General features: G+C 44.5%; 2 protein-coding genes across 2 annotated transcripts in view; both read right to left on the reverse strand.

The window, feature by feature from the left end:
• Positions 1 to 8,363: 8,363 nt before the first annotated feature.
• On the reverse strand, positions 8,364 to 58,976 carry ano1b (anoctamin 1, calcium activated chloride channel b; the record flags this gene model as incomplete). Its single annotated transcript, XM_083654689.1, has 25 exons — positions 8,364 to 8,615; positions 8,864 to 8,969; positions 9,675 to 9,859; positions 11,531 to 11,583; positions 12,758 to 12,910; positions 13,385 to 13,527; positions 14,361 to 14,461; positions 14,845 to 14,902; positions 16,029 to 16,140; positions 16,347 to 16,548; positions 16,726 to 16,800; positions 23,009 to 23,083; positions 28,157 to 28,239; positions 32,496 to 32,659; positions 36,541 to 36,675; positions 37,518 to 37,582; positions 40,990 to 41,031; positions 41,559 to 41,614; positions 43,165 to 43,216; positions 43,812 to 43,866; positions 44,941 to 45,092; positions 48,997 to 49,095; positions 53,179 to 53,511; positions 54,518 to 54,577; positions 58,872 to 58,976. The coding sequence occupies 25 exons, from the start codon at positions 58,974 to 58,976 to the stop codon at positions 8,364 to 8,366; spliced, it is 2,916 nt and encodes a 971-aa protein (XP_083510815.1).
• A 26,853-nt stretch (positions 58,977 to 85,829) lies between these two features.
• The window catches only part of LOC310792925 (SH3 and multiple ankyrin repeat domains protein 2-like), a gene marked incomplete at both ends in the record, with an annotated part of 74,280 nt that continues 24,376 nt past the window's right edge, over positions 85,830 to 135,733 (reverse strand). Inside the window, 24 exons of the mRNA XM_083654690.1 lie at positions 85,830 to 86,400; positions 87,155 to 87,828; positions 88,440 to 88,872; positions 89,047 to 89,296; positions 90,205 to 90,339; positions 90,589 to 90,870; positions 92,369 to 92,535; positions 93,828 to 94,026; positions 94,903 to 95,205; positions 95,440 to 95,554; positions 96,987 to 97,105; positions 99,236 to 99,322; positions 99,983 to 100,118; positions 100,425 to 100,549; positions 101,279 to 101,361; positions 103,367 to 103,448; positions 109,008 to 109,121; positions 110,686 to 110,957; positions 111,710 to 111,740; positions 112,297 to 112,426; positions 113,764 to 113,917; positions 123,496 to 123,895; positions 130,516 to 130,582; positions 132,659 to 132,736. Coding sequence (XP_083510816.1) covers positions 85,830 to 86,400; positions 87,155 to 87,828; positions 88,440 to 88,872; positions 89,047 to 89,296; positions 90,205 to 90,339; positions 90,589 to 90,870; positions 92,369 to 92,535; positions 93,828 to 94,026; positions 94,903 to 95,205; positions 95,440 to 95,554; positions 96,987 to 97,105; positions 99,236 to 99,322; positions 99,983 to 100,118; positions 100,425 to 100,549; positions 101,279 to 101,361; positions 103,367 to 103,448; positions 109,008 to 109,121; positions 110,686 to 110,957; positions 111,710 to 111,740; positions 112,297 to 112,426; positions 113,764 to 113,917; positions 123,496 to 123,895; positions 130,516 to 130,582; positions 132,659 to 132,736 — 5,007 coding nt within the window. The remainder of the gene's footprint in view (positions 86,401 to 87,154; positions 87,829 to 88,439; positions 88,873 to 89,046; positions 89,297 to 90,204; positions 90,340 to 90,588; positions 90,871 to 92,368; positions 92,536 to 93,827; positions 94,027 to 94,902; positions 95,206 to 95,439; positions 95,555 to 96,986; positions 97,106 to 99,235; positions 99,323 to 99,982; positions 100,119 to 100,424; positions 100,550 to 101,278; positions 101,362 to 103,366; positions 103,449 to 109,007; positions 109,122 to 110,685; positions 110,958 to 111,709; positions 111,741 to 112,296; positions 112,427 to 113,763; positions 113,918 to 123,495; positions 123,896 to 130,515; positions 130,583 to 132,658; positions 132,737 to 135,733) is intronic.

Below are 135,733 nucleotides of genomic sequence, written 5' to 3' on the forward strand. Positions count from 1 at the left end.
TTTGCTAGTTCATGAGTAGTTAATGGGTAGTTCCTTAATGACCCTTAATGGTAGTTCCTTAAAGATCCTTAATGGTAGTTACTTAAGAACTGACCATTAGTTACCATGTTAACGAACCAGTAAGTAATGATTACTTCCTTAATTTTTTTCTGCTAGTTCATGAGTAGTTAATGGGTAGTTACTTAAGAACAGACTATTAGTTACCATAGTTGTTACTAGGGAATTAATCATTAGTTCATGATTACTTTACCATTAGTTACCATGTCTGTGCCCCCTCAAGTAAAGCAGGGCTTCATGCTTATTGTTACTAGGGAATGCATCATTACTTCATGATTATCTTACCATTAGTTACCATCACCCTACCCTACTGTATAACAAATAGATAGCTAATTTGGTAGAGACTAATAATCTTGCATTCTTGGGGCCAAGGGTTCAAACCTCACCTGGAACAACTCTTGTATTTATTTGTTATAGGTAGGGTGATGGGAACTAATGGTAAGATAATCATGAAGTAATGATGCATTCCCTAGTAACAACTAAGTATGAAGCCCTGCTTTACTTAAGGGGGCACAAACATGGTAACTAATCATGAACTAATGATTAATTCCCTAGTAACAACTAAGTATGATCGCCTGCTTTACTTGAGGGGGCACAAACATGGTAACTAATGGTAAAGTAATCATGAAGTAATGATGAACTCCCTAGTAACAAATAAGTATGATGGCCTGCTTTACTTGAGGGGGCACAAATATGGTAACTATTGGTGAAGTAATCATTAACTAATGAGTAATTCCCTAGCAACAACTATGGTAACTAATAGTCTGTTCTTAAGTAACTACCCATTAACTACTCATGAACTAGCGGGAAACAATTAAGGAAGTAATCATTACTTACTGGTTCATTATCATGGTAACTAATGGTCAGTTCTTAAGTAACTACCATTAAGGATCTTTAAGGAACTGCCATTAAGGGTCATTAAGGAACTACCCATTAACTACTCATGAACTAGCGAAAGAAAAAAACGAAAAACATTTTTTTTTAAGGAAGTAATCATTACTTACTGGTTCGTTAACATGGTAACTAATGGTCAGTTCTTAAGTAACTACCATTAAGGAACTACCTATTAACTATTCATGAACTAATGGTTCGTTCCTGACTCGTTCCATCCTCAGTAACTACCCAATTTTTGTGTTACAGTATTGTAAAGTGTTACCAGTTGTCTTTGTTCAGACCTGTTCAAAGATGAGCCATGAGACATAGATCTGTACCGTAAATACTCTGCGGTGGGGGACGGGGGAACGGAGACGGGGTTGCCTGGCTCTGAAGGAGAGGAAAGAATGTGACCTTAACACAATATCTGTATTTATATGAAAAAGAGCTTCCGTCTGCTTAGAGTGAATCTATCCAGAACCCTTCTTGGCGTCTGTTGAATCTCAAACCCTTCAGGTCCAGCACACTGGCGTGCACACCGGTCGTCTCCTCTGGGTTCCTGCTGTCTCCGTAAGGTCCTCACCTCTCACACCACCAATCTTTATTTAGCAATTTAGCTTTTGCAATCTTTTTTTTTTCTGGAGCAATGTTGCAAATAATCAAAAAAATAGTATACTTTTACAATTACTAGTTTCCTTTCAACAGTCAAAATCACTGTGTTGCACATGTGCAATAGATACATGTAATGATTCCTATTATGTATGTTAATATTAACTCTACATGTATACAGCTACAGTAATGCCTATGGTGAAAAGTGGCACAGAGATGGGACGATTAGACATAAGTAAAAGTACAGTTAGTCTAGAAATATCAGGGCTACAATCTCCCAGACCACTTCCAAACAAAAAAACTCCAATGTTCATTCTTATTCAACAAGACAGGCAAATTATCAGCATGCCCCCTGTTGTCACAGCACCAGAGGGCAGTATTCCATTAAATACAGAGGTGTTTCATTATGGAATGCTCATTTACATCTCATAGCCAGCTGACACACCCTGTCCAATAAACAGAGATTGGAAAAGTACACTCTTCTTTTACTTAAGTAGAAGTACAGTTAATAGTGTAAAAAAGACTGGTAAAAGTAGAAGTACCGATTCAACTAAATTACTCAAGTAAAAGTAAAAAGGTACAGGCTCTGAAATGTACTCAAGTATAAAAGTAAAACGTTTTTTCTGTGTCAGGCGATGAGAAACTCATGTCATATTAATACTAGAAAAGTGCACTCAGTGGAATGCAGATCTCCGCCAGGACCATGTTTTCCCCCAAGCTGACCCATAGACCATGTGAGTGACAAGACATCGCCTGAATGCAATGTGTTAGTGAGTGTTGTCATACTGAGATGCTATTGGAAATCATATATTGATTATATGATTATATATGTATTATATATTATATGTTATATATATGATTATATATAACACCGCACTCCATCTGGTTCTGAGCAGCACACTCCCAAAGTTTGAAGTCAAGTTTAAACCACTTTTTGTGTTGCCAGTAGGTGGCGCTGTGCCGAATTGCACGAAATTTGGCACTGCACTGTCAGCTTCCTGCACTCCGTTGCGTCGCCCTAAGCGCACTCCCCAAGTTTGAGGTTGATGGGATGAAAGGTTCTCAAGATAAACCACTTTCTGTGTTGCCAGTAGGTGGCGCTGTGCTGAATTGCACAAAATTTGGCACTGCACTGTGTCACCAGCGCACTCCCCAAATTTGAAGTCGATCGGACAAACGGTTGTTGAAATAAAATAAAAAGTTGTTACCAGTAGGTGGCGCTATGCCGAATTGGACCAACAGTTCTCGAGATACGCGAAGGCAAAGCTAGAGGAGAAGAGGAACACACTCACAGACAGACGCACAGACGCGGCTGAAAACATGATCTCCTGGCAGAGATAATAATGAGATCCTGCTGTAAAATGTTCAACCTGTGTGTGAGACAGGCAGAGGCAGGTTGAACTTTTTTTAACCAAATTCAGTTTTTTCTCTCTCTCTCTATCACTCTGCCTATGTCTCTCGCCCACAGGAAACCCAGGGTAAAAAAGTTAAATCTCTGCTGTAAAACATCATAAATCTGATGTGTGTGTGGGCATCTCTGAACTGTGCAGTTTATTAGAACCAGTTCAGAAAGTCCCTGAAAACCTGTAATGGTAGAAAAAATATTGAATTTTTAACATGCATAAGGCTATTCCAGCTCCAAGGACAGTGCAGATAATCATATATATATATTTTATAATAACACTAAATAATAAATTAAGTTAAATTATATTTACACTAAAGTCAGGCGCTTTCATCACATTCTTTATGTTATTTTCCTTTAACTTGTGCTTTTTTGTCTTCCATCCATAATTTATTTGTATTTGAATAAAGGTGGAAATAGGCATAACAATCTTCTTTTAGTTTTTATTACACTTCTAATTAATTTGAGCATATTAAAGTGGGCCGCTATCGGCGTAAAAATAGGGGTGATGCTGTAATATGTCTCCGCCATCAGGAATCAAACCAATAATCCACCTGTCAGGTAGCGACACAGACACAGGGACTCAACCTGCTGAGCTATAAGCTGTTTGCAGTTCACTTTCTGAATTCTACACACTGTGTTCAGACTGACAACAACACAGCATAAAGAGTGAAGTAGGTTGGAATTCAACGAGTGAGAAGCTGTTGATCTGACTGAGTTAGTCAGAGACTGACCAGACTCCTACATCGGCTTGTTTCTATCAGTGTTCAAACTACTGATGATGATACAAATAGCATCACGGGTGGTGCCTGAGGCAGGGATTAAACAAACAACCTTCAAACATCACACAACATCCACATGTTTATCTGAGTGAGCTATAGCCCACTTCCTCTTGTAATGTTTTCATATTGTAGCTTTAAACCTTGATCTGTGACTGTTGAAGTGGGTCTGACGAGAAGCTCCAGTTTGGATCTCGCTATCAGTTTCTCATCTTGCTGCCGATTCCTCTGATCCAGACTGTTGCTAGCCTTGCCTCTAGTTTATGTAGCCCTTTATCAAAAGGGGGTCCACCCGCTATGCCGACCTTAGGTTTAGGCGTGGGGGTGGGAGAGGTTAGGTTTTGGGTTAGGGTCTGGGGAAGGTTAGGTTTAGGCATGGCATGGGGGCTGGGAGAGGTTAGGTTTTGGGTTAGGGTCTGGGGGAGGTTAGGTTTAGGCATGGGGGGAGGTTAGGTTTGGCGTGGGGGCTGGGAGAGGTTAGCTCCACCGACACACTGCACGCCGCCTCGCTCAGCTGGTTCTGCTTGTGGGCTATCGGCATTGCGACCTGTCGGCACTGCGGCCTGTCGGCACATACACGCGGCACCTATCAAAAGCAGGTCTACACGCTGTATGTCATACAGATGACATCATTCCTTTACATTCAGTTTATTTCATTATTTACCCAACAACACATCAAAAATAGAGAATAGGCATTTATCTCCTATACATGTACTACAGTCTGTATAAATACATAAGAATATGATGCTGATTTGAAATGGTGATATCCACATGGTATGAATACATGAGCTGGACATAGAAAAGGTAGAGAGACTACTAGTGATGGTTGGAGAGAAGGGCAGGCACAGTAACATTACATTACACTTTGTATATCCTGTAATTACAGAGGGATGAGTTGTAAACAATCAGGGCTCTCTTGAATCGATAGTGCATGGCACACATGGTGCATTCAGTGGCACACAGTGCAGGCGTGGCGTCTAATGTTGGGTATTTTTGTGGCGCACACTTTAAAATGCAGTGCACTCTGTGCATGGCACACTGACAATTTATTTCTTCCCTTTTCAGATTTGTCTCCCATTTTCTCCTCAATTGTACTTGGCCAATTGCCCCTGCTGTCCTGGTCGTTGCCCCACCCCCTCTGCCGATCTGGGGAAAATAGGAGACTAGCACATTCTTCCTCCTATACATGTGCAGTTTTACTCCTCTCCTGCATCTGTAAAAAAAGAAAAAAGCCCTAATACTCTTCCACAGATAAGAGACCTGATTTTTAATCTGATTCTCTTCAATGACAAGAACAGTAACCTAACGCATGTATGTATATGCCGAAAATCCAGAAAAAGTAATTATTTGTACCTCAATTTGATGTGGAAATGGCCATATAGCTCAACACCAGGTTTACATCACCTGCTGGTTATACTGAGCTCCTGCAGGCTTGAACTCACATGGTGGACTAAAAATATTGATGGTGGTTTATTAATTCATTAATTTTCCATACCTGCTTATTCCTCTTCAGGGAACTTGACGTCACAGAGGACGGGAGCGGAGTTTACATTCCCATCCCTTTTGCAGTGCTCAGCTTCACAGAAACACAATTAAGACTTGAGAACAGGCAAAGAGATGTTTAACGCTTTGGCACAGACTGGAATTTAGCATGGCTGTAAACACGGAGAAACAACAATTAATGTGATTCTTCCTTATTAACACAGCACTGAAAAGACTAGACTTACAATATAGTACCACAAAGCCATATAAATGCATTTTGTCTCTGTGTAAAAACAGGCAGAGCCTTTGTTTCTTGTTGTCCTCCATTGGACCTAAAGTCAAGCTGAAACGGCATTTTGAGAGTGATGTATTTCCGAGTGAAACGTTGACTGTAAGCTGGACCAGAGCGGGATGAATTGGATTGGACAACAGGCCGCTAGAGTTTGACTGTACCGTTGAAAAGTGGGTGCGTCAGAACCAGTGGGCAAGGCAGGAGGTTTTCCCACGAGGACCAGGAAGTAACCCTGAAAGCTGTAAATCCTCGAATGGCCACTTGAGGCAGGGCTCGGAAGTCCTGTCGTTCCCGTTCACCCCCATGTTAAAATGCCGCACTTTGTAACAGTGATTAAGCATCTTTACAGCCTGGTCCTTAACATGGTTTTGGTCTATATAGCTAATTTAACCTTTTCCTAACAACTGTATGGCGGTCATTTCTTTATATAACTCGCCCGTTGGAGTAAAATAGACGATAGAAAAGGGGGTGATTGACAGGTCGCCTGTCCAGTGATCGTGCAGCTTGCCGATCACGGACCAATAGCAGGCGGAGCTGCGGCTTTGGGAAACCCCCATAACAATGGAGTCTGACACAATGAGTTGGATGCTAGCCTCGCTAACGTTAGCCTCCATTCAGTTGTGGAGGACAGTTACTCTGCCCCTTCATCTCCCCCGTTATTGGAGCAGGCAGGCGTACCCCTCGAGCTGTCAGGGGTGGAGGACGGCTATTTGGTCCTGGGAGTGAGACCGTACATGTTCGAGCCATTGCCCCATGCAGAAAATCGCTAGCTAGCTAACGTTAGCTCTGTGTCAGCACCGCACCGCAGTTACCGGAGGATAACAGTTGCAGATTGACAGACAGCTGCCGGATGTCACGATATTATTGGTTTAATTTGGCATGGTTGAATTTTGATATAAAGATCCAAAGAAATAACAATTTTGTGAATGTTTTGGCATACATTGTTAAGTAGACTCACTCTATGAACAGGGATGTGATCTAAAATAGTTAAAAAGTCCTTTTTGATTTCAGCTCGACTTTAAATAAAAGGTTGCACAATTGTGAGGATCAGCTTGACAAGGACAAGTCAGTTGAAGTCACCCATTAAAAACCATCTGTTTTTAAAAATGATTAAATATTGTCTGGTCTCTTATAGGCATATTTTAAACTGACATTATTTTTTTAATTCCAAAAATTAAATAAAGAAAATGTCATCATTACACAGTTTCTGTAAGAAAAATACCTGGTATTTATTGTCTACATTGGCTATTTTCAGGTGGAGGTTTGAGTCCTAGATAAAGAAGAAAAACTAGCCCAGTCCTGTTTTAGAAAATACAATGAAGCTATGACAAATACCTTGGATGCCTCACATACTGTAACTGCATGATAGAAAAGTCTTTCAAAATGACATAAAGTACTAACAAGCCATTTTGATCTATTTCTCCTAAACATGGTCCCCCATGTTACAGTGGCACCTCAATAAGACAGATCAGCTTTATAGGAGCGAGGGGGTAAGAGAGAATGGGAGTCATGCAATGGAGGCACAACCGAGCTCATTTGAAGGGGCTGAAATGGCATTGTCTGTTTGAAGCACAAAAATGTGTTCACCCTTTTAACTGTTATTTTCCACAATCACTAACACAGCGTCTGAAACATCTTGCAGCATTTTCAGTGTTACAGTTTCCAAGGAGCCGTCTATTTATTTTTATGTATATATATATATATATATATATATATTGTTTTATAGTGTAATGATTTGGCGGCCCACTTGCAATACCTCAGCGGACCACGCTGCTCTAGCCTACTAGGCAGGGGTTTTCCCATGTAAAAATCCATCTGTCTTAGCCTAAATCACAATGTGGGGCTGCAACTGAGAATAGTGTACAGTACCATCCCCATAACTTGAAATTGTGGACCCCTTAGGTCCATTGTCCAGATTGGTGAAAATTCCTAGTGGATGTGTGCTATCATGTCTGACTCCAGAGCAATAGAACGAGTTTGGCCAGGTTGTGCTCCTGACAACGTTATTGTCCATTGCTATAGACAAAGAAGTATTGGCTAAGGATATGTAACCATGTCCTCCATAACATCACAGTGTTTTAAACATTCTAGAAGACATCACTGCTCTTCCTCTGTAACTGCAGTACTGTGGCACAAACACGGCCGCCACTTAACTATAATATATTGTGTCGACTGTTTATCTATCATTCTGGTTAGCACATAGCTGGCTACTCAGTGAAATAGCCTATGTATGCTGACAGAAAATATGTGAACTGAGAGACAGTCAGTCACTCATTGGTTAAATACCCTTAGAAGCCCCTCTCCCCCCCGCCCCCTTTTTGTGTGTGTGGAATGTTCGGGACACAGGATTTGGCTTGGCCTGAACAAGCAGGCTGCCTTGTTAGCTAGCTAAGCTTGGCTAAGGTAGCTTACCAGTGTAGAGGCAAAGTCATGCCCACCTATGGGTTAAGAATATGGACCAAGGGATTTCATCCAGCATTTTATTTTTCATAGACATTTTGTAAAATGCTCTTAAAAATCGTTTTACTTGGTCAAACCAAGCGATTCAGAATCGGGAGAGACCACAGAACATTTCACTCGGACTAAATAAAACAAAAAACAAAAAAACTACAACGTTGTTTGTTTTAATCCGCTATTTTCTTTACGTTTTGGTTCGAGTGAAATGTTCTACGGTCTCTCCCGATTCTCAATATACCTGAATCGTTTGGTTTGACCAAGTAAAACTATTTTTATAATCATTTTATGAAATATCTATGGAAAAATAAATAGTAAATGAAATCCCTTGGTTTTAACCCAGAAGTGGGCATGACTTTGGCTCTCTATATTAGCTTGGTAACTAGGAGCCCATTCTAATGTAGCGTTCCTAGCCTCAGAAGCTGTTGGCGTTGTTGGTATGCATTGCGGATCGTGGGCGGGGCCTGGGGCTGTGGTTGTTGCTGTGGCTGCGGTGCTCCTTGCCTCCCAGAGCAGACATGGTCTCCAGGACGTGGAGCTTGCCCTGCTCCTCCTTCATGAACAGCTCCACCAGGAGGATCTTCTCCTTGTGGATCTGCAGGCTGATGTCTTTGGGGATGTCAGGGATAAGCCAGTCCACAATGTCACTCATCAGCATCACCACGTTCTGGAGAGGAGAGTGAGAGAACACGATGTAACTCATCTTCAAATTTGGCTCAAACATCCACTTGGACTCATTGATGAACTGATTTTGGTAGTCAAAGGTCAATGTTCAAGGTCACCGTGACCTCACATCCATCCGTTGCATACTTGTTAACGCAATATTTCAGGAACATCTTGAGGAAATTTCCTCACATTTGGCACAAACGTCCTCTTGAGGATGAATTGATTAGATGTATGCCATATTCTCCTTACCTGGAAGACAATGACAAAGGCCAATCGCACAGCCAGCACAGCCCAGAATTCCTTAGAGATCTCATAAGGAGTGGCTGACCAAGGAGGGTCCCTGTAGTCTTTATACCTGCAGAGAGAAAAATATGTTTTCTGTCTTGAATTTCCGATCCACACACTAGAAATAATTCAGTCATTGTTTGCTCGATTCAGTGCTTGTTTAAAGTGATAATCTTGAAGATTTCCATTTTATTCTCTTTTGGTGACACCTATGGTGATGAGCAGTAATTGCAGGTGGGATCCAAACAGTGTTGTACAGTATATGTGACGTTAGTCAGTTTGTTCGGCCATAACACCCACAACGCTAGCAGACGCTTGTTATCCTACTTCACACAATTATTGTCAGGAACCTACAGTTACAGAAGAGCGAGTCTATTGTGTTAGCTCCGCCCACCCTGTGTCACCACAGACACCCAGTTCATGAATGCTGCAATACTGAAAATGCAAATGCTTCCATCAATGGGCCATAGGCTGGCAGGAATAGCATGATCCTCCCATGTGCTACGTCCTGCCGGTGAAGCTGCCCGCTGTCAGGTGAAAAGAAGCGGCTGGCAACTGTGCATATGTTGGAGGAAGCATGGTGCTAGTCTACGGCTCTCCCCAGATCAGCAGAGGGTGGAGCAGCGACCGGGGCAGCAGGGGAAAAATTGGCCAAGTACAATTTGGGAGAAGATGGGGGGGGAAATCAGAGGGAAAAAAAGTTACACGTAGCATATTCATTTTGTTTTTTGCATTTTACCTATGGACTCAGTTATCAACAGACTGAGTTCCATACCTGCACATCTCAACGGGATAGCCAAGGTGCAGTGGGTCCATGGGCTCCTTGCCGTCCTGGAAGTGGCTGACATTAAAATAGGACAGAGTGTGGTTGACGAAGCCGTGCATGGAGCCGTCAGTGCTGTACATGTACTGGTAGACCAGCCGAGGGATGAAGTCTGAGGTGAAGGAGATGACAAAAGCCTGAGGAAGAGAGAGGCGGGGGTACAGACAAAGAACAGGGACATGGGGAGACAGAGTCAGAGAGACAGATGTGAAGAGAGATTTTGTGTGATATTTAATTCTCTATGGCAGTGGTTATCAAACTGTTTTGGCTTCAGTACCCCCTTTCCTGATTTCTGAATCCACGTAGCCCCTTACCCAACATTTTACTTAGAAACCTAATAGAGAAAACGATAGCAGATGATGCAATGAATGAGTGATATAACCCACCTTTTGAAGAATATAACATTACAAAATAAGAAATGGAGTGAAAGAGTTGCAATTAGTGCCTCTTGAGCAGACTTATTTCAATGTTTCATTTATTGTCATGATTTAGTCTTACATTTTTCCATAACCCCCTTTCTCTCAAGTACCCCCTGTAGATCCTCCACATACCCGTAGGAGTACGTGTACCCCAGTTTGGGAACAACTGCTCTATGGTCATTTGAGTTCCTCTGCTTTCTAGGAACAGAATGAAAAGTCTGTAGCTACAGTATGTTATAAACCTCCCATTTCTACTTTCTATCAAATGATGTATTCATGCCATACAGAATACATACAAATGAAATAATTTCAATAAACAACTACCCCAGGAGGGCAATAAAGGTAAATCAGATTAAAGTCATGTCACAATAAAAGTAAAATATCCCTGCTGGTGTGTAAACCATCAAAGATGAAGATCTTTGCCATCTCATGGTCTCCGCCGAACAGATTCCTGAGAGAAGCAGGGAGCATGCTGGGAGATTTATAGCCTAAAGCCAAACTGGAGGTTTGACCAAGTATGGTCAGACTGGACCTCTCATTGGCAAAAACCTCATAAAGAATACGGTTTTACAAGTAAGCCCTGCAAAGTGGTGGCATAAATTCACCGCAAAAGTGCAATGTCTTTTACATTACATCAGCTTTGAAAGGGAATTGCTGGCTTGTTTGTTTTCTTTTTAAGCACAACTTCTCCCCAGCAGGGTTAAGTGAGGTTCACCAGGGAAAGAGACAGACCAACAACACAGCAAGGAGATGCAACAACACATATCAATCGAACAGAAAGCGGACCAGGAGAATCTGAAATCTCAGATCGCTGTAAAGGAGAACAGAACTTCAAGGACTTGGAAAGGGCCGAGGTCATTCGATTGGAAAACAACAGATACCACCGTTGGATCAGGGCGGCAGTAGAGATCCGGAAACATGCCCACGGGACTGTAAAGCGGGATGAGGGGGCCTACATGTTGTCTCACCTGGGATACAGATTCCCTGCCTACCAACACAAGGGTCGCAAGTTCGAGCCCCTGTGTTGCCTCTGGTTTGGTCCGGTGTCCATACAGGCACATTTGGCTGTGTCTGTGGGTGGGAATCCAGCATAGGGGTAGGCTATGTGCCTTATGGGAAAACCTGCTTTCGACATCGGGGGCTGAGGTGATTTTGGGGCAACTACATTTTTGCTGGGTGGGTTACCTCGAAGAGCAGTTGGGAAACAAGGACCATGCCAGCTAGCCCTCTAAAGACTAGAGAGCTACACCAGGCATTTTGGTCCTGGAAGCAGAAAACAGGAATGGAAGAACTCACAACCAAAGTTGGGTTTTGTTGAGCAACACTCGGCACCTTCTGCTTTGTGTACAATAGAGTGTGTATGTGCATGCAGGTCATGCGTTTACTTACATTAATAATGACAGCCACTTTTGCCACCCCCCTGAGTAAGTTGTACCATATACCTGGAGACACAAAGACATGGACATAGCAATCAAATAGCCATCCAATGTTGACCTTAGATATGAGACTGACTTCAAAGTCTTAGTTCAAAGGCTGCCACAGTCTGGCTCAAATGACCTTATTCAAACAGCAGCTGTCAAAAGCTATTGTAGCAATTTTGGGAACAACAACCACGACTGCTAGCTTCCTTCGTTTCAGTGTGGGATGTTCTTCAGTGGGGAATCTGTGTTTATATGTGAATCTGTGTTTTATAACGAATATCAATCTAACAGAAAGCGGACCAGGAGAATCTGAAATCAGCCATCTCAGATCACTGTAAAAGAGAACCACTTCAAGGACTGGGAAAGGGCCAAGGTCACCCCCCCCCCCCCCCCCATGTACTGTAAGTACATTGAGAGCAATCAATGTGTAAACCAGAGTCAAATTCCTTGTATGTCTACATACTTGGCCAACAAAGCTGATTGTGATTCTGAGCTGGGCTGTATTTGTGCTTCCAGGTAGAATTTCTCACCACAGCGTTCAGAATGGCCGCCATGTGAATAAGGTGAATTAATTTGACTGTAGGCAGGCCCATACAGACACATGTAAAGCACTACACTCACATACTGTACATCCATTACTGTGCCCATATTTCCAAGTTTTCCCATTTACATTTTTTTTTTTTTTGGAATTAATTGATGATAGTAAATCCTTGAGACTTTGTTTAGTTAGCGTAACAATAAAAAAAAAATCCTTACAAATAACACTTTCCCAAGATGGCATGGCCACCTAAACTGACTAAATTTGAAAAATAATACAGTGGTAAGCATCACAATAAATATTATCCGCTTAATATAAGTTAGATCTAAGTAAACCTCTTTTAGATTTGTTTTAAACAAAGGGTTAATGTTAGCAGCAGCAGCAGCAGCACATTGAGTTCCAGACAGAGAAAGATAAGATTTTATAAGAAATCGATCATCTCCAGAGAAGTGAGTGGATTTGGCAGATAGAGAGTGAAAAAGAGAGGCACAGGATAAAATAGTCGCACTATCCGAAAACAATGAACTTAAAGCTTCAAACATTTCTAGAATCGCCTCATAGCCTAATGCCCAGATGATGACAAATGGGACAATCTACCAAAAACTCACTGTATTCCTACAGGTCATTTCATGTTTTATGAGCTTTACGTTATCCTACCAATGTCTTTGGCTCTGGCTGCCACAGGCCTTCGCAGCTCAGCCACAAATTTCTTGGCATCGAGTCGGATTTCAATGATGTTGTTGAGCAGGGCGAAGAGCGGAGCCAGGGGGAAGGACGCCACGAACAGAGTCACAAATCCAAACTGGATGACTGGACACAGACACAGACAGGAGGAGATATTAGGATGGCATCACTACTACCTTGACAGCCACTAGGGACTAAATACAGCCAAGGGTCTTTCTAACAGTACAGTAGCCCATATGGCCTCTATAGACGTGATAAAGTGAATAACGTACATTATGCTCTGACAGAGGCTGATACAGTTGTCCATAGGAAGTTAAAGTTCTATGTGATTACTTTTTTGTGGTTCAAATTCCCTTTCAATTGCTTAGTGTTGAAGTTGGCCACTGGGATCTTAGGGTATGAGATTTTAGGCTGTGGGATCTTAGGCTGTGGGATTTTGATACCAGTGCCAAAAAACCTTTTCCGGGACTTTTCATGAGGTAATCAACTTACAATAATTGTAGGGAGTAGTTGTCATAGCAAAGTGTGAATAAGCGCAGCACTGTGTGTGTGTGTGCGTGCGTGCGTGCGCGCATGCATGTGTGTGTGGGTCGTACTGACTCATCTCCATATATTCTGGTGTTAACCCAGCGAAGGGTTCGAGGAAGTGGTCCGTCTCGTATCTCTGCAGCTTCTTCTCCCTCTCCTCCTCCTGAAATGCCTCTCGCTTGGATCGGATGTAGCGAATCAGCTTCTTCAGCTTGCTGAGGAACACACACACACACACACACACACACACACACACACACACACGCACAACCCCCCCCCACACACACACACGGGCACGCACGCATGACGCACGCACGCACGCACACACACACACACACCCACACACACACACACACACACACACACACACACACACACACACACACACACACACACACACACACACACACACACACCTGTTCTTAGTGTATTCATAAAACAAAATGCATGATTGGATTGACCACCATAGTTGGAAACCAGCTCAAAATACTGATTACTTTCAGATCAGACTTATTCCACTTCGGTTTAACATGGGGGTTATTCGTCACTTGACCAGCATGACACCCAGGATAACAACAACTTTTCATAATGTACTGTATGTGTGGATACGTTAGTTTTTAGTGACAGTGTGTAAACCATCACAGAACAGCCATTTCAGTCCGTCCAGCATCCAACCTCTAGTTTTTTTGTGATTGCTGCGCATCAAAATTGCTAGGTTTTATCAGATTTTTTTGCGGTAACTGGCAAAAATTGCAACTTGAGGAAACTGTTTTGCTGTTTTTGCAGAGAAATCGCGGGAATATTGAAAAATTGCAAGGCCCCGTAAATATTGCGGAGATTGATTGAATTTGCATTAATTATTGCAATCACAAAATCCGTATTCCCTGGAGGGACTTTTTTTTTAAACCCTTAATAGAGTGCCTGAAAGTGTTCCAGAGACACTGAATCCCAACCTGCTCACTCACGATGAATCTATATATTCTATATGTGTTGGCTAAATACCTAAAAAAAAGAAAAAAATTAAATAAAGATCAAAGTATATACTTACGGTACTCCAATCTCAAAGAGGTTATTCTGAATAAGCTGCTTTCCCAACATGGTGATACTCAGCTGGATACACAGCTCCATTAGACAGCCCCCATGGGCACACTGTAAAACAATCCAATACAGAGTTACATGTACTACAAGTCTCAGTTAATGCTAAGATGGGAGCCACAAATGTACATACAGTACACTGTATGGCAATCACTTAACACATTATTTGTAAACAATTCTATAGACATGACATAGTCATTGTTATATAGAGTGTAGAGGCATACATTCAACACTCCAAATGATGGCTCAGACGGAAAAAGACTATAATGTATAAATGTAAACAAGGCAAATTAATATTAGAGTTATAAGATACAAGTACGTATATTGCAGTTCTAGGCACCTCTAGTCTAATCTCCAGGTATGGTTGTAAACTGATGTTGTGTGATGTTTGTGTTAAATCGTGAAATGTAAGTTCTTCGTAAGGATGTAGGCCTTACCTCCTCCATTCTGTACGACTCAAATACATACAGGTAGCTGCCTGGTCTGCCCACCAGCCTTTGGGGGAAAGTAACAGGTTATAGGAGGGGTATAAAGTGTGGATCTGAAAATAGATACAGTATATTGAAACCATATAGGTTTGGTAATGCCATTTGAAAAGATTGTTAATGCATGGACCATATTTCAGCACATTCATGAAAGTGTTAAGGGTTAACAACACAACTTTCAACACATCTCTAGAGTGATGTCTGGATGGATATGAAAATTATTTAGTTGATGAATTTCATTTGATTGATCGTTTATCAATTCTATACCCACATTTCAGATTCAGAAGACTTAATTATCTTTGTGGGAATAATTAATACAACTTGATACAAGGAGATTAACCTCTAAACCACAATAGAATTCAAGAACATGCCTGGAGGTTTGCTGCAATTTCACATTGAATTGCTCATGAATTATTGCAATGTCAATATCAAGAAGATTACTAGTTAAGCATTAATTTGTTTATTATTTTGAAATATTAGATAGATAGATAGATAGATAGATAGATAGATAGATAGATAGATAGATAGATAGATAGATAGATAGATGTATTTAAATTGTATATCAAATTCCCAGATGCAAATACTTGAGATATGGCAGCAGGGTGGGAGCTTGGTTGAGAGCTGGAGAAAACTAGGAGCCCTTGTGGTGCAATAATCAATTTTAATACATCAACAATTCAATATACTTTGAATCCCTAATTTACTACAGTTTTTCTTTTTTGTTGTCATCTTATTTTGTTTACCTCTAGGTATTTGACAAAAGCCTGATGTTCGTTTTCTTCCATGTTTTGAAAACAAATATATAAATAAAAATAAATACATCTGTTAAAAATATCAGTAGGGTCGAAGTCTCAAAGTTAAGTTGGTCATTTTTGGTTTTTCATGTTGCTGGGGTTTCAGTAAATACAGTATGGCTACCGGTATGTGGTTTAGATGATTAAACGAATCAAGGCAATAATTTACACGTGATTCAAAAAATACCCTTAATAGGTTTTATATGACAGAGAGAGTGCCACCTGTAAAAGAAGCAGAAGCAAAATAATTATTCCATCGTGGAGACACTGTTCTTTCTTGCCTGCCATTCGAGAAAGTCATGCTTATGATAGGGATTTTATGCATGGGTTTAGGCTACTGACCTTCCCCTGAAGAAAGCAATGTAGATGATGGGGGTGAAAGCATTGACAAACTTGAGAATGAAGGTCTTGAAAATGAGTCGCTCCTCAAAACTCTTGTCTGTCTTTGGAACCTCTGAAAAAATACAGAACAAACTATCCATTGATGGTTGCTATTATTTTTGCTGATGAATTGATGAATGGTGATGGTTAGTTCCTATTGTTGTTAATATTGTACTATTGTCGCGCTACCACAATGGTCTCTACTGACCACAACCATCACTAGGCACACACCTCACCCATACGGTACATGCCTCTTTACCAAACAGGACCCCGACTCACCTAATGTAGTGAGCCACCGTGCCACTGCCCCGTAGACCTCGTCCAGTATGAGGATGACCACCAGGTTGATGATGGCTGCTGTGGTTTTGACTGTCACTCGCACGTGGTTCCGCGTAATCGGGTTGGAGCTCATATGGAGAGCCGCTTTGGTGGAGATCCGGTAGAGGATCACACCAAACACAATGGCAAACGTAACACCGACCTGAATATATATATGAGAGAGAGAGAGAGAGAGAGAGAGAGAGAGAGAGAGAGAGAATCCCTACGTCAACTATAGATTTTTCATAAAATGTGATGGGAAACAAATTATCTGGCAGCAGTCCGCCCTTAAATTTCAAACAAATCACCAACATATCGTAAGAATCTATCCGTCCCTTACCATTAACAGCATCATGACAATGTTGGTCGTGTAGGCAGGGAGGCGGTCTTGACATGTCAGCTTCTCCTTCTCCGCCTAACAACAAACAGAATCCAATAATAAGAGCGTCAGGTTTGGATAAATGCTTCATGTCTATAACTGTCCTGTAAGTCCATGCAACTGTATACAGTCAATCCTGCAGGATTTCACTGAGTTTTTTTGTGTGATTGTTACTATCAAAAATGCTTGATTTTGCAGCAGCTTTTCTCAAAAATTGCACAATGCAATTTGCAAAGTCAACCCCCCCAAACTAAGGATATATTGTTTATTAAGAGGTTGAATTAAAGCAGCTACGAGCAAGATTTTTGATTGTTATTAAACAGTCTAAATTTCATATCGATGCCTCACATCTTACCTCTAATAGTAGACGAGACCAACGCCGAGTAGTCTCGCTTGAACCCTGAGTGAATCGGCCAGTGTTGTCTTGATGATTAGTCTGTCTGCGGCCGGGGCAGGTCAGGAAGTGAAATAAAACGTTTGCGCCAGCCACTTCGGCCATAACCACAAAATAACAAAATAACTTCCAAACAAACTGTTAGAATATAACGACAGATGTTCGCGAGAGTAGCAAGCCCCTAGATGTAGCGAGCATGGCGTTCTCCTTGTTTATGGTCTGTTGCTAGGCAGCGCGAAACGGTTGAAGGCAGGCAGCTGCCGTAAACCGTTTCGTTTCACTTCCTGGTCTATCCGGCCCGCTGGAAGACAGACACAGACTCTATAATCATCAAGAGAGCCATCTCCGATTCACACGGCTTTGGTCTCAGCTACTATTATAGGTAAGATGTGATGCATCAATATTATATTTAGACTGTTTAATAACAATCGAAAATCTTGCTCGTAGCTGCTTTAAGTTACAAGTTAAGTTAAGTTACATTTAATTAAGTCCTTTTATTTTGTTCATTAATGGTGTATTAGACCATTAATGAGCAAAATAAAAGAACAAAAACCACCACAAAAATAGTAAGAATAAATAAATAAATCAACGTTTCGCCGAAACTGTCAAGGTAAAACAACATCTAATAAACCTATATGTCTGAACACACTCTAACTCTAATTGTTACGAAGACATGATGAACGTCATTGAACTAGGTGGACTCAGGAAATCGGCAATAGCTCAGAGACCATTTGATGCTATACGTCACACACACACACACACACACACACACAGACACAAAAAAGACGATTGGTCCCAGATTAGCTAGTTGCAAAGCTCTAGCTATCTCACACCAGTTGACTGACTGATAGCTCCTCCTGATGAACACATCTATTGCTTGACCTCCATGGAAAAGCAATGAGCTGATAATAATAATAATAATTAATTAATTGATTGATTGGATTTATATAGCGTCTTTCTAGACACTCAAAGTAGGGATGCACCGATATGAACATTTTGGCCGATGCCGATAACCGATATTAAGATTGCCGTTATGGCCGATAACCGATATTTACCGATGTCGATATGATCTGTATAAAAACACATTTCTATGATAATAAAATTTTGCAAATACTGAAAAACACATGTAAACACTGAATTTGAAAAGGTTATACGTTTCTTTATTTCAAAAACATTTGTAAAAGCCCATAAATGATAGATTTACTGCATTATTTCATCTCAATGTGAAGAATTTGGCTGATACCGATAACCGATATTAACATTGCAACATCGGACCGATACCGATATGTTAAAAAATGACTAACATCGACCGATACCGATATGATTGCCGATATATCGTGCATCCCTAACTCAAAGCGCTTCACATATCATGGGAGGGAGGGGAGGGGACTCAACTCATCCACCACCATCCACATTGGACTCACAAACGGAGCTTCCAGCTAGCCCAAATGAGTAAAACCTACGAAAAGTAATGCGCTATAATTCGTATATAACTCCAATCAATCTGTTCTCGTCATTTTTCTAAACGACCGGGTGAGTTTCTGCCAGCTTCACGTCACCTGGCAGAGGTTCTGCCAGCAAAACAACAAGGAGCTCTCGGTGCAGGTAACGTGAAGGGCAAATCGGCAAAATCGTCCTTTAAGTCAAGAAACACAACATGCCAGGATACACTCACAACTCCTGTTCAACATGCCTCAGGATACACTCACAACTCCTGTTCAACATGCCATAATACACTCACAACTCCTATTCAACATGCCTCAGGATACACTCACAACTCCTATTCAACATGCCTCAGAATACACTCACAACTCCTATTCAACATGCCTCAGAATACACTCACAACTCCTATTCAACATGCCTCAGAATACACTCACAACTCCTGTTCAACATGCCTCAGGATACACTCACAACTCCTGTTCAACATGCCTCAGGATACACTCACAACTCCTGTTCAACATGCCTCAGAATACACTCACAACTCCTGTTCAACATGCCTCAGGATACACTCACAACTCCTGTTCAACATGCCTCAGAATACACTCACAACTCCTGTTCAACATGCCTCAGGATACACTCACAACTCCTGTTCAACATGCCTCAGAATACACTCACAACTCCTGTTCAACATGCCTCAGGATACACTCACAACTCCTGTTCAACATGCCTCAGAATACACTCACAACTCCTGTTCAACATGCCTCAGGATACACTCACAACTCCTGTTCAACATGCCTCAGGATACACTCACAACTCCTGTTCAACATGCCTCAGAATACACTCACAACTCCTGTTCAACATGCCTCAGGATACAGTCACAACTCCTGTTCAACATGCCTCAGGATACACTCACAACTCCTGTTCAACATGCCTCAGAATACACTCACAACTCCTGTTCAACATGCCTCAGGATACACTCACAACTCCTGTTCAACATGCCTCAGAATACACTCACAACTCCTGTTCAACATGCCTCAGAATACACTCACAACTCCTGTTCAACATGCCTCAGGATACACTCACAACTCCTGTTCAACATGCCTCAGGATACACTCACAACTCCTGTTCAACATGCCTCAGGATACACTCACAACTCCTGTTCAACATGCCTCAGGATACACTCACAACTCCTGTTCAACATGCCTCAGGATACACTCACAACTCCTGTTCAACATGCCTCAGGATACACTCACAACTCCTGTTCAACATGCCTCAGGATACACTCACAACTCCTGTTCAACATGCCTCAGGATACACTCACAACTCCTGTTCAACATGCCTCAGGATACACTCACAACTCCTGTTCAACATGTCTCAGGATACACTCACAACTCCTGTTCAACATGCCTCAGGATACAGTCACAACTCCTGTTCAACATGCCTCAGGATACACTCACAACTCCTGTTCAACATGCCTCAGAATACAGTCACAACTCCTGTTCAACATGTCTCAGGATACACTCACAACTCCTGTTCAACATGCCTCAGGATACAGTCACAACTCCTGTTCAACATGCCTCAGAATACACTCACAACTCCTGTTCAACATGCCTCAGAATACACTCACAACTCCTGTTCAACATGCCTCAGGATACACTCACAACTCCTGTTCAACATGCCTCAGGATACACTCACAACTCCTGTTCAACATGCCTCAGGATACACTCACAACTCCTGTTCAACATGCCTCAGGATACACTCACAACTCCTGTTCAACATGCCTCAGGATACACTCACAACTCCTGTTCAACATGCCTCAGGATACACTCACAACTCCTGTTCAACATGCCTCAGGATACACTCACAACTCCTGTTCAACATGCCTCAGGATACACTCACAACTCCTGTTCAACATGCCTCAGAATCAGTGTTGGGCAAGTTACTTTACATTAGTAACTTAGTTACAGTTACTAGTTACTGCTCTGAAAAGTAACTCAGTTACTTTAAGTTACTCGTTACTTTGCAGGTAACTAGTTACTAGGAAAGTAACTTTTGAGTTACTTTTTTTTTAAACTCAATTCTCTTATTAATGCACACACATTATTTTGGGGTTGCTGTAGCACAGTGTGGGACAAGACAACTGTCAAATTTGAGCATTGTACCCATTATCACTACGACGAAAAGTAGTGGAACAAGAAAACACAACATTTAGGCATTGAGGCATATTTATTATTGCCTTCAAAAAGTAGCCAGTACACTTTTGGCAGTGTATAATTAACAACTGTATCAGTAGTCTATAATATCCTGGCTGAACAACATAAACACCGTGGTTACCGTTTGTAAAAGCGGAGTGCACGCCTAAACCTAACCTCCCCCAGACCCTAACCCAAAACCATGAGTTGTCGGACTCGTGAGGTATCGGACTCGTGAGGTATCGGACTCGTGAGGTATCGGACTAGGGGGCAGTCCCCAGCAGCAGAGCCCAGCGCTGCCTGCAGATAGGGACAGAGCAGAGCCTCAAAGCAGCCGCTCGTCGCGGCTGCCTTTAATAGCAGTTCATCTCCAAAAGGCTGGAGACTTGCAGGCATTTTTCTTCCCATTTCATGACAACGCGAAACACACCGTGAACACCCTCCAACGCGAGGGGAATCTGTAAGTGAGAGACGAGTGCTGTGCTTGCCTGGGTGCAGCAGGGCACTGGTGACAGACAGCCTGAGAGAAGCGAGGAGGAGAGGGCTCCATGCTGCTGACTCGCCGAGCGGTGTGAAGTGAACACCGCTTACCGTACACAACACAGCTCACGCAAAATGACCCGTTTCACTATCAGAATTTGGTCCAGTAACATTAGAAAGTATAGAAGTGCCGCACGATTAGCCTACTTCCTCATCAGACCGCCGTCAGACTCGCATTTTCCTCTCTAGCCTCGCTGCTGTAGGTCCCGCACAGAATCGTGAAGTAACGAGTAACGAGCATGTTTAAACCGCAATAATTGTAAGTACGTTACGTTACTGATGAAGTAATTCGTTACAGTACTCGTTACCGCAAAAAGTAACTTAGTTACTGTAACGCGTTACTTAATAACGCGTTAGTCCCAACACTGCTCAGAATACACTCACAACTCCTGTTCAACATGCCTCAGGATACAGTCACAACTCCTGTTCAACATGCCTCAGGATACACTCACAACTCCTGTTCAACATGCCTCAGGATACACTCACAACTCCTGTTCAACATGCCTCGAGCAGCAACCTGACAGGAGCAGCACAACACAAACCATTCAGACCATGAAGGAATGTGAAGGTGAGGATAAAAAGGCAACCTTTAGAGGCAATTGTAAGACTGACTCCAGTCGGGATTGGAAAGTGAGACAAATTCAATGAGGATAACATGCGCTCTAATGAAGATAACATGTCTAATGAGGATAACATGCGCTCTAACAAACATCATATAACCCCATTTAAATTGCCTCTAAATGTTATCTTAAGGAAGAAGAAGATGAAGATGACTTGGACGGTTAGGGGGAAGGAAAGGAAGTAAGGAAAGGCAAAGGGAAAGGAGGGCGATGAGGTCACAGCAGACACTTAGTGAGGAGTGTACCAGTCGTAACCCGGCCATGGTACTCCCCACTGCCTGCTTCCATTTGTTAGCACCGCTAGCACCATCACCACCCTGATCTTGGGACTTCTAGCACACATAGATACCACACAGACACACACGCACGCACACACACACACACACAAACACGCACACACAAACACGCACGCACACGCACACAAACACACACGCACGCACGCACACACACACAAACACGCACGCACGCACGCACACACACACACACAAACACGCATGCACGCACGCACACACACACACACACACAAACACGCACGCACGCACGCACGCACACACACACACACAAACGCACGCACACACACACACACACACAAACACGCACGCACGCTTGCGCACACACGCACGCACACAGATATGGAGACAGACAGCCACGCCAGAGGACCAAAAACCCATATAAAAACCCATAGATAATAACAAAAGACAAACCACCACAGCAGTTAAACAATATAGTTTGCTAGTCAAACAGATATATTATTCACAGTAGCTGTTTTATTTTAAATGTATGTCATACAGACACATGGCACTGTCATTTTGGTGAGTAAAGAAACCAAAACAATTTCTAATGAATCAATAGCAGAGGAGGAATGTCCAATATGAGAAGAAGAAGAAGAAGAAGAAGAAGAAGAAGAAGAAGAACTGAAGGGACAAACCCATCCACCCGTTCTTCTTCTTCTTCTTCTTACTTTCATATTGGACATTCCTCCTCTACGAACTCTAAATCAGACCACTTGTCAGATAGGAGGTAAATATGGTGAATGGCCGACCATGTACAGTAGTTACCTTCTGCTGTGACTTGTGTTCTTTCTTCAGAGACTTCTGCATCACCCTGAACTCATACTCTGCTCTGGGATGGTCCTGTGGAAGACAGGAAGACAAACACAAACAAAGATTATTTAAGGGCTTATGCACAGACATGTATTATGTCAATATGCAGGTGCGCTGTCACCAATAATGGTTTCATATCATCATATCATCGTTGTGTAACATTTCATCATGCGATCATAGTTAACTATGCATGTAAACTTGTCACCTTGACCGTGGTTACATAAGCTTCGAGATGAGCCGCAACTTGCACAATGTGTGTGCGTCATAGCTGCGCTCTGGTACCTAAACAAATAGCACAACACCCCTCAGTGTTTCCCATACATAAAGGAATTTGTGGCGGGCCGCCACAAAAGGATTTTGACCGCCACAAAAAGATGTTTTACAGTGCACCTGAACGCAACATGCAAGATACCCGCTGAATAAGTGTCCAATAAATGTTCATGTCATTCTGGCCAATACTTCTGTTTTAGCATTTCAGTATGGAATATGCAATATCTTTCAATAATCTATGATTCAGCTGCTAAATTGTCAAATACCGCCATCTGCTCGCTACCCAGGCACTTATGTATGTACTTAACCTAACTAACTTAACCTAACTACGGTAACTATCCGGTGTGCACAACATTGTCAGCCTAAAGTCCGGCTGACACCCCAAAAACCTACAATCCGCTACAGAAAAATGTATATTGTTTGTTTATTAACTGGCCCCTCGCCTTCTATCATTTCACGAAAGTGGCAAAGCAAGTTGAGTATCCCTGACCTATAGGGAGAAATTTAGTTTGTCATTGTAAACCCACAGCACAGTAATGATGACATGTTCTTCATAGATCTAGGCTTTTAATTTTGCTCTTAAGCTTTCTCAAAGTACACCAAATTCATGCATTTTACTTTAAAATGTAAAAAAAAAAATCTCACTGGGGGGCATACCCCCGCACCCCCCTAGGTGGTCTGCGGTCCCCCACCACAAATACTCACAATCCTGTGGGAAACACTGCCCCTGCCTGCCTAGGACATCATCTCAGCTATCCCGTCTTCGCCAAGGAAAATATATTAACAAAAATAAAATACGGTCTCACTCTGTTATATAAAATACACATAAACGACACAATATGCAATGTAATAGAGATGGGGGAAACAGTGTAAAACAAACAAACAAAAAACATGTTTTGTGCCCATGGAACTACAGTTTCACTCTGTTGTCTTTTTCGTTGTCACTTTTCCTTGAAGTATACAGACCACAGTCGCCTAAATTCATCAAGAAGAATCAGAAGTGAATGCTGAAGGAAATATTGTGATAGTCTAGGAAAAGTGATAGTCGAGGAAATATTGTGATAGTCTAGGAAATATTGTGATAGTCTAGGAAGTATTGTGATAGTCTAGGAAGTATTGTGATAGTCTAGGAGGGACAACAGAATGAGTGCATGTGTGTTAGGCAATCAGTGTATACAGTGGAAGCTGTTATTAAAAAGAAATCTGGAAAAACATGAGCAGTGTGCTGTGGGCAGGTTGTTAGTAGTTGTAGTTTACGAAACCTGGGAGTTTTTCCTCCAACATGAATTTTGTGCTTGCAAAGTATTAAAGGATGGCTTTACCGATAATCAACCCACTTTGTATCATTATAATCTCTGTAATATAAGCAGTACATGGGCAGTGTTTACCTTCTCTATTATGTTTTCCTCAGAGAAAAATCCTCCCTTTGTCTGCCTGCAGAAACTCCGCCCCCACCAGCTGCAAGTCATTATATTAAGGCTCATTCTCCTGTGGATGTGCACAGTTCCATTGTGTGATGCATTGTGATGTAACACGCGTCACAATGGAGCATTTTGCCAGAGGAGGAAATGGGAGCTCTCCGTGTGGAAAACATATAGTGAAGGTAAACACTGCCCATCTGCTTATATTAACATTAAAATGATACAAAGTGGTGATAATCGGAAAAGCCATCCTTTGCTTGCATACAGGTTGGATAAGGTTGCATACAGTGTGCCAATAGATCTAAAGCAGGGGTGCCCACACTTTTTCAGCTTGGGAGCTACTTTTAAAATGACCAAGTCAAAGTGATCTACCAAACATATTTATTTATATATATATACACTGAGTATACAGTGGAAAACAGTGGAACAGTGGAAAAACAGTGGAAACAGTGGAAAAACAGTGGAAAAACAGTAAAAAAAAAAAAAAAAAGGGTTTTTTTTTCTTCCCCAATGCCACGCGATCGACCACACTACCTTCGCGATCGACCGGTCGATCGCGATCGACGTATTGGGCACCCCTGATCTAAAGCTCTCAATATCCTTGTCAATGGATTCTTACGAGCAATACCGCTTGTATCGCAACCTTGACAACGTAACCCCGAGTTATCCAGTGAAACTGGATTCATTCATTTCTATCCACTGTCCCTTATCAAAATCTTGATTAAAAAAAGTCTTTATTCTAAGTCCTGGTAGCTGCACTAGTGCCTCCTCTGGTGCCTGTTCGGGGGGAGGGGGCCTGGGGGGAATAGTGTGATCCTCCCACGAGCTATGTCCTGAAACTCCTCGCTGTCAAGTGGAAAAAAGCAGCTGGCAACTGCACATGTATCGAAGGAAGCACGTGCTAGTCTACAACTCTCTACAACACGATTGCAAGAAACGATCTCTCTGCTTCCAAAATACAGTACTGTTTCATCCTGCATTCCTGTGTGTTAACACGTTCACTGCCGTGGACGAGTCAACTCGTCAAGCAGAAACCAACGGTTGACTGCCGTGGACGAGTCAACTCGTCAAAAAAAAAAAAAAAAAATTTTGACGGTGGGACGTGGATCAAAGCCCCCTACGTCTCCTATAAAAATATGGGAGCCACCGAACGTGTACAACCCATTCCACCGACCCACTAAGTGGCGACAGTGCTCTCCAGACTAGAGAAAGCAGAGCCAAAACTGCAGGGAAAAGCGTGAGGAAACCATTCTCATACTGTAGAATGGTTTGGCGAAAACGCTTTCGCGCTGGCGCACAACGGTGGTGCACAACGGTGGGGGGTTCCAAAAATAGACTGGGTGCAACACACTTTGAAACACGCAGCATAAAGCCCAGAATCACAAAAGCTTCATCAAAGCTCTCAACCGAAACCCCAAGAAACGAGCGAGCCCCATCCAGACTCGCCCGACGAGGGGCCGCCAGGCAGCAGACAGGCAGCAGAAACTTGCTTGTGACACACCCGCTGCAGAGCCAAGGAGGGAGGAGGAGAACGCCCACGGAGGGAGGAGTTTGAAGGAGAGGGGGGTGGGGGTGCTGTTATGGAGGAAATTACTGTTCAGAACTATTGTTTAGATGTCTGATGTCTTACTGATGCCAAAAATAAATGGTTAAAGTGACTGTTCTATCGAATTTCACAAAAAGGCATTTATCTCAGCTTTAATTTTCAGACGCTGAAACCATGCTGTATTCAACTGCTAATGCCTACATAACTACTAACTCTACAAACTAACTCTTTTAGACAGAGAAAGCACACATTCTATTAGTTCTTTTGAGATATTTTGTGTTCACAAAGTCCTAGCAGAAAATAATCCTCGGCTCTTGAAAGATGAGCCAGAATCCTCAAAAAAAACCTTGGCAGAAGCTACCTACAGTAAAAAAAAAAACTGTTGGCAGTGAATGTGTTAAGAGCAGAAGTTGGTAGTGGTGGCAGCAGCAGCAGAGACTAAGGAGATTAAAGAGAGATGGAGAGTGTTTAAAAAGGAAATGGTCCAAACCTTGAGAGCTTCCTGTAAAAAAATAAACCCAGGGAGAGAGAGAGAGAGAGAGAGAGAGAGAGGATGGGGAGGAAGATAAGTGTTACTAAAAAACAGAATAACCTTGACTCAGATCATGAAGTTAATTTCCCTTAAGCTTGATGAAATGCAGTGTGAGGAAAAGCAGGGAAATGGAATAGCTGTGTTGATGTTCATTTGGTCCATACTGTTCGAGAGGATTATATCGCCTATGATGGGTGTGTGAGTTGACTTTGTCACCATGATGTCCTCTCCGTTGAAATGTAAGGGTTATTCAAAGTTCAATGTTAGAGTGTTCTAATTTAACATGATCAACCCCTAACCCTAACCATAACCAGTGTTTTACTTGCCTATAACCTTAACTGTACCAACATCCTTCAAATTAAAATGAAAAGTCAATGAAACATGTTTGAATGGTTGTATGATGATTCCTCTGTTGCCCTTCATTCTGATGGGAGCTCGACCTTCTTCGGGCCGCAAGGTATTCTGGGTATTTCCGTCATATTGGCAGACTGTGAATAGCGGTATTCCTGGAATGCGGGTTATAATGAGCCAATTACATACATAGGATTTGCATCTACATTAACCATTTTTGTAATTTTTGCATGCTTATTTGCGGAGATATTACAAATTCTGTTGGGCTGAGAATCACGTGTGCCTCCTTTGACTTCCGTGTTGTTTGATGCATGTGTGAGCTGTGATTGGTCTACTTTTGAGGGGACAGATATACAGACATACAGACAAACCCTGTTTTAGACGGCGTTTCACAGTCTGTGGCCACACCGTAAAAAAATAAAAATAAAATCTGGGCCCTCTTGCTCACAGCAATAATAAGTATGCAAAGTGTGTGTGTTCGGCCACAGCTATGCCATTTTACGTGCAATCGCGCTGAATCTTTCAGGAAGTGGAAAGAGCACCCCTGTGGGTGACATAACGGAGCCGACTAAATGGGCAAAATGGCTAATTAGTGGCCAAAATGAGAGAACACTGGTTCAGCACCGTGGAGAGCTCCATTCGTTAGCTAATGTTGAAGACACCTGAGTGGAGGAGCACAGCTGGCGTCAGTTGGAATCAGCCAGTGAAGTGGACTATGAAACCCCTCTGAGGGAGAGAGAGGAGAGCGAGGCCTGACTAAATGGCCAGTCACACAGGGACGGCTATTCCGCTAGTTAGATTAGTAAATGAACATTAATGTAAAGTGTTACCAGTTCATCTATCTAGTCAAATGTACATGTAGTCTCTGTGTCCCCATCACTGGTCAGTGATGAATAATACTTTAAGGACATCTATGTAATTCATTCATTCATTCATTCATGCATTCATTCATTCTTTTATTTCCATTTCTCTTCACCACTCACCTCCTCATCTTCAAAACCAGTCAGGTCCCACTCATAGTTCAGTCTCATCTGTCTCCTCTTCCAGTGCTCCATGAACATGGCAGCTTCACAGCAGGGAGAATACAGTTAGAGAGACAGACAGACAGACAGATGGACGGACGGACAGCAAAGACAGAAAAAGAAGAATATATATATATATACACATATACTGTATGTATGTATACATATATATAAAAGAAAAAGAAAGACATATATATATGTCTTTCTTTTTCTTTTTTCTTTGTAGAAAAACATTCAAATAACAATTCCAGCACGCCAACGAAGTCGAAATGTACGAATGAAAATGTGTTAAGAAATGTCTGATTCCAGCATTAATATGATGTAAAATAGCAGCAGTATTATCACTAGCAGCAGCACTTGGTAGATGGTAGAAAGATATGGTGAGATTTGTGGATAATAAGAAAGATGGAGAATTATGAAAGTTCGAATAATTTGTGTGGAAAGGGGGCTATAATACATTTTGGACATTTTGGTTTAGATCACAGAGACCGTTAATGAACTAGATGCCAACGAGAGCTAGAATAATGTTCAGTAGTGGTGGTCGTCTATTCAGCACACTATTATCTGCTATTTTTATCAGTTCAATTTGCCCAGAATAATTTTTTAATTGCCAGCCACCTTTGGGAAAATGAACTGCCATTAGACAGAGCAGACGTACAGTACTGTAATGAGTCATCAGGGGATCTGACCCTTCATAAGGGGGAAGGTGCTAAAACGAGCAGGATCAATTATTAACTGGTTAATTAGAGATGATCAATTGTCCAGACCAGAAGGATGAGCAGCCTGTCTGTAATGAGACCAGGATATTAGAGAAATGACAACAGCTAGGTAAGAAAGATGAGGTGGGGACACGCGTTCAGGAATGCAGCATGAACATGTCTTGTAGAGATGGAGTGTTGCTTTAAGGACACAAATAGCTCCCTTTAACTACAGTTCATTCATAGCTAAATGTGACACTCAGTTGGTTTTGAAATGCCCACATACTTACAGCCCTTCACTCAACCAATTCTCATGCTATTGCCAATTATTTCTGGACACTCAACATAACAACTCAACTCAACTGTGGGACTTACAGGTCCGCACTCAAAATAATTTCAGTTTTTCAGTCATCGATTTACATGTTATTGTCCCAGCAAATATGGTAACACCAGTGTTTCCCCTACCATTCTACAGGCCTGGCGGGCCCGCCAGGCAAAATGACGGCCCCGCCAGGCAAGAAAAAAATTGCAATTGTTTTTTTTTAGTTCCCCAAAATGTCAATAAACCTTTATGGCATATTATTACAATACAACGATACTAGTGTTGGCAGTAATATAAGGTGCCAAATCATTCAAGACAATAAGCATTTTGCTTTTAGGAGCATGGTGCCAGCGTGCGGCGCTGTTCCAAAACGTGTCAACGTGTGTCGTTGCCTGGGAAACGCACATCCCATAATACAACTGTTCGCATCGCATCCCATAATAGTATGATGATACTTGGGATGCCCTTGCGAACATAGATGCTAACAGGTTAGCTAAAAGTTTAGCGTCGCCAGCGAGGACCCCCACCGTTGCGGTCGGGGTACGTTTCGAAATCCCTCCAGGCCTGAAAAATGTTCTAGGGGAAACACTGGGTAACACATTTACAACCAAAAAATGTCATGCTTGCCTTCTCTACTTTTCCAAAATAAACCACACAGCGCACACATGGACGGCAAATCCAACTGTCTTTTAGTCATGATGATGTCCGAAGTTTAGCAGAAAAAACTCACTCATGTGTGATGTCAATAATGCACTTGTTGCTACTTTCTAATAGGGTAATCACCTGTCTTCAAATGGAAATGAGTCAATTAGGTTTTTGGAAGAGAGGCAAAAGGAAAGCAGAGTCAACTATTGGAATTGTTACATGGCACACACACAGACACACACAGACACACACACAGAAGCCACTTTCACACATGAACTCCGGATCAGGTCAGGGTTGCCCCCCACTGAGCCTGCCCCGGATGATAGGTGAAGTGTACCCTTTCACACATGAGGCATGTTGCATTCACACATGAGTAGCACCTCCGCAGAGTTTGTAAAGTAGAGAGGGGGTGGGCGGCGGGGGTGGGGGAATTTGGGCATGACCACACAGTTGTGAAAACTAAAAATACATAATGGGCGATAACTGCCTAACGTTCACGGCATATAATCGTTTGCGCATAACGTTAGTAAGTAATTAATTAAACAACCCTACAACTCACGCCCAGATGCATCGATTTCCTCGAGTCGCAAGCAGTACAAACAAAACAGGTCTTTGCTATGTTCAGTCCTAAAATGCCTCAAACCTACTAGAATTATACAGAATACAGGAAGCTAGACGTTTTTACCTTCAAAATAAAATAAATGTTGTATTACTTAGTAACAAAAAATCAGAATGTCGACTCACTACGGGTTAAAATTGACTTTTCGAAGGGAGCAGATATTCTTCCAGTTTATCTCCGTTCTGTATCTTTCGAAACACACACAAAAAAACATTACACGTGCATTTACTTTATTTAATTGCCATTATTGCGAAGGTTATACCCGGAAGTTTTCGTTTTATACTGCCTGACTTGACGCTACTTGGAATTTGCGCGAACGCTGTGTAAACGTTAAATCAAAGACATGAACGCAACCAGATCCAGATACCCTAGCGATGTCCAATACTGGGAAGCGGGACGACCCTCGCGTCCAAAAATGCTTATTAAATGTGTGTGCTGTGCGAAGCAGACATGAAATCAGATCAGAGCCATGAGCCTTTCAATCCAGCAATCCGCAACATGTTGGCTGTCGCACACGGAGCAGTTTTGAGCTTCATTTGAAAACCAAATGGCATGTGTTTTTTGCTCGCTCATTCACATCGACTATTTATATAATAATAATCTGTCACGATCGTCTCTGACCTCATGCACTCACGAGCTCACTGAGCTCTGGGGGGCGGGGGGGACAATATGCTTCTGCGACTACGGCTGGGGGTACACTTCCCTCCGGCTAGGACGAGGCTCCGCGGGAGCGCGCATGAGCCGCATGCAGACATTCACATATGACAGCCATCCGTATGGCCTCTAGATAACTCCTGAATTCCAAACATGTGTGAAAGCAGCTAGACACACACAGACACACACACAGACACACACACAGACACACACACACACACACACACACACACACGTTTCTTAATGCCCCCAGGTGCTGGGTCCACGCAAATGGCATTATTACACCCTGCCTAAATCTGTGGTGAAACCTGACACCTAATGGTGAAAAGTGGGGTACTGAACTGACCTTCTGCTATTGGCTGATTCAAGATCCAAGATATTTGTTGTCACTCCGGTTGCACAAGTACACTCGTGTTGTTGCACAAGTACACTCGTGATGTCACCCTCTATTCACCTTATTCACCACGCCCACTTTTTCTCTCTTACACGTTCAACGCAAACGTATTTGTTCTTCTGGTTCAGCGCTAGTTGCCTTCTGTGGCTAATATTAGCCGCTAGTTAGTTATGTTATATGGCAGTAAAATGCCACTGAATGACCAAATTGATATAACTTTTAACCATTTTGAGTAACACTGTTTCCATACGGATCACCAGCGTTAGTTTGTTGTTTATAACGTGGCTATATTCATAACGTTTCTATCTCGGATGCGTTATTTCGAATCGCACATAGGTTACGCCTAGCGCAACCTATGTGGGTTTCAGGACGCAACAGCCTCGACTCCAATAACGTCATCTTTAGAGCACAATATTCCTGGAATGCAAGTTTAACTAAACAGTTACATGTCCTCTGCATTCTACATCAAATTAAGATATTACGGGTTGTTTTATTTTGTATGTTACATACGTATTGGCCAAGATATGTTAGTTTATGGGGGAGTAATTTTGCCACTTTAGGAGGGGAGTGTGCGCGGCCATTTTGCCTGCGGGGTTTTTGGCAAGTCAAAACGGAAATACTATTATGAAATGACGTAATGCCCATGTGTGGGCAAAGAATAAGGTGAATAGTACAAGAGGTGGTGACATCACCTGTCACAAAGACCAGCCAATAAGAGAAGAACAGTTCACTACCCTATTTTTCACCATTGCATGTAGGTGTCAGGCTGCACCAAACACCTGGGTTTGGGTGTAGTTACTCTTGAAATACCTAAAGATACAACAGACATTTAGCAGCAAATGACCAGTACTGTATGTCTCTGTGTCTTTTGAGTGAGTGAGTGAGTGAGTGAGTGAGTGAGCGAGTGTTCATTTATGTGTGTATGTGTGTGTGTGTGTGTGTGTGTGTGTGTGTGTGTGTCCTCTCACCCCATAGAGCCATGAATATAGAGAAGAAGACAGTAGCGGGGTTGTCAAACAGATGGCTGGCCCTGGCTGTCCCACAGGCAGTGCTCAGCTTCCAGTAGCTACAGGCTCGGTCACACAGAGGACACATGGTGATGTTGTTGTTCTTTGGGTGGCAGATCTCCATGCTGCAAGATAGAGAAGACACACACACACACGCGCACACACACACACACACACACACATGCACACACACACACACACACACACACAAGCACACGCACACGCACACGGACACACACACACACACACACACACACACACACGGCGTGACAAGCATGCTTATTTGTATAGCAGCACATTTCATACCAAGAGGTCATTCAAAGTGCTTTACATGAAATGGATAACAAGAAAAGTGCAGAGTAAAAATTAACTTTTTAGCTTTTAAATAATTAACTTATTTTCACATGTGTGACATGATCTAAAACATATCCAGTCTGAAGAGGCAGGGTGGTGTTTTGTGCTTTTATGAATCACTTAAGCTGCGTTCACACCGACCTATTAAAGTTTTTCGCTAGCGTCGAGTTTACATACAAAGTCAATGCAAACGAGCGATTGAGCGTATATTCGCCCGGGAGAAAAATCGCTGGGCGTCCGAGCGACAGAGACAGAGCGATAGGGAGAAAATTCGCTCGTCGCTCGAGATAAAATATCCCAACTCGAGCAAAATTACGCTGCCATCAGTCGCTCGCTGTTCAACGCTGATTGGCTGCCGTGTGAGAGCGAGTCAAGGATCACTCTGGCTTGGAACAAACCGCTGGTTTATTGTGTGGCAACAAACCGCATTGACAGGCTGACAGCTGACATGAAGTGAAGTCTGTCCTACCGGTATGGAGCTCGCATTAGGAGCACGCTGATAGGCTTTAGCTTGTAAACAATGACGGTGGCTCGTAGTGGACAAATATCATGACATTGCGTAACGTTATAGCCCCCACATGTCCGTCAAATCGTGTTGATAAGCGATTTAAACAGAGCGACAGAGCGATTCCAAAGGGTTGAATCAAGCGACAGAGCGAAAAATAAATATCTTGGTGTGAACACAGCTTTACAGAACACGCAAAGCCACAAGGCCGAGCACAACCCCCACTAAATATGTAGGAACATTGATCAATAACACTGGGTTCACCTTTTTACCTACGCCAACTCTGTTATACCTATACTGTAACATCCCCACACACACACACACACACCAGTTGAAAAAACTGGTGCTGGACTAAAAGAGACTCAAAGTAAAGAAAGGAATGTCCGCATCAGTATTGAATAACTAAGTAGCCTATTTAGTGTTTTGTAGCGTACAGTTATTACTATATAAAGTGTTCCCGAAAAATATTGTTTCTCAGTAGTAAGGCACACGTGAGAAATACACCAATGAATGAAAAGTGTGACCACATGGCCTGCTCTCCCCTACATAAAACAATCTTATTTAACCATTCGACTTCCTGTGTAATGCCTTGTCACTACTGTATACAAGGTGACCATTAAGACACAGTCAGACACCGTTTCTGGGTTGATTTGTCTTACTGCCTGGTTGTGTGCCAGGGTGTGTGTGTGTGTGTGTGTGTGTGTGTGTGTGTGTGTGTGTGTCCATGTGCTATCTGTTCACGCAGGCAGGCAGTGTGTGTCATAATATCCTGAGGATGATGAGAAGCAGATAGAGGAAGGAGAAGAGGCCCCAAAATGTCACAACTCATTTATCAAACGATCTCCTTTCTTTGTTATTTCTTCTCATCCATCCACCCGTCCTCTTTTTAATTCAACTCTTCTGCTTGAAATTCTCCATCCGTTCATACTTGCCTGTTGCCTTTGCTACCTCCTTCCTACCTCCTTCCTACCTCCTCTCCCCTTTTCTTTTGCACCACAGCTTTCAAAATGTATTAACTCATTGAGTGCCAGCCACTTTTGGAGAACGGACGCTCCCAGTGCCAGAGTTTCAGAGCGTTTTCAGTGATTTCTCGAGGCCCACAGAATATTGTGTGATATTACTATGTAAACACCGAACACGCACAAAGAACGATGAGACTCTATTGTATCAGCAGCAAAAAAAAGTTTATTGATATCATTTTCCGTTCTTTAGTTATCAGCCGGAGAAGATAGGTCAAAAACAGAAAATATTGGCGTTTCCATCTAGAAGCTGAGATATTGAGCCTTTTGTGAAATATAGCATTTCAAGCACATGACTGACTCTGAAGGTAATATTTTCTCATGTGACACCTCAAAAATAATTTACTTCAATAAAACAGTGAAAACAAAGGAATTTTGTTTGGCAAAATAATATTTTTTAGCTGCAACCAGCAGCGCTGGCCCCTGCGTGCGCAGACCCTACACCTTCTTGCTGGTCTTGATTTACTGCTGGTGGGCATCAGATAGCTTGTTTGCCTGTCTCTGTCAATCGAGCCTGCTGTGTGGGTGTTGTGTGTTGTATGCTGCCCTGCGTGCCCCACCCCCCTCCTCCTCCTCCTTCGTGGGAGTGTCTCTGCGCGACTCTGAGTGTCGCTGCGTTTGCTCTCGCTCTGCTTTTGCTCCGTCTGCACTGAAAAGTGCGCTGCATCCCCCCGCTTTTTCACAGCCTGTCCCGGCTCCCAGCTGAGAATAATGTAACTTTTCAGAAAGAGGCTGGTGTCGGCAACTAAATCATATGGAGGGGCTATTGCAGCGGAGACGGAGGAGCTCAATTGTGGTGTCAGCAGATTGACTGCTGTTCACAGGCACAGCTAATGTTATGCTTCATGCATATCGATGCGATTTCCGTTTCCTCATGACTTCTTCTCTCTTTTCTCCTGGCCTTTCTATAATCTGGAGAGCACTGTCGCCACCTAATGGGTCCCTAAAATAGCTTTTACACATTCGACAGCCACCATACTTTCACAGGAGATGGATCTGGCTTTGATACACATCCCACCGTCAAAAAACGCAATTGACGACTTTAGTCGTCTTTGGCACTCAACGTTACTAAAGCAATTGACGACTAAAGTCGTCATTGGCACTCAATGAGTTAAACATGGGTAACTTACAGCAGGGCGATGTGTGAATTTAGGACTTTAAATAACGAGCAAAAGAATGGAAGAGAGACATGGTATGGTAGGTGGGTTTTTATCCGCATCTAGACTTGGACAGCTATTTTGAATACCATATCAGTGGTTTAAGCCACTATAGACCCACTTCACAGCAGCAACCGTTTTGAGGTGGTAAAGCAGGAAGTAAAGCAGGTGTAACATTCCATTCCATTTAGGTGTTCCAGTGCCAGGGCCTTCATTGTAATTGGTTACACTTGCTTTACATCCTGCTTAATGGTTGCTGTGAAAAGGGCCTATAGCCTCTTTCACACATGAAGCTTATGTGCAAGTTCATTCATTCATCATTCCTCTCCCCTGCTCGTATCAGCTGTTTAGTATCAGCTGATTATACCATCTGATTAGGGGCGTAACACCAATCAGAGCCAGCCAAATCTTCTTATTCGGCCAATCACGTCTCAACTATAAAAGCTGTTCTCCTCTCTCGTGCGTCTGCTGTCATTTCAGAGAGATTGTAGTGATCCTCCTCGACCCCATTCACCTCCAGTTCATCACGTACTGTACATCTTCACTAAGGCATTTGCATGAGCGGAGCAGAATAAATGATCTCTGTCCACACGGGTTTAAATGTCTTCTCCTCTGTCCATACCAGCTCCCATTCCCCTCTATCCTTCCCCCACACTATGCTTATGAGAAATATAAACTACTGAGTAAGTGTGCATAAGAATTTTATTATTTTGCGAATGAAAACGGGGTAGGCAGACGTGGACTGGAGCCTCCGTCTTTACAAACATCTTGAGGGTAAAAACAATAGAGGAAGTCTGTGACTACAGGTGCAAACGAAGTGTAAATCCATAGAAAACAGCCTAATATAGACATAGCACAGACACCCAGGTCTGTGTGTGTGTGTGTGTGTGTGTGTGTGTGTGTGTGTGTGTGCGTGTGCGTGCGCGTGCGTGTGTGTGTGTGTGTGCGTGTGTGTGCGTGTGTGTGTGTACCTCGGGATGTTGTCGTCGACAGTAGCACATCCATACAGAAAGACAATGACTCCCACTACAGAGGCAGGGATCAGCATCTGGGTGTACAGACCCAGCCAGGCAAAGTACAGGCCGATCTTCTCACCAAAATACTTCCTGCAAGCACACAAAACACAAAGCTCAGTCCAAAATAATACATGCAGGTAAAGGATTAAGTACACGCGCTTCCCTATCCCAGTGCTACAGTATTAATTTCCAGCCCTGGCTAGAGTAAAATTGTACTCTGACCAGAATTTGTATGGGGGCTAGTGAAAATGTGTTATAGAAGCGAAATAATCGATAGATTATTTTGCTCTCCATTGTGATCACACTTTTGCACTATTGCTGTCACCTCTGCCTTTAACAAATAAGAACTATTTGATAACAGAACATCACATATTAGTCGCTCCACCAGCCCCTCGCCTTTGTTTTACACCGTCACGTCACTAATTGTCACTTGGGATAGACAGACAGAGACACAGAGCCCCAGCTCCCATTTATTTTCCCCTGTGTGGGCACTGCTGCTGCACCACCACCACCACCACCAGTACTATGAAATTGTATCCTGCAGGCGCTGTCACACATCTCCAGTATATATATATATACTATATTACCTTGTAAATCTGCTACGTGTGTCATTTGATCATCAATAGGCTTACATCATTACCACATTCATTTTGAGAAATTTGTAAAATGACCGTAAACACATGGCATCCATTGCCGAGGAGATCGGCAGCCTCTACCGGCCTCTACATTGTATTTTACATTGTGTGCCACTGGGTCGGATTTTGAACTACCGGTAATAAAGCCTTTCAAAAGAAAGTCTTATACCTCTTATGCCATTCCCAATGTAAGAGTCCTCACTTAATACATTTGATAGGCTGGTATACAGGCTGATAAAGAGACATCGTTCTTCAAAATAGCAACGCTGATTGGGTGGAATTATAATGAGTCCTTACCGGACGAGGCCGATGGGCTGATATTTGTAGAAGACACTGTAGCTTGCCCACTCCTCATACAGAAGCTGGGGAAGACAAACAAGCAAGATGTTATTTCAATCATCTGTCCAGCTGTATCCTGCCTCTATCCTTCATATCTGAATACTGTGTGACTGGGACAAAATCTTATTAAAATGGGGGTCCGTGGTCTAATTTCTTTCAGTTTAGGGGTCCTTGATGTGAAAAAGTTTGAGAACTACTGCTATAGGTAAAGAGTATAGACAACGCTCTTTTTTGACAATGTGCTGCCACCTTTGGCCTGAAAACACCACCTTGCTCCAATGGGAAACAGCATGACGGAGAGACAGACAGGCCATTTTGGTAGAGGTACTTTTGTAAGGCACTTTGTAGGCGGGACCTTTTACTGACGTCATTACGGTAGTCTCCTTCAGGCCAAAATGGCGGGCGTGCTGATGTTGCAATGGATCGACCTACAGCATTAGCCTTCAGTTCTTAGCAATGTAAGTTATTTGCTATAGGCTATGGAGAGCCAGTGAGGAGATATGAGTAATGGGGTGATGTGAGAGCGTCTGTTTGATCTCTGCCTACCCTTGCTCGAGTGACTTGAGGGGCAGATCAATAAACCTCACCGCTGAATGGTTGCTGAGCACATTCCAATTAGACCACATTGCCAAATGTAACCTTAACCGTCTCAGGTTTCACCCCACCACATGGCACACACACACACACGCGCACGCACGCACACACACACACACACACACACACGCACACACACACACACACACACACACACACACACACACACACACACACACACACAGTGAAGACACTTGAAACCCAAATCATGTGATATGTTCACACTTCACAGCGGTCCATTTTAATTCTACTTTGTGGTCTTTTTGGAGTGAATCCAAACATTATATAGTTATAACAGCTCTCTTGCTGCTTGCTCAAAGTCCTCTCATTTTAAAGGAGCGATCAGCCTCTTCTTAAAAGCGACAGCCTCGACTCTAAAGCTACGCTTTCATTTTCAAATAGACCATTTGACATCCGGTGGCGGGGCTTCGGCGTCGATGAGAGAATGTAGGGAAACAGTGGATGGATAAATCCAGAAAGAGGCAGTAATGCAACATAAAGGATGGCAACTGCCATAAAACACCACAGAAGAAGAAGACATCCGGTGGCGGTGTACTCAGGTCAGTCAGTCAGTCAGTCAATCAGTCAATCAGTGTCCACATGACCTCATATACGCCCCATGTACCCAGTTACTGGTTACAGTTACAGCTGGCTGACAGCCAGTATCCTGATATACCTACGTATGCAAGTGCACAGCCACACCCACACCCACCCACCCACACACACACACACACCCACACCAGTGCCAAGCTACAAGCAGCAGACAGTTACAGTAGCAACATACCAGACCACTGTAATGTGATCTCTCTCTCCCCTCTCTGCCTGTGTGTGTGTGTGTGTGTGTGTGCATGCATGTGTGTGTGTCTTTCTCTAAACTAGACAGCGCTAACCTAGTCTCTCCCCAGACTCAAATATTACGTTGAATCGCTGCGCTCCGCATACTACATAACGTCGGTGTCGGGCCAGGACCTCGAATGTCACTTTTTTCACTTTCTTACTTTTTGTCATGAATCAATGCCATTGGTCACCCTTCACGTCTCTGTGTGGTTTTTAACAAATGCAACCAATGGAAAAGCATTAAAACGAGCTTGTGAGTAAATCTCGTAACGCCATTCGCCCTCAATCTGTCAGTCAAACCTCGAAATCCCCCCCCTACCTCCGTGTGTACCCCCCCACGCAGGACACTAAACCCGGAAAAGACACACGGCAGACGCGCTGTGTATTTCTCATATCGTTTTGACTCATCCTGGCTTCCTCTGACGTTAATATATCAATCAAATGTTTTCCAGTTATTCCTAGGCTGCAAACTTGTTTTAACATGCAAATCGGAGTGCTTTCTGACGAGAATAAAGTAACGTTAACGTTACGTTATGTCAGACTATTTCTCACCCCATGCGAAAGCCCCAAATCGGCCATGAGAGGCGAGGGGCAATCCTGCTGCTCCTGCGCGCGCGCCCGCGGCCTGGAGCTTGGGGGCTCGTGCATGAGGATGCGGCTGCCTCCCGCTTGACTGGCCATGAGAAAGCGCTTCCAAGTCGGACTGATAATATAAACAACATCATTTGAGCTTATCCAGGTCAGATATTTATAAAGTAATGACACATTCAGCGGGAAACTAACTATAATTAAGACATGTGCCAACTTTGACGACATTTGGTTCAGTAGTTTAAGAGCAAACAGGTTTTTTTTACTTCCTGAAAAGTTTCTGTTTTGGAAATTCGAGGTCCTGGAACGACAGCAGCGATAAGTGAGTCTGTGCCAGTTAACAGCCACTGCTGGTTCTGAAGGCGGGTTGAAATTGAATGAGTGACAGGTCGTAGCACCGATGAGAGAGCAAATGGGCTGCGCCTCCCGTGTTGTCTGATCGCAAAGTCGTTACTGATTGGAGAGGACTGAAGCCATCACTGGCATATGACTGGCCAAGTGAACGGTTCCCTCCCATAACCAGCCCTCTGAGGGAAAGTGTCTCAGACCCAGAGAGAGCTCTGCAGCATGCAGTAATGTAGTGTATCAGCGTAAGAACTCTCATGGGTCTGGCGTCGAGACTAGTGCTAACCTGACAACACACTTATCTCTGTCTCTTGGGATCAAGTTCAAAAGTGGATAATGAACTATCAATTTTTTTTTATCAACTTACAAACTGGAGACTAGCAACAAATCAGAGATCAGTAGCCTAACATTGTAATCCTGTTTGGCAACGCTTTTCTAACAAAGCGGAAAATATGCACACAACTTCATATCTAACACACTGGGTGATACAAAGATCAACATCTGAAAGAAAACTACAAACCTTGAAATTCCCAAAGGGATGGGAACAACTAAGCCTTGGAGGATAATATAATATAATATAATATAATATAATATAATATAATATAATACAGAAAATAGTGGCATACGAAAAGGTCACGGAAGACCATGGAGCTGTTTCTGTGCATTCACACCGTGGGAGGAAAATCGCTTATGCCGGGATCATACTACATTATATTTTTTGTCTTTCACAAATCGACGTCACCATGTCAGACTAGTCAATCATACTGCCATCAAATTGTGATGTGTCTTGGCCCGGGAGACTGGCAACACTACAAGTCTGACTCCAACCAGAACTTCCAACTCTGATGCGGAACATCGAAATGACCCGCACGCCACAAGTCCATTTTCTTACGCAGTGAAAAACAAATTGATAATTGATAACCTCACAGAGTGAAGACAGGACTGACTGTGCACAGGCAGGCAAGACAGACAGCACAGCGCCACATCACAATTGCTCAAGTGACACCATTGATCAAATCACTGATGGCACCGCTGATGACATCACAAAAGAAGATAGGATTCTTACCTTCCTGTCATTAGGTTCTGCGTTCTCCCCCACAATATCTCCCTAAAAGAGAAGAAAATCATTAAAGACAGTTGTAGACTTGTATTTTTTTTGTAGACTTGTAGCTTGTAGCTCTATGTGACCTCTTTATGACCTCTATATGACCTGACCAGGACTTGATTTGACACATCTCCAATAATTAATTAATGTTGTTAGTTTGTACACACACCGTTACAATCATATGTGAAACCTTATTCTCATCTGTTAAGGTTATTCTCCGCTCTTCATCCACTGTTGCCCTCACCGGTCCACCATCCAAACCACCATCTCCAGAGCATTTTTATAAGTTACATGAATTATTTATTGTTAGGTCGTGTTTCTTTTTTGGTTTGATTTGGCTTATGTATGTGTTTTTTCTGTCTGGAAATTTTTAATAAAAACATTTTGAGGAGGAGGCGGAGGAGGAGGAGGAGGAGGAGGAGGAAGAGGAAGAGGAAGAGGAAGAGGAAGAGGAAGAAGAAGAAGAAGAGGAAGAGTTTGGAGCGAGGAGGCTCATGCTAATATAATAGGGTAGAACCAGTACTACTCACATCATGGAGTGGGTAGGCTGCTGTGTACACAGCATTACCCAGAAGACTGGTGATTCCTATAGGAGACAGAGAGACAGACAGACAGACAGACAGACAGAGAGACAGACAGAGAGAGAGACAGACAGAGAGACAGACAGACAGAGAGAGAGACAGACAGACAGACAGAGAGACAGACAGACAATAGAGAGACAGACAGAGAGAGACAGACAACAGAGAGACAGAGAGACAGACAGACAGACAGACAGAGAGAGACAGACAACAGAGAGACAGACAGAGAGAGACAGACAGACAGACAGAGAGACAGACAGACAGACAGACAACAGAGAGACAGACAGACAGAGAGAGAGACAGACAGACAACAGAGAGACAGACAGAGAGAGAGACAGACGGACAACAGAGAGACAGACAGAGAGAGAGACAGACAGACAGACAGACAGACAACAGAGAGACAGACAGACAGAGAGAGAGACAGACAGACAACAGAGAGACAGACAGACAGACAGACAGAGAGAGAGACAGACAGACAACAGAGAGACAGACAACAGAGAGACAGACAACAGAGAGACAGACAGAGAGACAGACAGACAGACAGACAACAGAGAGACAGACAGTGGTAGTTAACATTACTTGTGTGTTACTTCACTAATTAAGGCCCAGGTCTTCTAATATGAGGCCATTGAGGTGAATAGCATAAACAAGTGTGGGTACAGGGAGTTTACTGTATGTAAGATATTCACAGCCTGGCCAAATGAACACAAATGAACAGCAAATAATTCATTGTAATTGAACCAACATGCAACATTAACCATAGCATCACACAGTCTAAATCACAGCTGCTGGTAGAATCAGAATTACCTGTGAAAATGCACTCATTATCTACAACAGCATTGCAATATTCTCCTAAACAACTGAAGTGAATGGTGACCAACTTTCAAACAGAATTAAAGCTAGAAGTGCCCTAGGAGAATGCAGACCTCCGCCAAGGCCAATACTCCTGTCTGTTATGCTATGCAAATTTTGTGAGTTGGATCAGAACCCTGACTCTGACCCACCGACATCCCCCCAGCCACTCCCCCTACCCACCCCTCAAATCCCAACTCTCTCTGACCTTCCTATCCCTATCCCAGTTGCAGATGTCATAAATCCAGTGTTCAACAGGGCTTTGGTTCCAATGAAAATAAATGAATAAATAATGGAATTTGGACCACGGGAAAGACATTGCTGTGTTCTCTTTAAAATGGTTCAATGTATAGTTGTGAAAATATTTTGAACATTTCAGACCAATAACTCACACAAATTTGCCTCAGGTAGATTGAATTTATCCCATATCTGGGCATATCTTTTGTCTTTGAGTAGTGGGGCCTGTGGATGATCCTCTGGATTTTAATTGACTGCATTCATAGAGGATGAACAGACTGCAGATTTCAACTGATACAATTGTTCTAACCAGGCTGGCAAAACAGGATATACCATAATATACCAAAAGAGAGAGAGAGAGAGAGAGAGAGAGAGAGAGCGAGAGGGGGAGACAAAGAGAGAGATAGGGAGAGAGAGAGAGATAGGGAGAGAGAGGGAGACAGAGAGAGAGAGAGAGAGAGAGGCTTACCCATGCTGTACTTGGCCTTTGTGCATTTTGTTCGTTTTAATACCTCATAAACCTGACAGAGGGAAAGAGACACAACAATGTAACTCACCATGCTCCTGAAAACTGCTGCCACTAAACACAGAACATAGCAATCACTAATAATATAAGGAGAGGTCACACAGACAGACTCTTCTCTCTCACCACACACAGCCCGCACTTAACGAGCTGTGTGTGGACGGTGAAAACCTGTCCAGAGACAATCATATGGACGGTCTATAACACTGAAGTGTGCAGGAAGCACATACATGTAAGCTGTGACCCTGATGTGAAGAATTCTGCCTGAATACATATTCATACTATACATATTACCTACCTACTACCTCATTCTGTTATGTTGTTTGTTTCACATACTTGCAGATGGTTTCTTGCTATAGCTAAATAATAAAAATAGCTTTTAGGATGATGTAGTTGGAGTGTATATTATCATGTGCTATTAAGGATAGTAATTCTGTATGGCTTTATTGGTGTATAGTTGAAAAGTTGATTATTCTCCCTACTTTGGACAATCTGTTAATATTAAGGCCTATGTGCTAAACAAGAGAGGCAGGGGAAAGTAGTTACTGGCTAGGATTAGTGGAAAGATCACAGACAGGATTCACTCGACTTACTATAGAGCTTCTGGTTTTACTGTCGAAGAAGGAATCTTTGTCTGACAGGTCAAACCTGCGAATAGAAACACACAGAGGCACAGCACATGCTACTGTTATCATCCATTAAAGTGGATATTCTGCACTTGAAGTAAGAGGACAAGCTATAAACAATTAGAAAACACATTTGGAAAAGGGCTTAAAAGACTTTTGGCTTGGTTAGATGAGTTATGGCCAAGTTGTTCACTGTTTAATAAAAGCCAAACTATTTGACTGAACTGATAAATAAATAAATAAATAAATAAATAAATAAGATTTCAAAATTTTTGTTGCCTGAGTAGTGGAGGGCCATAGCAGCCTATACCCCCTAATATTGCTCTGACTTATTTCCTAAGCGGCAGACATTTTTAAAAGAAAGAAAGAAAGACACTAGGGTCCCACAACACATTTGAAAATGTTTCAGCAGGAAGAGCAAGACTGAAAGATCAGCCAATAGCAGAAGGTCAGTTCAGTACCATACTTTTCACCATTAGGTGTCATGTGTCACCACAGATTTAGGTGGGGTGTAGTTACTCTAATAACAGTGATTAATGCTATTTGCGTGGACCCAGCACCTGGTGGCATTAAGAAACGTGTGTGTGTGTGTGTGCGTATGCGTGTGTTTATGGGAGTTGATGTGTGGGTCAGCCTAAAATAACCTTGCCTCCTAGCAGCATACATGATACAGTATGTGCATTCCTGATACCAGGATAGTAAAATGTTGCTTTAAAATGACGCAGGTTAATATAGCACCATATGTCAACCGTCCGCAATGTTACTGACTTTGAAACTTGAGCTGGGAACATGCTCTAACGTCAGCCTTGGAGCCTTGTCGACAGCAGTTAGACCTATAGCCTATACGAGGGATCAACCGATCAGCATTTTGGTAAACAAACGGCTTCAAAATAATTCCGAATGGAAACAGAGTACGCTCAGAATGAGGAGCGGAAGTCGCCGCGATGACAGTCTTATCGCATCGATAAAAACTTTATTTTAGAGCCACAATATATCAACAACTAGACAACAGATATGAAAGCTGGTGGGCTTCATGGAAAGAGCATAACTCAGGATGTGAAGAATGAAGATGTTGTTATGTAAAAGATGTACTTACAGATGTTGTTTTTCCCTGGAGAAAGTGTATGACAGGTGTTTGATGTTTTTGGTTTGGTGTTCCTCAACATTTGGATGGAGAGGCTCTGAGACCTTACTGATCAACGAGTGGATCTTCTCTAAAACACTGCTGGACTGCTTCATCTCATATACCTGAAATCAACCAACAGACACAGGGTTAAAATCGACCAACAGACAAAGGTTTAAATCGACCAACAGGGCCCTGTTGGTGCAACATTGTCATTGTTAGTTTCTACTTTCGTTTCTAGCACTCAAAATCTAAATTTTTCCACTGGGTCAGTACATCAAAGGACATGATTCAGCGACCCAGTGGTAATTAAAAGAAAAAAGGGGGGATAGTCACTGGGTCACTAACTCACTCACTGGGTCACTAACTCACTGCGTCAAAAATTAACTTACTCACTGGGTCACTCACTCACTCACTCACTGGGTACACTAACTCACTCACTGGTTCACTAACACACTCACTCACTGCGTCACTAATGCCTGGTTCAGACTACACGAATTCAGCCCGATATTAGACCGATTTGGTCGTGGGCGACAGATTTTCAGCGTCGGGCCCGAATATGACCGTCGGGGACGATGACCGGCCGTCTTCACCTCTTGTAGTGTGACATAATCAAAGACCATCGTCGGGACCAGTCGGGACGTCTAGGACGCCTCACGACGCCCTGACGAAAAGACTGGCATGTCAGTCTTTTGGACATGGTTTCGCCTAGTGTGACACCCCGGAAGACAGGTATCAGGTCCTGGGGAGACCGCTCCCCGCTCGATACAGATTTCACCCGCTCGCACTCACCGCTCCGCTCCGCTCAAAAGAATAAAAGAGATAAAAAGGCCAGGGTGTTTTAATTTGCGTTTAAACGCCTGGGCAATGGGCATTGCTCACTACAAATAACATGAGCTCAGCAGAGTCGGCTGCATGTTCGTTTCTCTTCCTTCTCGTCTCGCAGCAGCTGGCCAGAAAATAGTGGGCGTGCACATGAAGTAAGTTGGAGGCTGGAGCGGACATCACAGTGCATCACAGTAGAGCCTGTCACTCATCCAAATAACGTTAATTCTGCAAGGGATATACTGTATATAGCACCTGGATTACATACATGTTTCACATAGGGTTGTGTTTGGATTTCAATGTTTTATTTTGCCCAATATTGAAATGTTTTACAATTGCATGTTGTGCTAACATAAACATTATTTCTATCTACCACTTTAGCCTATTTAGGCTGATTTGGTTGCTATTTCTTGTCAATGTAGTGGCCTCAATGCATGCTGGGAGATTTCGTTCACAGGTCCGCCTCCCCGACGACCTGTGAACTCGCTGACGACAGCAGACGACGTGATGACGGTGGCATACGATGCTCTGTCGGTGTTAAGCGAGAATACACTTGTAGTGTGGCCAGTCTCCCGACCAAGACATGCCACGAATTTATGGCAGTATGATGGCCTCGTCTGACATGGTGACATCGTGAACGACAAAAAATATCGTGTAGTCTGATCCTGGCATAACTCACTCACTAGGTCACTAACACACTCATCACACTCACTCACTGGGTCACTAAGGGCAGATTCAGACAGATAGACGCACAAGCCTGCGTCTAATTGCATCGGCTGAATAGAGGGTATGCACGTGATGTCACAGAGGCAGAAGTCACTGTGGGGTCACGCCCACTGAGTCACAGCAAGACTGAGCTTGAATGCAGTAATCAATCAGCCTAAATAACTGACACCTGCTGCTCAGGGAGGAATTTGACACTCAATTTGACACTCATTCCTGATTGAGGGGGCGTGTTCCAGTGGGTGTGCATACCCTCTATTGGTTTGAATGGACAGTAACTCATTGTGATTGTGATGTCATCATTGATTGTGATGTCATCAGTGCAGCTGAGACAGGCTCTGATTGGTAGAACGCAGTCCAGCTCCATCCAATGATGTCATCATTGCTAACTTTGCCTTTGCCTAGACCCAAAACTAACTTTATGAAGAAAACTGTCACATACAGATCTATAATGTCCTGGAATTGTCTGCCAGTAAACATTTCCTCCATTCATGGGAGGGTAGGTTTTAAACGGAAACTAAGATCCCATCTCACAACTCACTAACACTAACACCAGCAAACACACTTTGAAACTTGGCACACAACTTTACTTCCCATTATGTTTTTCTTTTAATAGTATGTCTGTCTGTATGTAATGTAGCTGGCCAGCTACATAACTAGCTGACCAAACTATTTTCTATGTTTTTTCCTATTTTTGTACTGCTTTTTACTCTGTGATTCTCCTGTATTGCACTTTGTAAAATGCAAAGTGCAATACTATTTCCTATTTTTTTACTATGTTATTTTATACTGAATTTTACTGTCTTGTGTTTGGACCCCAGGAAGACTAGCGGTCGTTTCGGGCGGCAGCTAATGGGGATCCTTTTAAATAAAAAAACAAATAACCGTAAACCCATGTTCTGATTGGTTCCATTTTGCACCAAATTCGACACTGCACTTCCTTGGGTGGGTCCCCAGCAACACACCCAGCAAGTCAAGTGTGAAGTAGATCAGGCGGGAGGGGGCCTGATGCATCTGCCAGAGCAAATAAAACATGAGCTGGTTCCCAGGCTAGGTGTGCGTCGCTGTGCGTCGCTGGTGTTGACATGCTGTTGAGATCTGATGCCAGCTGGTTGAGGGAACCACATTGTAGGAAATGCTGGTTGCAGAGAAGGCCTTGATAGATATTTTAATGATTGCGATGGTCTGATTAGCTGAGTAGTCTTGCCAGAATATATTTTAAGCCTTTCACTATGTATATGGAGGGGAAACTTTGCTACTACTGTATTAGTAGGCTACTAGAATCAGAATCAGCTTTATTGGCCACGTATGTAGACATACAGTACAAGGAATTTGACCGGTATACAGACAGTACGTTGCTCTCAATGTACTTATACACAGGAAAAAGAAAGGGTATGCATACAAGCTAAAACAAACAAACAAACAAGGACAGCGAGCAGACGTACATAAAAAAAAAAAAAAAAAAAATGCTATTTACAATATATACATAAGTGTGATGTAGAGTGACCGTTATAAATGTATAAGGAAAAAATAATAATTGCATACTGTACCTACAGTCTAAGTATATGTAAACCACGCTGGATTGTAAACAAGGCTATAAGTCAGATATTATTCCACAGTTTATCAGTCTATCTACTACTACTACTACTACCACTACTGCTGCTGCTGTTACTACTACTACTGCTACTATAGTGCATGTACAAACAGCGAGTCAAGGACAGAATGTTGCCTTTTCTAGTTGCCATTAGTGTTGGAGTTGGCCTTTCCAAGCTCCAACAAAACCATCAGCGTAAGATGGAATGTTTTGGAAGAGCCAATTCTGAGCGATCCTAACAAAAAATCTAGTTTTACACCGTCCGCCATTATAAATTGAACATGTATAATTCAGAAAGTTTAACCATAGCTACAGTATGTTGAGGGAGGCTATCAAAGATTTGCAAGTCTTTGATAGCCTGTGATTGAGTATATCTGTTGCCATAAAATAGTAGAATAGCCTACTCTCCCTCTGTGGCAATAGTGGCAATCATAGCTTAATACAGGGGAAAGAAATGATGATCCCAATAGTAATAGTAATGTTACTGTTCACTGCCATGTTTTCTGTTGGCATTGTTGGCATCAAAATAACTACAGGTGGAAACTAGCCCTTGGGCTATAACCTGGCATGTTTACTGTACGGCTGTACTGTTCATTAATGTGCAATGTCCCATTCTTTAAATAAATGAATCTGAATTGTTGTACCCAAAATACTGTGTGAGTCTGTAAGTCAGCCATTTTAACCAGTTTTCTCATACCAGACTATGAGCTTAATTGGGTTGTTCTAACCCCAGTTATGATATTTACTTACATCAACACAAAACTAGATTACTTGAGTAAGAGAGAAGGGAAAATGTACCTTCTTAAGTTGGACAGAGACACACAGGGTAGGATTAGAAAAGTGATAGAAAAAGAAGAGAAGAGAGAAAGAACATAAATCAGTCTTACTTTCTTGGTGGGCATCTTAAGCTTCATAAACTCAGCCTCCCGGCAGAGAACGCTCCAGGGAGCATGAATCTTCACAAAGCCCACACCTGGAGTCTTGGCCTGGCAAATGTACAAGATAAAAGGCTCAACTAAAGTACACACAATGTGCAACATCACAAGTCATTACAATGAAATGCAGGGATGTGATCGGGAAGACAAAGAAGCAGGAATACAAAGAAGCAGGAATACACTCATTTCCCATTAGAAATTAAAGGTCCCAATTCGTGCAGCTGTAACCTCTTAAAAACGTGTGTCTCTGGTCCATAAAACATGATTCTGGATTAATTTGTCGAAAATATAGCAACCCCGTTCGTTCTGACGGAGTTGTCACTTCCTCATCTCGTTGCGTCCCAAGAATGGTCTGTTTCTATAATATATTCAGAACTAACAGTTCCCATTGGCCGCTGAGGGAGAGCCCGCCCCAGGCTCCCAGCGGCCAATCAGATTAGCGTCTGTGGACCAGCACACTGGGTTGTGTCCACAACTAACGCTACCGCTAACTTAACGTTGCTACGCTAAAGAGGACATCTCAAAATGCCTAGACTTACCGAATGCACCTCCGCAGTTGCTGGATCACGTACAGTTGGCGTCGCTCCAGCTAGAAGTGTTAATTTTGTGGCTATAGACAAAATGGTGCAGATAGCTTGTGTGAGAGAGACGCGCGCAGTATGCGTGAGGAAGCTTGTGACGTCCCAATACCCCGTCTGGGGGAACAGAGCGTTTGGGGGTGTGGCTTGAAGGAGACTGCAGGGGGACGCTGGATAGGGACAAATCCAACTGTGGCAGTTCTGAGCTTGTGACCACTCATTACAGGGAGGGCTGACAGCAGTATATATGCATTTACAAGTAAAAACAGCTTTTGCACGGAATGGGACCTTTAATAGACGATGCGCCATGTGCACACTTTTTTGGGGGGTTGTGACCAAACTCATGACACGTCATCCACATAATCAGTGAGTATGACTCATCACTTGACGATTGTGGGGCATGACATGACATCATCAGGGGTTATGACATCATCCTTAACGTTGCCCAATGTTTTCCAGTTGACCCTTGGGCAGGTCCTCAGTCGAAAGGCCTCAGGTAGGTCTGGGGGGTGATAAAGTCGTTATTTGTGGGGGCTTCCGGGTCTGGTTGTAGAGGCGGATGGCAGTTGGGTAGAAACTGTCCCTGTGACGAGAGGTTCTGGTACCGCCAGACCTCAGTCTTCTGCCAAGGGGGGGAGGGCCTTAAAGAGTTTATAACCTGGGTGGGAGGGGTCAGGCATGATTTTACGAGTCCTGGCACTGTGTAGGTCCTGAAGGGATGGCAGGCTGCATCCGACCTCCTTTTCAGCACGATGGAGATGTCCTTGAGGGCGGCAGCAGCAGCAGCATACCAGACGGTGATGGAGGAGGTGAGGATGGACTCACTTGGAGGTGTAGAAAAGTACCAATGTTGTCTTTGACACCTTGAACGTCCTCAGCCACCGCAGAAAGTACCTCCTCTGTTGTCTTGTCTCTGTTGTCAATATTAAACAATCAGATGAGCCCCGGAACAAAGAGAGAAAAGGCAAGAGAGAAAAGCAGGACAAGTTGATTGTTTATCTTTTGGCTTAAAGGACGAATCATCCATCCACCCTGACAGCAGGGCCAAACAAACCAAGCTGCCTGGCCCACTATCACTACACGTCTGAGAGAGAGCCAACAGTTAGCAGAGCAAAACCTCACAGTTTTTCATGCTCAAGCTAGCATAAACCGTAGAAACACAAGTACAAACACAAGAATCAAGAATAAATCTCTCTTTTTAAGTGACAACCACTTCCCTTACCATCGCCTATGGCCATTTTCCTGCCGTTAAGTGCTGTGACAGCTGTCGTCAAGTGTAACATTGTTTAGCTTAGTTCAGTTTAGTTTGATTGAAGTCAAAGAGCTCCAAGTATGCTGTCTGTCTTCCCAGCAGCGTTCAGTTGTTAGATTCACATCACTCTGTGTGGAGTTTGCATGTTCTCCCCGTGACCCCTGGGGGTGTCCTTCATATAGGAACCCCACACCAAAACATGCAATATCCTGGTCGCTGATGTGGTGCCTCCTCTGGTCGTTAAGGGCGCCTGTTCGGAGGGAGGGGAACTGGTTGGAATAGCGTGAACCTCCCACGTGCTATGTCCTTCCGGTGAAGCTTCCCCTGTCAGGTGAAAAGAAGCGGCTGGCTTACTGCCCATGTCTCGGAGGAAGCATGGAGCCAGTTTCGGCTCTCCCCAGATCGGCAGAAGGTGGAGCAGCAAGCAGGATAAATAAATTAAAATTAGCACTAACGGGGGATAAAAATGGGATAAAAAAAATCGTGAAGAAAATATTAGCACAAAAAAAAAGATTCACATCACATGTGGTGAGTCTGTCTAAATGTCCACTAAGGACCTGTCCACATTAGAGATGTCAACAATTAACCTGAATCATTTTGACCGATTAATATTACTATGAGTTAAAGAGTTAAACATTACTTTATTTTCAAATAACAAAAAAGAAAAGTTTCTTGCATGGTAAAAGAAAAATCACACCCAGGTGTTGAAGTAAGCGGTGCAGGTGTGCAGCTCCCAGGTTTGCAGCAGGTTTCTCCCTTCTCCCCTCTCTCTAACACTGTCTGTGTGTCTGTGTGTGTGTGTGTGTGTGTGTGTGTGTGTGTGTGTGTGTGTGTGTATACGCGTGCGTGTTTCGAGCCGCTCTCTCCATAGCATGCCAAAGTCTCGCCAATGAGGAAATGAATCACAATTTCAGGCATCTAACCATAATTTAATAGATCCATGAACCAAACCCCCATTCAAAAAGCTCACTGACTTCCAGGCGAGGGAACCAGGCGATGCTAACCTCCGGGTTAGCCTACAAACAAAGATCAATCATACCTGTGCTGCTCTACAGCAACAGAAACAGCAATAACAAGAACCAACCCAAACAACACTACACTACCTCTGAAGGAAAGGGGCACGCACACAAACACACACACACGCACGGACACACACACACACACACACACACACACACACACACACACACACACACACACACACACACACACACACACACACACACACACACACACACACACACACACACACACACACACACATCTCTGTCCTGCATGTAGTCTGGTCACAATGTATCTATTGTGACAACTACACATGGTGGGACTCCAGGGCTAAACTAGCTGATGTCAGCTACCACTGATGTGTGTGTGTGTGTGTGTGTGTGTGTGTGTGTGTGTGTGTGTGTGTGTGTGTATCCGCGCGTGCGTGCGTATTTTCACAAATATTTCTCTTTCTGTGTTTGCATTTTTAGCCACCAAAGTAAAGAAATTAAATGCTGTGAGCTTAGAAATAATAAGGTTCCATCTGGCTTCAGGTCAGGGGGGGGCTGGGCGCTGTTGTGGGTTGCACCATCGTGCGTGGCCATTTTTCTGGGTTGCTTGTTTACGGCGGGCCGATTGCATGTTCCTTTGCATCTACATTAAATTAAAGGGATACACCAACATTTTATTATACTGAAGTTACTTCCTCATTTGCCATGAGGCGCATATGCTGTATGCAGTCATCAGTACAGCGCATACGCCTCATGGCAAACGAGGAAGTAACTTTGTTTACTCTTTGTTAGTTCGGTTACTCTTTGTTAGTTTTCGGTGTGGGGATTTACTTCGAAAATGACCGTTTCACAACTTTGGATGATTATTTAATCGCGTGACTACACGAGTCACAGCATGTACATGACATGTGAGTGTTTCCGGCGCTGTTGGAATGTGTATTTTGGGTGACTGAAGGGGAGTAGGCAAAAGTACCATAGACTGCCATTGTAGTGCTACGCTAAGTAGCAGTGAGGGCTGTACCGCTGTTTGTACTGCACGCACATTGAAGATAAAGGCATCCACATTCTACATTTAATATCGGCAATATGGCAAATCTCCAAAAATGTTGGCGTGTCCCTTTAAGATATTGACATTTTTATGTAATCTTTGCATGATATATATATTATATATATATAAATAAATGTTTAGGAATCACTGCTTTAAAGCACCATAAAGACTTGGACCACAGCAGCAGTATGTTCTGGTCCCTCATAGAACCATATTAAGACTGGAGCCCGACAGATAAATGAAAGGCTGAAGGCGTGAACTCACGTCCTCGTCTTTCTCCAGCTCCAGCCCCATGTCTCTAAGGCTGCCCTCGAACTCCTCCCTCCTCATCCTCTTGTCATCCTCCTGGTAGTCCAGGGTGAGGGTCAGGCTCTCTGCCTGGCATCCCAGCTCTGCGTCACCCGTGGGCGGGGGCAGCGAGTCCCCCCAGCCCTCTGTGGCGTGGGGGTGTCTGTCGCGGCCGCGGTGGGGGCCGCGGCGCAGGCTGCGGGCCAAGGCGCTGTCGGCGAGCAGACGCGCCGACTGCCGGCCGTGGCGCCCGCCCCCGGGCTTCTTCACGTGGTAGGTGAGCACGTAGTCCACGTGACGCTGGCCGTCCTGGGAGTAGGGATGCAACGATTACAGATTTTGACGGTACGATTATAGTCTGAGGAAAAATCACTGTTTCACGATTATTATGCATTCATTTATTTCACAACACTACAGAAATTTCACAGTACCATAATGTCCCTTTAACTTCCACAGTAGCATAATGTACTGTAAGCGAGCGTTTTGGGTTCTTTATATATTGTTTATGGATTGAAAGAACACGGAGACCGCTTCTAGTTGGGACCTGCTGCCATCCATTTACTTGGTCAGGGGAGAAAGAGATACACAGAGAATGAGTGAACCACACTCCACTTCCGTTTCACAATAAGAGTACACAACATATACAGAACAATCTGCTACAGTACCTTATTTAATTACATTATTATTATATTAATTACTTATTTGAGGGACAATGCACATTAATGAACATTACATTTAAAATGTGCCAGTATTAGCCAGATGCATACATTTCAACTGCTGTCCCTTGGAACTCCAGTTAGAATTGTCAGTGCCTCCCACACACTGACAGGAGTGTATTAACCCAGCATACAGTACAGTACATGTCTTTGATGGTGGGAAGAGACCGGAGAACCCGGAGGAAACCCACACAAACACAGGGAGAACATGCAAACTCCACACAGAAAGGACCTGGGATGGACCAGGGTTTTGAACCCAGGACCTTGTTGCTGTGAGGCAGCAGCGCTAACCACTGAACCACCGTACTGGCCTTATGACTTTTGAAGCGTTTTCTAAAAATCGCATTTATGCCTCAAAAGTCATAAAAATGGTCCTCATTTGTGAAGATTACCTTGCTGAAGACAAAATCCACTGTTGCATAAACTTTTGTTAACCACATAACTTATTTCAGGCATTTAACCAAAATCTACATACAAAAATCCCATTGACGTTGAGATGATGAAGATCTGGATATTGGCACTTCCGGTTCAGGAGTGCCAATATCCAGGACAGGTCTTCCCGACTCATTCCTTGCTCTATAGTGAAATGTGTTCATTACCTGGAAGTAGATTCCGTGCTGGCATCCGGTGTTGTCCTCGGGGGTGAGAGCCTTCAGCAGCTGGCAGCGACCACACAGGGACAGACAGGGACAGGGAGGACAGGGCATTTACGATGCATCGCACAGGACACGTGGATACAGGCGTGTGTGTGTGTGTGTGTGTGTGTGTGAGATAGTGTGTGTGTGTGTGAGAGTGTGTGTGTGTGTTTGAGAGAGAGAGAGAGAGAGCTGTGTACATGTGGCTTTGTGTTTCACATTGTGTTTGACACAGCAGATACAATGCATAGGTGTGCAGGGTTTGGGGCTCCTTTTGTATGTGTGTGAGAGAGACTGACAGAGAGAGAGAGGGGAGAGAGACAGAGAGGGAGGAGAGAGTAGTGAGGGAGAGAGAGGGGGAGAGAAAGAGAGGGCGAGAGAAAGAGAAACTAAATGAAAATAAAGAATAATTTTCATTGCAGTAGTCTACTTTGTGGAGTGATTATTGTACATGGGTTTACACTAACAGATTGCACATTTGAACTCTTAATAGTGTTCATCCCAGTGGACCATATACCGATTGTACCCGGTATCAGTAGTACTCAACACCAGTTATACTGTAAGTACATTTTAGCACCACCTAGTGTTACCTGATCACTGGTACAGTGTTGACCAGTTGAGTGTCAACTACAGTAGGAACACCGACTTGTCATCCATTGTGGTCTTAATATCTTACACTGTAAGAGTTTGTTCGGTAACACCGTCATAGTGTTTATATTGTTAACCCTTTCATAAGTGATTCATTTAACACTTTCACAGTGGTTCTATAAACACCGGCCGGGTGAGTGTTAATTTTAACTCAAGGGTGTTAAATATATGATTTAAAAAATTTGCAGTGTGGGCATCTGGGCTATCAGATTTCTTAATTCCCTACATGCTTTGATGCACATTGCATCGTCAAATTATGTTCTGGAAAGATGAGTAAGTTATATTTGGGTCACACATACTGTAGCAGATCAGATGGAATGGATCACAAACTACACAGAGAGCAGGCACCAGTATTTAACACTGGACTCACAGACTTAACTCTGGCGCTTCGGTTATCTTCAGGAGCGTACCCTGAATATTTTGAGATCAGCCCCAACTACTTTTTTGATCCGGAAATATGTGTTCAACATAGCTCCAAATTCCTGTTGCCAAAAAAAGAACAAGTAACGAGTATGATTATATTATATGGTTCACTTTCCACAGGAAAATCACAAGACTGCTCTCAAACTGACTGGATTTGACAAAATATGTAGAAAACAAAAAACACAGTGACACAGTTGACATCTGCATAAACTGCTGAATTGAAACCAACCCAGTTTCAATAGTTTTCTCCAACCACATGGCTGGGTAGGACATAGGACATGAAACATTTAATCATATGACTCTAGTTAATTTGCATGTCACCTCATATGAGACAGGAGGACACTGCTTTAAAGTCTCAAAAATGAGCTAGATTTGCTAGAAAGATGAACAACATTTCACCTTTTCGCCAATAGGGCGCTGCTTGATGATGTCACTATAGGTTGACAGTACAGTACAGTACAGTACAGTACAGTACAGGCTAGTTAAGTGTTGGTAGTAAGGACAGGCTCACCGCGTATGCTGTTGTGTTTCTGACTTGGATTGTGGTTGTTTTTTGTTGAAATGTCGGCGCTGCTCTATATGGATAAGAAAGGGACAAGACAGGTGAAACATCTGAAGTTATATGGCCCTTTAGGAGACACTGTTGAATCAGTGTCAGACACCAGAACTTAATGTGGGAAAATATAGAGTAAATCTACAGCAGGGACAGGACGGACTGGGGAGCGGGCGTTGACGAGCATGGGACGGACTGGGGGGCGTTAACGAGCATGGGACGGACTGGAGGGCGTTAACGAGCATGGGACGGACTGGGGGGCGTTAACGAGCATGGGACGGACTGGAGGGCGTTAACGAGCATGGGACGGACTGGGGGGCGTTAACGAGCATGGGACGGACTGGAGGGCGTTAACGAGCATGGGACGGACTGGGGAGCGTTAACGAGCATGGGACGGACTGGAGGGCGTTAACGAGCATGGGACGGACTGGGGGGTGTTAACGAGCATGGGACGGACTGAGGGGCGTTAACGTGCATGGGATGGACTGGAGGGCGTTAACGAGCATGGGACGGACTGGGGGGTGTTAACGAGCATGGGATGGACTGAGGGGCGTTAACGAGCATGGGACGGACTGGGGGGTGTTAACGAGCATGGAATGGACTGGGGGCGTTAACGAGCATGGGACTGGGGGGCGTTAACGAGCATGGGACTAGGGGGCGTTAACGAGCATGAGACGGACTGGGGGGCGTTAACGAGCATGGGACGGACGGACAACCCAAAATAATGCCTCCGGCCATGGCGATCGCCGGCGGAGGGATCTAAAAAGGAATATACATTTAATAAGTAACAGATAATTTCACAGCAAAGGAAAGGGAGAGAACAGGAGAGTGTGTGAAAGAGCAAGGAAGGAGAAAGAGTGACACAACCCTAAAAAAACATAAACATTAGCCATAACTGATTTACAATAATCTAACTCCATTATTGCTTACAATAATATTTCCCTATTACGCTATTGCTGTGCAGACTGTTTAGATAGCCAGGCGACCCCGTTGATTAAACTATTTATATTCTCTATCAGATAAAAGACTGGCCTACATTACCAAACAGAACAGAGCCAACAATATAAAGAGAGACATTCTGTCCTAAATTTGACTTTGACACAGGCTGCCTTGTCTCATTCTCATGGACACGTCATGTAGGACAATTAACTTATTAACACTGAGACTATCAGACTAAAAATGAGACTAAAAATCCCTCTGAAGCTTCAGCCTAATGCAGCCATCATACACACAAGGCAAATATGAAATACTGAAATACTAATTTTTAAAATACTATGTATAATAGTAGTTACCAGCGGAGTGCAGGGAAAGGTCTCCACCCTATACTTTAGAATAACAGAAGTATTACTATATTGTCTCCAAGAGAACAGCCTTTTATTTTATTTTTACCCAGACACCCCCCCCCCCCCATCTCGAACCAGGCCAGGTATTTCTCCAAGGAAAGCGTCCTCTCCGCTCTCCTCTTCTTCTAAACCAGAGGGACTGATTGTTCTCTGAAATACACTGATCAATTCAAACAATAAAATCAATTTACTGCCAAAGATGCGACTCCTATTGAGCATTCTCCAATAGAGTACTACAGGAATGAATCCTAAGACCTGCCTAAAATAAGGACCACTTTTATGATCTTTGAAGCATAAATATTATCTATCTATCTATATATAGATAGATAGATAATAAATGTGGCAATGTGGGCTCTGTTGTTCTCTGGTTTCAATTTTTGTCCCACTGATGATGTCAAAGTGACATCACTGATGATGTCATTAGTGATGTCATAAGATGCGAAGTTGTGACATCATAAGTGTTGTCATTCATCAGTGATGTCATAAGAGCGAGTGAGCCCGCACAGCAGTCGAGCTGCAGGGCAGTGCTGCAAAGCGACATGCAGTTGGCATGCACGTGACAACAATGCATGAGATCAACTCCAGCATCAGGAGGCGATGGAGAGCGAGGTGTCTGTCTCCCAGTGGACATCACTGAAGATGTGTCCAGTAGCATCATCAGTAGATGTCTGGACAGAAGTCATATCGCCCCGCCCTAACCTCATCTACCTCCCTTCTCCGCTGTCTGTTTTTGCTCCATGTGTGTCTCCCCTCTCAGAGGTGCTCACAAGTCATGTTATTGCAAGTCCAAGTCAAGTCTCAAGTCTTTGGTCACCAAGTCCAAGTCTCAGGTCACAAGTCCAAGTCAAGTCTCAAGTCTCTTATAGATGAGCGTTCTATCTGCTGCATGCCATCTGGTCTGCTAAGAACACTGAATAGTTACACTATGGAATTCAAAGCATGTACTGTATTATCCTCACTCCTTTATCTATTACCACAGTATCAGCATTGATTAGTTGACATTATTATTAGTAGACATTTCCTTAATGTTGATGCACCAAAAATAAAATAAAACAAATCCAAGTCCCCATCTCTGTCCCCCCCCCCCCCCCCCCCTCTCTCTGCGTATGTGTGTCTGTCTCTCTCTGTCCGTGTGTCTCTCTGGCTCTCTCGCTGCCTCTGTGTGTGTGCCTCTCTCTCTCTGCCTCTGTGTGTGTCTCTCTCTCTCGCTCTGTCTGTCTCTCTCTGCCTCTGTGTGTGTGTGTGTCTCTCTCTCTGTCTGTCTCTCTCTGCCTCTGTGTGTGTGTGTGTGTGAGTCTCTCTCTCTCTCTCTCTCTGTCTGTCTCTCTCTGGCTCTCGTGGTTCCACTCACTTGAAACTTGCCGTGGAAGACGACGTCTCGTAGGAAGTGTGGAGGCTGTGGGGGGCAGCTGGAGGCTGGAGGACAGCCAGGGCTTTCTGCTCCGTCCTCTGCCATGTTCCCATCCCAGCTCCCCGGCAGGACGGACGGATCGAGCGAGAGACGAGCGGACGCACGCCGTGGGAGAGAGAGCTGCTAAACACAATACTCCAGTTTGTCCTCTTACTTCCCTCCCACTCTCTGTCCTGTTTGAAATATCTCGTTTTATGACTGTTAAGTGTCTCTGATTTCCTGTTTCTCTCTCTCTCTCCCTCCCTCCTTTCTCTCTCTCTCTGTCTCTCTCTCTCTCTTTGTGTTTTTGCTAGTCTGTCATTAAAACTCTGTCTCCAGGTCCCTCTCTGTCTCGTGTGAAGTGAAGTGGCTGAGCTGAGTCCACCGTCTTGTTACTTGAGAAGCAGTCGGGAAGCCAACATCTAAACTTAGACAACGATAAAGTTGTGATGAACACAAGGTGCTCTCTCTCACTTTCTGTGTGTGTGTGTGTCTCTCTCTCTCTCTCTCTCGCTCTGTTTCTCTCTCTCTCTCTCTCATTTCAATTGTTGGGTCTAAAATAAAGAGCCTGGTTTTGACCTGCTCTTCATGAAAAGTGTCACGAGTTATCTTCTGTTATTATTTGGAGCTATATAAATAAAATTGACTAGACTTGACTTGAGTCTCTCTCTCTCACACACACACGCACACAAGCACGCACGCACACACACACAGATGCGCGCACACACACACACACACACACACACACACACACACACACACACACACACACACACACACACACACACACACACACACACACACACACACACACACACACACACACACACACACACACACACACACACACACACAGAGTTGTTGCCTGTCTGTCTGAGGCTGCTAATCATATTGTGAGGTTAATGCATGTTGAGGAAACATCAACATGGCTCAGGGAACACAAACATTCCTCAAGAGCCCTCTCGCTACCAAGATAGCTCTCTGTACAGTGTGTGTGTGTGTGTGTGAGTGTGTGTGTGTGTACAGTGCTAGGTGATATCAGGCTGTTGACTGAATAAAATCCAAAAGAGCTCCATTAACCCAGGCGTCAGATGTCAACAGCCGTCTCACAGATGATGCTGTTAAAATTATAATAGATGATGATAACAGATGATGGTGTTAAATGATAATAGGGGAGAACTGGGGGCGGTTACAACATGGACCTTTTCTCTTGTTACGCTTGTAGTCAGTAATTTTACGGTGACGTCATTACCCCCTCAGATTTTATTGTTGTTGTTGGTTTTTTGGTGCGGGGGGAGGGGGGGGTCAAGGAAGGTGGGGCGTAGGGTTAAAAGTGCCATAGCTAGGGATAGGAAGGTCATAGAGCAGTGTTTCTCAACCACAAAAATATTATTATGTATATCTGATTGTGCAATAAAACTTATTAAAAAGTTATTCTGATTCTGAAAACATAGGTCTAGAGCTAGGGGTGCACCGATCGATCGGCACGCAATCTGTATCGGCCGATTTTGACCTCAAATATGTGATCTGCTGCTGCAGATATTTCTTTATTGTCGCCGATCGCATAGCCGATCATGCTGCACGTGAGAAACATGAGGCAGCCCATTTTCATGTCTTCAATGTCTATCGTTTAACTTTCATATTGTGCTCTAACGTTTATATCATTGTGTTGCAAAGCACACGCTTTGCTTTCGTCAGTGTACTCACCTCCACACACCACACCAGACTGTCAACACACCCCTTGCGTCTTTGAATCACACACATCAGCCGGTGATTACAGCAGACTCAGCAGAGAAGTTACCTCCAGTCCTCCCGCCTACCGAGTCATTTGCATGCTGTTAAGTCTGTGTTTGATCCATATTTGCGTGTATCCTCCTAACGTTAATAGCTCCGGTTAGCTTTAGCCGCTTTAGCTTAATCGATAAAATAGTTAACTTGGGTCGAAGATATTTTTCTTGTGTAACAGGGAAATCCCGGAAAATGGAGTATTTTTGTTGAGTGAACTGAACTGCATTGAACTGGTAACATGGAAATCCCGAAGTGGAGTGATTTTTGTTCTTTTATAAACTGAACTGAGGGAACTGGACTACCGTACTACTAGCCATTTAGTTCAACACAGTCTTGTGCTCCAATTATCTCACACACAAAAAATCATGTTGGCGGTTTCCTTTAGCCTACAAAATATAAAATATTGATGTAGAAAAAAAAGAAAATGTGCTGCACTTTCAATTTGATGCATGAAATGTAGGCCTATATGTAAAATGGAAACTGTTAGAATAGACTGCTATAGCTGCTTAGTGCTTACAAAATAAATAAATAAATATATATATATATATATATATATATATTGGTGATCGGTAATCGGTAATCGGTCGATGATCGGTTGGGCAGATATTTCTCATAGGTGATCGGCAATCGGTGATGATCGGTGGCAAAAAACGTGATCGGTGCACCCCTATCTAGAGCCATAGTTAATCTGACAGTTCCAGAGTTATAAATTGAGGCGATGTCTCGTCATAGACGCTGGGTTAGCTGGCTCAGCCTGGCTGGGGGCGTGGTCAGGGTGGGGTAAATCTCCCGTTCTATCCATTCAGCAAAGTTAGAATTTAGCTGCTAGCCCAGCCCAGGCAGACATGATCAGGGATTCAACCACCGCAGTAAACGCACATCTGAATAGACGTCTTGTGTTCTGCTCTAGAATCCCCAAAACTGTAGTTAGAGCCACAGCACCTTCCTTTGGTGAATCAGCCCATTGAGATTTATGGGCAGTTTTACCCCACTCGCGCGCCAACATTTTGTGGGCGTTCCCACACACGCCGACTGTCTCTATGGACACTTCTTTTTCTTTTTCTAAAAATGACCTTGAAAATTACACTTGATCTTGGACGTGACCTTGAATAGAAAAATGACTTCAGAAATGGATTGCTAGCACACACCAAAAAAAGTTAAGTCACATCAAGGATCTAGGAGCTGAGATATGACATTCACTCATCCCGGCGAGGGCGAGTTTCTGCATACCGGCCAGTGCCAACTTGGCATAAGGTGCACAATCTTTATGAATTTGGACATATTCCCTCTCTAGTAGGATTAAATACGTTTCCATCTTCCTACTCCTTTTCGACATGCAATGTTTACAGTATTTTGTGTTGATGAGAATTTGCTCATTGCACTTGCTGTAAAGGTGTATTGTTTTATATATCTGTATCTATGATTGCCATTCTTGCTTTTATTTTATCCGTTTGTTTTTTGTTTTATCCTTACACAACTATCAAATCAAAATCAAATCAAGGTACATTTTCCACTTTGGGAATAATAATACTGCTATGAAAACTCTGAATCATCGCAGTCACTGAAGTTAATTTTGGTCATTGAAGTTAATTCTGGGTAGAATTCCACTTGAAAGGTGAGTCCAGGAAACCTGTAGCATTTCCCATCCCAGTAGGCATATACAAATAAATGACCAACATAATAAGCTGGATGTTAATACTTCTGGGTGATTTTCCTTTTTAAGCAGCTCCAGGAAACTGTCTTTCTCCCATGATTGTTTACTTTGTGAGAACCGAGATCCAGAAACTTTCTGTACAGCCTCGCAGTCCCGACACTTCAATCCCAAAAGCTTATGTAACACAGCTCCAACATCCGGGGTCGGACAGTATTTTTAGACTTTAAGAGTAAAAAAAAATTCACAGTGAACTAACCAAAGACCATGTCGAGCACAGGCCACTGAGCTCCCAGGGGAAAACATGTGTTTGATTGGCTGCTGGGAGCAGGAAGCAGGGGTCAGAGGTCAATTCTCACAGGAAACACCAGGAAGTGGTGCTGCCCTGTGGTTCTGTTCACATCATCCAGCTGAACTCAGAACAATGGCCACAGCACTTCATCTACACACACACTATTTGAGTTTGAACCATCCTCAGTGTGTGGTGTACAGCTGACTTACTATGGCCTCCTGCTGAACATAGCTGATGTCTTCTATCCCCTTCGTGTTGATGATGTCCACCTCATTCTCCATGACAGGGAACTCTGCAGGCAGCTCAGGCTGCTTCACGCTGTGACTGGGCTGGGCTGAGGGAGGAGAAAGGTGAGTAGTCTCAAGAACAAGGTAGCCAGTGCCTCCACAAGTCACAAACACAACATCAAGAACAAGGTAGCCAGTGCCTCCACAAGTCACAAACACAACATCAAGAACAAGGTAGCCAGTGCCTCCACAAGTCACAAACACAACATCACCACATTTAGTTGAAGAACATTTTCAATGCTGCACAGCAAAGTCATGAATAAATAGGCGTAGATACTGTTAAGTCACAACTGGGAGCTAAGTATTAAACACAATATTATTGTAGTAGTGACCTACAATGGACTGCTGGCGATCTCTGGTGGACAACAACCACAGGTGCAGCCTCAGGTAGCTCGCAAGGCATTATGGGACATGAGGAGGGGATATAAGCCTCATGTGGTACGTGGCCTAGTAGTTAATCAGTTGTTCTCTCCAAGCTGAGGGCAACACCATGCAGCTGTGTATGCTAGTTAGCATACGCTTGTTATCTAGCCATGCATGTTTCCATGCTGTGTTGAAAGTTGGTGGATGAGGGAAAAAATATGGTCCATGTTGTGCTGGATCCAACCGAGTTCGACTTGTCTCTGTTGTGGTTTCTTACATGGAGAATGTGTTGTGGTTTCTTACATGGAGAATGTGTTGTGGTTTCTTACATGGAGAATGTGTTGTGGAGAATGCGTTGTGGTTTCTTACATGGAGAATGTGTTGTGGTTTCTTACATGGAGAATGTGTTGTGGTTTCTTACATGGAGAATGTGTTGTGGTTTCTTACATGGAGAATGTGTTGTGGTTTCTTACATGGAGAATGCGTTGTGGTTTCTTACATGGAGAATGTGTTGTGGTTTCTTACATGGAGAATGTGTTGTGGTTTCTTACATGGAGAATGCGTTGTGGTTTCTTACATGGAGAATGCGTTGTGGTTTCTTACATGGAGAATGCGTTGTGGTTTCTTACATGGAGAATGTGTTGTGGTTTCTTACATGGAGAATGCGTTGTGGTTTCTTACATGGAGAATGTGTTGTGGTTTCTTACATGGAGAATGTGTTGTGGTTTCTTACATGGAGAATGCGTTGTGGTTTCTTACATGGAGAATGTGTTGTGGTTTCTTACATGGACAATGTGTTGTGGTTTCTTACATGGAGAATGCGTTGTGGTTTCTTACATGGAGAATGTGTTGTGGTTTCTTACATGGAGAATGCGTTGTGGTTTCTTACATGGAGAATGTGTTGTGGTTTCTTACATGGAGAATGTGTTGTGGTTTCTTACATGGAGAATGCGTTGTGGTTTCTTACATGGAGAATGTGTTGTGGTTTCTTACATGGAGAATGTGTTGTGGTTTCTTACATGGAGAATGTGTTGTGGTTTCTTACATGGAGAATGCGTTGTGGTTTCTTACATGGAGAATGCGTTGTGGTTTCTTACATGGAGAATGTGTTGTGGTTTCTTACATGGAGAATGTGTTGTGGTTTCTTACATGGAGAATGCGTTGTGGTTTCTTACATGGAGAATGTGTTGTGGTTTATTTGTTGAGCTCATCCATGTTGATGTGCAGCCATGTTTGTTTTCTGCGCCACAGGACAAAAAAGGAAGACGTCTTTAGACGCCAACATGTGATTAAAAGGAAATGTGTCGAGTGAAAACTAGAAGCTGCTCTCTCCTGAGAAATTCAGCTGCACTTGAGCAAGACTGGATATAAATTATTATAATTTTGAATGTAAGTTTATTAAGCACTCGCAGGGCAGCTGACAAGTCATCTTAAATATGTGACTGAGCATCACAAGCTTTATTTTCTGGGTTCGCAATTTCCAAATACTGTAATTTCCTAGAACAGAACTGTTAATTTCTTAGGAAGTTTCCTAGAAAGAACCATGAAGTTCAATGATAGTTCCTTGGTAAGTCGACAGAACCTACAACTTTGTAGTAGAAAATTATAAATTAACTAAAATTAAGAATTCAACAAATGAATGATTTCTGATAATCAACCTCTGCCTTATTTTTCCAATAAATACTTTAGTTTTGCAGTTCATTCTCAGGAATTCTTTTAAAAGTTTACAGTATCTTCAACTCCATCAGACTGTTTACATTTTCTATATAACTAGTACATTATCTCCTTGTTCTTTCCTAAGAGGTTTTGTTTGGACATCAGAGATAGAGTTAACAGCTCTGTGGATCATCCAGCTCTCTGCTTTCACTCTCAGACGGATGCAGCTGTTCTTCTCTTCCTCTCTCTCTCTCTGCACAGAGAGGGATCAGCTGTCAGACACTACTCACACAGTATTCCCCCTCTTTGCAGGTATCTGCACATTTCAAGAATCTTTAAGACCTTTTTGATTCAACCTTGGATTTAAAATGTTTTTAGAAGTACAATATATCTGTCTCACAGAAACACAAAATGACCACACAAGATATCTGCAGGGGGTTGTTCACCAAGTCTCAACAAAGCCAGGTGTAGAGATTAATTACTGGCTTTCCAAAATCAACCATACTTTTTCGAACAACCATTGGAGTTTCAAGACACTCTCAAGCACCTGGCCTCATTTATCTATACTAGAAATATTGCGCTTTGCATGCTCATTGTAGAGCCCGACCGATATTATCGGCCCGCCGATATTATCGGCCGATATTGGCGATTATCGATATATCGGTATCGGCCGATATATTTTTTTTTTTATCGGCCGATTTTTTTTTTTTTTTTTTTTTTTTATAAATATATATATATACCGTAAATTCCGGACTATAAGCCGCACCGGTGTATAAGCCGCACCTGCAAAGTTGACTATTTTTTTCTTATATAAGCCGCACCGGACTATAAGCCGCGGGTGTTTTAATGTTTTTTTTTTTTTTTTTTTTTTTTTTTTTGTGTTTTAATGTTTAATTACCATATGTAAGGGTTCATGCACAGAGGGGATTGTCGGGAAAGAGATGGCTGTTTGAGGAAGCTCCCATTTATTAACATTTCAACAAAACAACATAACACAACACCACCTGTGTTGTTTTTTACAGTGCACACAGTGTCATACAGTGTCATACAGTGTGGTGAAAAGAGGGCAAGAGAGGAAATTAAAACTTATTATAGTTATATAGGATTTATAGTTAGAAAGAGTGCTAAAAAAGAGAGATTTTTTTTTTTTTTTTTTTTTTTTTTGAAAAAATCCATAGATAAGCCGCACCGTTATATAAGCCGCAGGGGCCAAAAAAGGCCAAAAAACGGGAAAAAAGGTGCGGCTTTACGGAATTTACGGTATATATATATATATAAGTTATAGACAGCATGGACAGCATGTTGTGTATATTTGATATTTTTTCTTAACTACCGGTATTTGTTCTATTGTGTTTTTGTATTTCTAGTTATTTATAATTATTAAATTCCCAGTTAAGTTTACTGTTTCATTGCATTGAGTTTATTAATAAGCTGTAAAATATCCTGCCTACATCACATATTTCAATTCATGTCAACTCAATCATATCTTTGTCAAGTGTTTGATATTTGAGGGTTGCTGATGTGGTCCCTCCTCTGGTCGTTAAGGGCGCCTGTTCGGAGGGAGGGGAACTCGTTGGAATATCGTGATCCTCCCACGTGCTATGTCCTACCGGTGAAGCTTCCCCTGTCAGGTGAAAAGAAGCGGCTGGCTAACTGCCCATGTGGAAGCATGGAGCCAGTTTTCGGCTCTCCCCAGATCGGCAGAGGGTGGAGCAGCAACCAGGATAAATAAATAAAAAATTAGCACTAATGGGGGATTAGCACTAATGGGGGATAAACATTTGATGATAAAAAAAAAAAAAAAAAAAAAAAAAAAAAAATATCGGCCGATATTATCGGTATCGGTAATTTTTTATTCCCTAAAATCGGTATCGTATCGGTTTCAAAAATCCCATATCGGTCGGGCTCTAGCTCATTGTACCGTTTAGTTGAGCAATTGCGCGCTGGCCGGCGCCGCCACAGAACCCCCAGCCAGCCTACTGTAGTAATGAGATGATGTGCCTAGAATCCCTATGACTAACTTGTGGAGTGACTGTCTACGCATGTTTCACAATGTAGTGTCATCTTGCAAAGGTACTCCGCGCAAAAGTAGTGATGTCAAAAACAACAACACAACGGTTAGAAAGTAAACCAGACAACTTTAGGCTAATAATTTAAGTCAATTCTGACCCTTGCTTAGGGACACTTTGGGAGACAAGTATTCACCTTATGTAGCCCCGCCCACACCCGGTTGTGTTATGACTTCCTGTTCAAAACACTGTCTGTTTTATCTGGTCACTAGTACTGTATTGTCACAAGAAGTGTAAACACAATAGGAAGTAACTGGCTCACCCCTGTGTTGGAACATAAGGTGAATAGGTACCCACCCACAGTCCCACACCTCCAGGCAATTACCCCGTTATCAATCACAGTCCAACTGTAAGCTGGCGTCACCACCAGGCTGTTCCCGAGGAGAAGAGCCGGCCCACCCATCCTTTGTGAATTACACCTCTTTCCTCTTTCCGACCTAGACAAAGGGAATCGGTGTTATGTCGGGTTTTGCACCCCCGCCGCCGAATGCATCCCCACCTCACGGGAGCATATTGTAATGAGTTATACGGAAACGTAACTGTTTAAAAATTAGATAATTGTCTGGGTAGACGTGACCTCCAGGCCAGGGGGTTTGTTTGTCCTGGCTCATGGAGACCGACTTTGATACATAAAATCCGCATGGATCGAGGTGTCTTCCATGCTTGGGGCTCTCTTCTGTAGGGGGACGCAAGTCTCGGCGGTTTGTGCCTGCCGAGACTTGCGTCTCTGTTTTTAAGTTAAAACAGCCCCAAAATATGGTGGGGATGCAATTCTCGGCGGGGATGCAGAACTCAGCATAACACCGGAATATGTAAACCGGATACGTGCCACCTTTTTATCGTTCCCCCGTTGAAACGCCGATTCGAGTTGTGTACTGTAGGCTAACTAGTTGCCACAAATGGCGATGGTGGCGGCGATGGCATATTGCACCAATGTTTTGTTTTAAAACATTTATGTACTATAACTTTTTTGTCACCTTATCAGGCTCTAGCTAACTAATGTTATCTACAAGGAAGATTTTTCTGGCGCACACATATTCGGTAACCAGATTCTGGTTCCTGCGCATTGGTCACAGCCCCAGGTCCAGAAACCTCATGGCCAGACTAGTCCAACTGGTACATTCCACATGTGGATCTGCCCCAATCGAATCATAAATGGTCAATGCCAATTACCACATATAAATGAGCCTGATTACCAATTGAACACGGAAATTGCATAGTGCGTGCAAAATGCGTGTGTAACCGAGTGAATGTGAGTCCCGAGTGGTAGCGAGTTGGTTAAACTCACTCCCCCCAGTATAAAGACCCGTTAACCAGCTCCACCAAGACAGCGTAGCTCTCTTGGGGTTGCGGTTGCGGTTGTGTGTGCACTTTGAAAGCAGGAGGTCGGTGGATCGAATCCCGCCTCCACTCCTGGGCTCGCCCTTAACATGGGTTGCTGTCAGAACTGTCAACACAACACACGCTACATGTGCACTCCATGGATAAGTTGTTCTTTCAGTTCATCCTTACTAGGGATCCTAAGCACAGTGTGATAAACGAGACCCTGGTGTAGTCATTGATTAGACTTGTTGTTTGCTGTTAATTTTAAAGCACTAGTTTGCTATATTAAAGTCACCCTTCCAGCAGTTGGCTAAGGTCCAGTTGAATTTCAGTTCAACTAAAGAGCAGCCACAGCCATACGGCCATGCTTTTTGTGTCTTGATGATAGATGGGCATAAAGAGAGAAAAAAATGAAGTTGCTTGGGACTATAATTAGAATCACGTCTGTGTGAATGTTGGACGTGCTACATCATATTAACACCACGCTGACTGTATGTCAAGCAGCCACACTCAAGTGGAAAGCAGGCCAGACGTCGATTGGCTTAAAGTCAACCTTATTTTGATGGATTCACGGGTCGAACTGCAAGCTGTGCCTCTCATACAATGAATCACACAGTGGTCACCAAATAAATGACCCAAGACGGTCTGAGGTCTGTATTAAACAGAGCACAGCAGCAACTTCTCTCCTATGGTTTGTTTACAACTAAAAATAATTATTTTAAATAATACTTTTAAGCTGTGGCTTAAGGAAAAGACGAAGAACAGTCGCAATTTAATATAGTGTCTAGTCTACTGGCTTTGGGCCTCGGACCTCTATCCATCCATCTGATAAGATTTTGTCCCGGGGTCCCCATCTGATAAGATTTCTGGTTTTAGATGTTTTGTTACAGAAAGAAACTGTATGAAACCCATGACCAAAACAGTCATCCATTCTGTCATTGTGTTACTTATGGATGGAATTATAGGAGGGGGGGATTGCTGGGGACCCCTGACCCCACTTTGAGAACCACTGTATGGGCTATAATAAGCTACCATAAAGTCGGCTACTATAAGATTATTATAAAATCACTATACCCGAGTATCACAGACACATAAACATATAATTATAAGAGTTTTATAGACCTTATTACTAAATACCACTGGAATAAAAAAAAAAGTCAAAATGTACACTAACCTTTTTTTAAACTACCGTACTAATAAATAAACTGCTAATAATAAAATATATATATATATATATATTTTCATTACCTTTACTGGAATCCAGTTGTGAATGACGTCCCGGTTCTTTGCAAAGTCACCAGCATCAGATGAAGTAAAACCACTCAGTTATTTGCAGCTCCTGCCGTGGGCTATGTTGCTGAGCAGCTGGAGGCTGGAGCAGCAGAGTTGAAGCGCGTGTGTTATACACTGTGTCAGTAGAGGATGTGCAGACACGCTCTGGTCCAGAGGATCCACAGACACCAGCAAGGCTGTCTGACTGACCGCCGATCTGTGACTCCTCCTGGGATCCTCTTGACAGGGGCGGGGGACCCCAATCATCCTTCTCTCCTCCCTTCTTCTCTCTCAAACTCATTTGAATAACAGACATTTCTACAATTGAAGATACAACACACTCACCAAGGACCGGTTAAATAAAACTACACTAAAGACTAAAAGGTGTGGGGGGAGAGGGGACGTTTTAGTTAACTGAAATAAAGATAATAAAAAAGGTGTGGGGGAGGAGGACTTTTAAGTTTTTAGTTAACTGAAATCAAGATGAAAAAAACTCAAACTAACTGAAGAAACCTCAGTGCAAAATACATAATGTAGCATTGTTCTACATTATACAAAATAATATATTTTGTATAATGTACATACTGTATATAAAAAATATGCCAAGGACCATCTCAATCTGGTGCACAACAGTATAAATCTCGAGGCAAATGACTACAATGAGTTTGAATTGCTATTTAACTTGATTCCAACAGAGGGCACTGTCTACATTTAGATAGACTAAAGGCCTCAAGTTGACACTTGCTTTCTACAGCTTGTCTTTCTTGCAGAAAAGCTGTTTTATGACAGCTCCTTCCAGCAGCCCACACCCCTCCCCGAAGTGCATCACCAATAAACTCATCTGACGTTAGCTTAGCTAGCTTCCATTCGGGAAATGTGCAGGCAGCAAGTTTAGTCTACCTGTTGTTGCACTTGCTTGGCAACTCCTGAGGGAACTATAGTATTTTTTGTTGGCGGAGACAGATAACAGACAGAAAGCTTGTCTCAAATTACTTTAAAATGTGATTATTACTTGATGAAAAGCTTTGTTTCTTTACTGTTGTATAAAAGCAATATCAGTCACACATCTAGGCCCCTCACCCATTCCGTCTGTTGCCGCCCACATGTACGCCCCTCGCCCACTCAGTCTGAAGCCGCCCACACTTAGGCCCCTCGCCCATTCCGTCTAGGGCTGCCCACATGTAGGACCCCTTGCCCACTCTGTCTGGAGCCTCCCACATGTAGGCCCCTCGCCAACTCTGGAGCTGCTCACATGTACGCCCCTCGCCCACTTAGTCTGAAGCCGCCCACATGTAGGCCCCTCGCCCACTCTGGAGCTGCCCACATCTAGGCCCCTCACCCATTCCGTCTGGAGCCGCCCACATGTAGGCCCCTCGCCCATTCCGTCTGGAGCCGCCCACATGTGGGCCCCTCGCCCATTCCGTCTGGAGCCGCCCACATCTAGGCCCTTCACCCATTCCGTCTGAGGCCGCCCACATGTAGGCCCCTCGCCCATTCTGTCTGGAGCCGCCCACATGTAGGCCCCTCGCCCACTCTGGAGCCGCCCACATCTAGGCCTCTCACCCATTCCGTCTGGAGCCGCCCACATCTAGGCCTCTCACCCATTCCGTCTGGAGCCGCCCACATCTAGGCCCTTCACCCATTCCGTCTGAGGCCGCTCACATGTAGGCCCCTCGCCCATTCCGTCTGGAGCCGCCCACATGTGGGCCCCTCGCCCATTCCGTCTGGAGCCGCCCACATGTAGGCCCCTCGCCCATTCCGTCTGGAGCCGCCCACATGTAGGCCTCTCACCCATTCCGTCTGAGGCCGCCCACATGTAGGCCTCTCACCCATTCCGTCTGGAGCCGCCCACATCTAGGCCCTTCACCCATTCCGTCTGAGGCCGCCCACATGTAGGCCCCTCGCCCACTCTGGAGACGCCCACATCTAGGCCCCTCGCCCACTATGTATGGAGCCGCCCACATCTAGGCCCCTTGCCCACTCTGGAGCCGCCCACATCTAGGCCCCTCGCCCATTCCGTCTGGAGCCGCCCACATCTAGGCCCCTTGCCCACTCTGGAGCCGCCCACATCTAGGCCCCTCGCCCATTCCGTCTGGAGCCGCCCACATCTAGGCCCCTCACCCATTCCGTCTGGAGCCGCCCACATCTAGGCCCTTCACCCATTCCGTCTGAGGCCGCCCACATGTAGGCCCCTCGCCCATTCCGTCTGGAGCCACCCACATGTAGAACCCTCGCCCACTCTGGAGCGGCCCACATCTAGGCCCCTCACCCATTCCGTCTGGAGTCGCCCACATCTAGGCCCTTCACCCATTCCGTCTGAGGCCGCTCACATGTAGGCCCCTCACCCATTCCGTCTGGAGCCGCCCACATGTAGGCCCCTTGCCCACTCTGGAGCCGCCCACATATAGGCCTCTCACCCATTCCGTCTGGAGCCACCCACATCTAGGCCCCTCACCCATTCGGTCTGGAGCCGCCCACATGTAGGCCCCTCGCCCACTCTAGAGCTGCCCACATCTAGGCCCCTCACCCATTCCGTCTGGAGCCGCCCACATCTAGGCCCTTCACCCATTCCGTCTGGAGCCGCCCACATGTAGGCCCCTCGCCCACTCTGGAGCCGCCCACATATAGGCCTCTCACCCATTCCGTCTGGAGCCGCCCACATCTAGGCCCCTCACCCATTCCGTCTGGAGCCACCCACATGTAGGCCCCTCGCCCATTCCGTCTGAGGCAGCCGACATGTAGGCCCCTCGCCCATTCCGTCTGGAGCCCCCCACATGTAGGTTCCTCCCCCATTCTGGAGCTGCCCACATCTAGGTCCCTCACCCATTCCGTCTGGAGCCGCCCACATCTAGGCCCTTCACCCATTCCGTCTGGAGCCGCCCACATCTAGGCCCTTCACCCATTCCGTCTGAGGCCGCCCACATGTAGGCCCCTCGCCCATTCCGTCTGAGGCAGCCGACATGTAGGCCCCTCGCCCATTCCGTCTGGAGCCGCTCACATGTAGGCCCCTCGCCCACTCTGGAGCCACCCACATCTAGGCCTCTCACCCATTCCGTCTGGAGCCGCCCACATCTAGGCCCTTCACCCACTCCGCCTGAGGCCGCTCACATGTAGGCCCCTCGCCCATTCCGTCTGGAGCCGCCCACATGTGGGCCCCTCGCCCATTCCGTCTGGAGCCGCCCACATCTAGGCCCCTCACCCATTCCGTCTGGAACCGCCCACATCTAGGCCCTTCACCCATTCCGTCTGAGGCCGCCCACATGTAGGCCCCTCACCCATTCCGTCTGGAGCCGCCCACATGTAGGCCCCTCGCCCACTCTGGAGCCGCCCACATCTAGGCCCTTCACCCATTCCGTCTGAGGCCGCCCACATGTAGGCCCTTCACCCATTCCGTCTGAGGCCGCCCACATATAGGCCTCTCACCCATTCCATCTGGAGCCGCCCACATCTAGGCCCTTCACCCATTCCGTCTGAGGCCGCCCACATGTAGGCCCCTCCCCCACTCTGGAGCTGCCCACATCTTGGTCCCTCACCCATTCCGTCTGGAGCCGCCCACATCTAGGCCCTTCACCAATTCCGTCTGAGGCCGCCCACATGTAGGCCCCTCGCCCATTCCGTCTGAGGCTGCCGACATGTAGGCCCCTCCCCCACTATGTCTGGAGCCGCCCACATGTAGGCCCCTCGCCCACTCTGGAGCCGCCCACATCTAGGCCTCTCACCCATTCCGTCTGGAGCCGCCCACATCTAGGCCTCTCACCCATTCTGTCTGGAGCCGCCCACATCTAGGCCCTTCACCCATTCCGTCTGAGGCCGCCCACATGTAGGCCCCTCGCCCACTCTGGAGCCGCCCACATCTAGGCCCTTCACCCATTCAGTCTGGAGCCGCCCACATGTAGGCCCCTCACCCATTCCGTCTGAGGCCGCCCACATGTAGGCCCCTCACCCATTCCGTCTGAGGCCGCCCACATGTGGGCCCCTCACCCATTCCGTCTGGAGCCGCCCACATCTAGGCCCCTCACCCATTCCGTCTGGAGCCACCCACATCTAGGCCCTTCACCCATTCCGTCTGAGGCCGCCCACATGTAGGCCCTTCACCCATTCCGTCTGAGGCCGCCCACATGTAGGCCCCTCGCCCATTCCGTCTGGAGCCGCCCACATGTAGGCCCCTCGCCCACATCTAGGCCTCTCACCCATTCCGTCTGGAGCCACCCACATCTAGGCCCTTCACCCATTCCGTCTGAGGCCGCTCACATGTAGGCCCCTCGCCCATTCCGTCTGGAGCCGCCCACATGTTGGCCCCTCGCCCACTCTGGAGCTGCCCACATCTAGGCCCCTCACCCATTCCGTCTGGAGCTGCACACATCTAGGCCCTTCACCCATTCCGTCTGAGGCCGCTCACATGTAGGCCCCTTGCCCATTCCGTCTGGAGCCGCCCACATGTGGGCCCCTCACCCATTCCGTCTGGAGCCGCCCACATCTAGGCCCCTCACCCATTCCGTCTGGAGCCGCCCACATCTAGGCCCTTCACCCATTCCGTCTGAGGCCGCCCACATCTAGGCCCTTCACCCATTCCGTCTGAGGCCGCCCACATGTAGGCCCCTCGCCCATTCCGTCTGGAGCCGCCCACATGTAGGCCCCTCGCCCACTCTGGAGCCGCCCACATCTAGGCCCTTCACCCATTCCGTCTGGAGCCGCCCACATCTAGGCCCTTCACCCATTCCGTCTGAGGCCGCCCACATGTAGGCCCCTCGCCCATTCCGTCTGAGGCTGCCGACATGTAGGCCCCTCGCCCACTATGTCTGGAGCCGCCCACATGTAGGCCCCTCGCCCACATCTAGGCCCCTCACCCATTCCGTCTGGAGCTGCACACATCTAGGCCCTTCACCCATTCCGTCTTCCGGGGACGTGGCCGCGTTTCAACTGCACAGCAGCGCCACGAAGAAGAAGAGTCTCTGAAAAGGGAAAGATACCGTTTCTGGCTACACAAATAAGCATCGTACTCGTAAACTGAAAGTTAACAATCACCGTTGCCAGACCGGCCTGAGGGAAGACACCCGTGGCTCCGCGTAAGTACTTTTGTCTTTGTGATTCGTGCATGTTTGAAGCCCGGAGAGCTTGTTTTGGGGTCTGACTTCCACGGAGAAGGGCAAGCCGTGCGCAACTCTAAAGGAGAATCCATTTAGAGTTGCGTGTCGCGGCTAACACCAAGAAGCAGCTTAATATTAAAATAGGAATCTTTATTATCGACAAAAATATATATATATGTTTTAATTAAAACTGCTCATACCATCACAGCACAGGTTGGTTGACACTTGTTACATATCACCACGTCATGATAGCACGCAGCAACAATAATTATGTGTAAAGGCTCTCGCAAGATGGTGGTCTTTAAGTTATACAATCAAATCAAACTAATGTATCACAATGACGAAATAAACCATAACCAGCCAAGGCAGTGGCTCACTAGCAGCTACACAAATGAAACAAAAACATAATTAATTCCCAACACTTCCCCACAAAACACAAACAGAAAGAAAATATAAATACAATATGAGAAAATACAACTCAACCCACCAGCTACACAGCCGATCCCCTGCTCGGATCCTCCCCACTGCGCACACAGTGCTCACGCACGCTCAAGAAGCCCCTATAAACACAATCATGGAGCCTCGGTCAACCAACATACAAAATACAGAATAACACAGCAAACCAACCCCCCCGAAATACAAGCAACACATGTACCTTGCACGGGTGGTCCGCCAGCATATCACACACGTTTGTGGTCGGCCACTCGTTACGAAAGACACCTCCTCGACACTGGGGCTCATGCTCCTAAAACAAAATCGTTTCATTAAGCAACACGAAAAAGCGCATCTGTCGCGTGACATATCGCAAAACCACAGATATTTGGGCTTTGTTTGTGATAATTATATTGAATTTCATCCAATTCGATTGCAATAAACGATGCAGCGTGTATGTCACTTTTTATATTACCTTATAACCCCCTTTCACCCACACACTGTCGCTGGTGGAGAACAGTAGAGGCCGAGGGAAGCAGAATGGCTTGCTAGTCTGGCCGCACGCGCAGCAAATATGAAAAGTCCATTGTCTCTTCTTTGAGTAAGTTCTGTCAGGTGTTGGCTTTCCATTTGCGACCACGGTCTTTTCCCCCTCAAAAGTAAATGTTGTAAATTGTTTTAAGTAGGCAACCATATATCCATGTTGTTGGTAGACGAAATAAATGCAGAAATAGCTAGCGAAAACTCACTCACAGCCCGCCACAAGTGCAGAGGTCAGAGGACGGCAAGCGAGACTGGTGTCGGAGTCAAAATTTATGCAAGAAATCGCCGTACCTGTTGAGAAAAGCGCAGTGCCTAATGCTTGACACCATATAACTTGACACTGACAGACAATGGGACTCTGGGAGAACAACAATCTCAACAAATTAATGTTAAACAATAAATAATAATAATACATTAATTAATAAAAATAACTAACTTTATATTTAATTTTTTTCCTTATTAGCCTAGGTGAGGCACTGCCTACCCTGACCCACACTTACCCCGCTAGCCGGGCGTTTCTCGCTCATACTGAGCACATTAGCGCCCGGCGAACGTCACGCATTTCCCATTTTACACTGCCATTTTCACGTCTAGGTCTAAAAGCCGGCTCCTACCTGAGTCTTCACGTGAAGTGAAGACGCTATCCGATGCAAAACATCCTCCTCTTTTAATGACACCTAGTTGTTGCATCCAAATTGTTGCATAAAATCCACTTTTCTGTCTTTCAAAAACCGAAAAGCATTTATCTGGAGCACCTCGAGCAACCCGGAAGTCGTTGTTCCGGGTTGCTTCACATCAGAGAAGAAGAAGAAGCGGTGCTCCAGATAAATGCTTTTCGGTTTTTGAAAGACAGAAAAGTGGATTTTATGCAACAATTTGGATGCAACAACTAGGTGTCATTAAAAGAGGAGGATATTTTGCATCAGTTAGCGTCTTCACTTCACGTGAAGACTCAGGTAGGAGCCGGCTTTTAGACCTAGACGTGAAAATGGCACAGTGTAAAATGGGAAATGCGTGACGTTCGCCGGGCGCTAATGTGCTCAGTATGAGCGAGAAGCGCCCGGCTAGCGGGGTAAGACCCACACATGCTTGGCACATATGGAAATAAATGCATAAGTGATTCTGTGAGCAATCTCAATGCTAGGCTTAGCTTCAAATTTGCCTGCAGTCTATATTTATATACTGTAGCCTACAGTCTATATTGATCTACTGTAGCATAGTCTATATTTATATAGCCTACTGTGGCCTATGTAGCCTACAGTCTATACTGTAGCAGACAGCAGTCTATATTTATATACTGTAGTCTACAGTCTATATTGATCTACTGTAGCATAGTCTATATTTATATAGCCTACTGTGGCCTATGTAGCCTACGGTCTATACTGTAGCCTGCAGTCTATATTTATATACTGTAGCATACAGTCTATATTTATATAGCCTAGCCTACTGTGGCCTATGTAGCCTACCATCTATACTGTAGCCTGCAGTCTATATACTGTAGCCTACAGTCTATATTGATCTAGGCTATAGTCTATATTTATATAGCCTACTGTGGCCTATGTAGCCTGCAGTCTATATTTATATACTGTAGCCTGCAGTCTATATTTATATATTGTAGCCTACAGTCTATATTATTTTCAGAACATCAATAAAGAATGCATGGCAGTTAGTCAATGGGGGGGGGGGGGTTAAAAGAAACATCACCACCACCACACAAATCAATAAAACTTTACTTATTTATTCAGGCAGCCAACAAACTAAACCAAAGTCCTCTTCTTCCGACAGTCAGCGACCATCAAAATCTTCTTCTGTTTTACGGTGGTTGGCTTCTTCTTCTTCTTCTTTGAGTTTTATGGTTTTAAAGGGAATAGTGAGCGAGTGAATGAGTGAACCATTCTAATAATAATAATTAATAATAATTCCAAATGAACACTTCTGGACAATTCGGAACACTGCTTTTGTATGATTGATATGTCTTGAATGTGTGTGTGTGTGTGTGTGAGAGAGAGAGAGAGAGAAAAATCCTAAACAGCCAATGGCATCTGAGCTCTTAGCAGCATCAGCACCAGATGTAATGTGTGGGCACGACATGGGACAAAAGCCTCTTGAGTTGTCTTGATGAAGCAGCTTAGCAACACCTTTGCCATAGGACTAAAGGAGATGTTGAGCTCCTCCAGCCTTCTGAGGGTGACAGATGACTCTGCCACACCCCCCCCCCCCCCAGTATTTTTGTACTGATGGAATCTATCAGTTCATTTTGGATTATTTTGCCCAGGTAATGTGACTGCCAGCTCCACTTTCCATACCCTACCAACATGCTGCTTCATTACTGGATAAAATTTGGCCAGACGCTCCCCTTCTTTGAGAACATTGCCATTGTCTGCTTTGTTTAATGTGTCTGTGCAGTGGCAGCTGGTGACTCAACATTTTTGGGGAGGATCGGAGGAAAACCAACCCACCACGACCCACTATTACTGTACCACTGCAAAGTAACACAGTACTGTATGCCGCAACTCTGTCACTACATGTGTGCCCCACTCTCCAAAACAACAATTACAGCACAATAATCTACCTTCAAGCATGATGTTTATTAGGCTGTTAGGCCTCACAGGGTCGACAGGGTATTGCCAGAGCAGTCAATTAAAACATAAAAAGTCATGGAAATATTGTGCAATATATAATTTATTTCCAATAAATTATATCTCCAATAAATTTTGGTTTTCAATACAAGAGCATAGTTGGCCTAAAGGAGGTGAAGGTACAGTCACACGTACGTACACCTTCCTCCTAAACCTCACTAAATCATCTTTCAAAAATAAATAAAAATCACGTGTAGCTTTAAATTACAGCAACATGTTGTGAGATCGGCGGAGGGGGGGAAGACTGCAAAGAAAGTGAAGAGTGAAACAAGAGGATGATGGCTGACATCTGTTGGGGAGTCATATTTGATTCCCCTTCAACTGCTGCTGAGAAACTGGTGAGTATATTGGCAAATTCTCTATCAGCCTGATAGATGAAGTGTCTGGCAAGATAAATAACATCTATCAAGTCGAAACATCTGAAACTAGATTGAATGTAGCCTATAGTTTTGTTCATTAAACACCGGCACTCTTGTGTTTAATATTTCGCTTGGTGAGCCCAAGGCAAACACTCCATCCTGACAAGCTTTCAGAAACACCCACGGGGTGACCGAAGTGTTCAATGGATTTTTAAATCTCATATACTGTAGCTCGAGGCTATATTTGCAAGTTTGTAAGTTCAAGTCTGTGCTTGCAAGCTTAATTTTGCAATGAAGTTTGTACATTCAGGTCCATGATGGGAACTTCCATATTGCAGGTCTGTATAATCAGGTCCATGCAATGTTACCAGCTGTCAGGCAGAAAAAAGAAAGAAAAAAAACCTGCAGATGTCTCACTCACTCACTCACTGAGTCACTAACTCACTGGGTCACACACACCCACACACACACACAATCACACTCACTCAGGGACCCTGAGTGAGTGTGATTGTGTGTGTGTGTGTGGGTGTGTGGGACCTTTTGCAGAGAGCCTGCACTTCATCAGATGCCCTCTAGTCTAGAGGTGTGCCCAGGATCGGTGCTCATTTCCTTTCCCAACCACAATGTATAAAATATTCGCACATAGTAAACCTGTCCAAAGTCTGTGAGCATGCAGTGAGATATCCCTACAGGGTGATTCTGTGCCTCATAGCAGGTCAAACTGAAAGTTAGTTTACCATCACCGACCTGATTACATAAACCTGCAAAACTGAGGTTGGTTACAAGCAGGACCTAAATACCTGCTATGTGGATTTGACTTTTTTCTCGTTTTTCTTCATTGTGTAATCCCTGCCTTATCATGCATCCTTGTGGGTATGTCTCTATGTGGGTATATCTGTGCAATTGTTTGTGTGTGTGTGCATACATTCTCATTTGCTTGTTGTTTGTTGTAAAGTGTGCAGCCCCCTTGGGGTGATGTTGTACTTTAAATAAATACAAACTGAACTGAACTGGTCGTAATTGCATTTCATTAGTCCAGGGAAGAGTCACGGATGCCTGCAAGAAGCTGATGTGTGTCACTGATGCATGACTGGTAACGTCAGCTATAGCATAATATCAGCACCTTATGTCCAACTTTCACATTTCTGTACCACACAAGTTCACTCGTATCAAAACTTTAAAAAAAATTGCGTATTATTATTATTGTTATTATTTTAAGTTTTGGTGCAAGTGAAATGTTCTATGGTTTATTCCGATTCTAAACATAGCGGAATTGGTTGGTTTGACCAAGTCAAAACTATTTTTTGTAAGCATTTCACGAAATGCCGAAGAATAGCGGATGAAATCCCTTGGTTCATCATATGCCTAAACCAGAAGAGGGTGTGACTTTGGCTCTCTATATAGCCTGAGAAGCAGGGGGTGCTCTTCCTCATAGTGAGATGTCCTAAGAATCACCAGTTACTTAGCAACAGCCATGAAGCAGGACTCTGTCCCATGGCTTTACCACACAATGCACAAACTAGGCAAATATAAATTTCAAATCAGCACTAAATTTACAGAGGCTTATTACAAATACAGGTGGACTATCACTTTGCTAATAAAGTCATATTATTCAAATCTGATCTAACAGGAGCACTCACTATTCATAGACATGTCAAAAAGAGACATAATGGGTTCCTGGTATACATAGTTATCGTCATAAATAACGATAAAATAATATGAAAAATGACTATTGCTTCTTAGGCCATGTCTCTCTTCTGTGAAGACCATAGTACACTGCATCAACCATCACATAACTATAATTTTATCCTAAACATTGGTATATCTGATATACCAATGTTTAGGATAAAATGATAGTGATGATATGAAATGATATACTATGATATACTATACCATCATAATTACTGTCCATTATGGTGAGCACTCTTACTCCATATTCATTCATTCATTCGTGGAGGGTCACCACAGCATGATCAGTTACCACTCCTGCTAAAGAATATAAGATAAAATATCTACTTAAAGACCCCCTAAAGTCATGTTTTAAGATGTATATAAATATTCTACTTTGAATAATAATTTGTGTCTGATGGTTTTCCTCCCATAAAAAAAAGGTTAAATTATGTTGTTAAAATCCTTAAAATGACTTCCCCTCCTTTTGCCTCATTAAAATTCCAAAGCAACCAATCAGGGTTATCTAGATTCTAGATAACCCTGATTATAAGACCTTGTTTGTATACTGTGATTGGCTAGTTATATTCTAGATTCTAGAATATAACTAGCCAATCACAGCATACAATACATATTGGACAGCGATTGGGTTCAATATTTGTGATGTCACAAATCATGCTAGTTGAAAATGGCCTTTACAGTGAGCTCAGATAAACTTTCCATTTTCAGTAGATGATTGTGGAAACAGCCTAGTGTGTTAAACTGCACAGACATCATTCTGCACAGTGAAGCTCAGATATCCAACTGAAGATTTTTTATTTTTATTTTTTACTTTAGGGGGTCTTTAAATTTACCCCAACCAGAAAAGTTAAGTTCTCATAGTGATGATCCTAATTCTGAGTATAATATAGTCCTGGATTATGGCACACGCTATAACATTAGATCCTGTCCACTTCACTAAATGTTTCCAGCAGAGAAGGCCGAATATGTTAGATATGACATATTTTACATCATGAAAGGCCAAAAAGCATGAAGTAGATATAGCCAAGAATCAAAATACACTATCATCGTGTTTGGCTGGAAATCTATCAGCTGGGCATGCGTGTGTATTGGTGCTTGGCCCTGTTTCTCTGTATCTATACTGAAACAGCATGTACTTGACAGTATGCAGTGCAGGCTTTCAGATGTATCTGTATGAATCTATACTGAAAAAGCATACTTGACAGTATGCAGTGCAGGCTTTCAGACGTCTCTGTATGCATCTACACTGTAAAAGCATACTTGACGGTATGCAGTGCAGGCTTTCATACGTCTCTCTGTATGTACCTACACTGAAAAAGCATACTTGGCAGTATGCAGTGCAGGCTTTCAGACAGCTCTGTATGTATCTATACTGAAAAGGCATACTTGACAGTATGCATTGCAGGCTTTCATACGTCTCTCTGTATGTATCTACACTGAAAAAGCATACTTGGCAGTATGCATTACAGGCTTTCAGACGTCTCTCTGTATGCATCTACACTGTAAAAGCATACTTGACGGTATGCAGTGCAGGCTTTCATACGTCTCTCTGTATGTATCTACACTGAAAAAGCATACTTGGCAGTATGCAGTGCAGGCTTTCAGACAGCTCTGTATGTATCTATACTGAAAAAGCATACTTGACAGTATGCATTGCAGGCTTTCAGACGTCCCTCTGTATGCATCTACACTGAAAAAGCATACTTGAAGTATGCAGTGCAGGCTTTCAGACGTCTCTCTGTATGTACCTATACTGAACTGAAACAGCATGTACTTGACAGTATGCAGTGCAGGCTTTCAGACGTCTCTCTGTATGTACCTATACTGAACTGAACCAGCATGTCCTTGACAGTATGCATGCAGGCTTTCAGATATGTCTCTCTGTATGTATCTATACTGAACTGAACCAGCACATACTTGACAGTATGCAGTGCAGGCTTTCAGACATGGCTTTAGCAGGAGCAGCACTAATACTTGCTCCATTCACATGAGTGTGTATTCTGGGTGAAAAGGAGACTAACATTATACTCTCTCTAGAATCTCTCTTCTAGAATGTAAAGCATTACGATGAGCATTATGCATCACAGCGCTCCTACTGTATAGCTGTGGTCAATATAGGAGTCCTTGATGTGAAAGGTTTGTGCACTAAGCTAGATTGTTTGCCTTGTTGTGTTGCTTGTTTTAATATAAATTGTTAGGGTCGAGGATGAGGCTGCCGGTAGGTTAGGCTGTAGGTTATAGCTGTAGAATCGTTGGACTGTTTGCCTTGCTAAAATCTGCTCTAGTGACTGTCTACTATGTCTTTCTTTCTTTCTTCTCTATCTCCTGTCATGCTTGTTTTACAAATATTTTCTGTGAAGCCCTTTGAGAATTGCTTGTGAATTAGGGCTATATCTATAAATCAACTTGACTTGGCCGGGTGGATGTTATGATTCTTTATGGCTTTCTGACTGTCTCACTGAGATCTAGTGCTGGTGCAGGTAGTGTGGGATATAAAAGGGGTGGTCCATGTTCTCAGGCGGTGGGGATGACTGTTATTGCCTTCTGGAACTGGAACGAACTCAAAGTGGTAACATAGTTGTAAGGAACAGTGGCATGACCAGAAATGAAGGTCAAACTGGGTGACAAATTTACCCATCTATATTAGTTCATGATTTTTGCCCATGCACCATTGCCTTAAGAGCTGCTTTTCATAATATTTATAGTTCACTCTCAGAGGAAATACGTAGTAATGTGTTTTCACAACCCAACAGCCCTGCCTGCCTCTCCTATCCACTGCTCCTACCCACTTGTAGTTGCTGTTCCAGACAGAAGAGAGTGCTATTGGCACAAACTTCAGCTTCCACCGAGGAGTGGAAGACAATAAATTGTTCATGTGTCGACCTTCCCTCAGTGAACACAGCTTGATATGACACCCTATCACAAATCATAGTGGGAAACATGATTGGTTAATACATCGTTAGCTTAGAATTACAAGGTTCTTTCTGCCTTCAGATAGTTCTGAGCTTCAAAGATTTCTGCATCCATTGAGTTAAATGCAGATAGGTCCATTTGTTTTAGAAATTACAGACAAAAAACCTGATAAAAATAAAAACAAATCATAACATTACACACATAATGTGACAGGGACTGGTGTTTTGGATAACAATTGTATGCCAAGGACATTTTTCTGTTTTTTCATGCTTTCAAATGATGTGTCAGACATTGAAATCTGAAAATAGCTGAAGGAGATATGCTTATTTGAATGTTGGTAGCTACTCCTAAGCAACATTCAGAGAAAATCGCCCTGAAAGTTTATGAACAAGTTTGGTTTGCTCTGAACAAGCTATAACAAATTATAAGTATTTAGTCATCCTAAAACGGCTGTTTGTTATATTGAGTGCGTTCAACATCTAAACTTGCGTAATATACAAAAATCTTGATTTGTGCAATTTCATGGTTGCCTAATCGTTATCCCTTTCACCAGACCATGTCACATACCTGTATGTCAAACATGTCAGATAGAACCTTCTAATTCGAAGGTCACGAAATGATGCGAACAACTCAACGATGACGCCATCTTTAAAATACAGTTGAAGAATGCCGTTTCTCTGTTAAGGACCGATGGAGGAGTGGATCGGTACATCCGTTTGTTTGCCTCAGCAGCAGACAGACACCCAAACCCACTGAGAAGAATCCCAGCAGTTTTCCTGAACAGATGCGTCACCAAACACTCGGTGAAAAGTCTTGGGTAGAAAAGTTGCCTTGCCGCAACAGCAAAGGGCTTGTTTTTGCATCCAGCCGAGGTGTCGAGTTTTAGTTCCAAATGATAAAGTGTAAATTCCAATAACGGACAAATCACTATTCCACAATAAAGACATTTCCTTTGTAATTCCTTGTCGTCCTCTGCTGGCCACTTCCTGTGCAGTCTCACCTTGGGATGAGTGGTTGGTTTCGTTGTCTGTATTGTGCTTTATGCAGCTAACTGCAAAACAGTATCAAATGACATTATTTTTATTCCTCCCAGTATAAAACGTACTTCTCAATGTATCCAGTTAGAGACCACGGCACACACATCTTAGTCTCTAAGAAGTTTGAGCATTCATACAACAATGAGCACACACACAGAGTCTAGAAATGACTCTTTCATGTTTGAGGATGGAGCGAGAACGTTGTGATCAAAGATCTAAAGCTGTGATGATGGAGGTAAAGAGAGTAACCCCCCCTTCCCCGCTTCCTGTCCTCTCCTTTGTGTTTGATCCATCACATCAGTAGTTTTACAGCCTCTCCGGGTGGGTTTCCATCCACATGTTTTTACGTGCATTTTCAATCTCCGGATTAAAAACCTGAGTGGAAACGCTGACGAAGGAATAAATAAAAAACTCAAAATTCCACAAAAAAAAGTTTTCACGCTCGGGCGGGGTGGAAAAGTTGGTCTATCGTTAAATGGTAAACGCGAAAGTACAGTGGAAACAGAGTCAGTGAATCTTCCGTTGTCTCTTGGTTAACCAAACTCCATTCAAAAAACCATGCAGTTTCATGTTCCCTTGCACTGGCAAAAGTTAACACTCCGTAAAAAACATGGCAAAAGCTTGATAGAAATCAGTAGGATGCACTCTACATGTCGGCTTTCATTAAATACTTTTGTAAGGTAAATAAGCAGCACTTATTTAGGCACAATTTGAAGGGTTAGACGGGATTAACAGCCGACTCACTCCTAGAATTGTATTGACTTGCAGTAACTGCTAAGTGGATCATGTAGCGCTTGGTCGCTGCCTGCAAGACAACGGCACGTCTCGGGTGTAGCAGACAGCAGAGTGCTCTCCATCACCAAACTTTCCATCATATTTTGCACATGGACGTGTTCTCTTTACCTCACATTTATTCAGAGAACGGGGTTCATTCTTCTTTTGCCTAAAGTTTTCCCTCGTTTGAGGTTTGGCACTCTTTTAATCACGTAAACTGCTTGCGTCTTCTTCACCGACTCCCAATATTCGCACAACAGTTAGTCAGCCGCTCCAGGAAATTGCAATTTTGTGATCGCCATAATTCAACCACTCTCCACAAAATTCCAGCGATTTCTCTGCAAAAACAGCAAAACAGATACCTCAACTTGCAATTTTTGTCAGTGCTTGCAATGTTAATGCAAAAAAACACATAAAACCTTGCGAATCGCATCGCAATTTTCGAGAAAAGCCGGTGCAAAATCACAAAAATCCCACAAAAAAGAAGAAAAGAAATCCTGGAGGGACTGAGTAGTGGATGATTTGTGCGTGATTTTGCATTTTCTTTTGTGGTTAAAATTGGCGACACATTTGGATGGAAACCCACCTTCTGTCCTCCCTCACTCTTGCCCTCTTTCTCTTCCATCAGAGTCCCTTGTACTTGACCTCTCTTACTGTATCTCTTCCCCAGGCTGGTCAAAGCTCACACGTCCTCTCCTCCCATCCCAATCTGTCTATCCATAGTCTTTAAACTCCTCCCCTCCTCCTATCTGTCCATCAGCACTTTGAGCGCTCTCTCGATGTTCATGCGATGTCCCACCCGCGTCACTCCCAGGTCGATCAGGTCTTCTTTCTGCAGCGAGGGAAGATGGCTGCCCTCGATGTCGTTATCCAAAAAGGCTTCCCGGTGCTCCGACAGGTTCAGACTCTCCAACCAGTCGGCTACGTCCGCCTTGCTCCACAGCAGGAGGGGCTTGGAGGCAAAGGCTTTGCTGGAGGAGGCGGAGGTGGTGGAGGAGGGCTTGGCGTTTTGGTGGAGTGCCAGCGGCGAGGGGGCACGGGAGTGCCCGGTGCCCAGGCTCAGAGGCGGCGCGGGGAGGCCGAACATGACGGTGAGGGTGGGGGCGGGGGAGGGGAGGGAGGGTGGGGGTCCCAGGCCGGAGTCAGGGGGGGACAGGGGAGGGGACGAAGGCCTGGCGTTTTGGTTGGATCCCGAGTGGCTGTTCACGGTCTGCGGGCAGGACACGGTCTGCTGGCAGGACACCTGGGCGCTCGGCATGGAAGCAAATGTGACTGTGTTTCGGTGCTGTGGGACTCCAGAAGGGGTGTCTTGATTCCTGGAAAGATACACGTACACCCACGTGCACGCACACGTGCACGCACACGCGCACGCACACATAGACAAGTAAAACAAAGAGTTAAGGTTACTTCAGTAGTTTATTGACATATACTATCAAAAATAATCACACAGTTTCACCAGTCAACAAAACAGCATGTGAAGAATGAAGATGTTTTTAACCATAAAATGCTCGTCCTCAGCCCAATTCCGCACAGCCGCTGTTCATAGACACTAAGCTGGCCCGGCCAGGCGTCAAAGTGAGCTTTGCCACTACCACTGCAACTACGATAACCCGCAGGGGTGCCCTCCGCAGGTAGGCCTGGACTAGCTCTCTAAAAACCACCTCTCTAAAAAGGTCTCGGTGCGGTCATTTTGTCCGCTTTTGGTCCGCACCAGAGTTTGATTGCTGCATTCACACCTGCCCAAGTGAACCGCACCAAGGGGGAAAACGAATTCTAGTGCGATTCAAACCAACCAAACGAGGCAGGTGTGAAAACGCCGTTAGTTGCCTAAACATAACCCAAGTTGTTTTAGGTGCCGAAACCTCTGACGTTTAAACATAACCAATGTGGCGTGTTCCAAATCAACTGTGTCCCATGCGAAGCGTATCCCCTGTACGCACCGTTTCGCGTTTTTTGGTCATTGGAAATTGACTTCTTCTGTCCTTTCGGTATGAGGACATGTTGGTTAATAATACACACTGTAACTGAAACATTAGAACAGAATGGAAAGCCAAAAAGCGGCATTCCTACCTGCTGCCAAACACTTTCTTGGTAGCTGTCTCCGCGGTGTTTCCATGGTTGGGCATTAGGGGGCCCTTCCCTTCCCCGCCCTCCCCCCAGAGGCCAGACTCCTGTTGCATCGGGGTCTTGGGCGCCTCCCCTGGTGGAGGAGGAGGGATGGAGGAAAGGGGGCCTCCTCCACTGTAAGTCCTCAAAGTTTCCTCCATCGCTCCCACTCCTCCCGCTTCCATCCCGGGCTCCTTGCTGTTTGCATACAGAGCATTGTGTGCTTTGGCCTTGCTGGATTTGTTTGATTTGTTGATCAGTGCAGCCCCAGGGAAGGTTTGACCATCTGCATAGACAGTACAGGTGTCCAATCCCTCCCCTCCCTCTGAGGACAGAGTGGAAATGGAAGAGACAGTGGAGACAGTACTGGTGGTTTCCAACTGTGGATCTCCGATAGACCTGCTGTCCTCGATTCCTGAATCACTGATTGGCTCGTAGCTCTCCAGGAGGGCGGGCGCCGGGAAGCTAGGGGGCATGCAATTGGTCAGCACAGCTGGGGCGCGCTTTATTTCGTTGTTGTTGTTGTTGGGTGGGAGGTGGGTGGGGTACAGGGATATGAGGGAAGCGTGGCGTGCTGTGGAGGCAGACACCGACGACGGACTCCGGCTTTGTTTTAGAAGCTCCGCGATGGCGTTGGACTGATCCTGAGCCGATAAAGTACTCTTGGTTTGTTTTAGGAGTTCTGCGATAGCACTGACCTGTAGGGGTGGGAATCACAAGTTAAATCACGATACGATACTATATCAATTATTTGGACAACAATACAATATTTGCTGATATCAGAGTCTGCCACGATACAATTTTGATCGATATGAGACGATATTATGCCCATTTAACACAGTCAGTTACATTTATATCAACTCACAGAAAGCAACTAAAATATGATTTGACAATTTTATTTCTAAGCTCTTCCAGACATTTAAATGAAAAACAATCTATTCTCTTCAATAAAAATGATAAAAATCTACCTGTTGTTCACTATAAAGTGTCACATTTCTCATGTTTAAGTGCAAATGTTTTCTTTTAATCAGTTAAAGAGCCCTTGATGACCTTTCAATTATGAACATAAGCCATGCACATCTATGCTTGCACCTTGGATTTACAAATCCAATCTTAAAGATTAAAGTATCTTAAAGATGACGATATATATAGATATTTTCACCTTGCAACGATAGACGTTATCGATACAATATCGATCGATATAACGATACTTCGATCTAGATCGCTGTATCGTCCCACCCCTACTGACCTGGTCCTCAGGGATATCAAAGCTGTTGGCGAACTCTAGCGGAGGGGGGAGTGGCTCCAGGAATAACTCGTCCTCTGGTATGTCCACGGACGCCAGCGGAGGGGGAGGGATCATACCAAAAGGCAGTTTGATTGGCTCCTCCACCGAACAAACAGAGATGATGGTTTTAATGGGCGGGGCCGGCTGGTTGGGGTCTCGTAACTCGCCGGGCGTGCTGTCGGTCACGCCCTGCTCCTCCCTCTCCTCCCCTGATGGGCTGCTGTCTGGGCGGGGGTGGAGCCTGTCGGACGTGTGCACCATGAGAAGACCGGCTGCTTTCTGCTGCGACGTGTCGACCAGCATCTTCGTCCTCTCCTCCTGTCGTCTCTTCTCCTCTTTAGCCAGAGGGTGCTCGTACTTCGTCTCCGTCTCATACTTGGAGTCGGTCATCTGCCTGCAAAGAGGATTGAGTATTGATGTCATTGAATTGGTTATCTCAAATTATGATTTCTTATTATATCCTAATTTCATCATATCCAGTTGAAATATTGATTTCCCTTAATAAATGAATAATAATGAATTATTATTATTACAAAGTGTACTTTATTTAGAGCTAGTCCAGGCCTACCTGCGGAGGGCACCCCTGCGCGTTATCGTAGTTGTAGTGTTAGTGGCAAAGCTCACTTCGACGCCTGGCCGGGCCAGCTTAGTGTCTATGAACAGCGGCTTGTTGAGGTCTGGTTTGGGTGGCTCGCTCTTCAGAGGCAGTGGTTGGTTCTGCTCCCTCATGGCCTGGTCCCTAGCTGCCAGTGCTAATGCTAACGGAGAGTTTGGATCCAAAGGTTTGCCGGTGACCGGGTGGACGTAGGGTCCCTGCCCTAAGGAGGAAGAGATAAGATGAGATAGGTAAGATATAGGTTATTGTAGGGAGGGAAACTTGTCTTGGGCTCCAAGCCACTGCATTACACAGCACAACAACATCACAATACAGTACCGCATGGATGATGTATTTTTGTAGGCCAACCCAGATGTCATGCACTTCCTGGTTCCTTTGTCTAAAAGTCAATGGGATTTTTGTATGGGGATTTCGGTTAAATGTCTGTATGTGAAATAAGGTCTGTGGTTGACAGAGGTTTATGAAACAGCGGGCTTCGTATTGTTGGCAAAGCTGCAGCAAGATGATATTCACAAATGAGGTGTACTTTTATCTCACTATCAGAACTAGTGGACCCGTGGGAGTTGGACTCGCCGGGGGAGGGATTTCATATTTTAGTCCAATATAGTGACTAAGATATGACGTTCCACGGGTACACTAGTGACTAAAATATGACGTACAGTAAATGTGATTGTTAATAATCACGGTTTTCATAAAACGTTTATTAAGACGATTTTGCTGAACACAAAGTTCGCCGTCTCATAAACCTTTGTTAATCATAGACCTTATTTCAGGCATTTAACCGAAACCCTCATACAAAAATCCCACTGTATTTTAGACGAGGGAACCGGAGGTGCTAACATCCAGGTCTTCTGGAGTTCCTGTGGAGGTACTCTATACATACACAGTACACACTCATGTAAAAGGTGCTTAAATTCACATTGAATGACAGTAGTTCTAAAAAAATCATAAAGGGTCATAAAAAAGAATGTTCAAATACTAAAAACATATACTATAAAAAAAACAGATACCTGGTAAATACCAGGTATAAAAGCAATAATTTCAAATAATAAAACGAGACATAATCAACCAATGCTTCTTAAATAAGGTAATCAAGTAATAAAGTGCTACTTGAGGGTAAGGAGGCAGAGGGTGGGGTGTAGCTTTTGGTCGGCAGGCTGAGAGGGCTGAGCTGATGGTGCTGGTGGAGCCCAGTTCTGGTGTTGAGGACCTCTCGGACAAGGGGAGTCTCCGAGGTGTTGAAGTCTGGTAACAAAACAAACAAAGCATTTTTTTTTTGACGGAGACACTTAACTCACATACATGTCTTTGATGGTGGGAGGAAACTAGAGCACCCAGGGGAGACCCACACGAACACGGGGAGAACATGCAAACTCAGTCCACACAGAAAAGACTTGGGACAGACCAGGGTTCGAACCCGGGGCCCTCTTGCTGTGACGCAATAGTGCTATAACCAGTGAGCCACCGTGCCTCTCGTCACTAACTAAAGGTTACCTCCTGCGCCTCCTGCGGAGCGCGGGGTGTTGAGGAGGGAGCGTGGAGGGGTCATGAGTTTACGGTGTAAACGCTCCTCACTGCTGAACATTCCCTCGTCAATGGACTTGGATTGGCGTAGCCGAGGTAAGGTGGAAGGAGGCGTGTCCTCGTCTGGAGGGAGGTCAGTGGATCTGAAGGACACAGAGTTGCGATGGTCGGCCAGCCTCCTCTCCCTCATCACAGACATGGCCGACGCAAAGGTGCTGCTCGAGTTTGAACCGTCATCTGGTCGTAGCTGGCCTGCAACAACACAATATAATATGATTACTGGCATGATTACTGACGATCAAACGCAAAGACATTACACATGTTTAAAGTGATCATCTCAAAGTTTTCCATGTAAATATGTAAAATGGGGCGGCTTTAGCTCAGGAGGTAGAGCGGGTCGGCCAATGACGCAAGGGTTGGCGGTTCGATCCCCGCTCCCTCCCAGCTGCCGTCGTTGTGTCCTTGGGCAAGACACTTAACCCTCCTTGCTCCCGATGGTGTGTAGGCACCCTGCGTGGCAGCCTGCCGCCATCGGTGTATGAATGGGTGAATGTAGACTACCTACTGATTGTAAAGCGCTTTGGATAAAAGCGCTATACAAATGCAGGCCATTTACCATTTACCATTTAAATAAACATCTGTTAAAGGGATAGTTCAGATTTTTTTGATGTGGGGTTGTATGAGGTATACAGTCAGTGTACTACATGCAGTAGAATGCAGCCGGCGCGCTCCCAGTTTGGAGAAATGGAGACCGGCAGCATCGGGCAAATAGAGCTGTCTGCTGAGTGTGGAAAAAAGAAGAAGCTTCCATACTGCTCACCTGGCGTAATCCAGGTTTCCACAAGCCCTGAGATGCCAAGTGCATTCTACAGCATGTAGTACACCACTGACTGTCATCAAGACAGTACCTAATACAACCCCACATATAAAATAAAATAAAATAAAATAAAATACGAACTATATCTGTAAGTCACTATCTATCGCCAAACTGAGTTAACACAATGGTGATTGAGCCTTTGATGGAAGCCTTTGCATCTTCAGTATTGCAGCATTTATGAACTGGGTGTCTGTGGCGACTCGGCAGGAGAGGGTAGGCGGAGCTAACGCAATAAACTCGCTCTTCAACTACCATTACTAAGTAAACGTTACTGTAGGTTCCCGACAACTCTTGTGTGAACTAGGATAACAAGCTACTTTTTCCCCCCGGTGGATACTATGGCCGAACACACTGACTAACATCACTGTATCCAACACTGTTTGGACTGTTTGGTTAACCTGCGGTTACCGATCGTCGTCAGAGGAAACTGAAATCTTCGAGATTATCACTTTAAACTATTATTTACATTTTTTGTAATTACCCAAAATGAAAAGTCAATGATTATCTACTCACCCCCGTGCCAATGGGAGGGTTTTCTTATTCCACAAAACATTCATGGAGTTTCACAGCAAAACACCGTTGCTGAATTCTCAGCAAAAAAATTAAGTGGATGGTGAACAACTTCCAAAAGTTGTTCCAAAAAGAAAAACATAAAATGATATTCCTCCACACTGCTCACCTGGCATAACCCAAGTCTCCACGAGCCCTGAGATACCAAGGTGACTTGAAAATACATCATTTACACGCTGTTTTTTTAGCTGAAATCTGCAGTACTCGTACGCATAAAAAGTAGGCTACATTATCTGTACTGGATATTCGTTTCATCCAAGTATTCGGCTCAACCCTAAAGGTAATGGTTTCTCTCCAGTGTACCTGGTAGGTCATGGACTCCAGTCTCGACCTCCATACTACTGCCCTGGCTGCTCTTGCCACTGCTGGAGGTGGAAGGCTCTTTGATGATGATGGTGGGGATGGGGATCGAACACACCTTCTCTGGGCTGTCCTCGATCTTCGACTGTTTCACCAGCATCCCCTTCCTCCTGGCAGACAGGCATGAGTGTGTGGTGGGGACGTGTGTGTGTGTGTGTGGGTGGGTGTGTGTGGGTGGGTGGGTGGTTGAGGGAGAGGCAAACCGAAAGACAGCAAGGAAAAGTGGAGAATAAATTAATAGAAAGGGCATAGAAGCAGTGGGAGGAGAGGGCAAGAGAGGTAAGGAGTAAATAGAGGGAGAGAGAGAAAGTGAAAGACAGGAGTGGGCAGAGGAGAGGATGGACGGACAGACGGGACGAGCAAAGACACCAACAGATGGGGAGAGAGAGAGAGAGAGAGAGAGAGAAAGCCAGACACTATAATATCCACACCACAAACTATTTTAAACAGAAATACACTCAAACATATAAATATGATACTGTAAATCACAGCTACAATAAAAATGTATACAGAGTACAATACACTATGGAAATGTAAAATGATGTCTAAAAATGCATTTTACTAGGCTAGAATGGACTAAAATGTACTAAAAATAAAGTGGCAAAGTGCTATTTTTGTCAGGTGCACATAGGCTTTTATGGCCTGTGCCCGTTTAGTACATGTATTACGGTGATTCACTGCGAACTTGACTCTGCCAAAGTGGAAGGAGTGGCGTCACTGCACAAAACACCCCACAGTACAAGGTTTGTAAGTAAAGCGAGAAATGCATAAGCTACTGTAGACATACGTACATACTCTAACGTCAGCGTCCCAGGGGAGTCCCCACCAAAATGAGTAATTGTGTAATTTCGCTATGATTTCAATGACTAGAAGTTAGCCCAAGGAGAGAATGTAGTGCATACTGTATACTTCATCGGTTTCACCCTCTCCTGTTATCTCCCTATCTACATCAGTGTTAATTTTGACAGCAAATTTTGATTTAGTTTTAGTCAGTTATGTCTTTTGACTAAAATGCCATCTAGTTTTATTCATAATTCAGTCATCTGAAATGTTTTAGTTTTAGTCTAGTTTTAGTTGACTAAATATCATAAGACTTTTAGTCAACTACTGTAAATCTACGGTAGATTTTTGTCGCTTAGTTCAAGTGTAATAAATTATTTCAATGGTTCTCTAGAATTTCAACACGCATTGGAAATCTATTAATCTGTTATTATGGAATGGTATTAGTTTAACTTCTTCTTCTCTTCTGATTGGATCTTTTCCCAATTTGTCCCTCCCTAACATTTTCGTCTAGTTTTTATTTGTTGACGAAAATGTCAATCGATTCTTCCTCATAGTTTTCGCTAACCCCACTTTACAATAGAATAGAATAGAGCAGAGCAGAGCAGAGCAATAACAATACCTGGCTTGTGTGAACAGGCCCAGTGGTGAGCCCAGCCTGCCCAGGTCACAGTAGGGGTTCTCTGGTACCTGGGCTGCAGCGCGGCGGTTCAGAAAGCTCTGCTGGGCTGTGAGTGGGGAGGCGGTACTGCTGTTGCCATGGTTACCGTAGCTGTCAGGGTTGGTGGAGGTGTCACAGTAGTATGATCCTTGGTCTGCTCCTAGAATAACAGCACACGGCTTTTTTTTTCAGATTGAGATTCACTTTAGTAGCCACAGTAAGTAATCAGATTACATACGAGGAATTTGATTTTGTACAAGTATGCAGCATAGTGGGTCACATCAATAGTGGAAGAAGAAAACAATATAGAAAAGACAATCGCAAAACATTTAAGGTGCAGTCCTTTAAAGTGACATATGATGGGGTGGGGGTGAAAAAGTCCTTATTTGTGGGGACTTTTGGGCCTTGTTGAAGAGGCGGATGGCAGTTTGGAAGAAGCTGTTCTTGTGACGAGAGGTTCTGGTTCTGACAGACCTCAAGTCTCCTGCCAAGGGGGAGTGCCACAAAGAGTTTGAGGCCTGGGTGGGAGGGTTCGACCAAGACTTTTCGAGACTGCTTTAGTGTCCTAGGGTCCTGGCAGTGTGGAGGTAGCAGATGCTGCAGTTGATGTCCTTGACGACAGCAGCAGCATACCAGACGGTGATGGAGGAGGTGAGGAGGGACTCAACGATGGAGGTGTAGAAGAGCACCATCATTGCCTTTGGCACTTTGAATTTCTTCAGCTGCCACAGGAAGTACATCTACTTTGTTGTGCTGCCTTCTTGGTGAGAGCTCTGATGTTCAGCTCCCATTTCAGGTCATGGCTGATGATGGACCCCAGGAAGCTGAAGGACTCCACAGTGTTACCTTGGGAGTCACCCAGAGTGATTGGGGAGCGTAAGCCTGCGTTATACAACCCCATGTCAAATAATCCAAACTATACAGAGTAAAAATGAAATGGGACTACCATCATTACTGCTATATGACATAACTACTTCCAAATTAGACAAACCTCCTCTAGTTCCTCCTCTCCACTCCCCCTCTCCTCCTCCTCCACCTCTCTCTGCAGCGCTCTGTCCTCCTTTAGCAGCAGGAGGTTGGTCTTTGGCGAGTGCAGGACGCATGATCCCGCCATAGCCCCTGCCCTGGGGCTGAGGGGAGCTGGTGTAGGGGGAGGAGGTGCCCCTGGCCTGGGCCTGAGGGGAGCTGGTGTAGGGGGAGGAGGGGGACGGGGAGGGAGGGGATGGAGGGGAGACCTCTGGGGGAGGAGGGATCTCCTCGGAGGTGTCAGGCATGGAGAGGCTCCTGGCAAACTTCAGCATGGGAGGTGTTAGGAACTGCTTTTCCTCCTCTGTGATACCTGGAGGTGGGGAAGAGAGGGAGAGAGACAGAGGGAGAGGGAGACATGCAGAGAGAGAGAGAGAGAGAGACAGAGAAAGAGAGAGACAGAGAGAGAGAGAGAAAGACAGACAGACAGACAGAAAGAAAGAGACAGAAAGAAAGAGAGAGATCAGAGAAAGCAGAAGATACACAAAATTCAGTGCCTCGCGTTGCTGGCCCAGACGTGACGTAGTTGCCCCAGCTCTATACTCACCTATGGACTTCTGTCTCCTGATGGTGCCTTGTCTGGGTACGCCCAGGTAGGCTGCCCTGGGGCTGGCTGGTACTGTCTCTGTCTGCATAGACATTTCCTGGCTCTCACACATGGACTACAACACAAAGACAGATGGGAAATAAAGTGGTTAGAATTTCATTTCACAGACTATGCTGCATGCATGTCATATAGCCACAGGGTTGTTGATGCATTTGAACTCATAACGTGCTTTTGAACCTGTTTAACTATTTTGTATCCCTACGTATATTTTTATACATCTGGGCTTTTTTTGTCGATAATTTTGGCTAATGCATGGCATTTTGTCAGGGGTGTGTATTTTTTGGTTAATTTCGGAATAAATAAAAAAATCTATAATACACTGTGTACAATAATCAACATGGAATCCTCTCGTATCCCTATATGTACTACTCCTGTATTGACTGCCTTGTGCTGTACGGTCAGCCAGGAAGGATCCGCCCACACTCCTGTCACTGACAGAGGTCTCAAGACAGCAGGGCCTAAACAGCAGCCAACATGGAGGGTTGTTTCTATCTAGCCACAGCACAAGAGGCCCAGGTCATTATACTGTAGGTCTGGTGAGTCAGTAATAAACACAGAGCCCGGGAAGACCCAAACGCATCCAGTCAGGCAAAACCTAGACTAGGATGCCACCCCAGAGGCCAGTCTCCATCGGCCGCAGCATGAGAGACGTAGGCCTGACTGGTCAATTTCTCACCAGTTTAATTATTAATATCATCTTGCCATTTTGTTTTACTGGCCTTATGAGCCACGGCCTGTTACCTGACTCTATGTTGTACTCTTGTGCCTGTGTCATCAAGGACAAAGCTGGCAAGGTTAGCTGCCTGGATAATTATGGGCTGATTGCTCTGGGCAGTGTGTTATCTAAAGTTCTGGAAAGGATTTTATTATTAGATAGTTTCAGTTATTTTATTTGTACCAAAGACAACCAGTTTGGCTTCAAGGATAAGCATGCTACTGATTTATATTAAGCCTTCAAAGAAGTAGTTGAAATGGATAGACGTCATAATACGGTACAGTATAATGAAAAATGCCATAACATGTGCCATTTACAACTATAATTAGACTAGATTGGCACCTGCACAGGTCACCTTTCATTGCTACTGCACGTTTATATGATTATGTCATAACCCTCCTTCAGACCTTTTCACTACACACTAACATTTAGGCCCAATCTGTTTCAGAAAGACTAGAAATTCTGCACGCTTCGCGTGCTCATCTTCAGGGTCCGTGCAGTTCCGCACATGCGCCACTCTCTCTCTCCATGTATGTCCACTCTCTCTCTCTCCATGTATGTCCACGCCTGCACACATGAGCAATTGTGCGCTGCACTGCTCGGAACTCTCTCTCCTATTATAATGCTTCCACATGAATTTGAACGCAGTTACAATATGCTATATGTGTTGATCTGTGTGTTTGTGTGTGTGTGTGTGTGTGTGTGTGTGTGTGTGTGTGTGTGTGTGTGTGTGTGTGTGTGTGTGTGTGTGTGCGTGTGTGTGTGTGCTTACGTTGATCTCAGGATTGAAGGGGAAGCTGCGGCTGGAAGGGCGTGACTTGGTGGGCGTCGGCCTGACCTCGATGTTGGATGTGCTGTTACTGTCCCACACTGGCCTCTCATCCTGTGTATCTACTCTCACACACACACACACACACACACACACACACACACACACACACACACACACACACACACACACACACACACACACACACACAAAGTGTGAAATTGCTTCAATTATTGTCTAGTGTGTGTGTCTAGTGTTAAGGTCAGGACTGTATTGAATTATCGCTCTACAACAGAACACTGAGTATATAAACCATGCCAGTTTCACTTACCACCCTTCTTCCTCCTCAGTGTGGCTTGACACAATGATAGCAGAAAAAAAGTCATACAATAACATTAAACAGGATAGGTTCAAATAGACAAATGAAGCAAACAGCCACAGCAAGCATGCTAACACAAATGTGATGCCAGGCTGGAAAGCTTTACTTAGTTATGGATAATGTGATGACACAGATGTATGAGGAATTTTATATAACCAATATTGCATTCATGTTGGCATTGGCAACTAGAATAAAAAAATATGTGGATAACATATTGGGCAATAAGGGACAAAAGCATCTTCACGTGCCTAAAAATGTTGCTTCTGCATCATCAAGTCTTATACATTACCTAGTCAAGTATAGCATTTTCATGATTTATTCTTACATTCCCCCTTCCTTTCTCTCAAGTACCCCCTGTAGTACCTCCACGTACCGGGGTACACGTACCCCAGTTTCAGGAACCAGTGCATAAAGCATGCACCTGAGTCTGTCACAGAGAAATGACTGAGTGAGACAAATCAAAGGTGGTATGCAGGAAAAAGTTTGAGCCAGTACAAAGGAAGCAAGGAGGTGTCAAGAATGGGACATCCGTGTGGATTATAAGGAACGAGAAGTACAACAAAATGCTCTTTATAACTGTTTAACAAAACTAGAAATGTATTTTATATTATATATACATTTATAGCAACTGCGCACACCACTCCACCTATAGTAGTGAGATACCCGTCTGCTGTGGCTCAAACTAATACCAGAGACGGTCAATATCAGAGCGAGACACCCCAACTTCCAGTCACTTCCTGTATCTGTGCCAAGGAGGTATTGCCACTGCCACGCCCACTTAGGAGACTGGTCAGCCAATGAAGTTTCATACCATTGACAGACAGCCAATCACAAGCTGATGACCACGCCCATTTAGGAGACCGGAAGAGTACCATTTATTATTCTTGGCAAAGCCTGTAGTGGAGTGTCTCTATCTCTATTAAAGGTCTCTGCTAATACCAAAGCATCAAAGCCTTTAACATTATATGAGCGGTAAGACACACAACTTATTCATTAGTTATTAAATAAGTGTAGATGTAGATGGGAGCGGGGAATCCATCCCTCTATTTCAGAGGAATGGATGGTGGGGTAACAGCCATTTTTTCTCCCTTAACTACAATGCGATGTATACTGGCCATTTCCAGGCCTGGATGCATGATATGAAAAACAGCATAATATACTTTGTGTCAACATGTCTGTTGTCTCTTCTTGTTACAATACTCGGCTTTAGGTGTTTAGTATTGGAGTAACAGCTTGTTACAATACTCAGCTTAGCTCAGAGTAACAGCTTCTCAAACATCTCAAAATTAAAGGTAGTTTAGAATTCCAAATCATATTCTCGTGGGATAATGTAATATGTAACAGAGAGAACAGAGAGAGGGGACTGCGATGTCAAATCAAATTGATTCTACTATGAGTATGCTGCATACCTGCATTATCCACTGTACAGGCAAGTATAAAAAACAACAACACCAAGATGACAAGATCACTTGGAAAAGATCTATTAAAAAATAATAATGCTATAAATTAAACACATAGCCTATACAGTACAGACAGAACAATAAGAGACCTAAAATGTTGGACCTGTCACATTTTGTCTTGAAAAACAACTTTGGGACAGTCAGTTGGGATGGGGAGGAGGGGGAAGGGGGGTTACAACACTTGAGTGGTAGGAGGGCATTCAACAACAATAACACAGCCTTGGCCTGCGTCTGTGTTTTTAAATGCAGAAGTCTCCACCAGCGCGTGCACTGTGAGCTGTTCATTTTGTTCATCTCACTAACATCTGCTGATATTTACTAGTCATATTTCTATTCATCCTTCAACGCTACGAAGACATGATTGTTACATTGTTATTAGCTAAACTGATTGAGCTTGGTCTGGCCATTCTTACCTAGCTCTTCCAGCTCGGAGGTCATGGACTTGGACCTCATGGCCATGGACAAGGCTGCTGGCGGGGCCCTCCTAGCGGGAAGTGGAGCTGGGAGTTCAGAGACACAAACACATGAAAGAAGCATGTTTTTCAAAGCATTCAAATTTGATAGTAAAATATGACCCTACTACACTGAGGAATGCTGGCTGACTTTCAGCTAGTTACTGTTCAATTTAAATACAATGATTCACCTTTTGCTGGGGGGAGATCTACAATTGTAGATTTAGAACACATTTGACAACCAGTTGAATTTGGGGAACATACGTGTACACTTGATTTCTGATGTATAATTTTGAATCTTCCATAGTTTAAAAACCGTGTCATTTGACACCAGAATCATCAAAATTGCCCTGGACAGTGAAATTCGATGGTAAGAAATGGCAGAAATGGCAGCCATCTTTTAAAATGGCAGCCATGTTGAAATTGATGTGGAATGAATATTTAGTTAATATATTTTTTTTTTTCAGGGTGGAAATGGCGGCCGCACACACACACACACAAACACACACACACACACACACACACACACACACACACACACACACACACACACACAAGTGAAACAAAAATCAGCGCTTCGAAGCTTTGTCACCACAGCCAAGAACACACATTTTTTTAGAGAGAGAGAGAGACACAGAGAGAGAGAGGGATAGAGAGAAAGAGAGAGAAAGTGAAAGATATGGAGATTGTGTGATGCAGAGTATCTACCTCTGGTCCTGTTGGTGTCGTCAGGGTTTGGGTTACGACTGACCGTCACCACCTTGATGATCAGTCTGTTTCCCCCATGACGGATCATATTCACCACCTGCTTATGGCCCACTTTAACCACATTATCCTGGTTCACCTACAGACACAGACAGATAGGAAGGCTTCAATTACTATTCATCTTCATATTAACTATGTATGGTAAACATTGACTTTGGAGACAGGGAAAGAGACCATTGGAACAATACCGTGCATACATATATTTTTTTTATGTAACCTTTATTTAACCAGGAGTAGAGACTCATTGAGGTTAAAAACATACAAGAGTGACCTGGTCAAGACAGGCAGTAGCACAATTACACAGTTGCACAATACAAAATAAAAGAAATGCCTTGACAGGAGTATTAACACTAACATACCCAGGATGGCGAATGTGTGTATGTACCTCTATCATGAAGTCTCCAGTCCTTAGCCCTGCCTGCCATGCCACACCGCCCTCGTCCACAGACTCCAGGTACTGCAGCGCTGGGAAGGCCGGGGTGGGCGAAAATTCCTCAAGTGGAGTATCAGCTACAGAGCGAGAGACATAGACACAGAGAGAGAGAGAGAGAGAGAGACTATCTATCTGCATTGTACAAGCTAAGTATTAAAAACGCCTAAAGGACCTTTTTGAGTGCTGGCCTTTTTTCTCTTTTGTACGTTTCTACCTTGGCCCTGCACCTTGACTGACATCAATTTTGAAGCGTGCTCGCTACTGCTGTTGTTTGACAGAGAGAGAGACACCGTAGTGCCATTGAACCGAGCAGGAAAGAAATCATTTCTCGTCCATTCAGAGTAAGCTGCCGCTGAAGAAATACTATCCCCACACTTTGTTTACATGTTGATTCATTTGAATGTAGGTATGTTTTTAACTCTCAAGTTGCTTGACTGAGCTTTCTATGAAAATGTTTTGGAACTAAAACAGACCTATTTGTTGGAGTTGTAAAATTGCAAAGAGGTGCATAATCAAACTTCGATATTCTATGTGAGCATACCTAAATGGATGTGACCAAATTAATGCCACCAGAGTGTGGCATTAAAACACATTCTGACCCTAAATCCAACAAAAGCAAAGGATTCTCATGGGTCTCTGATGCAGGTAAGGTAGGGCATATGTAGTACTATCATTTGTTGTTTGTATTTTATCAAGTTTTTCCTGGTGAATCTATCATTTTCTATTGTACAGGGAATTGCAGGGGGGATTGTACATAGCCAATTCCCCCTGCTGTCCCAGTTAGGCAGGCGGATTAGTTTCGGTACCTTTGGCTCCTCTCAGCACAAATCCAAATCCCTCGCTGTCTCTCTTCTGCAGCACCACGGTCTTCTCGTCCACCACACAGTTACTGTGGAGGAAGGGCCGAGCACAGGGGAGTTATCACCACACAGTTACTGTGGAGGAAGGGCCGAGCACAGGGGAGTTATCACCACACAGTCACTGTGGAGGAAGGGCCGAGCACAGGGGAGTTATCACCACACAGTTACTGTGGAGGAAGGGCCGAGCACAGGGGAGTTATCACCACACAGTCACTGTGGAGGAAGGGGGAGTTATCACCACACAGTCACTGTGGAGGAAGGGCCGAGCACAGGGGAGTTATTATCACCACACAGTTACTGTGGAGGAAGGGCCGAGCACAGGGGAGTTATCACCACACAGTTACTGTGGAGGAAGGGCCGAGCACAGGGGAGTTATCACCACACAGTCACTGTGGAGGAAGGGGGAGTTATCACCACACAGTTACTGTGGAGGAAGGGCCGAGCACAGGGGAGTTATCACCACACAGTTACTGTGGAGGAAGGGCCGAGCACAGGGGAGTTATCACCACACAGTCACTGTGGAGGAAGGGCCTTGCACAGGGGAGTTATCACCACAGTCACTGTGGAGGAAGGGGAGTTATCCCCTCAGTTACTGTGGAGGAAGGGCCGAGCACAGGGGAGTTATCCCCCGCATCATGGCTCCCTCAGCCCAGCCTGAGCTCCTCGCCCTGTCCTGAGCCCCTCGCCCTGTCTAGTTTTGTCAAGTTACTGTGCTATACAAATAAAGATTACTTACTACTACAGTACAAAGATGGTGGTGGTGGTGATGATGATGATGATGATGATGATGATTTACCCAGAAATAAACATGTACATGTTTACAGCCTGGTACAAAAAAAAAGTACAAGTTACTTTCAATTGTATTATTATTATTATTATTATTATTAAAGTACTCATAGAAAGGAAACATGAAAAGAAAAAAAACAGTAAAAAATACGCATGTACGGTACTTGTAACTTGTTACACTACCCACCCCTAAGGTTGTCACTGCATGAGAAAATAGACTTGTGGCCTGAGAGCGTGTGAAAGTGTCAATTGTGTGAGTGTCATGGTCACTATGTGAGAGTTGGCAGCCCTGATACTGTGAGAGGCAGAAGAAGCCATTCTGACTGGCCCAAGCGGCCCATAGACTGGCGGCCCTTCTGGCATTTGCCCACCTTGCCAGATGGCAAGTCCATCACTGTGATGCATGGTGAGCCAAGGACAGGACATTCACACAACATGATTCAATATAATAGAGGCAGCTAAGTGAAAATCAAGTCTCTTTTGTCCAAATTCAAATGTGTTATTTGTTCTGTTTTAAGTTCTACTAGCAATCTCTAGTTTCTAGGTTGATTTGTAGGGTGGAGACTGTGGAGACGAATTACACGGAGGCCATGGCCTCCGTTACGCCTCCCTCTGGCCGTGATGCCCTGAGATCCCTAAGGCCACCTTGGCAGTGCCCTGCTAGCAGCCTGCTACTGTCAGTTGCTTTAAAAGCGCCAGTGGCCTCGATTTAATGTAGCCTGCCCTATATGCAAAGGACGTGTAATTGAATAATTTTAACACGCAAGTTCAGAAAAATTGCTCTTCATTATGTCAATACAGCAATTGCCTTTGTGCCCTGGCAATTTTTGTCCCACATTGGATCATGTGATGGTCACTCGAGCAATTGTGATGTCACTGATGATGTCACAATGTCTATGACATGCGAAGTTGAGCAATTGTGCGCTGAGTGATGTCACTCGAGCACTCCATGATGTGATCAGTGATGGTCACTAGAGAAATTGTGATGTCATCAGTGAGTGATGTCCTCAGTGAGTGATGGTATCAGTGATGCGAAGTGGAGCAATTGTGCACTGCACATGCCAATAGGGCAGGCGAGGCCACGCAGCAGCCGAGCTGCGGACAAGACCGTGCAGCGGCCGGGCTGGGTATGCGAGCCCACGCAGCGTGCGAGCTGCAGGGCGGGCGAGGGCGGGCAGCGGCCGAGCCTAGGAGCCTTTCTAGTGGTCTAAATACTTCCGTCTTCCGGTAAGAACAGTATACAGTTACCTGGAAGCATCAAAGCTGTCATAAGAGCCAACAGTGTAATTCCGGAAGAGTTTCCTCCTCTCTGCACGGTCAGCACGGGCATCTGCAAACACAACACAACACATTGGCACAGAAACGAGTCTGAATGAAATGAGATTATACAACGTCCTCATACCGAAACGACCAAATGACTCCCAGAACGACATATGAGCGAAATGCTGCGTGCCATCATCGCCTGCCATCTTCCATCTTCAACCGCTTAAGCTGTGTTCACACCGAGAAATTTATTTTTCTCTCTGTCGCTCGATTCAACCATTTGGAATCGCTCTGACTGTCGCTATGTTTAAATCGCTCGTCAACAGGCACAAGAATTGACGGACATCTGGGGGCTATAACGTTACACGATGTCATGATGTTTTACTTTGTCCACTACGAGCCACCGTAGTTGTTTACAAGCTAAGCCTATCAGCGTGCTCCTAACGCGAGCTCTATACCGGTAGTATACCGGTAGTACAGACTTCACTTCATGTCAGCTGTCAGCCTGTCAATGCGGTTTGTTGCCACACAATAAACCAGCGGTTTGTTCCAAGCCAGTGTGATCCTTGACTCACTCTCACACGGCAGCCAATCAGCGTTGAACAGCGAGCGACTGATGCCAGCGAAATTTCGCTCGAGTTGGGATATTTTATCTCGGGCGACAAGCGAATTTTCGCTCTATCGCTCTTTCTCTGTCGCTCGGACGCCCAGCGATTTTTCTCCCGGGCGAATATACACTCATTCACTCGTTTGCATTGACTTTGGATGTAAACTCGATGCCAGCGAAAAACTTGAATAGGTCGGTGTGAACGCACCTTTCTCCGGGATGGGGTAGCAGTTCCTGCAAGGGGACCCCAAACTTCCCTTTCCCTGGCCACATTAGCCAGCTCTGACTGGGGGATCCCGAAGCGTTCCCAGGCCAGCGTGGAGATAATAATCTCTCCACCTAGCCCTCAGTCTGCCCCGTGGTCATCTCCCAGATGGACGTACCTGGAACACCTCCCGAGGCGACCAGGTGACATCCTTGCCAGATGCCCGCACACACTCTGAAGCAAATTTCTTAAGCCAATTACAGATGTTCTGTTTTAGTTTTTCCCAGTATTTAGCACTCGCTTGGCATGTGGTGATTTCGGACTCACCCACAAGACAACTAAAATGTACATCGACACACACAAAAATGTACATCGACACACACACACACACACACACACACACACAAACACACACAGAAGTGGCCTACCTCCAAAGTGAACCTTCTTCCTCGTTCTGCTGCTTTCGTCCATTGGATTCCTCTGCCTACAGTCTCTCTACAGAGAAAGCAACACTCTCTTTTCCCCCTCCACTCCCCTCTCTACCCTATTTCTAGGGTTGGGTACCGGAACCCGGTACCACTATGGTACCGGTGCATTTACAACCAGGACTACCGGTACCGAATTGCAATGCAGGTTTAGGTGTCTCATGTAGGTGCCATGTCTGACCTGCTGAGTGAAATATCCGCCCACCGATGCTCCAAAACCAGTGCCGCACGCACCTTCACTAACATCATAGTTTGGAGCACGCCACTTCAAATCCTCTTTACATTAAAAAAAAAACACTTAAAACCCACTTAAAAAAGTATCAGTTCAGGCACCGTTTAGGCATCAGTACCGTTTTAAAAGTATAATTTTAGCACCGGCATCAGAAAAATACGAAACGAGACCCATCCCTACCTATTTATTTCCTTTCCCTCTCCTCAGCCCTCTCCTGTTTGGAGATATTGTACTTTCCACTGATGCTCACTGAAGCTACTGTACGGAGTAGAAGAGATAACAGGTGCCAGTCACATCCATCTAAAAATACGGCCACAGATGATCCAAAAATCCCATAGAAAATCAACTCCTGCAAGCGCAGGATCCTGACTTGTCCTGCTGTCACACTGCAGTGAGGAACCAGAGGGTAAGGAGAGAGCGAGCACAGAAAGCACAGGGTGAGGAGAGAGAGAGCTGAGTGAGGAGAGAGAGAGCACAGAAAGCACAGGGCGAGGAGAGAGAGAGAGCAGGGTGAGGAGAGAGAGAGAGCACAGAGCACAGGGTGAGGAGAGAGAGAGCACTGAAAGCACAGGGTGAGGAGAGAGAGAGCACTGAAAACACAGGGTGAGGAGAGAGAGAGAGCAGGGTGAGGAGAGAGAGAGCACAGAGCACAGGGTGAGGAGAGAGAGAGCAGAGAAAGCACTGGGTGAGGAGAGAGAGAGCACAGAAAGCACAGGGTGAGGAGAGAGAGAGCAGGGTGAGGAGAGAGAGAGCATAGAAAGCACTGGGTGAGGAGAGAGAGAGCATAGAAAGCACTGGGTGAGGAGAGAGAGAGCACTGAAAGCACTGGGTGAGGAGAGAGAGAGCAGTGAACAGAGAGGAACAGCGAGAGAGAATTGTGCTGAGGCAAACTCCTTAGCAACCCACAGCCATACAGCGTGTGTTACCATGGAAATTATATCAATCAGGAAGACACGCACACACACACACACACACACACACACACACACACACACACACACACACACACACACACACACACACACACGTACTGTACGCACGCACACGCACACACACACACACACACACACACACACACACACACACACACACAAACACAACACACCCACCCACCCACACCCACACGCACACATGAATGACAGTTGAACTGAACTAACACACCAACAGAAATGCACTGAGCAGATGATTTAGCTAAAGAGGATGTTCTTCAAAGAGAAACAGTGACTGAATAGAATATAATCGAATAGGATAGAATAGTTGATGAGTCGGGAAATGGGAAATTGAAAATATGACCTGGCCAACAGCCATGTGTAGAAAGGCTGTCAGAGTTGTTGTCTTCCATTATAACACTATAGCCCAGACTGGAGATTGAGTGTGCCAGCAATGACTCATAGCCAGTAATGTGTGGGTGCGCAATGCATTGTATTACCAGCATCTTTAACCACTGCCCTGTCCATAATCAATGTCTCATTAAGTTCGCCGCCCTCTTCTCACTCCGACTGCGCAATATGACCACTCTGTTACGCACCCTGTGCGTTGGATGTTACGCGCACGCTACCCTTGAGCATAAAGCCCATGGCGCACCAATCAAACATTCTCCAACAAACACCAACAAACACGGCAGATGTTGGAGATTGTTTGAAAGCATGGCACACCGACCAAACATATTCAGCACAACAGTTGTTCTGATTTCAGCCAAAATGGTGGCGGTAATGCAACAATAACTATGCCAACTGCCGTAAAACACCAAAGAAGAAGAAGCTGACCAAATAACTTCCGTGTTTACTTCTAAAATAAAAATCGTTAAATCGTTGAGATGACACATCGTACAACTCTCGTTTTGATTCCCACAGCTCTACCAAGAGTTCCTCTCTTTCCAGGGTCCAAAACGAAGCCATCGACAGCAACAACACAACAGCCAGAAGTTTACTGCTAGCTAGTACTGAGTGTGCGCGCGTTTCCGCGAGCTCCGTTTCCATGGATACGCGACTGAAACATGGTTAACTGACCAGACAACCGCGAACACCGAACAAGCACGGATTGAACATGTTGAATCCGGGCGAACATCACCGAACATCGCCGAACACGAACAGACAAGGACAGACCGCTATGGCACACCAAACGAACATCTACGTTAAACAAGCACTCACACCTCAGGGCGTGTTATGGAACGGACATGGACACAGCTGGTAGGGGTGAGGCAAAGGTCAAGTTACGCTGTGGGGTTGGAGGCTGGAGTTGGAGGTGGAAGACCCGCTGGAAGACCCCCTATTGCGGGGGTCTTCTAACCCTTTTCATCGTATCCAAACCTTAACCCCAACCAAGTGGCTACCAGTGCCTAAACTCAACCCCCCTCGTCCCTGTGCCTAACCCCTAACCTGGAGACCCTCTCCCAGAGCCTCACCCCCCCCCCCCCCCCCCCCCCACCCTGTGCCTCACCCCAACCCCAATGCATAGTATTGTAGTACTCAAGACCGGTCTTGGTTAGGTGGACGTGGCTGTGATGTCACTTCCTGCCTGTTCGTGATGGGAGCCCTGCTGCTATTTGCTTGATCTGCTGCTATTTATTTTATCTTGAGTTCCTTTAATGTAACCGCTCTCCTCTGTTTTATGTTTTTTACGCCTCGTCTTACTATATGTTTTATGTGAGGACCACAATGGAAATAAGCCCTCGGACTTTTTTGTGTTTTTATCCTCGGTGATTGATATATTGTCTGTTCTTTCATTACTATATGTACTGTTGTGTTATTTTTATTTTATCACCAAATAAATTCATTCATTCATTCATTCATTCATTCAAGCCGGCTGATAGCTGATTTAATACAGCCGGGGGAAGGACGCCGACATCTAACACAGTGTAGCCGAACAATGGAGTAACAACACACAGGGCCAGCGACACAGAGCAACAGCTGACACACCGTCAGTCATCGCAGCAACGGCAGAAAGACTGCATGATTATCCACACAGCCATACAAGGATTGGATGCTTCCCGATCCTCATCTGCTGCTGAGCCTCTGCACGGTGAAAGGTTAAACTTCGCTAGCACAGTCACTGGGGGCTGTTGCTAGTTAGCCTGCCAGTTGAGCAAAGCGGGTGTATATGTAAGCAATAGATCACGACAGAGCACGCTCATACTCACCACACCAGAGCCAGCATGGCTGACCTGTGCCTGCCGAGGTTCAAAACGAATATGGGCAAGAATTCATTTAAATATGGCGGAGCGGTTCACTGGAATAAACTTCCATTGCACTTAAAAAATACGGTGAACCGTCATTCCTTCAAAAAGGAGGTCAAAACCTGACTTTTGGCCAACGTAAATGCCTAAGCAAAGTAGCCTACTGTTGTTGTTATTGTTGTTGTTGTTGTTATTGCAGCCGAGTTGTCGCTGTCATTGTTGCTGAATTTCCTTGCTTTTTACTAGTGTTTTTCATCGAAATATGTGCATATTTATCGTTTGTAATTGTAATTATTAATTATTGGTCAGTTTTTACTGTCTGTGACGGCCCAGCCATTCAGACTGCCGCCATCTTCTTCTTCTTCTCTGCCACAAGATCAAGGACCACAATGGAAACAAGTCTGAGATTTTATTGTGCTTATCCTTGTCAATTTTTAAAGCTATGATGTATTTTGTATTGCTTTTCAATTGCCAAATAAAATAAAATAAAATAAAATCAGGCCATGGTATATGCTCATTATACCACACCTAAGGGTCATGCTTCGGGAAACAGGGCAAAACCTGTATAATAAAACAGGGCGAAAACTGTATAATATATGTATGTTGTGTTGAAGTTGTGTGAACTGTCGCAGATTTTAAAATGAAGTGAATTTACTGTAGTCAACAGCACGGCCGGCTAGAGTGAGACACTCAAGGCTGGCTCCATAAGGTTCCATTATAAAGTTACCCCTTTCCACCCAGTGACGCCATTTGTTTACCAAAACGCTGATCCCTCGTATACAAATGTTTCATGAAAATACGTTGGGGTGTGTGTTTGTGTGTGTGTGTGTGTGTGTGTGTGTGTGTGTGTGTATGTGTGTGTGTGTGTGTGTGTGTGTGTGTGTGTGTGTGTGTGTGTGTGTGTGCATGTGTGTGTACTCACAGGGTCTCTCCTCATGAGCCTGGGTAGGAATCTCCTCCACATATTCAGATGGGAACCAGCCAGTTTTGCCCCGGGCGCTGCCTTCCCAGTACCCCGCCTCTCCAATAGACAACACTAGAAAAAGAAAGCATGAAGACAGAGAATAATAATAATAATAACAACAACAACAGCAATTGGTATTTGAGAGCATGAAGGGACTAATGCTGATTTAGCGGGGGAGGGTGAGTCCATATGCTGTTACTAAAGTTGATTATCACACCTCTGTTCTATCTATAAAGTTGAGAGACCACCTTTATAATTTTTAATTTAACACTACAGATTTCCATAAGTAAGGGTTTATTTTTCCATAAGATATGAAATAACAAATTAGTTGACTTGCAAGTGGGGTTGTCAATATATAGTGACTAAGCATCACGGGATATACCTTCTGCTTTGGTAAGTAGGACCCTGCCATTAGCAGATGATGATGATTATGATTACGGTATTATTATTATAGTTTTTGCTTTTTCAATAATTGGATTGCAGACATCTAGACTTATCTTCCTTTGATATTATAATTACTAGCTAAATCACAGTATTCTTGACTGGAATAACAGTTGACACTATAAAGGCCACGGGAAAAATGCCAAGAACACTCATTCATGTCACAATGGATGTCTGCACCGACCTACAAACATGTCTGAAAAAAGAAGGTGTCAAGTCTGTTGTAGCAGCACCCTGTAATGAAAGGGTGCTGCACCAAGTCAGTGACTGATGCTGTAAATAATGTAGATTGAAATATTGAAAATGTATTAAAAAGATATATCATTGTTATTGAAGCATATTTTATTGTGATATCTATCCATCTATCTATCTAGATAGATAGATAGATAGATAGATATATAGATATAAATGGGTAAAATAAAAAATAGAACAGCATGGACCAGCAGGTCAAAAACAGTGTTATTACTTATTTTATGATTTGCCTCCGTTCAGGAGTGACCTTTATAAAAGGATGAGCAGCTTTGTCATTAGTCATGATTGGGATCATATTAACAGTCAACAGTGAGTCAGCACCATCACACATCAGCACCATCACACAGCACAGTGACTCATCCAGTGGTCACTTTATAGTTTTGTTGGTTTGTCTGTCTGCAGAAAGTTTTTCAGGCCTGGAGGGATTTCGAAACGTACCCCGACCGCAACGGTCAGGGGCCCTCGCTGGCGGCGCTAAACTTTTAGCTAACCTGTTCGCATCTATGTTCGCAATGGCATCCCAAGTATCATCATACTACCGTATTATGGGATTATGATGCGAACAGTTGTATTATGGGATGTGCGTTTCCCAGGCAATGACAAAGTTCTTTGATTGCCTTCCGATGGGCCTGCCCTCTGACTCCTACTTCCCTCAGAAGCCTTGCGGTGGAACTGGCTACAAAGCCCCTGCAACTGACCTCAACTGGGTGAACTTTTACATTCCAGCCTCTCTCCTCTGCTTCAGCTGCAAGGTTGGCATATTTACGTTCATATGCCTCCTCCACAGCATCCTCCCAGGGGACAATAAGGAGTAGATAGTACAGATATTTGTATTAAAATGTAGGGAGTAAAACTAAAAAAGTTGTGCGAAAAATAAATACTCAGTAAAGTACACATACCTCAAAATCCTACTAATCTACGTGTATATTTTCAGATACTTTACCTTTAACCCTGTCATTTTTGTACAGGGTGATCTCTCCCTCGGCCTGCGGCTGGTAAGGCCTGACTGCCACAAAGTGTCTTCCTGGAACAGCACTGTACATCTTCCTCTTCTGAGGACCCGCCTCCATGTTGCCATGACGATGGCCTGCCTCCACGTTTCCACGACGACGACCTGCCTCCACATTGCCATGGTTACGGAGCGCGGGGTCCACCGCCTCACGGTTCCGGTGATGACCGGGGTCCACAGCTGACCCCTGACCACCACGATGGGGGCTAGTAAAGTCAAGCAGAAGAAAAGAGAGACCGCGAACTGATGTATGGGGCCAATATTGTCCTTGATATGATGGATATGAAGCAGTTTGATTGATTACATATTAGTGGCGCCTGGTGACTCCAAAAATTGGGGAGGACAGGAGGGAAACCAACCCACGACCCAAGACAAAACCTAGTAACCTATACTGTATGGCTGGTGTGTGTGTGTGTGTGTATCTTTCTCTTTCAGATGATATGATACATGTATCATGGTCTGCAATACAATACAGTTGTAATGATTTGATAAGGAACGAAATAGCACTAATTTGATATGATTCAATTAATCTCAGATATGGTACAATGGCGTTTAATTCAATTCTGTGCCTGCTGAGAAGCATCTGGCACTGTAAGGGGAGCACACATACTCACGCGCGCACACACACGCACGCACACACACACACACACACACACACACACACACACACACACACACACACACACACACACACACACACACACACACACACACACACACACACACACACACACACACACACACACACCAAGTGGGCCATTGCAGCAGTGTCTGTGTGCCCTGTGTGGCTACCTCCTTAAAACTGGGCTGAGACTCTGTCAAAGTCACAGGCAGCAGTAGTCTAGTATAGGCTGACTGTATATACACTGCTGTACACTCACATACAGTATGCAGTATGCAGTCATTTTACAATCAAGGTTGCACCTTCCCTCTGCCACCATTAAAAAATCAAAATCACAATCTGGAGATGAGGATGTCACTGCGTCTCACTGAGGGAGAGAAAGACGAGCGCAGAACTGAGACAGGGGATGGGAGTGGACGTAGGGCCATAGCGGATGTGGTGAGGAGAGGCAGACTGAGATGGTATGTGGACACGCACGTCCTGATATCGCCGATATCGAGCGATACCAACACGGTGACATCAGGACGTCCGTATGGACACGCTGTATGGAAGGAAGCAAAATGACTGGGTGAAGAAAATAATGTCGGTGAACTTCGAGGGGACAAGAGCCATTGGCCGGCCAAAGGAGACCTGGAAGAGATGGCCATGGACTGTCCCCCGGTGGAGGAAAGCAATAGCGAGGATTCAGTCCAGCCCAGCGGGGCCTGGAAAGAGGACTCTAAGCAGATGATGATGATGAAACCAAGCGATTCAGCTATATTTAGAATCAGGAGAGAGCATGTAACATTTCACTCAGACCAAAACTAAAAACTAAAACGGATTCTAACTTCCTTTTTTCAAAATGTTTATTTTGTAGTTTTGCTCCAAGTGAAATGTGTATACGATATGTGTATGTGTATATGTATGTACTGTGTGTTCTATACGTATGACGATCAGGAAGCGGTGTGCAGGTTGCACGTCAGGGGACATCATGGAGTAGAAGCGGGCCTGAGATGAGCTCCAAAATTCCATCAGAGCTGCAAAAAGGGCATACTCCCAAAGACTCGAGAGCTGCTGTAACAACGCACATAGTATGTGGCAGGGAATACAATCTGTCACTAACTACAGGAGAAGCAGGAATGGGATGAGACACCACCGTACCAGACAAGCTCAACAGTTTCCATGCCAGCTTCGACAGACTGAACAGAGATATGCCCTCAAAATGCCCACGTAACCCCGAGGAGACAGGGGACACACACTCAGGTTCTTATGCTAAATCCCTGCAAGGCAGCAGGACCTGATGGAATGTCACCGAGAGTCCTGAAGGCTCAGAGATGGGAGAATTACACACATTCTTTACTAAAAGTTATAATCTCAAAGATTTGCATCTAAATAAATATCTGTTAAGTCACTATCTTTCTGATAGTGAGTGAACATAAAGGTGATTGAGCCTATGGCCCATTGATGGAAGCTGTTGCATTTTCAGTATTGCAGCATTTATGAACTTGGTGTCTGTGGTGACACAGGGTGGGGGCGGAGCTAACGCAATAGGTTGAGGCCACGTCTCGTCATAGACGCTGGTTTAGCTGGCTCAGCCTGGCTGGGGGCGTGGTCAGGGTGGGGTAAATTCCCCCGTTCTATCCATTCAGCAAAGTTTATTTTTATTAAAGTTTATTAAAATTTAGCTGATAGCCCAGCCCAGGCAGACACGATCGGGGATTTAACCACCGCAGTAAACGCACATCTGAGCAGACGTCTTGTGTTCTGCTCTAGAACCCCCAAACCTGTAGTTTAGAGCCGCAGCACCGTCTTTTGGTGAGTCAGTCAGCCCATGATATATCGGCGGTTTTACCCGACTCGCGCGCCAGCTGTTTAACATTTTGTGGGCGTTCCCAGACATGCGGACTGTCTCTATAGACTCTCTGTAGGTTACTGTAGGTTCCCGACAAGTCTTGGGTGAAGTAGGATAACAAGCTGCTTTTTCCCGGTCTCTGCTAGCATTACGGGTGGTTACTATGGCCGAACAAACGGACTAATGTCACATTATGCGACACTGTTTGGGTGTCACCTGCAATCACCACTCATCGCCATAGGTGTCACCCAAATCTCTAACCCGGTTAGATTGTATTTATTTTATTTTTTTACCGTTGGGTTCCCAGATTGAATATAGTGTGAATCCTGATTACATGACCCCAACTGAAGTAACCAAAGATACACAAACTAGTTCTACTTTATTCACATGAATACACAGAAGAACAATCACTCAGGTCTCAAACTTTTCCTGATAGATGCCACAGTGCAAAACACTCCGCTGGAATTGAGGAGGCAGTTCATTTCACTTTGTGGAACAACTTGTGCGCTACACAATGTTCCCGTGCATGCAGGAAGTCGAAGAGTTCTTCTGTGCATACCTCCAAGGTGTTGGACCTGGAGCTGCCTCGGGCTTCGCACATCTCCAGACGCTCCTTGTAGTGCACACAGTGTTCCGTCTCCTCACACTTGGCTCGCATCGTGTCCAGAGGATCCACCATTTCCTCCTCTTCCTCCTCCTTGTCGTCAGGCTCACTGTACTCAATCATTTTGTTTTCCAAAACCATGATTTAAGTCTGAAAGGTCGGCAATAATTAGGCAGAAGAGAGCATAAGTCTTGGATGTGTCACAATGTCTACACTCGATTATGATGTCATCAGTGATGTCACTTGATCAAATGTGATGTCATCAGTGATGTCTATGTAGTAGTGATGCGCGGGTCAGGGTTTTGTAAGGCCCGCCCCAACCCAACCCAACCCGTCATTGGAGCCAGCCCGCCCTGCCCAGCCCGTTAAAATATCTGAAAATTCGGAACCCAGCCCAACCCAGCAGCCCGCAACGACATATTTAATGTAATATGTCTCCGGACTCCGGAAGAGCGCAGCAGAGCTCTCCAAGGTGTGAAAAGTAGCTAATAACTCTGTCTCTCTCCCCCCCTCTCTCTCACACACACATACTCACATGCTGCTGTGCGCGACAACAGTTGTACTGCTCTGGATGAGTTGCGCGGCTGCTTTCATGTCGGTCTTTCTTCAATTAATCCAAGGTCTTCAAATGGAGGTAGCAGGTAGACCTAGGCTATAGGCTACAGGCTACAGAAACAGTTCTTATTCTTCCCCATTTCTTTTAATTACCTCATGCTCTCAATTGGTCACGTAGCCAGCCTACTCACATTGCAGTAAAGTTGACAAATAGATCACAGTCGAATCCACAACAGAAAATCTGTGGTGGCATTAGTTTTATGGACACTTCAAATAATAATTACAGCGAATAATCCTTCCAAAATGTTTGTTTTGAGAGCACATAGGCTACCTCATTGAAGCGTTTCTTTACTCCATGTAGGCTATAGAGAGTGCAGCAGGAGTCTGATTGTGTGTAGGCCTATGTGTGTGAGAGAGTTCACGTCTTAAGGTTAATTACTCTGCGTGTTTCACTGCTCTAAATTATTTAATAATGTTGCTTTGTCAAGTTCTGAGCCTGCCCCGCCCGCACCCGCAATATTTTCATAATTTGCCAACCCAGACCGCCTGCGGGGCGGGCCAGCCCGCGGGATCCGGCGGGTTCTGGGTGACCCGCGCATCACTACTATGTACGTATTTTTGGAAAATTTTCGAGGAAGCATGCAAATGGTTCGTTCCTTAGGTGGAGTAGGATATCCCATAATACCTTGCGACCCTGCTAACCGACGAAGAAGAATGAAACTAGCCCCAAACATCCATTTAATGGCAGCGCCAAAAAGCCTCTCGCTAGAGAACAAAGTGACATAACGTTTGCTAAAATAAGTAGTATCCTGGCAGTCGGAGTGGATATCATCTGGTATAATATAAAAATCACACCCAGATGAGGAGTAAGCGGTGCAGACATCATCCGCCTATCACTGATAACATCACAATTGCTTAAGTGACATCACTGATGACATAGTATATGACATCACTGATGGTGTCACGAAATGACATCACTGATAATGTCACAATGTCTATGACATCATCAGTGGGACATCATTAGTGGGTGTGACATCATCAGTCACCACTGGCCCACTCAGATTGTGGAACATGACATCATCAGTCAAATCAGTCGATGATTGTGGGGCATGACATCATCGACATCATCAGTCACCACTGGCCACCACTCGACAATGATGCCAATGATGTCATCGTTATGGCCACCAATCGGCTTTGGGCTGGTGCATGACATCAGTCCTACCCACAGGACAGACAGACAGACAGACAGACGGTGCTTGGCCACCAATCGACGATTGTGGGTCTGGCCCCACAGGACACAACGGATGGACAGAAGTATGGTCCGTGCCATAACGGACTGACGGAAGGACGGACCCACAAAGTCAGTTATAGAAGCGGCTGCACCGCTTACAAACACCTTGAAGAGACTTGTGCCATCAAAGCTGAGAAACTGCATCTCTGTCTCTTGCCTTCCCTCTCTGTATCTCCCTGCTACCTCGTCATATTGAGATCTTTAAAATAGGAGCGGAGCAGAGGTGAGCAGAGAGGTATTTATGTAAAACAAGAACAAGGAAGTAGGTCTCCCACATTCTAGCCAATGGGCTGTGGAGGACCGGGGGGGTAGAGTCAACAGCGCTCTATTTCTGAGCAAGAGCTGGCGAGTTTGATTAATCGTCATAGCAGATAAAGAACACCCGGACGCCCATCTACAGTAGTTACTTTACACAGCCGCTTAGTCAGGGTTCCAAATACGGGGGAGGGGAGCTGAAAAGGTCCCTGAAAAGGACATGGGCTCACCTGAAAGAATACATTGAGACATTTAGGGGGAGCCCTAAAACTAAACTATATAAAAATCGGGGTGTCTCACCAAAATTACCTGCCACATCAATGATCATATTGGTTATACTACAGCACTTAGTTTGAAAAAATACAGTATATTGTTTGTAGCAGCCTCTCTCTTTTTGGTGTTGCACTTTTTAGACGGTCCCTAAGTAGGCTACTCGTCTCACAGCCGGCCGGCTGGCAATGTTATTTGTCCAGCTCGGAGGATGGATGGTTTTGGTGAAAGTCAGTTTGTAGCTTGTTGTTACCTTACTATAGGAAAGAGGCCTCCTTTGTGCTTTACCAATGTTTCACTTAATGAGTTATTGATCCAGGAAGTCCCAATCTGTTAAAATATTTCCAACTTTACCAAACTCAGTCAGACTTGGCTTTTCCACAATCAGTCATGTTAATCCCTCTCATGAGTGGCCGGGCATCCCGGTCTCCCTCTCGTTGTTCATTCATTCATTCATAAAGAAGCGAAGCCGGTTAACGGTACCGTCCCAAGTTCCCAACCAACCACAGAGACAGACTGGACAGCCCAAGGAGGGAGCGGAGGGTGTAAACAGCAGCGGTCATGGACAGCCAATGCACTACTAACTAGCTGTTACTCGGTGGGAAAAAGCTCAACAGAGCGATCCGATCTCAATCAGGTAAATGTGGTGAAGCAGCACTATCTAATTGCATTCCCATCAGCCAAAACACATGGGCCTCAGTGATATTCTCTGATTTTAAGTGAAAGTAGCCCAAACAGTTATTTTCTCCAATGGACACAAATATCCTGACTTCCGATGCAATGTGATCCAACTTGCTGTGCTCTGTATTACCTTTGTGTGTGTTTGTGTGTGTGTGTGTGTGTGTGTGTGTGTGTGTGTCTGTCTGTGTGTGTGTGTGTGTGTGTGTGTGTGTGTGTGTGTGTCTGTGTGGAAAACTACAAGCAACAGGTAAAAAGGGAATGGAACTCAAATTAGACTGATCTCTCCAAAAATGTGGACTAAGTAGTGTGGCCACGGACTATTCTTTTGTGAAGATCAGCCTTTTTAACCACAAACAATCAGCTTCATTCCTTTCTTTGCCTAATATGCATATGAGTGCTGCTGCGCACGTCCTTGTGTGCACGTGCATGGGAAGGACCCCCTGGGGTTCCTCCATACAACATCGATATGGACAACAAACATGCAGAAGATCGTCATCTGACCAGTGATGACAACATTTGAAGTTGGTCCCCGGGCGCTGTACACATAACAGCTAGCTGCCCACTGCTCCTGGCCTGCCCCCCCGGAGGAAGGACAAGCCTGGATGGGAGAAATGCAGAGACTGTGTTTCACCAGGAACCATCATCAGCATGGGTGTGTGTGTGGCTGGCAGCATGCGTGTGTTGGGTGTGTGTTCGTGTGACAAATAAAGACGGTTTTGTCTATCCAGTTCTTCTTCTTCTTTTAGTAGCGAGGCGCACCGGAAAATAGGGTGTACTACTGTACTATCCCTTATTTACGGCAGTTTGGGTCGAGCACCCGCTATGTACCTAAACCTAACTTGGTTCAGTGAAGGAGGGTTGGGTGAAAGCGGGTACATCATTCAGGTTATCACGTGAGCATTCCCATCACAGCTGAATCCAGAAGGCTCAGATGGAGGTTTTGCCATTCTAGAGCCCTTTCCTTAATTGCTGACCACAAATCCCTGACTGCTAAATTAACATTCAGGTGTGCTAAGGTTCATTCGTTGTACCTAGAATTGTTTTTCATTCTTTTGTGTGTCATACTTCTGTCTGCCAGGTAAACAGGCCATTCTGTGAATATTTGGCTCTTACAGAGTATCTGTCTAAACCGCCAACCAAATCTGTGGTGTAGCCTGACACCTAATGGTGAAAAAGCAAGATACTGAACAGGTCAATCTGACATGGGCCTTTGTCAAAGCAGCCATTTTGTGTCTAAAAGGCAGGGTAAACACAGGTGCAACCAAAACATTAATGAGGTCCCCGGCACTGGGACACCTACATGGATTGGAAGTTGGAAACCCTCATTAATGTTTTGGTTGCACCTGTGTTTACCCTGCCTTTTAGATACTAAATGGCTGCTGTGGAAAAGGCCTATCAGCTGGTCTGTGCCAGGTGATGTCATCATACATACAGAGTACAACAGGTGCTGTACCCAAACTTTTCAGACCAGGTACCACTATGTACCAAATAAAAATACCACTTCCCACTGCAAATACTATCAATGTTTTCCCCCTCATGAAATCAAATGAACTGATTGAACCATGCAATACTGTAGCATCAGAAAGGCTACAGTTTCAGTGAATAATAGATGATTGCCTCACTGAATAATATGTTGTTCTGCAATTTCAGCAGCAGAATTTGATGTCCTGGCATTTGTATTTTAATGGGTCATCCATGCGTAATGACGTATGCAAGGATTTCCCCTGCACTGCGCTGGTGCAGTGCAGAGAATAATGATGCGCTCAGGCGCAGCGTGCTTTTTTAGCACTAAGAGGTGCTTTTCAGATGTATAAGCGCAAAGAATTACACACATAGGGATGATAGCAAACGTGAGGATTTAGCGCAGCCACGCCTGGTTTAGCATAAGGCACCCGCCACAGCTGCAACGAGGTGGAAAAACCGGCACAAAATGGGCAGCTGCTGCGCTCGTCCGACGATAGCATAGACACGTCATTACGGCGCGCAAACAACCGGCCCGCAAGCGCAAAAAACAGATAACGCTTGTACGACGATAGGGCCCAATGTCTGTACTAGTAAACCCTTAGTAGGGATCCTATACGCACAGTTTGATAAATGAGAGCCCTGTTATAAGCATATAAATGGAAGAAGTGCTAACGTCATAGTGCTTTCAGGAATAGAGACTGGGACTCATTGCTTGCCAGTTGGCTGTTCCCTGCCAGTACAGTATTTATACTCTTCTGGAGCAACATCACCTTCGCTCTGCTTCAGCACACACAGGAATAGACTGCCCTATATCTCACAGCATCTGTGGTGCTTTACAGACCTGCACAGAAACACACAGACTAGGGTTTTACAAGTCTACAATTGTGCTATTGTAAACCATGCAAGTGGCTAAGAACAATACTATGTTATTACAGTAGGCTATATACTGTAATACACCAACACCGCACTTTTTGATAGGTGGTCTACATGTGTGTGTGTGTGTGTGTGTGTGTGTGTGTGTGTGTGTGTGTGTGTGCACGTGTCTGTATGTATGCGTGCGTGTGTGTGTTATTATCTAATCCCCGGTGGACAAGACCACGGCTTCCTGCTGCAGCTTGTAGGAGACGCACAGCCATCACCATGGCAACCCAATCTGTAACTAGGGAGCACGTCCCATTTTAAACTCTGCTCTGCTGCCAGAAATATAGGCTGCAGGCTGTTAAGTAACCATCCCATCCCTCGTTAGTAGGTCTCAGGATTAGTAACCATACCATCATTAGGTACTAGGTTTAAGGTTTACTAACCATACATTTTTACAGAGCCCATAGATTCATCTTATTTGCTCAGATTAAATTCTGGTGTTGGTATGGTCAGTATAGTGGGAAATCATCTCCACACAGTAACTGCCCAATCTAAACTTAATTTTAAGCTTTGTGTCATTACAAAAATCAGTAGTATATCCGAAAACTGTAAACAGTTCTCCAGGCATTCCTTTAGTTTGACAGTTATTGAGAGTTCATTTAAGTTAAGTTGTGGACCAGTGAGGTCATTTGTGTATGAATGACATCACTGATCCACAACGTAACTCAAATCAACTCTCAATAACTGTCAAACTAAATTAATGTTTGCAAAACTATTTACGGTTTTCGGATATACTACTGATTTTGTAACGATAAAAAGCTGGTTGAGTGTTCATTTAAGAGTGAATTTCTAAAATATATCCGAAGAGTATTGTATCCATGGAAAGCTAGATTTAGTAATGATGGCTACACATTTTGTTTACTAACATAAGTATTACTGGGTAGTGAAGTCCCGCCCATTCTCACTCCAAATTCGTCTCAGAGCGCCGTCTTTGGCGACTTCCTGAACGCTCGATGGAGCCTAGAGCGTTTTATGGAACGCAGTACAGGCCGATCATTAAAAAGCACTCCGCAGCTGTGGGTTTAGGCAAAGGTCAAGCATGCCCTCAGGCTCGTCGTCCAGCACGAGTTGGGAAATACGGTAGTACCACCCAGGGAACATAGTCCCACCCCGGTTTTGGTAGGGGCTTGGGTTTGGGGCTTGAAGACCCCTGGGTCTTTCCTGGAGACCTTTTCCCGAACCCACATACAGTACGCTGCGATCGATAAAACGAGGTGCGGAGAGCTGCTCCGCGGAGCGCATTCCATAAAACGCTATTCACCTTATGTTCATACGCGGGGGTGGGCCAAATTCTTCCGGGTCGTGTTAACACTTCCGGCGGTCACGGCGCGAAATACAAAAGAACGTCAGAAGAAGAACGTTGTTTTTGTAGCGGACAGTGCAGGGGGTAAAACAAAGAACGTAGCCTACTACTTTGAGCTCGGTACACAGCAAGCAAGCGGAGTATCCACTGTTAGCCAGGTCAGATAACGTTATCGTCGACAATGACGAGCACTTTCTTGTAAAACATACCTGGACTCCAACAAAGAAAGCTTCAGATAGTTTTCTCTCCTCCGAGCGCAGCTGGAGCCACTAACGTCAAATAAGACCTGCAGACGTAATTCCCTGGAATGCGAGAATTAACAAGCCAGTTACATGGCGTTGCATTCTTAGACATTGCCGTTTGCTTTTATTGGTATGTTAGATACAATTGGCAAAATTATTAGTTAATTCAGAGTTAGATGATATTGGAGCAGCCGGCCTTTTTCTTGTTCTTTTCTTTTAGGCGGAAGTCGTGACACAACCGGGTCAAATGGGCGTGGCTACATAAGGTGAATAGGCTCCGCGGAGCGCTAAGGAGGTCGCCAAAGGCACTTGCCAAAGCAGTTCAAAGCGTTATTTTCCACACCTTCTTCTTCTTCTCTCGATTTAATGTATTTGCCGCCCCTTTTCAGGTGCGAGTCAGTGATTCAATGATATCCCACAGGCTGAAATTTGACTTTCTTGACAGTTAATTACTTTAAAAGGTATTTACAGTGACTGAATATGCAGACAGAAAAAAGTGTCTCTCCCCATTTAGTGCACGAGCGTCAGGCGGCAAGTCAGTCAGAATGTAAGTAGGTCATTTGCTTTAGGGCTTTCAAAATAAAACCCTTATTGTAACGTTAACATTCATGTTCATTTTGAGTAATGCTTTACAGCCACAATTTCACTTCATACTGTATGTAATCTTAACATCACGAGTATTTTGATACAAGGTTTGCTGCTTTGTTTGTTGAAACACCTTTTTCTCCTCCAACGTGCATCAGTAAAGCTATTTACTTGTTTAAATGACATTATTTCGGAAAATTTTAACCGGAAGTTTCCATTTTGTTTTGGCTGGCCTGACGCTTTGCGCTGGGCAGCCGCGTGGTGTGAGCAAACTGCTCCGGGAGAGGGGAGGGGGAAGAGATGCCCGTTCCCGGTGGAGAAACGGACCGGTTGACCATGAGATCTAAAAGTTTAAAAGCCGATCTCCTCCTGCTGCTTTTCTGGGTAACAATTCTATATTTTTTTTAAATAAGTGGCTTTTGATGTACAAAAGGTATATGAGGACAGGCTGAGTTCAACTTGACATACAGTGGTAAGTTGAGGTCAACTTTCCATGAGTGCATGGTGAGGTGAGCTTCCATACAGAACGAGCAATTAGAATCATTTCATTTAACCATCCTGACATTTTTAGATTTCATTTATCTTCCGTTTCCTTCTTAGCTGCCTTTGCAAAGACTGCTGGGTAATTGGCATGGCCCACTTTCACTGGGCTCCCCAGGTCCCTGCATGCACACACGCATACACACATGCGCGCGCGCATGCACACACACATTACATACAGTACGTACACTATTCAACTGAGGTGGTATGGCGACAATGACTGCATTGCAGCTGTCTCCCATTAGCAAATTACATTGCTAGTGGCTAACACACAAACATACTGTGTGTGTACACACACCCACACACCCACACACACACACACACACATACGCACAAGCAGAGCTCTGGTAGTTGAACAATCTATAAAGGGAGACATGCACTTCTGAAGAAAGAGACAATAGCACCTTTAAAAGATGACTACTCCATAGTGAATAATTGAAGTCATGTTCAAGGTTGCATGTTGAAGACCAAGGGCCATATCTATGCCCAAGTCTTCGTGCAAGGGCAAATCTTTGCTAGTTTCTACCACTCAAAATCTCCCTTTTTTTCTTTTAATTACAGTACCTCTGGGTTGCTGAAACACATCCTGTGATGTACTGACCGAGTGATTACCGGTATATATATATATATATATATATATATATATACATACATACATACATACATACACAGCAAGTCTAGATGCAGCATGTGTGATTTCAACCCCAGCCCCCCACCCCACCTCGCTGACATCCCATTGCTATATACCCCTGATACATATTAATGCAACGTGGTCTCCAACCTGCACCATGCTCTTTAACATTTAGAGAATTCAAACAGCCCTTATGGCTGCCACTGATGTACTTCCAGGTCATTTAGGAACCTTACTAAGCAAAAAAGAGAATTTGAACGCAGCCATGGTATTCCTACTTCCTGAAGCCAGCTGTGTTCGGAATGGTTCACTCATTCACTCACTCACTCACTATTCCCCATGTAAATAATGTTTATCATAATAGTGAACTTTATGGGGAACGATCAAACCAGTTTCAGACACTACCTCATTCTTCTTTTCCTTTGGGAAACACGACCGCATTGCATTGTGGTACAGTATATGGGAGGAAATGTAGGGTACTGTACATTCTGTGTTCACTAGAAACTGCAGTGCATTGTGGGTACAGTATGTTATAGTGCAGAGGTTCTCAAATGTTTTTCAGCCAAGGACCCCTTACAAGATAGAAAATATACCGGGGACCCCCTCATTCTGATTTGTGATTTTGGGCTAAGCTTAATTGTTTCCACGGTAACATGCTTGACTTTTAAATTGATAGGTTTGTCAGATTAGAATGTAATCCATGAACCATTTTAGATTTAAAGCAAAAAAAAACGTTTATATTTTTATTTTCGTGAAAACTTTTCGCGGACCCCCTTGCAAAGTGCCACGGACCCCTGGGGGTCCCCGGACCCCCATTTGAGAACCACTGTTATAGTGGACCATAGAGTGAATCAAATAACAGTTGCGGAAAAAAAAGGCGAACATACTATACAGTCCACTATTTCAGTAATAGGGAACGTTTTATGAACAGGGCTACTGTGTAACCAACCTGCTGTGTCTCTGCTGGTGCCTCCTGGCTTCCTCGCCCTGTCTGCCCAAGGATGGAGACCTGCTCCGAGGGGGAGGGCGGCCTCCTCTCACCGCCCCCACCGTCTTCACCGTGCCCACCGCAGGAGAGGGCATGTTGGGCTGGGAGGGTCGGCGAGGGGAGGGGCTGCGCCTGGGCGAGGACGCCGGCCGGGGCTGCTTGTCGTTGACCTTGAGGTTGGTGTCACTGTTAGCCGGGCGGGGCTGCTTGTCGTTCACGTTGAGGTTGGCCTCACTGTTGGAGCGCAGAAGGAGGCGCGGCGCCGACAGATGGTTGCCAGGGGGAGGAGCCTGATGAGGAGGAGGAGTGGCTTGGTGTAGACGGGGAGGAGGCTGGTGGGGAGAAGCCTCCTGCAAAGGCACTAAAGAGCAGAGGAGAGGAGAGCAAGGTTAGCAACGTAAAAACAAAATAACAAAATCTAGGTGTGGGAAAAGACCAACTTTTTTGTTAACTGAAATCAAAACAAAAAGTAGGCTTTAATTGAAAAACAAACTAGAAATAACCGCCTCGCGGTTGTATGCCTCTGACAACAAGTCAAGTTGCAGCCTACATCCATGTCTGACTACAAGCACAAATACCTTGAAGCCCACGGCGCAGTGGTGTGGGTTAGTCAGCCTTATGGCAACACAGCTAATCATTATCAATATGGAAAATGGGCCTACGCCTACCCCTACATACCCCTAGCCAACCATTGAACCCCGACTCTCTACGACCTTCCTATCCCTAGCTACGGCCCCTTTCCCATAGCCCCACCCCCTTCACTCACCACTCCCCCTCTCACCACCCATATCCCCTAGTTGACTGTCCTATCCTGACTGAACGGTCCACACCAACTAGCCAAAAGGGGGCGCGGTAACGAGCGTGGCCAATCACAAAAAGGTGCCTAACTTTCAAATGGACTCGTGTAACACCACGAAACCTCATAGAAAGGCTGGGCATGGGCCAATGAGGAACTGATTAACTTTCCACATAACACTGGCCAAAAGGGGGCGTGGTAATGGGCGTAGCCTATGACAAAAAGACGCCTAAGTTCCGAACGGATTCACGTAACGTCACAAAACTTTGTTGGTTGGCAGAGGTATGAACGCTTCAGAGTGCCCTCTACTTCATTATATTTCCATTCAGGCTGTTCAAGCACCCGCCATGTGTCAGTGACTCAGGGAGTGGGCGCTGTATTAGCGGGGTGGTGCTGTACGTTAGCCACAAGCTCTCACACTGTGAGGTGCAGTACCATAGAGAAGGAATGGCTTGCCATCAAGTGGGCGCTCATCACCCTGCACTACAACCTTCTGTGGCATCTGTTCAAGCTACGTGACAGCTAGCTAGAACGAAGGAACGAACCCAACGTGTAACGCAAGGAGCTTGCTATAGTATCCAGTTAGGAAGGTGTTTCCATTGTTAGCCGAAGGAACCTGAACAGAACCTGGATAAAGACACTTTGAGTTAAAGACAACTGAAGACACGTCAGAGCCCTTCCTGCCGGCCACGCTGAGTAATTAGAAGTGGCAATCTAACAAGAAATAAGACCCCGAAGATTTCGCCGCTACAAAATCCAGAAAACTAGAACCTAAACTACACTACTTGAAACACTACTACATGAAAAATGCAAATCACTTGTGGATATGTGGCCTTACACCCTTTTCATTTCAAAGATGTCCACAGGCCAGGGGCTGATCCTGTTGAACTCATTATCTTTTGTTCAGTGGATCAGTCTGTCGTCCAGCCCATCAGCCATCCAGCCAATCAGCATCGCCAAATCCAATCCCAAATCCACTCGGAGGAACAGCGAAAAACGTCTTTTCCACAAAGAAATTTCACTGGTGTTCTTGTTCAATTGTTGTTATTGAGTCTATTTCTGCAATAAGTGCCCTTATAGCTGTGTTTACTCTACTAACATTAGTGTTACCGATCGTTGTTTCGGGAGCCGCCATACTGTTTTGCCAGTGGCGTCCCTGATTGGCCGGCTACATTGTCAACTACGAGGCAGGTCCCTGATTGGCCCGTGGAGTTTGTAATGTTTGGAAATGGCTGTGGGCGGGGCTGGAGGCCAGATCCATCCACAGAACACAAGGTCATCGCTGACGTCTTCTCCCCCATGGGGCAGGGGCGGGGGTGTCGGTTGACTAGACCCCAGCCTCAATTGGGCAGTGGTGGTTTATGGTAGCAGGGTGAGGATTGAGCATTGGTTGGAAGCATACACTGTAAAAAGTGATGGACGGAGTGAGTGTGACATCACCCAGTGGTTTGTGGACTCCTGTTTTGAAGCCTCTAGTTTGGCATTTTGGCCGCTGCCATCTTGGTTCTCGAGCAGCTCGCGCGAGACTAGGGGGTTTCCCCCAGAGCCGCATCACTGGACAGGCGACCTGTCAATCATGCCCAAAACATAGTCCTTTTTATCTGCTATTTTACTCTAAACGGGTGAGTTGTATAAAAATTCATCCCCGTACTGTTGTCATAAAAGATGAAATTAGCTACAGTAAAACCTACAGACCAAACATGTTTATCTCTGCTGTTCCCTCTTGCAGTCAGCCTCAAGTGATAATGGGAACAAGGAGCCAGGAATGGTCCAGTTGTGTTTGTCTGAGTAGGTATCTGTACAGAGAGGAGCATGCGGAATGAGCCTAAACTGGATTTGAAAGGTTGCCAGCTTTTCTCTAGAGACTCAGTAAAAGGCCCACTGCCAGTATCATCACTGAGGTGCATGGAGAGTCTAGTGGATTCTATTATGGACTACAATTCTTAGCATGTAATCAGCAAAAGATCACACTTAGATACAGAGTAGCATTCCTGTCTATTAAATGTAGTGTCTTTATCTTCTCAATCCAAAAAGCTACAATAGCAATTCCCAGAGAATATCTTCAAACCCTGTGATTTGTTACCTTCCGTCACCAACATTTGCACACAATCAGCAGCTGAGAAGTACCAACGGTAGATCTGACCAGAGCAATAAGATACACTCTATACTATCTGAATAACTCAAAAGACAAACACTCTGAGAATGTAATGTTACTACATTACCTTTTAGAGACCTCATACTGTCATTTGCACAACCGCTGGAGAAATATCACACCATCCAGCATTTCTAAACTTCTTACACTCTTTCCTCAGGGCATTTAAAAATTCATCTTTATTGCATAAGATTTCAGGCACACAGATGGCTCACTATATAACCCACACAAAAACTACACAAAAACGACCTGTTCTAGATTCAATCTCTTCTCTCTCTCTCTTGGTTGAACTCGTCTCAGTAACAAGAGTCAGGTAAAAAGGCGCAATATTAGCTCAACTGGATAAACAGTAAGCACATACAACAAGCACAAAATAGCATCCATAGTCAGCATTCAAAGTTTAGCATTTTTCTTTTCTCAACCGTTACTTTTCATGTTTTGCTGCCAACTCTTACCTTCTTTCTTCAAGGCAGTTAGAAATGACTTCTTCATCTTGACTCCCTGCATTTCCTTATTGCTTAAGGTTAATATATTTAGAGCTTTCAATGGAGTAGAAGAGAGCAGAAGGCTGAAATTGCTGCTGCCAGAGTGAACTAAATCTCACTTAGACCGAGAGAGTGTGAGTGTGTGTGTGTGTGAGAGAGAGAGAGAGAGAGAGCAAGAGAGCGAGAGTGTGTGTGTGTGTGTGTGTGTGTGTGTGAGAGAGAAAGAGAGAGAGTGTGTGTGTGTGTGGGTGTGTGTGTGTGTGTGTGTGTGTGTGTGTGTGTGTGTGTGTGTGTGTGTGTGTGTGTGTGTGTGTGTGTGTGTGTGTGTGTGAGAGAGAGAGAGAGAGAGGGAGAGCGAGAAAGAGGTGACAGAAGCCCCACATGATGCTGGCTGCCATTGGGAGGTTGGGAGCACACCTCCTTCTCTTCCCCCCTCTCTCTCTCTGCTCCGTCAACTGCTATGCTCTCTCTCGTCCTCTTTCTCCCTCTCCCTCCCTCTCTCCGTCTGACCCACAAACTCTATATCTCTCGCCCTTTCTCCTCTCTCTTCTTCCCTCTTCCTCTCTCTCCCTCCCTAGAGAGACTCTCCCATGCTGTTCCATGATAATTAGAGAGGCATAGAGTGGAGACACAGGAGGCCAATGATGGAAGACACGTAAGGGAAAATCCAGGGTGCCATTTGTCAAAAAAACAGAGGGGAGATGTTTTGAAATGTTTTTTATTCATGAAAATAAATCAGAACCACGCCGAGCCTGTATGTATATAGACTATGAGCCTATTAGGCTATTTCTTGCAGCTTTTACAGTAACATTTATAAAATAATTATGACCTTAAATAAAACAATTACAAAACTTGACCATTGCATTTGCAGGAATATTATATTTTTTTCAATAATATGCTAATTCAAGTAGCGTGATATTTTCAATCTCAGCGATGTGAAGTTCATGCCTTGTCCTTCGTCATCCAGACACATAGGAGATGTGATCATATAACAAAACAGACGGTTCAATGCTAGTTTATGCCATAATTAAATCAAACGCTCCGATCAGTAACTTACTATAGGCCAGACGTGCCAATACACTTAATGTCATTCTTGCAAGTCACTGCAGCTCTATGTGCACTGTGCAGGCAGCGCAGCAAGCAGAAACGTCAATATTGAATAGAAAATATTCACAACATAGCACAATGTGCTGTGATAAAAATAAATGGCCTGGACCTTTTGGATTCATGTTTCCAGCGTTTTCTTTCAGCAGAGTGCAAAGGAGCGTCTGGAGGCCAGCCTGGCTGCTTACTAACGAGTCTGTTAATTGGTGACTGTCAGCCGAATGCATCTCTTGTCATTATGACAGCTGTTGAAAAGACGAAGAGAATATGCTGCTGTCTGAGCTGTCCTGGTGAATGCCTGTAGGTGTTTAGCTGTCTGAGCTGTCCTGGTGAATGCCTGGTGAATGCCTGTAGGTGTCTGAGCTGTCCTGGTGAATGCCTGTAGGTGTCTGAGCTGTCCTGGTGAATGCCTGTAGGTGTTTAGTGAGCTGTCCTGGTGAATGCCTGTAGGTGTCTGAGCTGTCCTGGTGAATGCCTGTAGGTGTCTGAGCTGTCCTGGTGAATGCCTGTAGGTGTTTAGTGAGCTGTCCTGGTGAATGCCTGTAGGTGTTTAGTGAGCTGCAGCTGCTGAAACAGATGCAGGAGAGCTGGGTGCTGCTGACTGCGCTCTTCTCCATAGGCCATATAAAAGGCCGACTTGGAGAGCCCTCCATCCAGTGCGCGTGCTGCGCTCCAGATGCACCAGAGGGCAGCAACGACTATGGCCTCTGACTTCTATAGACAGTTATTGTTGTTTGCACTAATGACTGTTTTTTGGGGAACATCCCTTTGAAATAGCTAGTCTAACTGTTGGGCATACAGTAGGAACATACACATTTATTTAATTCAGTCTGACCAGAAGCAGGGAAAAATGTGTCCACACCAGAGATTAAAAAAATAAAAATTAATGAATGAATTTTGAAAATGATTTTTTTACTTGACCAGAGGAGGGGAGGAGATATCAAAAGCAGAGGGAGGGATTGAGGTATTGAGGAAATCCCCCCCCCCCCCCAGCAAGTCGGTGACTACTCAATTCTGATTGGCTGCAATATCCTTTGTGATAATGGACACCTTGAAGGGCATTAACCCGCTTACACCATGGTCACTTCTGCCAAATAATTAATTTATGTACTCATGCGTTTTGCAATCAAAATCGAACGTTTTTCACAAATCATTACTCTGTTTACCTAGCAACAGCTGTTGAGAGTGGCTAATCCCTGTTACAATCATTACCATCCCATCAGCTTCTCATGCAATGGAAACATTGTTCACTGCTCCAGTAAATAGGACCAATCGTGGATATGAACCGGCAAGGGGAGATAATCTAGTCAGCATCCTGTGGTGGTCAGAGGATGAGGCACTGAAGCACTACACTGTTATAAATGACTAACTTTAGATCCAGGCTGATACTAGCCAGTGAAGAGACAGTTTGACTGGAACTACTTAGTAGGTGTACTACCGACTATGGTTGTCATGATGATGTCGTGATGAGTCTAATTAAGACTGTACATTCTATACTCATTGTTCACATGTAAATACATGACTGTTGACTAAAGAAAGGCTCTGCTGATTGAAATTGTGTTAACCCTTACTGTACCTGCCACAGCAACAGCTGTACCGGAAACAAGCTCCCTGTGTTGCTAGGCAACGGCAGACAGGGCAGTCTATATTTGTCCCAAGCCACTTTGGGTTGTGGGAATTTATCAGGCTCCCCCTGTGGTATGTGTGTACAGTATGTGTGTATGTGTATGTGTGTGTGTGTGTGTGTGTGTGTGTGTGTGTGTGTGTGTGAGAGACATCATCAGTGTCTATGACATCATCAGTGATTTGTGACATCACTGATGATGTCACAATCTATGCATACAGTAAGTGAGATCATCAGTTCACATCAGTTCACTGGACATTGTCATTGTGACATCTTCGGTGATATCTGACATCACTATAATAGTGGCCAGGTCAGCCACTCGGGCCCTAGTGGCCATGTATAGAGAGACACTTCTGGTTTAGGCATACACACCAGAGCCATTCGTCCGCCATTTTTTCCATCTCCATGTCATAAAATGCTTCAATCAAACCAAGCGATGCCACATGTTTTTTTCTTTTCTTTTGACGACCTCACCCAGGCGGTGGGCACTCGAGGACATGCGGACGGGCACGCATTCCTTCAGCGCTCACAGCGTCCCAGGTGAGAATCGAACCCAGGACCTTCTAGCTGTGAGGCGACAGCTCTACCACTGAGCCACCATGACCCCTACGATGCCACAGTTTTTAATCATTTTCTGAAACGCATTTATGCTTCGAAAATCATAAAAAGTGCTACTTCCAGGTCTTCCGGACTCATTCCTGCGGTACTCTATGTGGTACTGTAAGGATTTATCGATGTTGCTACACGTGTTGCCCATTTAAATAAAAAGCAGACATTTCTAGGCAGAGTTAATAGTTTGGTTATTAACATATGAACTCACCGTCGTCAGTGTCTTTGTGGTTTTTGATGACCTCGGCTAGCTCAAAGTTCCCAGCAATAATCGCCACCTGAAACAATTATCAAGAACTATTAAACTTCTGTTAGTCATCAGTGATAGTCAATTAACCATAATAATGAAATCCTCTGAAACAGCATTTAGACCATGGGACACATACGTGGTGGGAGCCTGTGAGACAACCGGTATAGACAATGGGACACTTAGTGGTGGGTGGTATATCAGTATCCTATACTTTTAGAAATGTGTGTACCGGACGGTAGAGATTTACAGTAGCAATGCTGTTTCTACCATGGTTGAGTGTTAAAACAAATTGGCCACTACACCTTGTATAGCTGTAGCACCATGCCGTATCCTCGTGAGGCAGCTAGATTTGTGCGAGATCATGAGATCACAATCACAAATCCATCTTGCCACGCTCCAATCTATTGGGTTAAATCTGTGCCCTATGTGCTATGAGGCAGCTACGGGCGGGATTTGGTTTGACGCCAGCGAGAGCGAGCTTGTGATAAACTTAATAGACAGATGGTTCATCCAATCAATCCCCCTGCCAGGTACAGTATTTCCTCTTTGAAACAGTTTCCCCAGCGACTCCTCCCAGATGGTTCTGTGAAAACAAACCACCGGGCAGCGCGTCAGGTTAGTCATGCCGGCTAGCCGGAGTCTGTGATTTGGAGTGTCGAGGCATCATCCTTCAGAAGGTGGAGAGCAGGTTCAATAGGAAAACACATGTCGGTCAGTGAAGAGACAGCTTGGCCACTCCTTTGGTCCAAAAAGTGTACACTTCAGGGCAATCCCACAGAGTGAGGATGAAGGTTCCCAGAGTCCCATGCTGGCAAAATGTACAATACGGATCAAGTGTCTTTTCCTTGGGGTCAAACTGTATAAGTCCTGTGACATATTTTCAGATGAATAAAGTGGTGATTGAGGTTTTTCTCCCGAGGACACTGCAACATTGTCCCATGCTGTATCCCAGTCACTATTCTCATATGAGTCACGATTGTCTTTCTCCCACTCTTGCTTGACAGAAATAGAAACCGTTGGGTGTGATATAAGACTTGCATAGATGTAAGACACAATTCAACTAGGTGCAATTAAAACCAAATCTACAATCAGCCATAGTATTAATTCATAACCCCATCATGGTGTTCTGATACGACGTAACGCCAGAAAACAAACAGGTCTTGCAATCTTATCAATTACTTTTCTACATATTTCCATGGTGAACATGCTCCAGGGTTCATCCAGTAAGTTAGCTAAGACAGCGCAATATGAAGGACCGGTGATGCATTTCACCTTTTGGCAACCCCTTGTGATTTAACCAGCTGCAGTGTCGTTTCCCGTTCCAAATCTAACTTCAACTGTAACTGCTACGCATCACCAAATGCTGAGGAGAAGTGAAGATGCTGCTCAACACTCACGCATGCGGCAGCAGTCCAGGTCTGGCTTGGCAAGGCTTGTTGTTATTTATTATCATGATTAATTATTAGGCCTGCTTAAGGGTAAGTGTGTTCCATTTGAAATAGTCGGTTCCCCCAGACCCTGCTTCACTCGCGCATCTTACCCAGGATGCATTCTGATTGCCCGTCATTTCTGGTGCACGTACATGTGAGATAAAAAGTTAAAATAAAATAAAAAGAAATGGGCACACTTTTTTTGGGGTGTGAACAAACTCATGCTGAAATTCGGCACTGCACTCTGTCGGGTCCCCAGTCGTGCACTCCAAGTTTGAAGTCGATCGGATGAACAGTTCTCGAGATAAACAGCTTTTTGTGTTGCCAGTAGATGGCGGTATGACTATGCGAATGTCAGAAATTCTGCACTCCAGCAGGTTCCCGGCAGCGCACTCCCCAAGTTTGACGTCGATCGGATGAATGGTCCTCGAGATAAACCGCATTTTGTGTTGCCAGTAGGTGGTGCTATGACTATGTGTGTGTCCAAAATTGGGCACCATACTCTGCCGGGTTCCTTGCAGCGCTCTCCAATTATAGTAGTAGGATATCGTGTCACAAAATGACCAAATTTTATAATTTTGGCATTAATGATCGTACAAATATGATAATTATTGTACGTCTGGCAACGCTGGCCGGGGGAGTTGTCGTGTGTTTTAGTGAAAGGTCATTCCCACCTGAAAGGGAGTCTGGCCTCTGCAGTTCTTCTCCTCTCTACTGGCTCCTCTGGACAGCAGTAGCCTGGCACACTGCTCCTGAACACAGAGAGAAAGTCAAAGAATCAGACGCCCTGTTCGGAATCGGTCCCTATGACAGAAATAGTGGACTATTTAGTGCATCGCCATTTTTTTTTATAGTGTCCGAATTCTCAACTGTTAATTTGATTCACTATTTAGTCCACTATAAAATACCCACAATGCTCAGTGATTTCTAGTGAACAGCAAATGTACCCTACAGTTTCGCCGGTATACCACAATGCAATGCGACTGTCTTTACCGAAGGAGAAGAAGAAAGTCGTTAGCTCGCGAGCTGACAAGCTTGTGAGTTATTGACCAGCAAAGCTTGCTATTAGGAGACAGCACCATAGTTGACAAAACCACACATGCACGTAATTAGAATTTCACTGATTTATTTAGGATTTAGCAGCCAAAACATGCAACATCAATACTAGCTGAGGACATCTCAATCTGCTCGTGAGCTCAGTTGTTTATGTGATAGTGAGCGCGGATTGCTTGCGTCACATGAATACCCAGCGCATCTGGTGATGCAATGATCTTCAGGAAAAAAAATCTGTGTAGTGTCCCAAACTCATTTTGATCATTCCCCATATAGTTCACTATATGATAAACACTATATGGGGAATAGTGAGTGAGTGAGTGAGTGAGTGAATGAGTGAACGATTCCGAACGTGGCTAGAGACAGGAAGACAAGAAAGTGAAAAGGAGAGGAATGAAGATGAGTAAAAACATTTTGCAATAGCTGCGACCAAATGTGCGAATTTCTGAAATGCAGGATGGCAGGGGCAGCCCACCCTACTCTGCCACCCTGGATTTCAACCCCCCCCCCTTTCCTTTTAGTGACTTGGTATGAAAACAAACAAACACGCACACACACACACACACACACACACACACACACACACACACACACACACACACTTGCCCTCTATGCCACATTTCAGCCTCCCAGGGTGAAAACTGTGCTCGCTAAAGGGTGGTGAACTTTTTGTGGACCAACCGACCGACGGACCGACAGAGTGACTTATAGAGCTGCTAGTCGCAGCTAAAAATATATAGCGCATACAAGGCTGCAGGGCCGCACTGGGCATAGGGAGCACAGGGAGTTTTCCTGCTGGCCTGGCCTGCTAACTGGCCTGCAGGCCTCTTCTTTTTTGCCCTTTTATGCTGCTGCCACTCTCAAGGACATTAACAGACTGCAGTGCATCATCCGCTGTGCTGAGAAGGTGATCGGATGCAACCTGCCATCCCTTCAGGACCTGCATGCAGCCAGAACACTGAAGCGGTCTCGTAAGATCATGGCCAACCCCTCCCACCCCATCCCCCACCCTCCGTTTGTACAAATATAAATAATAAATCCCATTCACACCAACAGTGTTTTAGAATATCTCTCCGTCCACGCGACGCGACAACGCAAAATATATTGAAAACACCATTATTTATATGGCAGGGTGCGGATTCCACACTCACCCCCGTGGCTGGTCGCTCTAAAGAGTGTAAAACTTGAACTTGAGCGGATCAGATCAGATCCACACTCACTCCCCACAAGAGGACAAGTTAGATCAGATCCACGCTCACTCCCCACAAGAGGACAAGTTAGATCAGATCCACGCTCACTTCTCACAAGAGGACAAGTTAGATCAGATCCACGCTCACTTCTCACAAGAGGACAAGTTAGATCAGATCCACACTCACTTCTCACAAGAGGACAAGTTAGATCAGATCCACGCTCACTTCTCACAAGAGGACAAGTTAGATCAGATCCACGCTCACTTCTCACAAGAGGACAAGTTAGATCAGATCCACGCTCACTTCTCACAAGAGGACAAGTTAGATCAGATCCACGCTCACTTCTCACAAGAGGACAAGTTAGATCAGATCCATGCTCACTTCTCACAAGAGGAGAAGTTAGATCAGATCCATGCTCACTTCTCACAAGAGGACAAGTTAGATCAGATCCACGCTCACTTCTCACAAGAGGACAAGTTAGATCAGATCCACGCTCACTTCTCACAAGAGGACAAGTTAGATCAGATCCACGCTCACTTCTCACAAGAGGACAAGTTAGATCAGATCCACGCTCACTTCTCACAAGAGGGCAAGTTAGATCAGATCCATGCTCACTTCTCACAAGAGGACAAGTTAGATCAGATCCACGCTCACTTCTCACAAGAGGACAAGTTAGATCAGATCCACACTCACTCCCCACAAGGGGACAAGTTAGATCAGATCCACGCTCACTTCTCACAAGAGGACAAGTTAGATCAGATCCACGCTCACTTCTCACAAGAGGACAAGTTAGATCAGATCCATGCTCACTTCTCACAAGAGGACAAGTTAGATCAGTTCCACGCTCACTTCTCACAAGAGGACAAGTTATCCCTGCTGCTTTGGTTGCCTGGCAACAAACTGAGCGCTCCCCTTCGTTTCTGCCAGCGTTTTTCAAAAGCCAGGCAGATCACGGATTTCAAGCAGAAGAGTAATATAAAGTCAGAGAAACACAGCGAGGTTGACTTATAAACACGTCATTAAACCTAACAGTACTGAAGGTAAGGTAGAAGCTTCCTGACACATGCTAACAGTACTGACGAAGGTAAGGTAGTAGCTTCCTGACACATGCTAACAGTACTGACGAAGGTAAGGTAGTAGGTTACATGCTCAATACAAATAAAACAGCAATTGCCATGTGCAAGTTGAGGTTATGATGTCAGTGTCTTCAAAAAGCTCCGTTACACCTGTCCACCCCAATACACAAAAACAGAGTTTTGAAATATCTCCACAATAGAAGGTGCTTTCCAAAAGCCCCGTTTTCAGTCACTCCAAACTGAAGGTAACTGAGATCGCCTGTCTCCATTGGCTCCAAAAGTTGCAATGCACCATCATTTAGGGTGGTACTACTGTATAATACAATAGGCAATTTCTGGGCAATGTAAATGGGCAACATTGTCAAGAAACAAAATTAAAAACCCAGGATCCTATTTTTCCTGACAAAAACCTCTGCAAATGCTGATATAA

The sequence above is a fragment of the Poromitra crassiceps genome, assembly GCF_964638095.1.
Source record: "Poromitra crassiceps genome assembly, chromosome: 18".
Taxonomy (NCBI): Eukaryota; Metazoa; Chordata; class Actinopteri; order Beryciformes; family Melamphaidae; genus Poromitra; species Poromitra crassiceps.